At 40.0% G+C, this 121,896-nt stretch overlaps 1 protein-coding gene across 2 annotated transcripts; it reads left to right on the top strand.

The window, feature by feature from the left end:
* Positions 1-890: 890 nt before the first annotated feature.
* UPF2 (UPF2 regulator of nonsense mediated mRNA decay) lies at positions 891-99,910 on the top strand (the record flags this gene model as incomplete). Of its 2 annotated transcripts, XM_082852415.1 has the most annotated exons (22): positions 891-950; positions 5,854-6,230; positions 8,694-9,473; positions 20,060-20,220; positions 29,980-30,177; positions 30,660-30,809; positions 32,065-32,168; positions 37,190-37,275; positions 49,127-49,235; positions 57,547-57,660; positions 59,747-59,863; positions 64,255-64,440; positions 66,563-66,766; positions 67,482-67,757; positions 70,150-70,333; positions 75,593-75,732; positions 81,667-81,771; positions 82,077-82,175; positions 87,747-87,914; positions 91,828-91,969; positions 93,296-93,416; positions 98,651-99,910. In XM_082852415.1, exons 2-22 carry the CDS (start codon positions 5,872-5,874, stop codon positions 98,658-98,660), a joined length of 3,813 nt encoding a protein of 1,270 aa, XP_082708541.1. In that variant the 5' UTR covers positions 891-950; positions 5,854-5,871. The 2 variants fall into 2 exon arrangements, with proteins under 2 accessions (XP_082708541.1, XP_082708542.1); XM_082852416.1 differs by lacking the exon at positions 98,651-99,910 and having other exon boundaries at positions 93,296-93,420.
* Between the last annotated feature and the right edge of the window lie 21,986 nt (positions 99,911-121,896).

Genomic DNA, 121,896 nt, shown 5'->3' with positions numbered 1-121,896 from the left:
GCTAGAACAGGGTACTTTCTAAGATCTGTATGAAAAGCTCTGGTTCCTCTTCACTCTGGGGTACTTTTAGGTCGAACACCTAAAACTGCTTCTGGAAATTCCCCCACGGGACTTTCTTAAATCTAGACCCGTTCCTTACCACTTTGTACCTTCCTCACCAGCCATATTCTTTAGTCTCTCCAGTTTTCAACTTCCTAAATCTTTAACTTCACCCCAGGAATTAGTCCAATCAAACTTTCCCTTCTTAGACCTCTTCCTTACGTTAGCTCCAGGAAACTCCCATGAGAATCACGTGGCTAAATTTGTCCTTAATGGCGCTCCGTAACTCGCTTACTGTGCCACCACCCTTTCTCACCTCCTGTTAGCTCCGCCCCGCCCCCTTCTCGCTTTCCTCCCCTTCCCCACCCCCCCAACCTCAGTGCCTGCGCTTGCGCACCTCCAATTCAGGCGCTTTCCCTTTCCTGGCGACCAATCCACTTCCTGCCTCCGGTCCTCGGAACATTCCTCCCCTCCCTTGAGGTCCTGGCCAGAGGTGCTGGTTGTGGCTGCCCTGAGGACTGCCTGTCTGAAAAATTCGCTCCTGTCATTGAGAGGGCAATTTGAAGCAGTCACTATGTGTGTGGCACCTTTCTGAGTATTTACTCGCGATCCTCCACCCCGGAGCTAAGCTAAGCGCGTGGGGATGCCGGCGGAAGGAAGCACCGGGCTGTTTTCGATCTGGCAATCGCACGGAAAGCTGCTTCCTTTCCACCTCCCTCCGCCCCGCCCCCACTCGCAGCCCGGCCGCGCTGGTGAGTGGCGGGCGGGAGGGCCGGCGGGCGGAGGGAGGAGGGGGAGCTGAGGGAAGGCGGGCCCTCGGCTGCGAGCTAGGTTGGGGGAGGGGAGGGGAGAGCCCGAGCGCTGGAGTTGGTGCTGGGAAACCCGGGGCTAATGTTGACAACAGGCTCGAGGTGAGTCCCGGGGAACCTCCTTCCCCTCCGCTCCAACGATCGGGAGGAAGCGGGGCTGGGGGGCACCGGCCTGGACTCGTACTCCTTGGGGGACCCAAGAGGCGCCTCCGCACCCCAGCGCTCCGGGGGTGGCGAGCAGGAGCCGGACCGCGGGTCCGGCGTCGTCCTCACACCCCTCTCCTCCGGAGGCTCCCATCAACGCGGAAGCCCCTGGCCCGGGGCAGGCAGGAGGTGCGGTTGAGGGGGTGCCTGCCCCACATGCCCGGGCCGGGCCTCGGGGCCGGAGGCGGGGAGCCCGCCGTGACGGGCTGCAGCCGTTTGGGGGTGTGGAGGAGAGCGAGGGGAGGTTGGGGAAAGCGCTCGGGGAGCCGGGAGGGAAGCGAGGGCGAGGAAGTGGGGAGGGTGCGTGTGTGGGAGGATGTGGAGCGGGGAGACCGGCCGGAGTGTGTCGGGCTCCGTCGGTGAGGGAGTGTGGGGTGCGAAGTTCGGGTTGGGGCAGGGATGGTGCGCTAAGGTGACCGTGGACCCGCGTGGGAAGGGGAGCTGTGGTGGGGAAGCGTGTCGGGCAGAGGCGTGTGGAGCAAGAGCAGGGGGTTGTGGGAGTCGAGGGTGTAGGGGAAGGGGTTTGGGTGTATTGGGGCAGGCATTAGTGGGTGTACTTTGTTTTTTAGTCCCGTGGGCTGGTGATTCCTCACTTTGCCTTCATGCCGGGCCTCCTGGTCTTCTCTTGTTGGCCCTGTTGAAGTAACCGGACGATCGTGGGGTATTTGGTCTCCAGGTTGGCCAAGCAGAGCCAGCTTTCAGGCTTGAGGGGACACTCTGGACCGAACCGTCAGTTCTGTTGCTCCCTTGGGGCTTGTACGCAGTGATGCCTCAGACCTGAGGAAAACTATTACTCGCTTTGCTCCTTTAGCAGAGTTGTTGCGTTGTTCATGAGGACTGTACAACTCCTCGAGAAAATCGTTTTTGAACTCTGGTGAAATTTGTAAAAGCTTTGAAAGAGTCCTTTATACTGAGGACGTTCTTTAAAGTTGAAGACTGGGAGGTAATGCCCCTGTGCGGTTCTGCCCTTAGAACATTTTGAATGAATAACCGAGAATGAAAAGAAAAAACAGCATTCTTTTACTCTGGAGTATTTTCAGAGCAGTCTCTTTGTGATTTCATACATCGTCCATATGGTAGTTTGCGAAGGAATATCTTTGAAAGGGAAACACCCCTTTCTCTGCACTCTCCCCGTACACGCCATTGCTAGTACCTGTTTTGCCAGTAAAGTAGTTTTTACTTTTCTTCTGGAAGTTCAGAGTATATTTAGAAAACCAAGCAAAATATACAGCCCAAAGGCCAAGACACTATTTTGGGAGCTAGGAAGGTGGTTTTAAAGCATGGCTTCCTTTTAAGGACTGTGTGAATGTAATTATACTCAGTAAAATAGCTTGTAAGAGCTAATCATATCCAATTAAAAGGTCACTAATTTTTACCTTATTTTGAGATAGAATCTATTTAAAAGTTTTAGTTTTTATTTGAAAAATTTGTGAAACATTTTAGGTAAAATAGGTGTTTATTAAAGCATGAGTTTATTAAAATAATTTAAAGAAATTCGAGCGTTTCATTAAATATAATTTAACACAGTTCAGTTTTTGAAACTTGATGTGGTACAAATGCATACTGATCTGAATCATGTTGTTCGTATCTTTTATTTGTCTTTCTAAATCTTAGAGTCAGGGCGTATAGTGGAAAAGAGCACTGGACACAGAGTTTCAACCCAGCCACTAAACTAGTTGTGTAATCTAAGGCAGGTCACTCAACGTAAAGATTGAGAATTGGAGGAGGTAAAATCTAGTACTCCTAACTTGAAAAATCTCTCATTTTAGGATGAACTTTTCAGTGTTCTCTGTGAAAGAGAATAAACATTTGTTGAATGCCTCCCTCATGCTGCTACTGGTTTAGAAATGTAAGAAGTTTGTAATTCCAGAGAGGTAGCAATAGTTCCATTTTATTGATGAATAGACTCAGAGAAGTTACATTGCCCAGTTGCCATAGCTAGCAGTTTGCAGAGTTGGGACACAAACTTAAAAGTCTGACTGACTTTAAAGCTCATATTACTTTCACATATTGCATTGCTGCCTTTACATGAACCTTTAGGTTTCCATCGTATTTTTTGTTCACTGAAATTTAGTTCCAAGTGTACTTTGGGTATATGTTTGTGATACAGGGATGAAATGATTCAAAGGAGATACCACTCCCAAGACTTAAGGGTCTTACTGAGAATCTGTTTTGCCATGCTTTAGAGCAGAATTTTATTCATGAATGACTACTACAGTTTGATGTAGAAGGCACTTAAAAATCTATTGAATAATTGAGTACTGTGGAGAGTCACAAAAGTCTGGGAGACTCTTGTGCTAATAAATGATGATCCTTTATGAATTTGTCAGATTCTGAGTGAATTTCTTAATGTTTTAACAGAACTTAATATCTAATTTCATCTTCATAGATGAGATATTAATTATAAAATTTGATGCCATTCTTTTTTATATCCTGAGAACTACACTTCCTCGTATCAGCTGAAATGTTGCTTGTTGCTGCTTCACAACAAAATACAAATTCTGTATAATCATTATTATTATTTTTTGCATAGAATTACAAATATTCCTAAGTAAGATTATCTTGTTACCTAGGAATTACCTGTCCCCATATATTTTAGCAGAGAATATGCCAGAAGTTGAAACATCATGTGAAAACTGCATAGCCATTATCAGGGACTCTTTCTACTCTGAGATACGTAATTCTGATTTGTTGTAGTCAGTATCTGTTGTCAAGTTTTCCAGCTGACAGTTTCATATTCTAAAGGTTCTTCATAACTTGAGTTAAGAGTATGAGTTCAGATTCCAGTTATGTCACTAGCTGTGGCGGCCTTGGTCAGGTTACCTGGTCAGGTCTCCATTTACTCATTTATAAAATAGGGAAAGTAATACCTACCTCATAAAGATTTTAGTATCAAATGAGATAATGTATGTAAGATGTTTACTCTGGTACCAGTGAGTAGTAGCTATTAGTATTCAATCTTTTGAAAGTTTGCTTGCTTTGCGGCAAAGGTGGTTATTTAATTGAATCTGCATGAGAAATTGATAACTACACTTCCCAGATAATATAAATACTAACAGTATCTTACCACGTAAATATGTAGTTATGCTCTTATATATTTTTAATGATTGTTTGAACAGGATTAACAGCCTTTTTTGGTTCAAGTTCTACCAATGGTGTTAACTAAAGCCTTTGGGTGTCATTGTCCAAAAAAATGCATAGAACATGGAAGTGGAGGAGAATAAGAGTAAAAACAGAAAAAGGGAAAGGAAGAGGTGGCTGAGAGAAGGTACAGACTATGGCATGTGCCTCCAAAAATTACTGAAAGTGCTTCTGTTGGCTTAGATTGTCTTTCTGTGGTAATATTTTATTAGAGGGCTGAAATAAATGCTTTGTGTATATAAAATATTATTGCAAATGTTTTCTTTGCTAACCTAGTTTTTATTGATGTAATTTAAAACCTATATTTGAAAATACTTAAAGAGTACTGTGTTTGTCTTTAGCTTGTAAAAAAAAAAAACTAGGTAAAGTCATTCTATACTTCCTAAATGGAAAGTATTTTGATTATCTTGGGTACAACTTTCAGATGATTTAGGAATTAAAACATAAAGTACTGTCCATAAAAGAAATTATATGAGGACATTAAGTTCTAAGTAGAGATGTATTTTTAGAAAAGAAAATCATGAATTTTGCTGGGGAATACATTTTTTGTTCCAGAGTTTGTTTACAGTTAACTGTATGGAACCTGTACTATAGACCAGTGCTCTCCAAAAGAATCTTCTGTGATGATGAAAATGTTCTGTATCTGCACTGTCTGTACCCACTAGCCACATGTAGAGTTGAGCACTTGAAATATGGATAGTGACTGGAGAACTGAATTTCAAATTCTGTTTAATTTTAATTAATTTACAATGTAAGTAGCCACATGTGGCTAGTGCAGTGGTTTTCAACTGGTGGTGATTTTCCTCCCAGGGGACATTTGGTGATGTCCAGAGTAATTTTTGGTTTTTAAAACTGGGGAGATACTACTGGCATCTACTGGATAGAAGGCAGGGATGCTGCGTTTAAACTTTGTGCAGTGCACAGAATAGCGTCTCCCTCCTCCCATCCAGAGAATTGTCTTGCCCAAGATGTCCTGAGGCTGAGAAACCCTGGGCTGGTGGCCCTTGTATTGGCCGATGTAGAAGAGAATATACAGTTTTTTTATAATCATTATTATGTTTATTTATAAACTAATTTTGACTAATACTAATAAAGAGATGAAAGGTCTAGTCTAGTTTGGGATAGTTAACAGTTTTTGTATTTGAAAGTTCGATAAGGTTAGAGCAATGAGGTGAAATTTATGAGTCTTCATAGGAGGCAAGAGCTCATTTATGCTCCCACTTAGATACTTGTATTGAATATTGTATGAAGTAGTGTCACCAGCATTTCTTAATGGCTGTGAAATGGGGGGTGTAAAACTGATTCAGAATGTTCTCAGTTACATACTGAAGTATTTATTATTAAATATGTTGTTCTGAAGTTGACAGTGGTTGAATCTAGGGAATGGTTACATGGAGTTCCTTATATTGTGCTCTCCACTTCTGTTTGTGTTTATTTCCTTAATAAAAAGTAAAAAGAAAAAAAAATACTTAGACATAGGCATAACTAATAATGATAGAATATGGAATTTTATCACTGAAATAGTATTCGTTTTGCATGCATTTTATTTAATCTCTCACAATTGCCAAGTTGCATTAATATGTTCTGCTTAACAAAATAGTGTCACGTCACTAAAAAACGTCACTGCGTCTACAATGCTGACATTCTTTTACTCTTACAGATTGTCCTGGGTAACATAATGCCAGCTGAGCGTAAAAAGCCAGCAACTATGGAAGAAAAAGAATCTTTACTAAACAGCAAGGAAAAAGACTGCAGTGAAAGGCGGCCAGTGAGCAGCAGGGAGAAACCAAAAGAGGAGATCAAGCTTACCGCCAAGAAGGAGGTTATTAAGGTCCCTGAAGATAAGAAGAAGAAACTGGAAGAAGATAAGAGAAAAAAAGAAGACAAGGAACGCAAGAAAAAAGAAGAAGAAAAGGTGAAGGCAGAGGAAGAATTAAAGAAAAAAGAGGAAGAAGAAAAAAAGAAACATGAAGAAGAGAGAAAGAAGCAAGAAGAGCAGGCAAAACGTCAGCAGGAAGAAGAGGCTGCCCAGTTGAAGTAAGAACGTTTATTCTGACTATTGATGTGCAGGAATGGGAAGATTGGAATGTTTTGGAAAAACAGTGATTATTTGAAATAAAACTTCCAGGGTGCAGTTTCTTGAGAGTTGGGAGTATCTTAATTTACTTGTTCTGTTAGTTTTACTGACGAGCGGCATGCTTACAGTGCTTTCATTCTTTAAATTAAATAATAGTAATCTTTAATAAGTGTTTTTTGAGGTGTGGGGCAATCTGGGCTGTTTTTGTTTTTTAAGAAAGCTTTTTTTCATGGTACCTTATGCCATCTTTCAAAGTTGAAAATCTTTAGTTTGTTTTTTTCTTTTTGGCCGTGCCATGCGGCTTGCAGGATCTTAGTTCCCTGACCAGGGATCCAGCCTGGCTCCTGGCAGTGACAGTGCCAAGCCCTAACCACTGGGTTGCCAGGGAATTCCCGAAAATCTTTAGTTCTAAATGACTGCTATTTGTTGAGTTCTTATTATATGCCAGGCACTACGATTGTATCAGTACATGTCTCCAAGGCAGTCTAATGAAGTAAGCTCTGTGATCCTCGTTTTACGGATTAATAAAATGAAGCTTCAAGAGGTGAAATGACTTGCCTAAGGTCACAGTAAGTAGTAGAACAGCTGGGATTTGAACCTATGCTGGGCTGACTTTAAAACTTTTGTCCTTAAGTACAATTCCATAATGCCTCCCATTCTTATCTAAATCTATTTTTAACCATGTAAATCTGTGCAAGTGATATAATGAACTGGTGAAAAACGAGGTAGTCCTCCTGGGAAGACTACCAGGATGTAGCAGAAATGACAGTTGTTGAATGGTGCATGAGCTCCTCCCTTCATATATATAATTTAAAAAGCTGTTTGCAAACATGAATTTTCATGAATCTCTAGAACAGCTCAGCTACCTACTTTCTTACCAAAGCTCTTTTGTACCTCTGTTTTTAATGAGGAACTGGAGCCTTGGGTCTGAAAAGCAGTAGTAGTGACCTGTTTTGGAATATTCAGAACCATGATTCTTGAGAGTTTCTTGCTTATTTTCTATTTTAGTTTTAAAAAAACAATTCACAAGGATGTTTAATTTCACTGTAAGTTTTGTTCTCTCACCCCTCCTATACAAAGAGCTTAAAAAAAACAACAGCAACCAAAACCCCAACTTCTTACTGGGAAAAATTCAAGGGTGCAAAAAGTAGAATGAAATGATCTACCACCCCTCCCCATCTACGCAGCATCAACAATTGACATTTTTTTCCTTTAGAGTATTTTAAAGCATCACATTATTTCACCTGTAAATTTATAAATATAAATAAATACCTTAAGTGTGTGTGTGTGTGTGTGTATGTATGTATATATATTAATTATATATCAAAGTGTTTCTAATAAAGATGGTAATGGAGTTCTTGAGTGCATACACGTAATGAGTTATGCTTTCTTAACGTGTACTCTCACTGCTAATCTTGCGTTTCTGTGTGGCTGGGAGGCTTCCAAGAGATACTCACATGTCCCTGTTCCCAGTGGTAGATGCAACTCTCTGTTAGCATATTGTGGCTGTTAGTGGAAAAATCATAGAATTATAGGGTAGCTCAGGGATGGTTATCTCAGAAAGATGAAAATCTATTTTATTAGAAATTTATATTTTAAAGCTACATATTTTGCTATCTCAGAAACCTCAAAGTCAGATCGTCTCCACTCTCCCACTCCTGCCCAAGTTATTTTACTGCTTCTACAGTTTAAACATGTCCCATCTTTTTAGTGGAAACATAGGTAGATTTGTTTTTAATTATTCTTTTCAGGATACACTGAGTCTGTTAACCTTTTATTAAAGTGCTTTTATCCTATAGTTCTTCTGGTTCCTATACAAGCTTTCTTAATTACACTTGAATTTTAAGACCTAAACCTAGCAAGTACTTTTATTAATAAAGGTTTGTTTAATGTTGAAGTATGGAGAAATGGTACGTAACATTTCAAAACATTTTAATGCATTCTTTTATAATGTTTATTCTTTAATTAAAATATTCTTTGTGGACATTTTTTGTTTTTCTGTTTTCCCAGTGCTTTTATTTGTTTTAGGTTATCTTTCTCAAACGTATTACTTTGTTTTTTCATATTAAGCATCATGTGTTTTATCCATTTATTTTTTTTTTCAGCTTTATTGAGTTAGAGTTGACAAATAAAAGTGTTTTATCCATTTAGCTTGCCAGTTGGCAAAATGATTTTTAATCTAGTTATTCAGAATCCTCCGCTCTGCCACTTTTGGTGTTATCAGTAGAATGGGTTCTCATTATCTTAAGTCATTAATCAGATGTCTTTAGTAGTGAAAGGGCCTCTTGCATCTTTTGTTCCTCTTGGATTCTGTTGCTTTTCTGATCACCTTTTCATTGGCTTTCACTCTTATAGGATTCATCAGTGATGCTTCAAAATATACAGGGTATTTTACTTACGTGTTTGTTTGTTTTTTTATATAGAGAGAAAGAGGAATCCCTTCAGCTTCATCAGGAGGCTTGGGAACGACATCAGTTAAGGAAGGAACTTCGCAGCAGAAACCAAAATGCTCCAGACAACCGACCAGAGGAAAATTTCTTTAGCCGACTAGACTCAAGTTTGAAGAAAAATACCGCTTTTGTCAAGAAACTAAAAACTATTACGGAACAACAGAGAGACTCCTTGTCCCATGATTTTAATGGCCTAAATTTAAGCAAGTACATTGCAGAGGCTGTAGCTTCTATTGTGGAAGCAAAGCTAAAAATATCTGATGTGAATTGTGCTGTGCACTTATGCTCTCTCTTTCACCAGCGTTACGCCGACTTTGCCCCATCACTTCTTCAGGTTTGGAAAAAACATTTTGAAGCAAGGAAAGAAGAGAAAACACCTAACATTACCAAGTTAAGAACTGATTTGCGTTTCATTGCAGAATTGACAATAGTTGGGATTTTCACTGACAAGGAAGGTCTTTCCGTAATCTATGAACAGCTAAAAAATATTATTAATGCTGATCGGGAATCCCATACCCATGTTTCTGTGGTGATTAGTTTTTGTCGACATTGTGGAGATGATATTGCTGGACTTGTACCAAGGAAAGTAAAGAGTGCTGCAGAGAAGTTTAATTTGAGTTTTCCTCCTAGTGAGATAATTAGTCCAGAGAAACAGCAACCTTTCCAGAATCTTTTAAAAGAATACTTTACGTCTTTGACCAAACACCTGAAAAGGGACCACAGGGAGCTACAGAATACTGAGAGACAAAACAGGTGATTTTCAAATGTTTCTCAGAAATGAGAATTTATTTTGGAGCTCATACTTAAAAAATTTTAAAGTCTTCATGCCACTGAAAGAACTTTTGGAAAAGGGCTCATTGCAGGTGATTTCTTAACATTCCAGGAAAATTTCACAGTGTAACAATCTAAGTACTCATGTTTAAATGTGAGTCTTCAATAGATTTTTGTTTCTGATTTTGAAAGAAATCCGGCAAGTATGTGGTGATTTTTACTTTGTGGATCTGTTTTCTTCCTGTGATTTAAAAAACTCCTTAATGTTGAGGGATAAGTTTTCTTTTTCTGTCACTTTAACTTATCTGCTATTTTTCTGTGTGTTTCGGTGTTCCCTCTCTATAACAGGTTTGCTTTCATTGTTTTGTATTTTAAGTTTATTGATGTCACTGTTGATACTCGCTTTTTAAGAAAACAAGTCATTCATTATCAGTGATACTTTAGATTAGAAATTTGAAAAATAGTGTACCAAAGTAGCTGTGAAAAAATTCTTCAAGTGCAACTATGCATTTATGGGAGTCTTTCTCCTGGGGACATCCATTCAAAATTCTAAAGGAATGTGTGTGCCTGATTTAGGCCACCTTTGACAGTTACAAGATACTGTAGACTACTGTGTAGCATCTGCACCTAGAAGGCATCAACAAGCTAGAAGTAGGTGCAGTTGGTGGGTATTAGGTCAACTTTATGGAGGGTTGGATTTGGAGGAGGGCTGAAGGGGTACAGAAAGGAGGCAACAGCAGTAGCCTTTGGTTGGATACTCTATAACTATTTAAAGTGCGTGTTGTGGGGAGAACACTTATTCCTATAAGCCTGTAGTTGGAGAGGACTGACTGGTTTAAGTAGTTACCACTGGAAGGTGATTGACTCAACCAGAAAAGACTGCAATAGTGTATGCCGGTAGTTCAGTTAGGTCAGGGGTAAGATAGGTGCAGAGACTATACGGAAAAATCCTTGGTGGCTGAAGATCACTAAGAGGTGAGCATTTAAGATGGCAGCGGTGCTCCTTAATGTTTCTTAAAAAAAAGCATCCTCGTTTTTTTGCTTTTGAATAGCAAGGGCTGTTTTTTTAAAATAATTAATTAATTAATTTATTTATTTATGGCTGTGTTGGGTCTTCGTTGTTGTGCACGGGCTTTCTCTAATGGCGGCGAGCAGGGGCTACTCTTTGTTGCGGTGCACGGGCTTCTCATTGTGGTGACTTCTCTTTTTTTTTTTTGCGGTACTTGGGCCTCTCACTGTTGTGGCCTCCCCCGTTGCGGAGCACAGGCTCCGGATGCGCAGGCTCAGCGGCCATGGCTCACGGGCCCAGCCGCTCCGCGGCCTGTGGGATCTTTCCGGACGGGGGCACGAATCCGTGTCCCCTGCATCGGCAGGCGGACTCTCAACCACTGCGCCACCAGGGAAGCCCCGTTTCTTTTTTAAAATTTATTTATTTTATTTTTGGCTGCGGCTTTTTCTAGTTGCGGCGAGTGGGGGCTACTCTTAGTTGCATTGCGCGGTCTTCTCATTGCCATGGCTTCTCTTGTTGTGGAGCACAGACTCTAGGCACGTGGGCTTCAGTAGTTGTGGCACATGGGCTCAGTAGTTGTGGCACGCGGGCTCTAGAGTGCAGGTTCAGTAGTTGTGGAGCATGGGCTTAGTTGCACCGCGGCACATGGGATCTTCTTGGACCCGGGATCGAACCTTTGTCCCCTGCATTGGCAGGCGGATTTGAACCACAGCGCCACCAGGGAAGCCCCAAAGTTTTTTGTTTTTTTTTCTTTCTTTTTTCCCCCAAGTTTTCTACTCTTTTTCCATTTCTCGTGTGTCCTACCTAATACATCACAGCTGATTTTGAAAGTATGTTTTGATTACTTTTTATTGGCTACTTTAAGGGTTTTGTGTGTGTGTTTTTGATTGGCCTCACAGAAGCTTATAGGGTAGAGAGTCTGTAATGATTTAATCTGGTCATCCTTCCAATGCAAAATGGAATCCATTTTATAGATTATCTGACATAAATTATCCTTCTGAAAACTTCTCGAGCTCAGTGCTCTGAGCCATTCCACTGTTGGACATACCTATTTGCTAGGAATTCAAGCTGATGTTTAACGCCCCATGTAATGGTTCCCTTTGATTTACTTCTTTTTTCTGATACAGATGGAATAAAGCTACTCAAAGTGGGGGTCCATGAACTGTTTACCTGTTCACCATGAATTAAGCTGAGAAACTGAGACTAACCATTTAGACATTTTGATAGCAATTCTCCATTGCCATGATATTGTCACTGTGTTTTATAGCTGTGCTGTGATTGGAAAGAAAATTATTCCTTTATGGCAGATAGTTTGAGAAGCACTGGCATGTGACATGTCTCTTCTTTTACACCAGGATGTCTCAAATATTTGCAGACTGCCAAGATGTTTCCCTTTCATCTTCTCCAGGCTAAATACCTCTGGTTCCCTTAGTATGCTACATGATTTCCAGACACTTCACTATCCTTAGGACGTTTGTTTTGGATGCCTTCTTATCTGCTTGTGACCTACAATTCCATTAGTTTTTATAGCTGCCTTGTCAGTCTTGACTTTTTGTTACACCTAAAGACTAATTTCTCAGAGGAACTGCTGCCCAGCCAGTTCTTCACCTCGAACTAGTGAAATAATTTTTTTATACCTAATACAGACTTACCTCTTTGAAACTTTATTTAGATACTTTTGGCATATTATGTTAGCCTAATGATAATCGATGATGATGATGTGTGTGTGTGTGTGTTTGCTGCACTGCGCAGCTTGTGGGATCTTAGTTCCCCAACAAGGAATTGAACCCAGGCCACGGCAGTGAAAGCACTGAGTTCTAACCACTGGATCTCCAGGGAAGTCCCAATGATGTGTATATTATTAATTGTACTTATGCATTGGTCACATTTAGATTAGATAAGGAGACCTTTTTTTTTGTTATTAAAGTCACGCAAGAAAATTTTGAACAGGATCTTGTGTTGAGAGCACAGCTTTATGGCCTTTTCCTAGAAACTTACTCATTTTAATACAGAACTATTAACTATGGTTGGTTATTAGAGGAGGTTATTTACTAAGTGTAAATTGACCTTAGCATGGTAGCAGTTATTTTATCACAGGGACTGTCCAATTAGATGCAGTAATTTGGGGGAATGTGAGAATCTTAATCACAATGTAGAAAATAATTGGCATATAGCTTAATAAGTCACTCATGCCTTAGGATAGCTTCAACTTGAGCAGCCTCTGTAGTGAGGATTTAAATGCCTGACTGAGCAAAGAAGACATGAGGAATTGGTTAGTGCAGAGTCCCTACTTGGCCTAATGTTAGTCTTCTTACTTCTAAGAGGGTACGTTACAGTTAAAATGACCAGTTTCCAAAAGCTTCTCGCTCCCAATCATTGTCCAGTAGGTGTTTTGAAGTTTTTCTGTATCATAGGAATAAATCATAGGCAATCGTTTTTTCCCAGTAAGGTTTCTCTTAGGCATGATAATGCTAGAAATCTAAGTGCCAAGCTAGTGAGTATTTAATGCTCGTACATAGTTGAAATACTTTAAGCCTTTATTCAATAACTCATAATGATTTAAAAAAGTGACTATATTTTCAGTCTATGGATTATAAATGCTCTTGGTCATTTTAATTAACTTGGGAGATGGCACTGTGCTTAGGGGTTGTGAAGTGTTAGTCTGTACTCATTAAAGTCTTTACTTAAAAATTGATTTAACCAATTAAAAAAAATAGAGTAATAAAATCTCTGGTGTTTTCTTAAAAACACTGTAATGAATGAATGAAGACGGTGACTGAATAAGACCTATCGAATCTCAGCTGTTATCTCGGCTGATAGATTTTAGATAGCTACTTCTGTTTCTAGCCCCCTGAGGGATTTACAGTTGTCAGCTAGCAATACAATTGACCCTAGCGTTGGGTGAATTCTAATAAATTTGAATTTATAAGCTTTTCATACTTTAAGTACAAATCTTATTTTTAAAATGCATTTGGTTAAGTGATTGATCTGGGGAATTAATATTTACACATTTAAAAGATCATTTAGTAATATTTGCCAATTTAGAATTAATAGCTTTACTTCTTGCTAAGTTTTTTTTTTTTTATGTTCAGTGCTCTTTATACTTGAAATGCTTTGTACTTTGAGATATTATTCTCATTAAGGTAACATAATCTAGTATTTTTTTGGCATTTAATAAAAATCGGGTAAATAAATGATTTAATTTTATTAGATGTAACTTGATGTTAATTGTGTAACAGTTCATTTCTAGCAGTATAGTGAAATCATGAATTCAGATATTAAGTCAGAATTCTTGCTTGAATAATTCTCAAGTTTCTTAATTTCTTTTTTTTTCCTTATTAATTGGTGGGAGTGGGGGTATGTTTCTCTTTTCAGTACTGGTGAATTATGACCTTCATGATTGCATGCTCTGTCCAACAGCAGTAAATGATTTAAAGTTTAGTAAGGAAGAAAAATGTAGGTAGAATGTAGGCTTTTCCCGTGTTAATAAAACCAGGGAGGTTTCTTTTTTTTTTTTGAATTTTATTTTATTTTTTTATACAGCAGGTTCTTATTAGTTATCCATTTTATACATATTAATGTATATATGTCAATCCCAGTCTCCCAATTCATCACCCGCCCTCGCCAGAGGTTTCTTTTATTATTGCAAATTCATGAAGCATTACTTTAACAGTGTTGAAATCTGAAAACACATCAACCTGAATTTAAATAGTGTTGCTTTTACCTTTCACATTCTTTCCAGATAAGTTGTACCTTGCCTTTACAGGGAGATTGTTTAATAAATTGTGTAGTAATGTTTAAGCACTATTAAAATGTTATATCACTGTGCTTTAGACTTACAGAGGCTTTAACAATTTTATAAATGCTTCAAAATTATTACCTCCTTCCAGATAATTTCTAATTCTGAGTCAAAGACTTTGACATAGTTGGTTAATAAATCTTTGGGTACAGTTATGCTTAACTATTGCTCTAGTTTCTTTTCATATAAGATTGTACAACATCTGTAACCAAATTCTAAAATGAAACCACAAGAAAATTTAAGTTATCATGAGAATTTGATAGAGCGCTAAAGGAGATGAAAAGTGAAACCTAGTAGTTTTTCATGGGTCTGCTTCATGGTTATTTTTTCAAGATTTGGCCATGTGTTCTATGTTGTTTTGCATGACTGCATAAGAACAAAGCTAAAATGGATTTTCTGTGGTCTTTTCAAGATTTTTTTCTTTTTTAACTTGGCTAATAGAAGATCAAAATAATACTTGGCCTTGAAGTTCTTGCTTTTTCTGCAGTGAGCTCTGGCTTTTTTTTTTTTTCATGAAAATACTGTTTTACATTGATATAGTGCATCAGATGTATGATTTCAATTGATCCTCACAGTACCCTTGAAAGAAATACCTGTATTTTGAAGGTGATAGATCCGATTTAGGGATTAAAGAGCTTGCCCAATGTGACTTGGATAGCAAATGATAGAATCAGGTTCTTTCCTACCTTTTCACTCTGTATTTTTCACATCTTCCATAGTACTCATTTTCATCTGCATTTAGTACTTATTTTTTTATTATTATTTTTAATGTTATATATTTTTAAAATTAATTATTTATTTTTGTCTGCATTTGGGTCTTTGTTGCTGTGCGTGGACTTTCTCTAGTCGTGGCGAGCAGGGGCTACTCTTTTTTGTTTTTTTTGTTTTTCTGTTTTTGGCTGTGTTGGGTCTTCGTTGCTGTGCGCGGGCTTTCTTTAGTTGCGGTGAGCGGGGGCTACTCTTAGTTGTGGTGCGCGGGCCTCTCATTATGGTGGCTTCTCTTGCTGCGGAGCACAAGCTCTAGGTGCGCAGGCTTCAGTAGTTGTGGCCCGTGGCTCAGTAGTTGTGGCTTGTGGGCTCTAGAGCTCAGGCTCAGTAGTTATGGCTCATGGACTTAGTTGCTCTGTGGCATGTGGAATCTTCCCAGACCAGGGCTTGAACCTGTGTCCCTTGCATTGGCAGGCAGATTCTTAACCACTGCGCCACCAGGGAAGTCCTAAGGTGTCTAGTAAACTCATTAGCTACTCAGGACTTAACAAAGTCAAATCCAAACAAAAGAAGGACCCAAAAGAGAATATAAAACAAGAACCTCAATGTGGGAAGGCTTGCCTTTGATATGCATTTGAGAGACATCCTAATTCAAAATAAGGTACCAAGTGGATAATTTAAATTTTATTTGAGAGGCAGTATAATCCAGTAGTTATGAGAATGGACTTTGGAGCCAGACTGCTTGGGTTCAAGTTTTAGATGTCATTTACTCATTCTGTAACTTTGGGCAAGTTACCTCACATCTCTGTGCTTTGGTTTTCTCTTCTGTAAAATGGGATAACAATAGCACTCTACCTCTGAGGTACATGTGAGCAATGCAGTGAACTCATATGTGTAAAAGCATTTAATAACAGTATCTGGCACATTGTAAGTATTCAGTAAATGTTAGTTCACCATTAATAGTATATTGCCTGCTCAATCCTTCAGAAAGGTTTTTGAATGAGAATTTCTCTTTGTGCCTTTTTATGATTTTGAAAATTTGTATGTTAAACTTCTTAAACTTTCATGGGTTATTTTAAAAATTCATTTTTAAAAACAATACAAAACAACAGAATAAACACTGTACAAAATAAAAGAAATAGCAAGAAAGTCAGGCAGTAACAATAAAAATGAAAAAAAATGGAAAAAAAGAAAACCGAATGTCTCAATACTAGAATTTTTTGAGGCATCTGTGGCTTTTCTTATTTGTGAGATATAATGCTAGATTCCAGAATGGACTATTTGAAATTTTCTGTCAGTTTTACAATATTAAGTTAAATTAATATTAAATATAATATAAAAAACACTCCAGAAATCAAGGATTGATATACCTTAGGGGGTCCTCCCAGATAGTGATATCTCATATTTTGGGTGAAGGAGGTCTACTTTCTTATTTTTTTTATTACAGTGAATAAGACTTGGAATTAGTTTTGTTTTCATTGCTTACTTTTCATATCTTTATGGTACTATTTCTTCCCTATTGTTCCCGTGATACCAGGAGAGAGAATGAACTTGTTTATAATATATTTAACAGTGATACTCAGTTATCTCCAGTTATGACAGGGATTGGCAAACTATGGCCTGCAGGCCAGATTAGGCCCACCACTCGTTTTTGTACAGCCGGTGAGCTAAGAATGGTCTTTACTTTTTTACATGGTTCAAAAAAATCAAAAGAAGAACATTTTGTGAAATAGTAAAACTATGTGATGTTCAGACTTCAGTGTCCATAAATAAAGTTTTATTGGAACATAGTCACACTTGTTTGTTTACATATTGTCTGTGGCTGCTTTTGTGCTATATCAGCAGAGTTGAGTAGTTGCAACAAAGACCATATGGTCTGCAAAGCTTAAAATAATTATTATCTGGCACTTTGCAGTAAAAGTTTGCTGACCTCTGGTTTATGACAGTCTTAGAATAATGGCTTCAAAGCAGCTTTGTGTAATAGATGTGTTTCTGAAGAGATTGTAATTAAAGTGATATGTTATGAATCATCTTTAGCTTGATTTTGCTTAGTGATATATTCCCATGGAATTTACATAAGAAATTTTGGTGAGATTTATACTGATGTACAGAAAAGGTACTCTGGTCAAAGGTGCTGTGTATATTTAGTTCCCTCATACAGGTCTAAAATTTAATCAAACTGAAAAACGTCCATATGGACTTCATAAACTTATAAAAACTGACTTATATAGTACATTAACTAGAAACTGTTTCATTTAAATTTCATTAGAACCTCTAAATGACTAGGGATTTTGAATTTTCAGGTACCGGTGATGAGTTCTTTCTTTGCTTGAAGTCTATAGTCTTATTACATGCTATAGGATTTGTCAGATGTTTAGGAAATGTATATTAAATAAATGGTCAAGGAAAAAATACATATGACTATATAAGTTTTGTGTATAACAGAACTCTTCTAATGCCATTTCATTGGTATCCTGTACTGCTTTCTGAGTGCGTAGTATAAGATTCGATTAGAAAACCAGTCAACCAAAATCTAACTGCCCTCCCCACTATTCTCATTAGACAATAACCTAAACACGTATTAATTACATAGTTAGGTAAATTAGTACTGTTAAAAGTTTAATTGTGGAATTGAGGTTTTGGGAGGACGAGGAATATCTCTGAAGCTTCAAAGTTTTAACTGGTTCCAGGAGAAATGGAAAGGAACTGAATGCATACAAAGGGACCCCTCATAGAATTCAGTCATTTTTTTGTTTTTTTGTTGTTTTTTTTTTTTTTGCTGTTTTTAATTTAGTTATTTAGTTTTGGCTGTGTTGGGTCTTCGTTTCTGTGCGCGGGCTTTCTCTAGTTGTGGTGAGCGGGGGCCACTCTTCATCGCGGTGCGCGGGCCTCTCACTGTCGCGGCCTCTCCCGTTGCGGAGCACAGGCTCCAGACGCGCAGGCTCAGTAGTTGTGGCTCACGGGCCTAGTTGCTCCGCGGCATGTGGGATCTTCCCAGACCAGGGCTCAAACCTGTGTCCCCTGCACTGGCAGGCAGATTCTCAACCGCTGCGCCACCAGGGAAGCCCAGTCATTTTTAATTTACCCATGCAAAGTCCCAGGCAAAACTTTGAAAGTGAAGTTGATACTGGAAAAAAGAATTCATTTTCTGTTCTGATAAAATAGTCACCACCTTGCTACAGCTTGTATGTCATAAATCCTTAGTGAATATTGTATAACCTAAACTGGGTGTATGTTCTTCAGATGACCAGAATGTCAACTTGTTAGAGAAATAAAGTTCCAGGTTCATGGTATTTTGAGATATTTTCCAATTTCGTTTCAAGCTGAAATAATTTTGCATCTTAGTTGTCATTAGAGGTTTTGAAATCCCTTGGAACTATTATCCCTTTTAACATAATTTGTTTCTGAATAAACTCAAGTTTTTATTAATTAACATTTTTCCTAATAATTGTAGAACATTTTAGAGTAGCCAGCCTTTGAGTAGTATTTATTCAAATTATTTAATTTTAATGGCTTTTTTAACTTCAAAAATGACATGACTTCTAATTAAAAGTTCTAACAAGCTCATTTAAAGTATTGTCAGTCATTTCTTTCATGGCTTGAATATTTTTAAATGCCTGGGTTTTTGCTTTAAAAAAATTCATTCATAAAACTTACTGAAAGAAACTTTGTTTTTGCCTGTAAAGTTAGTCTGAAATATATGTTTGAAGAGAGAAAGAAACTTCCTTAATGACAGCGTTGTTAGAGGAATACTTTTTAGCCTGGATTATTATGGTTAAACTATCTTGGCATTTTACTTATCTTATCTATTTGTAGAATGATATTGTCTGATGTGTATTTAAATCACGAGAAAATGAGTGAAAAATTCTCACTTTCGATCCTAATAGGCCAGATTTGGGGAAAAAAAGAATTAGATTTAATGAATAATAATTGATCTTTGTATTGATCTATCTTGTGCTTGTAAATGGGAACTACTATTCCTAAAAATAGAAAATGTTGATATTTGGAATATTGTAGCATTTAAACAAAAGTTTCTGTGGATAAGAATGGGATAAGATGGGAAACTTTGGAAATTGTTTCAAATAAGCAGGGATAAATAAGTGTAGGGATGGATTTTCTACTTCATTTTCTATAACTTTAAGGAGATAACACACACAAAACTCTCTCATTTTCTTCACTGTTCATAAGGAAACTCAAAACAAGGAATAAAAAATACTTTTAAATATTACTTTTGAAAATGACTTAATTTACAATTTATAATTGATTTTTGAAATCCATATTGTATTTGTATTAAGGTTTATAAATTTCAGATGTTACACTACTACATAAATATTTAGTTGTAGAAAAATTGGGTCCAGCTATAGACATTTCAACCATCTAAACTACTACAGTAAAATTTTTACTTTATACAATTTGAAAATTTTCATTAGTTTTACATTTCTAATTATGGGTGGCTTATTAGTGAACTGTTTGCAGAGCGCAGGAGTACTTGTGTCCTCTGCTCCTCAGGGCGGCCTGGCCTTGATTAAGTGGGTTTGCTCAGTTAATATTTGTTAAATGGATAAATAACGAGTGCTTGCACAGTAGCTTGAGAATTGACTACAAGGAAGATGTAGGCTTTTTCAAGATAATCTCGAATCAAATCATTGTGAAAGTTTAAAGATACTGATTCTTTCTATAACATGCTGTTTTTGAAAACCAACTTGTATGTCTGATGGGAATATGGCTGTAACAAAATACTAAAAATTAGTGCTATACTGTTGAATTTTATACTTCTGCAAGCATAATTGTTAATCACACTTCATGTTTTCTGAAGAACCAATGTGAAAATTTAATTGTTTAAAAAACTTTAATTGTTTAGGTGAATTTGTTGTACAAGTTTTAATTTCAGATATGTCATGAAAGTTAAGTATTAAAAATAAGTTGTTAAAGAAGATTGTGTTAATAAGCTTGTGTGATAAAGTCAAATTTTATGGAACATTCCCAATGTAATAATACATGATCCCATCTATTTTGATAAGATTATCAGATTATTTCATCATTTGTTTATAGGCGTATTCTACATTCTAAAGGGGAGCTGAGCGAAGATAGACATAAACAGTATGAGGAATTTGCTATGTCTTATCAGAAGCTGCTGGCAAATTCTCAATCCTTAGCAGACCTTTTGGATGAAAATATGCCAGATCTTCCTCAAGACAAACCAACACCAGAAGGTAAGATATCCTTAAAAACAAACATTGTGATTTTTTTTAGTAGACAATAATCACTTATATCTTTAGTCTTCTCAGATGTGTAATATTTAAAATGGATGTTTTGAAAAGTCTTTAAAATTTTTTAAATGAAGAAGTAGTATTAAGACCTAATAAGAACATTGAAAATCCACTTGAAATGCTTCTCTGAATGGAAAAGGCTTTGCACTTAGAGAATAATAATTAATTCATATGATACAATAAATTTCTTCAGGTTCTTTTCTTTTTTGTGGTATGCGGGCCTCTCACTGTTGTGGCCTCTCCCGTTGTGGGGCACAGGCTCTGGACATGCAGGCTCAGCGGCCATGGCTCACTGGCCTAGCCGCTCTGCAGCATGTGGGATCTTCCCGGACCGGGGCGTGGACCCGTGTCCCCTGCATTGGCAGGCAGACTCTCAACCACTGCGCCACCAGGGAAGCCCTCTTTTCTTTTTTAATAATAAATTTACTTATTTAATTTTTGGCTGTGTTGGGTCTTCGTTGCTGTGCATGGGCTTTCTCTAGTTGCAGTGAGCAGGGGCTACTCTTCATTGTGGTGCGTAGGCTTCTCATCGCGTTGGCTTCTCTTGTTGTGGAGCACGGGCTCTAGGTGCACAGCCTTCAGTAGTTGCAGCGCATGGGCTAAGTAGTTGTGGCTCACAGGCCCTAGAGCACAGGCTCAGTAGTTGTGGTGTACGAGCTTAGTTGCTCCGTGGCATGTGGGATCTTCCCGGACTAGGTCTCGAACCTGAATCCCCTGCATTGGCAGGGGGATTCTTAACCACTGCCCCACCAGGGAAGTCCCTTCAGGTTCTTTTGTAATAGATATCCTTAGATTGTGTCTAACAGGGGCCTGTCTTAAACCATACTTGGAAAGATTTACTTTATTTCTTGGATAGGTAATAAAGTGAATTGGACATTTGCGATACTAATATTTCTGTGCTTATTTTTATTTAGTTTTTTGGTTTTTTTTTTAAGGCTGAGATTCTACTTTATTTTACTTATTTTTAACATCTTTATTTGAGTATAATTGCTTTACAATGGTGTGTTAGTTTCTGCTTTATAACAAAGTGAATCAGTTATACATATACATATGTTCCCATATCTCTTCCCTCTTGCGTCTCCGTCCCTCCCACCCTCCCTATCCCACCCCTCTAGGTGGTCACAAAGCACCGAGCTGATCTCCCTGTGCTATGCGGCTACTTCCCACTAGCTATCTATTTTACGTTTGGTAGTGTATATATGTCCATGCCACTCTCTCACTTTGTCACAGCTTACCCTTCCGCCTCCCCATATCTTCAAGTCCATTCTCTAGTAGGTCTGTGTCTTTATTCCCATCTTACCCCTAGGTTCTTCATGACATTTTTTTTTTCCTTAGATTCCATATATATGTGTTAGTATACGGTATTTGTCTTTCTCTTTCTGACTTACTTCACTCTGTATGACAGACTCTAGGTCCATCCACCTCACTACGAATAACTCAATTTCGTTTCTTTTTATGGCTGAGTAATATTCCATTGTATATATGTGCAACATCTTCTTTATCCATTCATCCGATGATGGACATTTAGTTTGCTTCCATCTCCTGGCTATTGTAAATAGAGCTGCAATGAACATTTTGGTACATGACTCTTTTTGAATTATGGTTTTCTCAGGGTATATGCCCAGTAGTGGGATGGCTGGGTCATATGGTAGTTCTATTTGTAGTTTTCTAAGGAACCTCCATACTGTTCTCCATAGTGGCTGTACCAATTCACATTCCCACCAGCAGTGCAAGAGTGTTCCCTTTTCTCCACACCCTCTCCAGCATTTATTGTTTCTAGATTTTTTGATGATGGCCATTCTGACTGGTGTGAGATGATAATCTCATTGTACTTTTGATTTGCATTTCTCTAATGATTAGTGATGTTGAGCACCCTTTCATGTGTTTGTTGGCAACCTGTATATCTTCTTTGCAGAAATGTCTGTTTAGGTCTTCTGCCCATTTTTGGATTGGGTTGTTTGTTTTTTTGTTATTGAGCTGCATGAGCTGCTTGTAAATTTTGGAGATTAATCCTTTGTCAGTTGCTTCATTTGCAAATATTGTCTCCCATTCTGAGGGTTGTCTTTTGGTCTTGTTTATGGTTTCCTTTGCTGTGCAAAAGCTTTGAAATTTCATTAGGTCCCATTTGTTTATTTTTGTTTTTAATTTCCATTTCTCTAGGAGGTGGGTCAAAAAGGATCTTGCTGTGATTTATGTCATAGAGTGTTCTGCCTATGTTTTCCTCTAAGAGTTTTATAGTTTCTGGCCTTACATTTAGGTCTTTGATCCATTTTGAGCTTATTTTTGTGTATGGTGTTAGGGAGTGATCTAATCTCTTATAAGTGATCTTAATCACTTATTGAAGAGGCTGTCCTTTCTCCACTGTACATTCCTGCCTCCTTTATCAAAGATAAGGTGACCATATGTGCGTGGGTTTATCTCTGGCCTTTCTGTCATGTTCCATTGATCTATATTTCTGTTTATGTGCCAGTACCATACTGTCTTGATTACTGTAGCTTTGTAGTATAGTCTGAAGTCAGGGAGCCTGATTCCTCCAGCTCCGTTTTTCATTCTCAAGATTGCTTTGGCTATTTGGGGTCTTCTGTGTTTCCATACAAATTGTGAAACTTTTTGTTCTAGTTCTGTGAAAATGCGAGTGGTAGTTTGATAGGGATTGCATTGAATCTGTAGATTGCTTTGGGTAGTAGAGTCATTTTCACAATGTTGATTCTTCCAATCCAAGAACATGGTATATCTCTCCATCTATTTGTATCGCCTTTAATTTCTTTCATCAGTGTCTTATAATTTTCTGCATACAGGTCTTTTGTCTCCTTAGGTAGGTTTATTGCTAGATATTTTATTCTTTTTGTTGCAATGGTAAATGGGAGTGTTTTCTTAATTTCACTTTCAGATTTTTCATCATTAGTGTATAGGAATGCCAGAGATTTCTGTGGATTAATTTTGTATCCTGCTACTTTACCAAATTCACTGATTAGCTCTAGTAGTTTTCTGGTAGCATCTTTAGGATTCTCTATGTATACTATCATGTCATCTGCAAACAGTGACAGCTTTACTTCTTTTCCGATTTGGATTCCTTTTTTTTCCTTTTCTTCTCTGATTGCTGTGGCTAAAACTTCCAAAACTATGCTGAATAAGAGTGGCTTCCCTGGTGGCGCAGTGGTTGAGAGTCCGCCTGCCGATGCAGGGGACACAGTTTCGTGTCCCGCTCTGGGAAGATCCCACGTGGCGATGAGCGGCTGGGCCCGTGAGCCATGGCTGCTGAGCCTGCGCGTCTGGAGCCTGTGCTCTGCAATGGGAGAGGCCGCAACGGTGAGAGGCCTGCGTACTGCAAAAAAAAAAAAAGAAGAAGAAGAGTGCTGGGAGTGGGCAACCTGGTCTTGTTCCTGATCTTAGTGGAAGTGGTTTCAGTTTTTCACCATTGAGGATGATGTTGGCTGTGGGTTTGTCATATATGGCCTTTATTATGTTGAGGAAAGTTCCCTCTATGCCTACTTTCTGCAGAGTTTTTATCATAAATCGGTGTTGAATTTTGTCGAAAGCTTTCTCTGCATCTATTGAGATGATCATATGGTTTTTCTCCTTCAATTTGTTAATATGGTTTATCACGTTGATTGATTTGCGTATGTTGAAGAATCCTTGCGTTCCTGGAATAAACCCCACTTGATCATGGTGTATGATCCTTTTAATGTGCTGTTGGATTCTCTTTGCTAGTATTTTGTTGAGCATTTTTGCATCTATGTTCATCAGTGATATTGGCCTGTAGTTTTCTTTCTTTGTGACATCTTTGTCTGGTTTTGGTATCAGGGTGATGGTGGCCTCGTAGAATGAGTTTGGGAGTGTTCCTCCCTCTGCTATATTTTGGAAGAGTTTGAGAAGGATAGGTGTTAGCTCTTCTCTAAATGTTTGATAGAATTCGCCTGTGAAGCCATCTGGTCCTGGGCTTTTGTTTGTTGGAAGATTTTTAATCACAGTTTCAATTTCAGTGCTTGTGATTGGTCTGTTCATATTTTCTGTTTCTTCCTGATTCAGTCTTGGCAGGTTGTGCTTTTCTAAGAATTTGTGCATTTCTTCCAGATTGTCCATTTTGTTGGCATAGAGTTGCTTGTAGTAATCTCTCATGATCTTTTGCATTTCTGCAGTGTCAGTTGTTACTTCTCCTTTTTCATTTCTAATTGTATTGATTTGAGTCTTCTCCCTTTTTTTCTTGATGAGTCTGGCTAATGGTTTATCAATTTTGTTTATCTTCTCAAAGAACCAGCTTTTAGTTTTATTGATCTTTGCTCTCGTTTCTTTCATTTCTTTTTCATTTATTTCTGATCTGATCTTTATGATTTCTTTCCTTCTGCCAACTTTGGGGTTTTTTGGTTCTTCTTTCTCTAATTGCTTTAGGTGCAAGGTTAGGTTGTTTATTCGAGATGTTTCCTGTTTCTTAAGGTAGGATTGTATTGCTATAAACTTCCCTCTTTGAATTGCTTTTGCTGCATCCCATAGGTTTTGGGTTGTCGTGTCTCCATTGTCATTTGTTTCTAGGTATTTTTTAATTTCCTCTTTGATTTCTTCAGTGATCACTTCATTATTAAGTAGGGTATTGTTTAGCCTCCATGTGTTTGTATTTTTTACAGATCTTTTCCTGTAATTGATATCTAGTCTCATAGTGTTGTGGTCGGAAAAGATACTTGATACAATTTCAATTTTCTTAAATTTTCCAAGGCTTGATTTGTGACCCAAGGTATGATCTATCCTGGAGAATGTTCCATGAGCACTTGAGAAGAATGTGTATTCTGTTGTTTTTGGATGGAATGTCCTATAAATATCAATTAAGTGCATCTTGTTTAATGTATCATTTAAAGCTTGTGTTTCCTTATTTATTTTCATTTTGGATGATCTGTCCATTGGTGAAAGTGGGGTGTTAATGTCCCCTACTATGATTGTGTTACTGTCGATTTCCCCTGTATGGCTATTAGTATTTGCCTTATGTATTGAGGTGCTCCTATGTTGGCTGCATAAATATTTACAATTGTTATATCTTCTTCTTGGATTGATCCCTTAATCATTATGTAGTGTCCTTCTTTGTCTCTTGTAATAGTCTTTATTTTAAAGTCTATTTTGTCTAATATGAGAATTGCTACTCCAGCTTTCTTTTGATTTCCATTTGCATGGAATATCTTTTTCCGTCCCCTCACTTTCAGTCTGTATGTGTCCCTAGGTCTGAAGTGGGTCTCTTGTAGACAGCATATATATGGGTCTTGTTTTTGTATCCGTTCACCCAGTGTATGTCTTTTGGTGGGAGCATTTAATCCATTTACATTTAAGGTAATTATCGATATGTATGTTCCCGTTCCCATTTTCTTAATTATTTTGGGTTTGTTATTGTAGGTCTTTTCCTTCTCTTGTGTTTCTTGCCTAGAGAAGTTCCTTTAACATTTGTTGTAAAGCTGGTTTGGTGGTGCTGAACTCTCTCAGCTTTTGCTTGTCTGTAAAGGTTTTAATTTCTCCATCAAATCTGAATGAGATCCTTGCTGGGTAGAGTAATCTTGGTTGTAGGTTCTTCTCCTTCATCACTTTAAATATGTCCTGCCAGTCCCTTCTGGCTTGCAGAATTTCTGCTGAAAGATCAGCTGTTAACCTTATGGGGATTCCCTTGTGTGGTATTTTTCCCTTGCTGCTTATAATATGTTTTCTTTAATTTTTGATTGACTAATATGTGTCTTGGCGTGTTTCTCCTTGGATTTATCTTGTATGGGACTCTCTGTGCTTCCTGGACTTGATTAACTATTTCCTTTCCCATATTAGGGAAGTTTTCAACTATAATCTCTTCAAATATTTTCTCAGTCCCTTTCTTTTTCTCTTCTTCTTCTGGGACCCCTATAATTCAAATATTGGTGCGTTTAATGTTGTCCCAGAGGTCTCTGAGACTGTCCTCAGTTCTTTTCATTCTTTTTTCTTTATTCTGCTCTGCAGTAGTTATTTCCACTATTTTATCTTCCAGGTCAGTTATCCGTTCTTCTGCCTCAGTTATTCTGCTATTGATCCCTTTTAGAGTATTTTTAATTTTATTTATTGTGTTGTTTATCGTTGCTTGTTTCCTCTTTAGTACTTCTAGGTCCTTGTTAAATGTTTCTTGCATTTTCTCTATTCTATTTCCAAGATTTTGGATCATCTTTACTATCATTATTCTGAATTCTTTTTCAGGTAAACTGCCTATTTCCTCTTCATTTGTTAGGTCTGGTGGGTTTTTATCTTGCTCCTTCATCTGCTGTGTGTTTTTCTGTCTTCTCATTTTGCTTATCTTACTGTGTTTGGGGTCTCCTTTTTGCAGGCTGCAGGTTCATAGTTCCCGTTGTTTTTGGTGTCTGACCCCAGTGGCTAAGGTTGGTTCAGTGGGTTGTGTAAGCTTCCTGGTGGAGGGGACTAGTGCCTGTGTTCTGGTGGATGAGGCTGGATCTTGTCTTTCTGTTGGGCAGGTCCACGTCTGGTGGTGTGTTTTGGGGTGTCTGTGGCCTTATGATTTTAGGCAGCCTCTCTGCTAATGGGTGGGGTTGTGTTCCTGTCTCGCTAGTTGTTTGGCATAGGGTGTCCAGCACTGTAGCTTCCTGGTCGTTGAGTGAAGCTGGGTGTTGGTGTTGAGATGGAGATCTCTGGGAGATTTTCACCGTTTGATATTACGTGGCGCTGAGAGGTCTCTTGTGGACCAGTGTCCTGAAGTTGGCTCTCCCACGTCAGAGGCACAGCACTGACTCCTGGTTGCAGCACCAAGAGTGTTTCATCCACACGCCTGCTAGTGTTGGAGGGTCTCCTGCAGAGGTGGGGGGTGGCTGTGGCTCACCGTGGGGACTAGGACACTGGCAGCAGAAGTTCTGGGAGGTACTCGTTGGTGTGAGCCATCCCAGAGTCTGCCATTAGCCCCACCAAAGAGCCCAGGTAGGCTCCAGTGTTGGGTTGCCTCAGGCCAAACAACCAAGGTAATTTAGTTGTTTTGCATGGTATATTATATTAAATTGTTACTTAGAACTAAAGCCTACTTTGCAGTTTTATAAAATAAATTGTTTATCATTTTGTAAGATGAGTTACTTTCCATATTATTTCTAAGGTGTTTTAGACTTCCTTTTTGTTAAGGCTCCTAATATACTATTCTAACATATCACAAAAACTACTTGAAAAATTACTTTCGGTAGATAAATGTTAATACATTATTAATCTTAAAACTATCTGAAAATCCTATTTACTTAAAAATCTAAGAGTGAAATATTTGTAAAGTGTCCTTTTATAATACAAGAAGGTGTTTTGTATTTTACATCCTCAATAAGAAAATACCCGTTGTATACTGTGAATACATTTATGGTCCTTCCTTGGTATCTGCAGGGGATTGGTTCCAGGACCTCCAATGATGCTCAAGTCCCTCATATAAAATGGCTTAGTATTTGCATATAATCTGCACACGTCCTCCCATATACTTTAAATCATCATGTAGATTACATATAATACCTAATACAATGTAAATGTGAATACTGTGTAACAAAGTTGACAAAGTTCTGCCATCATTTTAATTTTTTATTTAAAATAAATAAATTTATTTATTTATTTATTTTTGGCTGCGTTGGGTCTTTGTTGCTGCACGTGGGCTTTCTGGTTGCGGGGAGCGGGAGCTACTCTTAGTTGCGGTGCAGGGGCTTCTCGTTGTGGTGGCTTCTCTTGTTGCGGAGCATGGGCTCTAGGCATGTGGGCTTCAGTAGTTGTGGCACGTGGGCTCAGTAGTTGTGGCTCGCAGGCTCCAGAGCACAGGCTTAGTAGTTGTGGTGCACAGGCTAAGTTGCTCCGCAGCATGTGGGATCTTCCCGGACCAGGGCTCGAACCCGTGTCTCCTGCATTGGCAGGCAGATTCTTTTTTTTTTTTGTGGTACTTGGGCCTCTCACTGTTGTGGCCTCTCCCGTTGCAGAGCACAGGCTCCGGACGTGCAGGCTCTGGACGCGCAGGCTCAGCGGCCATGGCCCCTGGGCCCAGCCGCTCCGCGGCATGTGGGATCTTCCCAGACCGGGGCACAAACCCGTGTCCCCTGCATCGGCAGGCGGACTCTCAACCACTGTGCCACCAGGGAAGCCCCAAAACTTCCTTTTAGTTTTTTTTTTAAATTTTTTTATTTTTGGGGGTTCATGCTCTGCATCATGCAGGATTTTAGTTCCCCAGCCAGGGATCAAACCCCTGCCCCCTGCATTGAGAGCACAGAGTCTTAACCACTGGACCACCAGGGAAGTCCCTCTCAGGATTTTTTTGTTTTGTTTTGTTTTTGTTTTTAATTCTGGTTTCTGCTCTGTTAGATTCTTTTTTTAAAAAATAATTAATTAATTGCTTAATTTTGGGCTGCATTGGGTGTTCGTTGCTGCTCTTGGGCTTTTCTCTAGTTGCAGCGAGCGGGGACTACTCTTCCTTGTGGTGCACGGGCTTCTCATTGCGGTGGCTTCTCTTGTTGCGGAGCATGGGCTCTAGGTGCACGCGTTTCAGTAGTTGTGGCACGCGGGCTTTAGAGCGCAGGCTCAGTAGTTGTGGCGCACAGACTTAGTTGCTCTGCGGCATGTGGGATCTTCCTGGACCAGGGCTCGAACCCTTGTCTCCTGCATTGGCAGGAGGATTCTTAACCCCTGCGCCACCAAGGAACCCCTCAGGGTGAATTTTAATCTGCAGGATCATTCTCTAGTTTGGAGAGATGTGAGGATAGTGAGGATAGATAAAATCATGAATGGTCTCATGATCATGAAGTAGGAAATTAGTTACTTTTTTTTTTTTTTTTTTTTTGCGTTACGCGGGCCTCTCACTGTTGTGGCCTCTCCCGTTGCGGAGCACAGGCTCCAGACGCGCAGGCTCAGCGGCCATGGCTCACGGGCCCAGCCGCTCCGCGGCATGTGGGATCTTCTAGGACCGAGGCACGAACCCGTGTCCCCTGCATCGGCAGGCGGACTCTCAACCACTGCGCCACCAGGGAAGCCCCGGAAATTAGTTACTTTTAATGTTCTGAGTTTAAGAAAGTATAGTTGTATGTAAGGTAGACTGTGTGTGTGTGTGTGTGTGTGTGTGTGTGTGTGTGTGTGTGTGTGTGTGTGTTATACATGGTTTTCCACTCTCTACTGAAATATCTATATATTTCCTCATCATTCCTTCCCTTCCTTTCCAGTTATTTATCAATTGACCATTTATGGCAGTCTGTCTTATACCAAGTAAATACCAAAAGGAGGGTTGCTTCTTAAGGGTTTATGGTAAGATACCAAAAGGAGTGTTACTTCTTAAGGGTTTATGGTAAGATAAACCATAAACTTGTGATGATAATTATGATATAAATTGTACAGAGGGTTGCAAGTCTTAAAACAATGCTTCATAGGGGAGGTGGGACTTTAAGCTGGATGTTTAGGAATGACCAGGCTTATATATTTCTTACATTGGTTTTAAGTTTTATGAAGGTGGGCGTAATATATCAAATAGCTACTTAATCTCATATCAGTTGCTTAAAACATTTAAGAGAAAAGCATCTTTATCCTATGCTTTCCTCTTGTCTGTCCTGGTTTAGAGCTTTACTTAAAACACAGTTTGTGATTTTCTGGTAAAGATTGTTACATGAACAGTTCAGAGTGCTTGTGGATTGAAGAAGCATCTGTTAATCAAAGCATTCAAGGTTTATTGGTTTTAATTCCTTGTGATTTACTTTATTGTAGAGCATGGGCCTGGAATTGATATATTTACACCTGGTAAACCTGGAGAATATGACTTGGAAGGTGGTATATGGGAGGATGAAGATGCTCGGAATTTTTATGAGAACCTCATTGATTTGAAAGCTTTTGTTCCAGCCATCTTGTTTAAAGATAATGAAAAAAGTTGTCAGAGTAAAGAGTCCAACAAGGATGATTACAAAGGTAAGTGCTGGAGGACAAATTTTTTTATATTGAAGTGCTACAAAGATTAGTTTCAAAATAATATTTGTAAATTTTTTTTTATTTACTAGTTTTGTAATATGAACATTGAGTCACTAGATTAAATGAATGACAGAATAATATGGACATCTTAATTAATTTGAGTTCACTTTATCTAATCAGCTTTATCTTCCCCTCATCTTTACCACAGATCCTCATGCCATGTATGTCTCCATCAATTCATCAATCCATCCATCTGTTCATTTCTTCAGTGAACAGATGGCATACAGACTCAAAGAAGTTATGGTCTTTGTTCTCAGTGAACATAATGTATTTTAAAAAATCTGAATATGTCAAATTTCTTGCCAGGTATAAATGTAGATTCTAAGACAAACGATGCAGATTTTGTGAGTCTTTGTAGTTTTTGCAGCAGGATTTCAATATGACTTTTAATTCAGAGATACTGATTCTTTGATTTCAAACAGAGGCAAAGGAACCTAAGGATAATAAGGAGGTATCAAGTCCTGACGATTTGGAGCTTGAGTTGGAGAACCTAGAGATTAATGATGACACTTTGGAGCTAGAGGGTGGAGATGAAGGTGAAGATCTTACAAAGAAACTTCTTGATGAGCAAGGTAAACACTTTTGCCAAAAATTTTAATTTTTGACTAGTTGTTTTTTTTTTAAACGTCTGTTTTATTTTATTTATTTTTGGCCACGCTCTGCAACTTGTGGGATGTTAGTTCCCTGACCAGCGATTGAACCCGGTCCCTCGGCAGTGAGAGCACGGAGTCCTAAACGCTGGACTGCCGGGGAATTCCCAAGTTTTGATTAGTGTTTCTACACAAAGCCCTCGCCTGAGAATATGGGTCTTTACTCTTTTATTCCTTGTTTTCCTGTTGTTTCTAGGCTATCACTTTTTTGGAATTTGATTTGGAACAGAAATACTACATGTCCTATATTATGTGACTACAAACTTTAGTGATAATCTGAATGTTAATATATATTTCTTACACTTCTCTACTTGCTAGCATTGTCCTTAATGTATTCTAATGCTGATATAATGTTTACAGTCTTAACATAAGTGTATTTGAAAGTTGAGAGTTAAAAAGACAATTAGTATATCAGTTCATCTGTGGTAATTTTATCTTTATAATTGAGTAATGTTTTATATTTAGTAATAAAATTATCACATTGTTAATTATTTCCTGAATACTTCCCATCAAGTTTCTTTATTAGTTAGGATTTTTTATTAGAAAGATACCTTCTGTCAGTATTGCCTGTCTCTCTATGGGCTTCATTGTTTCCTACTGCAGATTCTGTTTATCCATGTCATGAAGGGAGTGAGGCATGGCTGGAGGCTACCCTTGGCTCAAACCAGTTAGTGACATCAGAAGAAAAGGGGCTTGTCTCTCACTGTCTGTGTATAAGCCTCATGGAAGGACTTGGCTAGTCCTGTGTCATGCTTGCCTGTGGCCGAGAGGAGTGGTGGTGTCTGTGCTTGGGCAGCACCCTTCCCCATCAGAATCCCATGGATTGCCTTCGAGGGCAAGCGATGATCGTACTGTTAATTGAAGACATGGGAGAAGGGATGCATGACAGATGAAAATAGCAGATCTACTATAAAACTACATGCAACTTATGACTTACCATGTAAAAGTTTGCCTTTTTATAGTTGATATCTGAAAGACAGTAGTGATTTAGGGTTATGATTCTAAAGATACCCACACTTTCTAGGGTAATATCTCAAAAAATGCTTCATTTTTTCATGAGTAAGAAAAGTGCTCTAGATTATCTATGCCCCAGATAACTTCTTACTGGATGTTTTTATTCTTATATTGTCTATGTATATATATTTTTAAACCTGTTTAAAAACGAATTTCATGTTAGAACAAGAGGATGAAGAAGCCAGCACTGGATCTCATCTCAAGCTCATAGTAGATGCTTTTCTCCAGCAATTGCCCAACTGTGTCAACCGTGATCTGATAGACAAGGTATGATTGCCTCTGTGTGACTTTACTCAAGCATGTAGACCTTGTAGGATAGTTTGAATTAGGAACGTCTATGGTTTTTGGACTGTTGTGGCTGTAGAATGAACCATTTCTTCAAATGGAATCTAATATGGGAATTCAAAATAAACACACACAGTGGTAGCCAATTTGTAGATGTTGTGTTTGGGGGTGGAACTGTCTCTAGAATCCTGTTAGCTTGACACCTCTCCCCTTCACATAGGGATTCCTCAGTGTGGGAAATACTGTGTTAGACCAGAAGTTCTTAAAGTATGCTCTGTAGATTCCTGGTGTCTTCTGAGGCACTTTCAGGGGTCTGTAAGGTCAAAACTCTTTCCATACTAATACTAGGATTTTTTTCCCCCACTTTTTCACTGTTTTTGACATTTGCAAAAGTGGTGATGGGTAAAGCTGCTGGCATTTTAACACAAATCAAGCTGCATGGGTAGTAGATTGTACTAGTAGCCACTGCCGTGCATTTGCAATTAAAAGAACAATGCTACTTTCACTTAAGAATCTCTGATGAATCCATAAAAATTGGAGTAATTTTGTTTCATTTCAGTCTTCGAGTACACTTCCTTTTTTTTTTTTTTTTGTACGGTATGCGGGCCTCTCACCATTGTGGCCTCTCCCGCTGCGGAGCACAGGCTCCGGACGCACAGGCTTAGCGGCCATGGCTCACGGGCCTAGCCGCTCCGCGGCATGTGGGATCTTCCCGGACCGGGGCACGAACCCGTGTCCCCTGCATCGGCAGGCGGACTATCAATCACTGCGCCACCAGGGAAGCCCAAGTACACTTCCTTTTAACTTGATAAAATAAGAAGGACGTGTAAAGCACATATACTATCTCTAAGTTGCCTCGAGGAAAGGTTGCCTCAATCATTTGTGTGATTGAGTTGCAAGCTAAACTAGTTGCTTTTTACATAGAATACTGTTTTTACTTGAAAGAACTGATGGACAAACTGTGGTTATTCAGACGTGGGTGTTTAGCAGACATTTTTCTAACATGAACAGGTGAGCCTCTCACTTCAAGGGAAACAACTAAAAGTATTTATTGCCAGTGGATAAATTTGACTTTCCAGCAAAAATTAGAATTTTGGAAAACTTCTGTTCACCACCATAAGCTTAACATCTTCCCAGTTCTTTTCTGAAGAGGCTTTATTGGTGAGACTTTTCTGATAAGATGAGTGGTGATGTCAAATAATGTAATTTAAAAATACTGTGTAAGTGTTTGGAAGATCTGCATAGCTCAGTGAACCATTGTTCTGAATTACCAGTACATAAGGTCAACAAAATCTTGATTGGATATTAAAAATTCACTCAGTGCAAGATAGACCAATGGATTTTAATCTAGCAGAGCATGAGAAGTTGATTGATAGTTTCAGATTTCACATTGCAACTGATGTTTAAGAAACTACCACTTGTCAAGTTTTGGTGAAGTATCAAAGAATATCTATAATTACTGAAAACAATATTAAAATATGCCTCCCTTTCCAGCTACATATATGTGTGAAACTGGAGTTTCTTTTTTTTTTTTTTTAATAAACTTATTTATTTTTGGCTGCATTGGGTCTCTGTTGCTGCGTACAGGCTTTCTCTAGTTGTGGCACGTGGGCTTGTTGCAGAGCACGGGCTCCAGGTGCTCGGGCTTCTGTAGTTGCAGCATGTGGGCTCAGTAGTTGTGGTGCACGGGCTTAGCTGCTCCACCACATGTGGGATCCTCCTGGACCAGGGCTCGAACCCGTGTCCCCTGCATTGGCAAGTGGATTCTTAACCACTGCACCACCAGAGAAGTCCCTGGAGTTTCTTCATATACTTCATCCAAAACAACATGTCACAACAGATTGAGTGCAGAAATAGATACGAGAATCTATAGATATGAGAATCTAAGGTATCTTCTAGAAGAATACCACTCTTCTGTCACTAAATTTTTTTTTCATTAAAAAAAAATTTCCAAAAAATGTTAACAACTAATAGATTTATTGGTATTTTTATGTGAATTAATATTTTGAAAATTTCTCAGTTTTAACTTCTAAAAACAGTAACTGCTGATAAACATATTAACCCACAAAAACAAAGTTCTTTCAGGTCCTTAATAATTTTTAAGAGTGTAGAACACTCTTGAGACCCAAAGTTTGAAAATCATTGCTTTAAATCATTTTTAAGTCAAGGTGTAATGTAATCTTTTATCCTTTTTTCTCCCTATAATGTATTGAGGGTTCCCTATAGAGTACTACAGACATCAAGTTGTTTTTTGACTTTCAGCATGTTTAGCTCTTCTAGAAATAATTTAGATGTGTTTCAGTAACTATTCATATAATCAAATAGGCTTGAAAAAAATTCAAAATTGGCTAATCACCTCTTGGAGTAATTAGGTCAATGTACAGTTTTCAAAAACTTAGTAATTACAACATTTATTTCTGTTTTCTGAAGAGATAGTCTCTTTTTTCTTTCATCTGTAGAATATAGCAGAGACTACCTTTTAAACAACTGCTTATTTTCCTAAGGTTGGGATATGATTGAATTTTTCCCCTGCTAAATTCTCATATATTCACTGGATATCAGCAGGATGAGAGATACCTTGACATGCCTGCCACACCCTTGCAGCCGTTTTGAGTGCTATCCTGAAAGTTGAGTGGGAAGATCTCATGTGAATCTGTATTGGAAAGTATCCTGCAGTGCCCAGCTCAGTAATGACCATATGTTAAATTCTGGGTTAGCTCTTGGAGGTTCAGATGGAAAATAGGAGGTTACCCTGCCCTGTTGGACCCCAGTGGGTTCCTCCTGGGAGTCAGCTCCCTCATGAAAGGAATTTTTTCCATCTATATTGGCAGAGTTCCAAATGGCTTAAGAGGGCAAAGTAGTTGGAAAATAGAAAAATCTAAGAATTCTTTTGAATTCAATACTTACGTAACAATATATGACCTGAAGTGAAGATTTCTTTTAGGTGACTTCTGCAGGTAATGTCATTCATTGTGATGCTTATTTCTGCATGCATTTGATGATCAGAAGAGTTTATTTTTACTTAAAAAAATAAAAAATGATTGTTGAACTGTCTTTCATTTACTTACAACGTTTTGAAACAAGTTTTCAAAAACTGCTTGTTGAGTTGTCAGGCAGCACTTGTAACCCGGGCAGACAGACACCACACCAGTGATTCCTTTGCTTTCATTTCTCCCCAAAGGGCAGGGCTGGTTAAATCTAAGAATTAATATACATGTGAAGCTTTTTTTTTCTTTTTAATTTCCTCAAATTTATTAATTCTGGCAGTTTTCATGTAGTCTTTTATTCATTTATTCTACGTATTTATTGAGCCACCACTATGTGTACCAGGTATTTACATGTTTACGAACTCCTAATCTTTGCAGAGTTTTGAGCATTGTAGTTTTTTTCCATCTAACTGGCCTTTGATTATTGTGGTAGGAAAAGTGTTTATTGCCTGTTAAAGGATAATGTTCTAAAATAGTTATTGAAGTACATCTTATTTTTTTGTTTCCTAATTTATGTTGAAACATAGGCCATTATTAGCCATTAAAATTTTTTCTTTATATTTTTCAAAAAATGTTGATTTGAGGGGTGTGTGTGTGTGTGTGTGTGTGTATGTGTGTGTGTGTGTGAAGTTTTCCAGTGTTAACCAATTTTCTTTTCTGAGTACATGACCTTTGGGATTTTTATTATACTAGTCCAGAATTTTTCAGTGTTTCATATGGGTGAATTACTTGAAGGAACTTTAGTATATTTTCAGCTTTTCTCTTTGTTATTCTAATTAGCTGTAAGAAGCTTTAATGTTATACAATATAAACTTTAATAAAATATATTATACTCCCTTTACAAGCAGAAGGAAAAATTTACATTGGTTTTACTTTTGACTAATAGTGACAGTTTCAATCTTGGTGAATACTTTCAATGTGAGTTAGTTTCCTGGGTTTGAATCTAATCACCATTAGTTGTGTCATTTTTTTCAGCAAAAGTTTTAATCAAATGGGAGGTGTTTCAGTGAGTGTATTGTTGAAGAGTTGAACCCCTTTGTAGGGAAGTCTGAGGATCTTTGTTACCTGATCCTCAAATCTACCTAAAGATTGGGATTAATGATAAAATAATCATGCGAACCTATGGAAGGAAAATACTTGAGGTACCCAAAAGGATATTTGATAATAGTTTTTTTCTTTTTAAAGTATAACTTAAACTTGTTATTTTCTTAAACCATGTATATTGAAAATCTTTGATAATGTTTAAAAAATATATATACCTATATTTAAAAAATACCAACTACTCATAGTTTTGTTTTCTAATGGCTTCCCGGAACATACACTTCTTGTAGCTTTTCTTCTACACTTATATTAGATGTTAGACATATTGATGAAATATTGAACACATTTTCGTTATTAAAATATAGAATAGTGGATTGCTATACTAAATAATAATTATGGGTATTTATTGTAGTCCTATGATGTGGTTTCTTTAGTTTGTTACCAGATCTGACTGTTGACATTTTTACTCAGTGTTGAAGCACTTACTCTTACACGTTTCTAGGGATAATCTGTGTCTATGTCTCATACGTAGTTGGTCTTTATTCTTTTTTGGTTATCCTTATTAGCATTAGTAATTTTCTTGGTTCCTGGCTTCTTGTTACTTTGTACATTTTACCAGAAAACTTTCCTGATATTAACATTGATTTATGAGATCAAAAGCATGGATTGTACATTTCATATAGTTATTTGCCAAACATGTCATGGTGGGTCTTCAATCTACTCACTTGAAGTTCTGTTTCTAACACTAGGTTGCAATTAAAAAGTTTATGAAACATATATTTTGAGATATATAAGGAGAGAGGAGTTTAAGCTTAGTGATCTTTAAAGTTTGGGATATGCTTATAATACTAGTGTCTTAAAACCTTTGTGAACTGTTTAGGAACTATTAGAAATCATTGTAGCATGCAGAGTTTCTGCTTTCAATAGCTAAATGGAGATTTTTTTTAAGAAAAAAGTTTGCTTTTTCTCCTATAGGCAGCAATGGATTTTTGCATGAACATGAACACAAAAGCAAATAGGAAGAAGCTGGTCCGGGCGCTCTTTATAGTTCCCAGACAAAGGTAGGTAAAAAAAAAAAGAGTAATTTCTTAGTGTTTTTACCCTGCAATGATGATTGTAAGGTCTAAGTTCTTGTTTATTTATCTCTTAGAAAATATCCCTTGTCAACAGAACTTATTATCATTGTTGTTAGCATATTTTCTAGAACTTATTTCTCATTGATTTTTGTTCATGAGCTCTAGTGGGAATATTTCTTCTGATGCTTTCTTGTTATTTTGAGAGAAAAAATTTAAGAATTATAGGAACTTAAGTAACTTAATCATTGCTAGAAGCAACTTGTTTACACTTTTGCCTCTGAGGAGAAAAAATAATAAATGGTATATCTTTTTTTGGAGAGTTTTTATTTTATAGAAAGATCAGACTAAATTGATTGTATCTAATTTTTAAGAGTTGTGTTTAAATGAAAAATTTCAAGGTTTTTATGGTAATTATGCTAGTTTGGACTTGGAAGTCACATTAGTGATTATGTTGCTGGTAATTCAAGAAATTATGAATAATGCTGGTAGACAATTCTAATGCTCTAACTTACACTAAATTAAAACCCCTACTTCACCCACATATTTTAGGACCACAACAGGTCATAGATTGTTGACCTTAGGAACCTGGAGGAGATCCATTTCTGTTTATTCAACAGTGAATAATTAAAGGATTTTGTTAGCTATTATCATGATTACATACATCATAGCTAAGATATATACTTTCCCCAGAAGATACGGATTCTGAGGGATTTCTCTAAAGATTTCTTAAGCAAAATTTTAATTTGGTTCATTCGTTGGTCTCTTAAATGGTAACATTTCGCAGTGAAACCAAATCACTACTTTTTTCCTTTATATTGGTTTTTATCTCCTTGTCAGCAGCATTAATGAGCATTTGTTTTTTCATTTTAGTGGGACAAGGGAGATGGAATGTGCTAATATAGTGAGTTAGATAATTCAGAATTATCTAATTGAGAAAATCATAGATGAATTATTTTTATTATGTAAAATTATGTACTGCATTTCATCAAATCTGAGGTGCCGTCAGTTATGAGGTGCATCATTATTTCATGTACAACTAAGAAAGAAAAGAATATTGCCAGTTACTTTTAAGCCTTTGATTGTGAGACACATTTTACTTTCAAACTCAAAATTTCAAACTCCAAAATTTTTTTCCTTAATATTTTGGACCAGTTTTTTAAAGTGATTCTTTTCTTTACCTATACAGTGGAGTGTTTACTTTCATAGTTTTCTTTTCAACTGTTTATTTGAATGAAGAAATGTAGTAACAATTATCTGGACTTCTAGCATAGAATGAACCAAATTTAGCAAAAATAAAAGGCTTTGTTAACAAAAGAAATTATGCAGTAATATTAAATAGTTTACTTATAAGAGAGCATCTTGTCTCCCTTTATCCCCATTCCTTCCCACTCCCTCACCCTAGAGAAAACTCCTGAAAAACTATATACTATTACTTGGTTTTATGCCAGTTACATCCTTTATAACTGGATTTATCTGCTTAGCTCAGCAGTTGGCTGCAAATTAGAAGTAGTTGGAATCTGCTAGAAACAGACTTGAAAGTAGTAGGAAGTGACAATTATGGTTTGAGAGGAGAGAAAAAATAAAGATACAAGTACTTAAAATGTATATCCTTTTGGAGCTATGAGGAAGAGACCACATAGTCTTATATACCTGAAATATATAAATATAATAATTTAGGTTTCTTATATTCAGCCTGAGTGATCAGGAAAGGTTAAATTATGTTCTAAAATTTATTCATTAACTAAGGGTCTACTCTATACTGTGATTAGTGCTGGAGATACAGTGGTGAACAAGACAGATTCAACTCGTATTCATGCAGCTTACAGTTTCGAGAGGAAGAAAGAGAATTCTAAGTGCAGTTGACAGGAAGAATCCCAGCATGTTTTGAAGTACGTAACACGGGGAACTGATTGACTTAGTCTCGGCAGTAAGAGAAGGCTGCCTGGAACAAGGGTCATTTAATCCAAGACCTGAGAAAGGAATGAGCTAGGTGAGGGATGGATGAGGAGAGGGAACGTAGAAAGCATTTCTGATAGAGGCAACAGAAACAGAGACAGGAACGGTCACGCATCAGAACTACTGAAAAAACCTGTTTCTTGGTTTCCCTGGACATTGTTGTCTAGACTAAGCTGCAGGAGGGAGGCCATGTTTACTTCTTTATCCTCAGCACTGAGCACAATGCCGCACAGACAGAAGGTGATAAACTTATGTAACCTGGTATTTACAATGCCCTTACTCATCTAGCCCCTTTTCAGCTTCTTCAGTCGTCATTCTAGCCACTCTTGGAAAATCCTGATCTGTAACGATTTCTTGAATACCCTTTGTTCTCTGCTTCCAAGCCTCTGCTTTCTACTCTATCTGGGATATCCTGTATTTTTCCACCAAAAAATCTCCAGTCTTGAACTCTTAGAGTAAGAGTTATCTTCTCTGAACAACCATCTTTATTTCCCTTACGTATATATAGGTGCTCTTTAATAGACTTTCGACTTAATGTCTTCATACATACAAAGAATTCGGCACGTTACATTAGGCATATTGGGTCAGTGTTGGTTTGCGCCTGTACCCCTATGAAACTGTAAAAATATGGGCCCTTTAAAAGAGGACTAGATCTTTTCATTTTGAACATCTGCAACATCAGCTGTAGTGTTTGATACACAGTAAGGGCTTGAAAATATTTGGTGAATTAATATTGGTCATATGCAAATTTAAAATTTTATTTAAAAAATAAGTAATGCACTCACAGGACTCAGAACACTGAAGTATAGAACATTGTGCTGAAAATTATCTTTCCTATCCTTGTCTCCCCATCTACCCAATTCCTACTCCTCCCAGTAGGAAACCGCTGTCTTGATTCTTGCATCCTTCCAAAGTTTCTTTTGCATGTGCAAGAACATGCGAACATTCTTATATTTCCTGCTTTTTTACACAAGGGCAACTTCTTATACCTATTGTTCTGAACTTTACTGTTTTCACTTAACAGTATATCTTGGAAATCTTTTCAGGTCAATACATAAAGATTTCTATTGTTCTTTTTAAAGCTGCAGTGTTTCTTTTTATGAATGTACTGTATTTAACCACTTTGGACTTCCAGTCTTTGCCATTACAAACAGCCCTGTATTTGTATAATACCTTTCCTTTCTTCTTCCTCCTCTTCATTATATTAGCTAGTGGTTTATTCATTTTAGTTTTTTTCACACACATACACACACACACACACACACACACACACATAAAACCCAGCCTCTAGATTATCTATGTATTTATTCTACTGTTTTACTGTTTTCTTACTCATTATTTTTGGATTTTATCTTTATTTTCTTCTTTTTTGGTTTCTTTAATTCATTTTGTTCCTTTTTTGGCATTTATATTATATATTGCTGTCCTCTGACCCTGGTTTTAGCTGTATCTCTTAGTTCTGACATGTGGTGATTTCTATTTTTATGTTTTCTGGAAATTCTCCAATTTCAGTTTGTTTTTACATTGTTACCTAAGGAGGTATTTGAGAGAGTTTTGAAATTTCCAGGTAGTGGGACTTTTTTGTTTTGTTTTCTGGTTAATCATATTTTTATTGCACTGTGATTAGAGAATACTGTGTTACTTGTGCTTTATGGAATTTTAAAAAATTTTCTTGTGGCCTATTATGTAGTCAGTTTTCATGAACATTCCACAAACATTTTTGGAAAAAGGGGCGCCTCTCTCTTTGTGTGGCATCTCCCTCCCCTCCCCCCAAAGGACATGGATCCTAGTGAATGTCTTTATTCTTCTCTATGGCCAGGATTCCCTCCTTTATCCATTTAGCCCCTCCAGCCTGAGCCGACTATAAAAACCAGAATGAATCATTTTATAGTTACTTGAGTGCCTATGACTGTGAGGACCCGAAGGTTTTATATGTGTGTATATGTGGTAGAGAATTTAAGCTGTCTTACCTAGTTTGTATAGTTTGGTTTAGGAAGCACTAAACTAGATAACTCTTTAAGGTTTTTACAGTTCTTTTCTTTAAAAAAAGCAAAAACAAAAAAAACAGGGTTTATTGGAATATAATTCACATAACCATACAGTTCACCCATTTGAAGTATACAGTTCAGTGTTTTAAATATATTCAACTATCACAACAATAAAATTTGAAAACATTTTTGTCCCCCTAAAAGAAACCTTATATCTATTAGCAGGCAGTTCCTTTCCCTCCCTGCCCACTCTCTCTCCTGTCCTAAGAAACCACTAATCTACTTTCAGTCTCTATGGAGTTACTATTCTGGGTATTTCCTGTAAATGAAATCATAAAATATGTGGCCTTTTGTGCCTGACTTCTTTCGCTTAGTAGGTTTTCAAGATTGATCCATATCATAGCATGTATTAAAATTTCCTTCTTTTTAAAGGCTGAATAATATTTCATTGTATAGATATATACCACATTTTGTTTACCCATTTGTCAGTTGACGGACATTTGAGTTGTTTCCACTTTTTAGCTATTATGAATATGCCGTTGTGACTCTTTGTGTACAAGTTTTTGTGTGGTCTTTGTTTTCAGTTCTCTTGAGTATATACCTATGAGTGGAATTGCTGTGTTTTAGGGTAACTATGGTTAACATTTTTAGTAACCACTAAACTATTTTTCGCAGTGGCTGCATTTTACATTCCCAACAGCAATGTGTGAAGGTTCCAGGTTTTCCATATCCTTACCAACAGTTGTTGTTGTCCCCGTTTTGATTATAGCCATCTTAGTGTGTAGTGGAATCTTATCTCATTGTGGTTTTGATTTGCATTTCTCTAATGGCTAATTATTTTGAGCATTTTTTCATGTGCTCATTGGCCATTTGTATGTCTTCTTTGGAAAATGTTCTGTTCAAATCCTTTACCTCCTTTTAAGTTGTATTATTTGTCTTTTTATTATTGTTGTAGGAGTTCTTTATATATACTTTGTGCACGTCTCTTATCAGATATAATTTGCAGATGGTTTCTTTCATTCTGTGAGTTGTCTTTCACTTTCTTGGTATCACTTGCAGCACAAAAGTTTTAAAAATTGATCTTTCCATCTTTACAGTTCTTAAATGTCTGATGTGGAGCACTGTTTTAACTTTCAGTTGTGTTCTTCCTTCATTAAATAAACAGTGGTTAAAAAAAATCTCAAAAGGCTGGCATTATATCTCTTAGCCTGTTAATTTGAAGGAATCCACAGAAATGAAATCTACTAGAAACCTCCTTAATTATATATTTATATATCATACTACAGTTAATTTGTAGTATAACTGTCCACACATGAAATTTCACATAAAGTGCTTACATCTTTTAAAAAAAAATTTATTGAAGTATAGTTGATTTACAATGTTAATTTCTGCTGTACAGCAAAGTGACTCAGTTATACATGTATATATTCTTTTTCATATTTTCCATTCTGGTTTATCACAGGATATTGATATTTCCCTGTACTATACAGTAGGACCTTGTTGTTTATCCATCCCATATATACTAGTTTGCATCTGGTAATCCCAAGTGCCCAACCCTACCCTCTCCAACCTGACCTCACCTTTGGCAACCACAGGTCTGTTCTCTACGTCTGTGAGCCTGTTTATGTTTTGTTTCATAGATGTATTCATTTGTGTTGTATTTTAGATTCCACATATGATACCATATGGTATTTGTCTTTCTCTGTCTGACTTACTTCGCTTAGTATGATAATCTCTAGGTCCATCCATGTTGCTACAGATGGCCGAGTAGTATTCCACTGTATATATGTACCACATCTTCTTTATCCATTCATCTGTCCATGGACATTTAGGTTGTTTCCATGTCTTGGCTATTGTACAAGCTGCTATGAACATAGGGATGCATGTATCTTTTCAAATTATAGTTTTGTCTGGGTGTATGCCCGGCAGTGGGATTGCTGGATCATATGACATAAAGTGCTTACATCTTAAGTATATGTGTATATCCACACCTAGATCAAGATAGAGAACATTCCTAGCCCCTCCAGAGGTTCCCTCACCTAAGCAAACTTTCAGGTGTAAAGTCAGCCAGAATCAGGGAGCGTACCTAAGCATCTCTTAGTTCCTTGTTTTGAATATAGATGGACCTGGTATTGGTTTTAGTGACTTTGAAGCCATATGGATTTTGCCGTGTTTTAGCAGATGGATGTATGTTCAGAATCTCTTTACATTAATATAAACAGAATATTCTTCAGAGGTAAAGTGCTTCACTTAAGTCTTGGACAGCTTTTCCTGATCCAGCTTTTAGGAGCATTTGCTGGAGTTTTTGTGAGAGTCTTTATAATTTGGCCTCCCCTTGCTAAAAAATGAGAAACTGAGTTTTGGGAAATCTGTTAGCATGTTGCACCACTTGATGGCACTGTTGAATTGGGAATGTGAATGTTGTGGAAAAAGTCATCAGAGCGTTTGGTTGTCAATTTCAGAGTAAATGATCCCAGTCTTTTGTTTATTATATTTTCTCTTTTTTGAATTGTCATCTGCTTTGGTGTTTCCTATGAAGAAAAACCTTTGTATTCTTTAATTGAACAGTAACAGTGTTCTTTTACATTAATTTTTTTCTAGACATTTTTGAGCACAGATATAATTAATAGCTTTCAACAGTTAAATTCTTTAGATTTTAAAGAGACAGAAAAAAGCTGGACTTTTTTTTGAAAGCTGATTGATTACAAAATAAAAGCCTTTAAGATTCCTTTTTTTTCCCCCTCAGGAACAAAAGTATGTTATCCTGCTTTCCTGTTCTTACTTGTAGTTAGTAACTGGATGTTTACTTAGTTGATGATCATTAACTGCTTGTAGGATACTTAAATGTGTGATTTAGGAGACCTTGAAAGTATAAGCAAGGTTTTATTATTATTTAAGAAAAAAACACTCTTTTTAAATGGTTCACTCATTAATTGTTGGTAAAAATAATTATCACTCTCAGAAGATTATAAAATTCAGTTTTCAAAGGAAGGGTCTAAGTTTATTTTCTAGTTTACTTTTAGAAAAGTCATATAAAATAAAATATATATCTAGCTTAAAATTTAACACAGAAATTTGCTTTTTATGTTGATTAAAGTGTTTTATAACTTTCATGTGATTGATATAGCATTTAGCACTCCATTCCATTTGGGCTTGCATTTGTAGGAAGGTGGAAAAGACAGAAAAACATACTTAAATAGGACTAACATTGAAAAAATATGTAATTTCTTATATTATTTGCATCATAGGGGATCTTACTTTGTGAAGTAAGGAATGAACATTCACAGAACTTGGAAGATTTAAGTGGGGCAGGATGACATTTAGTATCAACGATCCATTTAATTGTAAAAAGTATAGTGGAAAAAGGAATTTTAGGAATTTCTTAGTTTGAGAAGGATTTGGTGAGTTTATTAGTAGAGGATTCTGGGAAAACAGAATATCTGGCTTTACTTCCATATGACCAATTCTGAAAGAAACAAAAACTAGGATTACTAACTACTTAGAAAGGCTTAATTAAAAGAGTTAAGATCTTCTAGGGGATCCTTAACCTAATTTTTAAATTCCTGTTGAAGCTGAAAGTGCTGACCTGTGTTCTTAGTTTACTGATGTTACTCTGCATGGATAACACAGGCTGCTTTACTTTAAAAGGTGGCTCTATCCACCTTTCTTCGGGGGCTGGGAAAAAGCTTTGAAGTATCAATAGATTGAGCCAATTGGAAGAATAAAAAAAATGAAGCAAAGTATAGGTGACTTGACCAGGAAAAGAAGAAAAAAGGAAATGACATAGTTTGATTAAAATTTTTTTCTTCTACGTGTTATAATCTCAATTTTTTTTTTTTTTTTTTTTGCGGTACGCGGGCCTCTTATTGCTGTGGTCTCTCCCGCTGCGGAGCACAGTCTCTGGGCGCGCAGGCTCCGGGCGCGCAGGCTCAGCGGCCATGGCTCACGGGCCCAGCCGCTCCGCGGCATGTGGGATCTTCCCGGACCGGGGCACGAACCCGTGTCCCCTGCATCTGCAGGCAGACTCTCAACCAGTGCGCCACCAGGGAAGCCCTATAATCTCAAATTTTGTTGAAAAATACATTGAAAAAGACAATCAAGATTAATATTGGGCTTCCCTGGTGGCACAGTGGTTGAGAGTCTGCCTGCAGATGCAGGGGACACGGGTTCGTGCCCCGGTCCGGGAAGATCCCACATGCCGCGGAGCGGCTGGGCCCGTGAGCCATGGCCGCTGAGCCTGCGCGCCCGGAGCCTGTGCTCCGCAACGGGAGAGGCCCGTGTACCGCAAAAAAAAAAAAAAAAAAGATTAATATTAATTTTGTAAACTCAGAAGATAATTCTTAAAAAAAAAATCCAGGTAGAGAACCATTTAGAAAATATAAAGAAAACATTAAAAAGTTTAAGAATAAGCCAGATGATATACTAGAAGTTTAAAAAAACCACTTGAAAACCTCAGTGAAACAAGTAATTTTTTTGGAAAAAATACACATTTTCAAACTTGATTCAATCAAGACAAAATTAAATAGACCAGTGATTATGGAAGAAAATGTAAAAAATTATCAGAGTAATTTCTTTGCTGTATCGTTTTTTCCAGAGCATAGGAAGGAGAACTTCCCATTTCATAATATGAAGAAATAGGCAAAATCTTAACAAAAAAAAGAGCGAGGATGTTAAAAGTGTGGACCGGTCTCACTTTTTAATGTCGATATAAAAATTCTAAGTAAAATACTAACAAGTTATATTTAATAGTATATTAAAAACAAACATCCAGCATGATCAAAGAGGATTGATCTTAGGAATGAAAAGCTACTTTAAACAGGAAACTTATTTTTTATTTTTATTTTTTTGCGGTACGCGGGCCTCTCACTGTTGTGGCCTCTCCCGTTGCGGAGCACAGGCTCCGGACACGCAGGCTCAGAGGCCATGGCTCACGGGCCCAGCCGCTCTGCATCATGTGGGATCTTCCCGGACCGGGGCACGAACCCGTGTTCCCTGCATCGGCAGGTGGACTCTCAACAACTGTGCCACCAGGGAAGCCCAGGAAACTTACTAATATATGTAACACCAGTAGGGAAAATAAACTATATGATTATCCCATTGACTGCATAAAAGATATTTGATAGGGCTTCCCTGGTGGCGCAGTGGTTAAGAATCCGCCTGCCAATGCAGGGGACACAGATTCGAGCCCTGGTCCTGGAAGATCCCACATGCTGAGCAGCAGCTAAGCCCGTGTGCCACAACTACTGAGCCTGCACTCTAGAGCCCGCCAGCCACAACTACTGAGCCCACGTGCCACAACTACTGAAGCCTGCGTGCCTAGAGCCCATGCACCACAACAAAGAGTAGCCCCCATTCACTGCAACTAGGGGAAGCCCGCACGCAGAAACAAAGACCCAACTCGGCCAAAAATAAATAAATAAATAAATTTAAAAAAAGATATTTGATAAACTAGTGCTTGTTTGATAAAATATAAAAGTTGATCAAATTTAATATTATTCTTATAAAAATTGGATATTTCATTAATATGAAGAATAGTTTAGAATAAAAGGTGACAGTAAGAAATATCTATCAAGCACCTATGAACAAGTAAATTATATACGTTAGAAGGTGATAAACTCTATTTAAAAAATAATAGTGCAGGGTAAGGGGCTGGGGGGTGGGATGGATTTGCAGTTTCAATGGTGTATTCAGAATGGGTCTCATGGAGGGGATGTCATTGGAACTAAGACTTGACCTTTGTGAAGGAGTAAGTGGCAGAGATATTTGGGGAAAGCAGACTCCAGCTACTGAGAAGAGCCAGTGCTGAGGCTCTGAGGATTACTGGGGGTCCGGTGAGACTGGACAGGATAGTAGGAGATGAGGTCAGGTCAATTCATGAGGTCACAGAAGTGCTGTTTGAGAGAATTAGAGCCTGAGCCTCTCGACTCCCAGTGCATTACTCTTTGTTATCCCATGACCTCAACTCTTGAGTCTTATTTTTCTGACCTGTAGTTGTGGCAGTTGGGAGGGGTAGAACCTGGGGCATAGGTTTAAAGTCCTATATTTGTAATTGATCATGAACTGAGAAAAAAAGTATTTTTTGCTAAAGTGGATATGAAAAAGCTAACGTTCCAACTAAAATATAATAATATATTAAAATATAATATTCTAACTAAAGTTTGAAAGTTTAGAAAGTAAATTTGGTATTAGTATGAATCCATCTATTATGCATGAAAATTATGTGTGCAGTTGCCCTAGGCTTTTTTTTTCCCCACACTAGCAGACGTTAAGAAAATTATTACATATTTGTGAGAGTGTCTTACAGGATACCTCTTTTTTGTAACATCAACAAGGAGTAATGTGACCCACATGTGTGCATTTTCTGTGTGACAGGAACTTAACCTTCAATTGATAAAACTTTTAAAATAATTTAAAGAAACATTTAAAATAAGGCTTAACACTAAATGTTTTGATTCAGCTCTTTACATAACGGACTGTACTTCTCATTTCTTTAAAGAAGGGTATAATGCATTTAAAATTTTTTGAGGTACTTTTACAGAGCCACCACATTCTTGACTTCTCTCAACCTCTGTAGTATTATTTCTGAAATGGTGATTATAATGTCTACCTGATGGGGTGGTTATCAGTATCAACAAGATAAATAATGGAGATTGGTTGCCTAGGACAGGGCCTGGCACCTTGGTAAGAAAAATACGTGATAAGTTTTAAAGGAAATTATAATGGTCAAAGAGGAATACAAAATTTTTGAGGCTCTTAGGCATGAATTTGAGCACTTTCCTCTCCTTGACTCCACCTTTCAAATTTCTGTCCATTCTTCCTTCCTTCACTATGTCCCTTCTGAATTTTCCAGGTCTAATTCTCAGCCTTTCATGGTAGGCAGAGTTTTCTCTGATGATCACACCATTTTCATGTTCTGTAGTATAATGATATATTCAGGGATATGTGAGACTTGTAGAATTATTTGTCTGTTCTAAATGGCTGCGGGTTGTTGTAGTTTTTGAGCTCTTGCTTTGAATTTTTCTAGTTTTTTGCTTCCTTCCTCCCTGTCAGCTCCCATTACTTGCTGCTGTCAGTGCAGCTGCTTTTATTAGTTCCTCACAGCTTCTCATCTTCAGAGTCTGGTCTGCTGAGTGTTGAATCATTGGATAATCAAGTTTTATAAAATAATGTCTGTGGCAGGAATGGAAAATAAATTTTTAGCTTGTGTGTTGATTCTGATTAGTAGTGGCTGCCTGGAGTCCTGGAATCTGGAGTTGCATCCAAATTTGATGAGAAAGTGCTCTGATGATGAAAGGGGACAGCAGCATGAGGAAATGCAGATTTGCGTTTATTGTCTTGAGTAAGAGTCGAGAAGCCCCGTGGGAGAATCTGAGTGGGTTCTATAATGGGTAGAATAAGTTAGTGTGTGGGTTTTGTGATTATTATTTTTTTTGACTTCTTAGATACCCTTTTGGTTATTGGTTACCCTTTTACTTTACATTGAAGCTTTGAAATAACTTATCCATGGATAAATGAAGGAAATTGTTTAAAAGGATTGTTTTATACTGTTTGTTATCTTTGTTTATTTACTCAGTAATTATGTGATTAAAACTTTAAGCCATGTTTTCTTTGCTTGGTATTTCATATTTTATCAAAATTGAGTACTCGATGGAAATTGCAAATGTGCAGTAAATGTACTGAATGGAAAATACCATATTATTAATAAACTTTCACAAGGCAAATTGAATTTCCAAATACTTCATTATAATGGCAATACATAGGCATGTCTGTATGATTATTACTAGTTTTTATAATCATTTAATGTGTGAATATATCTGAGAAAGTTTAAATTTTAAAATGAGTTATTTCTGGTGTGCCTTTCCTTTTACACATATCACATGTAACTTTTGCAGGTTGGATTTGCTACCATTTTATGCAAGATTGGTTGCTACATTGCATCCCTGCATGTCTGATGTAGCAGAGGATCTTTGTTCCATGCTGAGGGGGGATTTCAGATTTCATGTATGTATTTAAGCATTTATTTTGTTATATATCTATATATATACACACACTTATGAGTGAGGATTCTTTAGTTTAAAAATATGATTATTTTATTGGTAAGCACATTTTGAAACTTGATAGTGGTATAACAGTTCAGAATGTATGGACTTCTGAATTTTTTAAATGTAAATCTACTCAGCAAAGCTTGAAATTGATAAATGCTATTCCAATTTGGAGATGAGCTGTTGCTGCTACCTTGTTTTCCCATTGTAGGGTCTGCACTTCTTGCTTTTGTAAAGTAAAAACATTCTCCAAGGTCAAGAGAGCCAGCAGACCTCATTGGTGTTCCCCGAAGAAACATAAGATTGGCCATGACAAGTCAGGGCACACAGTGCCTGTAGGATGCCTGTTCAGGTGTTGGGGGTCCAACGTTTGGGGCACACGAAGTTGCGTAAATGCTCTGATCTCAGTGAATGCTGTCATAGACCATGTTTTTATTGATTCTTGCCTTAAGAATCCTTAGCTTGAAGAAAGATTCTTAATAGAGTGCCTATGAGTGGTTCTCCCAAACCCATGTTACCCCACCATCTTGTGGATACAGGCTTGAAAGGAGTAAAAGGATACCTTAGCAGTGACTGAAAGTGAACATTGGTAGAATTTGAAAAGACATGAAATGCAAGTGTTCATGTATGCCCATGGAAAAATTGTGTTTGTAAAATTTAGCTTTATATAGCAAGTTGCTTGGAATGCAGATAAATGTTTGCTCTGCTCAATTTGCATTTCATTGCACTGGCTATACACAAATCGGTAGTATGGCTGAGCACCAGAACAGACATAATTCCTGAGGTCAGGAATCTCATGATGTAATTGGGAAGATAAGGCCTAAATGCTCATAAAAGCAAGAGTGAAATAAAAATTTAAACCCTAAATAAATTTGATATTATAAGGAAGTGCATGTTTAATTGCCAAATGAATTGTTGGAGAGTCAGTGCCTTGAGTCCAGGGGAAGCAAAAGTCTGTGTGAGGGGTGGAATGGTCTCTAAAGGCTTCTTGCCATGAGTGTTAATTTGTTAGTATGAGATTTGTGGGTAAGATTTTTCTGGGCCAGCTTTTCTGCTGAAGTGTGTTTCAGACTTTCATAGATAATATTAATCAAGGACAGGTTTCTATGTCTAGAGAAGTTTGGAAACACTGAAATCCAGAAAGTTAAACCATTTTGCTTTTGTTTTATGGTAAGAATTCTCAAAGCTTTAATAGGGTAATGAGCACTGTGAGCCTCCTGGAAGGGGCTGAATATACAGTCACTCAAAAGACACAGTGTTTACATGCTGCTAGTTCGGGGGCAGATGCGTCTGAAGTCATATTGTTGGTATTTTAATCCCATCATACAGATACAGACAAGACACTGTTTTACTAGCAGGCAGTATGACTGCATTGTATGAGTTACATGCGTACACCCCTCCACCAAACCACAGTCAAACAAACCATGAGTTGCTGGACCAAGCATAATTAGTGCTTTTGGTGAGAAACCTAAAATTAAGAAAATTCTGTTCATGTGTACTTCCCATCCCATCTTTGAAAATTGGGGTGAGAGTTGAGGGAATTGGCATTTTTGTTATTGTTGTAAGGTTTCATTACAACTAGAAGAGTATCAGGATTCCAGAGTATATTTGGGAACTGCTATTCTCGGGGGAGAGAAGAGAGGGCACTTGATGTCATCGATCACGTCTGCTTCCTCCAGGGTCTAGCCTTTCCCACCCTCAAATCTGCAGACTTTGCCATTGACTTTTTATCAGGCAAAAAATGTGCTCAGCACTCTCCCATCCTTAAAATAAAAACAGGAAAACTTTCCTCAACTGCACCTCTCCCCCCGTCCTCTTTCATTTCCTTCTTGTTTGATGTTGTAGAGTATACGTGTCTCTTGCACTTCTGACGTTTACCCTTTGTTTTACCATCATAGCGCCCTGGCAGAAACCACCAGTGTCCTCCTAATCGCCTCATCCTAGTTGATGTCCCTGCAGATTCTGAATTGCTGGACTCTCCTGCCTTTTAGGAAACTCATTCTGACTCTACCACATACTAGCATTGTAACTTTGGCCAAGTTACTTAAGTGCTCCATGCCTCGATTTCCTTGCTTGTTAAGTGGGATAATTTGTATTTTAATAAATTTATTTATTTATTTATTTTTGGCTGCGTTGGGTCTTCGTTGCTGCGCGTGGGCTTTCTCTAGTTACGGCAAGCGAGGGCTACTCTTCGTTGCGGTGCGTGGGCTTCTCATTGCGGTGGCTTCTCGTTGCAGAGCACGGGCTCTAGGCGCGAGGGCTTCAGTAGTTGTGGCACGTGGGCTCAGTAGTTGTGGCTCGCAGGCTCTAGAGTGCAGGCTCAGTAGTTGTGGCACATGAGCTTAGTTGCTCTGTGGCATGTGGGATCTTCCTGGATCAGGGCTCGAACCTGTGTCCCCTGCATTGGCAGGCGGATTCTTCTTCTTCACTGCACCACCAGGGAAGTCCCAATTTGTATCTTTTTAAATGAGATTGTTCTTACTGATTAAACGAGATAATTCATATAAAGCTTATCACACAGATGTCATTATAATAATAATTACCTCTTCTCTACCACCACTCTCTCCTGCTTCTCGCTTATGACTACTCTCCTCAATATCCTTTGCTCTGTTTTCCAGCTGAGTTTATATGTTGGTGTTCCTTCCCCAGACTTACTTCCTTCACCCTCCTTTATGATGGAACACAATTTACCTGGGGTTCAGGTGGCATCTGTTTCCCAGCAGCCTCACGTATATATCTCTTGCCAGAACCTCTCTCCTGGTGCTTAATAAGTTCTCATGTACTTTTAGCTAAATCCATCCATAAAACTCATTTTCTTCTCAAAAATGCCTTTATCCTTCACTTTCTTATACCGGATTCTATATTCTCCCTATAAATTTGCAATATATTTTATCTACTCACTGAGGGAACTACATCTACTTTCGCCCCTCTGACATTCGGGAGCCAAATTTGTCAAATTCTATTGATATATCTGCTAAAACACCTCCTCAAGGCTAGCGTCTCTCCTTCATTCCCAGTGCCGCTGTCTTTCACTCTCTGTAGCGTGAATTAGGAGAATAGCTGTTTCACCAGGTTTCCCATCTCTGGCTTCTATGCCGCTCCAACATATTGTCACAATTGATCCTATTTGTCCCATGCTTAAGAACCTCACCTGAGAAATAACGCTGGTTAGCAAAACAGTATGAAATCTCACCTGGTAGTCAAAGAAATTCTAGTTAAAGCAACGGATTTGCTAATTTGACTAACAGGTTAGTGAAGGTAATAACAATGAGAAACCATCACATATACTTGAGATTGGAATTTGGGGAAGGAATTTGGCAGTATGTTTCAAGATCCTTACAGGCATTCATATAGTGGACAACTCTGGGAATCTGTCCCAAGTAAACAATCCTGAGTACCCCCAAAAGCTTTGTTCACATCATGAATTGTAATAGGGAAAAAAAGGAAAATAATCTAGAAGTCCAAAAATGGATTAAGAAAATGGTCATATAATCACAATGCTGAAATGATATAGAACCATTAGAAAGTCTTATTTACCAAAAAGTTTCCAAATCATAAAGTGCTTTTTTTTAAACATTTTTATTGGAGTATAATTGCTTTACAATGGTGTGTTACTTTCTGCTTTATAACAAAGAGAATCAGCTACACATACACATATAACCCCATATCTCCTCTCTCTTGCGTCTCCCCGCTATCCTTTCTATCCCACCCCTCTAGGTGGTCAGAAAGCACCGAGCTGCTCTCCCTGTGCTATGCAGCTGCTTCCCACTAGCTATCTGTTTTACATTTGGTAGTGTATATATGTCCATGCCACTGTCTCACTTCGTCCCAGCTTACCCTTCCCCCTCCCCGTGTCCTCAAGTCCATTCTCTACGAAAGTGCTTTTTTTAAGGGGAAAAAAAGCAAGCTCTAAAATCTTACACATAATAAATTTATAGTTATGTTAAAATTCTTGGCAAGTAAAGACTAGAAAAAATTGTATATCAGTATGCTACCAGTGGCTGTCTTTGGATAGTGGGGTTATGCGAAATTTTTTTCCTTTCTAGTTTTCTGTGTCCTCCACATTTTTAGCAAGGCCTACTTCTTTAATAATGGAGAAGACAACTTTTATTTAAATGTAGCCATATCACCCTCACTGATTGACATTTTTGAAATCAGTGGTCTTCTAACTTTTTTGATCAAGCCTCTCTGTTGGTAAAATAAGTTGACCACATATCCCAGTATAGGCATATTTATTTATAAATTATATGCATTTGTAATTCTACCAGATATTTCATGTATATCATAAAACATACAAAAATAACTTTAAAAGTATGAGATAAAAAACAAAAACATAAATAGATGTTTCAACATTTCTTTTTCCCCACACCCCAGTAGATGAAGAGTCTTGCCCTCCCTACTTTGGAGATCAGTAGTCCCTAGAATAAAATAAATAAGTTTCTTTGAAGGCAAATTTACTTATTTATAAACCCAGTGCCTACTTAGTGTTTAGAGTATAGTGGATTTTCCAAAAAATTAGTTGAATGATTGAATGTTTATGTAAAACAAAATGAGCAAATTATGGAGGACAGAAAATATAATATTTGGGTGAAGTTATAGAGGGGCTGGTTTGGGACAAAGGGTTCTTCCTCCAGGGGAATAATGAATGAGAGGCCTTGGAAATTCTTACTTTTGTATCTTGACATAGTTGAAGAGTTTTTATTAATGTATATGAATTTAGTTATTTGAGTAATCTCAATTCCAGCTGTTATTAATAAATGAGTTGTAAGCAGCATTTTTGCTAAATTTGATTATGTAAGTAAAATCTGAGACATTATTGAACTAAAAATATATAGAAAATTTTACATTGTTAATTCATCTGTATTTACTTTTGCAGAAGTGTTTGACATACCATTTGATCATAAAGAGTCAACACATGAGATTGGAAAATATTAAATGAGGAGTCAGAATAAGTTAGTCTGTTTTTTATGTCACAGTCTTTTGAAAAGCCTTCAGTTTTTTCATCTGAAAATGAGGGAGTGAGATAATTGATTTCTAATACTTCATTTAAAAATTCTACAATCTTGTCATGTTAGTTAGATTGTACCTCCTTAACCTCAATAATATTTAGGAATAATTGTGAATGATACACTATGTTATGTGTTTTTGTAAATTGTGATGCTCAGTAATACTTAAATTGTATGATCTCCACAGCACAGTTGTTCAGAGCTTGTGCATCCAGAATCACCCAGGGAGACTGTTAAAAACATGTATATGTATTTCCCAACCCTACTCCCTCTAAAGATTCAGCTTCAGTATATCATTTTTGAAATGCTTCTTTATTCTTTTTCTACTTCTACATTTCTTTAACTGTAAAAGAAACACATGCTCATTGTGGGTGATTAAGAAAATATATAAAGAAGAAAGAAAGGAGGGGGAACCTCATAATTTCATCACTTAAAGCAAACCTTGTTAATATTTTAGTATATTTTCTTTACTTTTTTTCTTCTGTAGTTTTTTTATGGATGCTTTTATATTTTATGTACAATTTCCCACTTTTATTTCTCACTCAGAAGTATTTTACAGCATCATTTAAAACACTTCTCAAGCATCATTTTAAAGTTTGTATACTCTTTTGTCCTAGACATTAATTGCTTAGTATCAAGTGAAGTATAGTTATCATCATTACTGCCCCATCATCATCATCCTTATTTTTATCCTTATTTTACCAAGTGAGCCAGTAGGTTCAGGGAGTTTTATATGAATTGTCCAAGATTATATACCCCTACCCCCACCCCAAATGGCATGAAATGACCACAGGACCTCAGGTGTTGTGACTGTAGACCTTTTACTCTTTCACGTCACTACAATATGTATATAAACATTAAGCATTTTCATTAATTTGTTCACTCAGTGAATATTGATTTTGTGTCAATGTATTAGCGATACAATGTACAAATGTGGATAATATTAATAATGGCTAATAGTGAACTCTTCGTGGTCCCAGTTACTATTGATTGTGCTTTGTATCAGTTCACTTAATGAAGACTCACAACCGTATGATATAGGTTACTTTCATTAGTTCCATTTTATAGATGAGGAAATTGAGGCACAGAGTTTAAGTAACAGTAAGTGATAAAGCTGGGAATTAAACCTAGCAGATCTGGTCCAGAGTCTACCCTCTTAATCTAGAGTGTAGATTAAACTTGCCTCAGAGTTCACAAAATAAGATAAATTAATAAGAGGAGCTTTTTTTAAAATATATAAATTTATTTATTTATTTTTGGCTGCCTTGGATCTTCGTTGCTGCACGCAGGCTTTCTCTAGTTGCAGCAAGCGGGGTCTACTCTTCATTGTGGTGCGCGGGCTTCTCATCGCGGTGGCTTCTTTTGTTGTGGAGCACAGGCTGTAGGCGTGCGGGCTTCAGTAGTTGTGGCGCACGGTCTTAGTTGTTCCGCAGCATATGGGATCTTCACTGACCAGGGCTCGAACCCGTGGCCCCTACATTGGCAGGCGGATTCTTTTTTTTTTTTTTTTTTTTTTTGCGGTACACGGGCCTCTCACTGTTGCGGCCTCTCCCGTTGCGGAGCACAGTCTCCGGACGCACAAGCTCAGTGGCCATGGCTCACGGGCCCAGCCGCTCCGCGGCATGTGGGATCTTCCCAGACCGGGGCACGAACCCATGTCCCCTGCATCGACAGGCGGACTCTCAACCACTGCGCCACCAGGGAAGCCCTAGCAGGCGGATTCTTAACCACTGCGCCACCAGGGACATTCCAAGAGGAGCTTTCAGTATGCAGTACTTATCAAACACCTATTTGTGAAAACACCTTTATGAAGGCTAAATTACAAGGCTAGAATAAATAGTCAAATTTATTCAATATTAGTTTGTTTAATAGACTAATAAAACTAGAATCTAGTTCTAGTTTTTTTCTATTTGTCTCTAATCTCAAAGCTATTTTGTATGCTTGAATGATGTGATTAAAGTTCTGTAAGTTGAGTTTTTGTGATTTTATTTTTAGTCGCAGTTTTATTGATGCCTTAGATTAAATATAGTTAGAGTGAGTTTCTAATTTCCTCTGATTTTTTAAGTGAGTAAACATGGTTTTGTTCAAAAATTATTACTGAAGATCTAAAAAGTGAGCACCTACCTTTGTTTGCTATAGAAAGTAGGTCCTTAAAAAGGAAGATGATAAATTCCATTAAGTGTAGGCTGTCTATGTAGAAGTTTAATACTTACGTAAAAGATTGTTACTAATTGTCCAGATGCGGGTGAGGTTTGGACTTATTTTGAATCCCAGCACCTGATAGAGCAGTGGAATTCTCAAGTATGAGTTTAGAGTCTGGGGTTTTGGTACTGATCCTTGGTCAGGTCATTTGACAGCTTTGCGTTCTTCTACTGTTGTTGTTTTAACTATTAAATCAGAATTATACAGCTTTTGCTCCTTTCTCAGAGTGTTGTTATGTGGAACAAATAAGATAGGACAGTACTCTGAAAAAATAAGGAACACTAAACTAGTTCAAAGCACTACCATATTATTGTTATTGTTGTTCATAGAAAAGGCTTCTAGACTACAAGTTTGGTTTTCTGGTGAAATTGTAATTCTGAGGTTAAATCCAATTACATTTATCGTGACGTGTCTGTTCACATGGTACTGTTGTAATAGGATTTTGTTATGTTCAATATTGCTTGAAATGTGTGCCTAAGTAGAGGGCTTATATTTGCAAAGGATTTGAACTTTGATATGCGACTGTGACTGTTGATAAAAAATAGTGATTGTATTGGAAATTTCATTGTACTAATGAATTTACAATAAAACATGTATATAGTTCATAATTATAATATACTAACTGAGCCTTAATATTTTTGCTTAAGTGAGCTCTTGGTGTTTATTATTTTTAAAGCAGCATTTCCTAAAGTGTATTCCTTATAATATTAATTTAACAAACTAGTCGTTGTTACCATTTCAAAAGAGGGGTTTATGTTGCCAAATAAATTTGAGAAACATTGAATTAAGTTAAACAGGTTTCTTTATATGAGAACCTCTTAAGGCTGGTGAAATGCATTGTTTCCCCAAATTGTTTGAAACAGTTTTGCAAAGCATGTCCTGGCACTGGTGTTCCACAGAGCTTATTTTGCTTTAACTTAAGATAATTTGAATATAGCAAGAAATTATACCCAAATTTATTTAAAATATCTAGAGTGAATTCAGTCTTATTAAAATAACAATTCTTATCACAGATTTCATAGTGTTAATTATTTAAGCAATGTCTCTTCTCTTAATTTGTAGGTACGAAAAAAGGACCAGATCAATATTGAAACAAAGAACAAAACTGTTCGTTTTATTGGAGAACTCACTAAGTTTAAGATGTTCACAAAAAATGATACACTGCATTGTTTGAAGGTTAGTAGTGAATCATTTGAAATATTTTTTAATAGACACATCTAAAGTTTTAATGCTTCAGTTTGTAAGTGCTGGGAAATGATGTAATTAAGAAATATTTGATTAATCTATAGGAAGACAAAAGAGGAGTAAAAAGGAACAATAAACAGATGAGCAAAATAGAGAACAAATAATAAGATGGTAGACACAAATAGAACTATAACAGTAATTACATGAAATGTAGAAGGACAAAGTACATTAAGTAAAAGCCTTAAGAATATAAGACTTGATTAAAACAACATTATATGCTGACTGCAAGGAAGATACCCTTAAATATTAACACCAGGAAGCCTAAAATAAAAAGATGGGGGAAATATACCATGGAAGCACTAAAAATAAATAAATAAATAAAAGCACCTGGTTTTATTATTATCAGACAAAGTAGGCTTTAAGGCATGAAGCATTATTAGAAATAAAGAAGCATAGTTCATAATGATGATGAGGTCCTTTTAATAGGAAAGTGTGTTACCTTCCTGAATCAGTATGCATCCAGTACTGTATTTTTAGAATACATAAAGCAAAAAATCGACAAGGAAAGAGAAATAAATCCACAATTACAGTGAGAGACTTGAAAACACCTTTTAGTAGCTGAAAGCATAGGCAGACAACATTAGTAAGTATATTCAGGATTGAACAACCTTAATCTAATTGACACTATACCCAACAGGATCAGAATTTATAATCTCTTCAAATGCACATGGATGATTTACCAAAATCAACCAAAAAGAAAGTCTCAGCAAGTTCAAAAAAATTGAAATTATTCAGATTATGTTTTTTTGTCCACAATAGAATTAAGGTAGAAATTCATTAGTAACTAACTAGTTATGTGTGATAAAGCTGATGCAGCATAGATGAAATAATTCTTCTACATTTGGAATTGGTCATTACTAACAATAACAAATTTTTAATCAAGTTAATTTCTTTGAGATATCACTAGGTATGTCACACAAAATGGGTCTCATGGGTTCAAATACATTTGGAAAACCCTGAGTTAAACACGTTTCTTTACTGCATGATTTCTTAAGAGTATTTAAAATATTAATAATCATTGTAAATATTCAAGGGGTTAAGTCTCCTAAACCTACTTGGAGCATTTCAGGAGACTACAAAGTACATTTGGGGAACTTTGGACAGCATTTTAAGAGAGGTTGTGAAAGTTTTTTCAACGCTGTCATTGAAAGGAATCATGCCATGAACAACTTAGACATATTAGTATATTTCTTTATATTAATTACTGATGTATATAGGAAGAATATACATTTATTTGACACAGGTTCATTTCTGTACATTTGTTTTAAGGAAATAATCATAAACGTGCGCAAATTTATCTGCAAGAATGTTTGTCACACCATTGTTTATAGTAGCAAAAAATTGTAAACAATTTGGATGTCCCATAAATAAGAATCAGTTAAGTTTTAGTATAGTTCATATTATAAGTACTATGCACCCTTTAAATCATGCCATAGAAGGATAATAAAGACGTGGAAAAATACTCATGTTAGCCCAAAAAAAACAAATTATTAAATGATATGTGTAAATCTTTTTTGGCTTAGAAAATATGCACAGAAAAATATTGGGGGGATAAATAGTAAAATGTGGTAATGTGTTTGTAAATTTCATACAGTAAGGCTTTTGTTGTAAGAAGTTTAAAGGTAAATGTCATATAAACCAAAACCAAAAAGCTATTTAGAAAATATTAGCTATGTATGTGGCATTTGCTTAAATATATAGCATCTCCTGATAAATATAAAATGGGCTTTGATAGATTAGTTTTCATATATCTATCTAAAAGGAATGACATTAAATATCCTGAAGTTTTAAGATAAAATTTTATGGCCTAACACAAAGATACCCAGTGATGAAGCTTGGCATCTAAAGTAGACTAGGTTATTTTTTTTTTAGTTGATTTACAATATTGTGTTTAGCTTCTCTTCTTTTTACAGTGACATTTTAAAACTTGTTGCACACATTAGGTGTATAATGTTTTCTTTCTCTAATAGGATTGAATTGTTGTCTTTGTGGTTTTTCATCATTATTATTTTTACAGATGCTTCTATCAGACTTTTCCCATCACCATATTGAAATGGCATGTACCCTACTAGAAACATGTGGAAGATTTCTTTTCAGATCTCCAGAATCTCACCTGAGGACCAGTGTACTTTTGGTAAGGGCTTGAGGATCCTAGCAAGAGGTTGAGGTTCTTGATTTACTCCAGGAGTTAAAAATTTTGACCAGTGCCTTTTATCTTGCTCTGCCATTTAAACACTTCTACCTAAACTAGAACTCCAGCCGTTCCTGGAGAGCTGTAGGAATTTTTCTCATTTGACTGCCAGTGAGTTCACACTATTGTAAAGGGGGATTAAATTCAGCCCCAGATAACTTTTTACAAGTGATGCAGAGGAGCAGGTACTCTAAATACTATTGTGTTAGAGCCCTCTTTGTGGATGTTCTTGATACATTTTTACTGTGCCATAAGCACATAAATTATAAAGCTTAAATTTTTTAAATTGGAAAACATAAAACATAAGCTTGAAAAATTAACATGGGGGGAGAAGATATTTCTTAAGTTAGTTAGGATGCCAGCATGGCCATCAAGTTTATTAAGCAATTAAGTTAGTATGCTTATTGGTAATACCCATGCATTCGACTGCAGCCTTTGCAAGGGAGTGAGTGTGGTGGGGGAGGGTGTCAGTGTTAGCCCTGGTTTAGGACTCCCCAGGAATAGACTGTCATTACATCAGTGTTGCTTTTAGGGACGTGTTGATTGTGTCTTTTTCTCTAGGTGTGTTATTTTTTTAGAATCTAGTTGTAAGCTTGAATATTTCTCTGGCAATATTTAAAATGAAAAAAACATGGGAATTTATTTCTAGTGAACAAAAATACTAATGTGAAGGCCATCACCTGGAGTTTATTTCCACATTCTCTCTAGGCTTATTCGTGTAATAGTCATTCCAAGTTCAAAGTTTTATTGTAACACAGAAAAAAATCTTCCTCCTCTTTGGCTCAAGCTGGTAAGGTTAAATGAGACCTGCATATGAAAATGTAATAGAGATGCCAAGAAAGCTTAGGTTTTAAAAATGTCTATATTTTATTTGTAATATTGAACCCTCTATGTTTACTTTTTGCTAGGGAAAGTTTACTAGTTGTGGTGGTGTGGATACTTATGCCATTGATGGAAACCAGAGTTCTTCCTGCCCGACTGGTTTTCTTCGCTCAGCGGATCTTTCTCCCTCTTGTAGCGAAAGCAGCTAGCCTTTATCATTGATTGTCTTGCTTTCTGGATAGGAGCCTTGTTTATCATATAATGCTTTTGGGGCTCCTCCTATGTGTTAGGCACTGAACTCAGTTCTGCAGGGATGTTATGGCTGGTTGGGGGTGGTTAGTACAAAGAAATGAAACATAGTTGCCATCCTCAAAGTGGTCCATATCTAGTGCTAATTCCAGTGTAGCATTTTAAGTGCTTTAACAGAGAGAGGTATGCAGAGGATTTTATGGGCTCATGGAGGGAGTACTTAAGCCAGACTGAATGAGTCAGGAGACATCTTCCCTAACAGCTTCCCAGTGTTTATTGAGTCTGACTCTTCTGTCAGACCCTTGGGATATAAAAGTGAAAAAGATAGTTCCTGCCCTCATGGAATTTGTAGTCTAATATCCCAGACAGATGGACGGTTGGAACACAGGGAGGGGGATGCAATATAATACTGTGGGTTAGCATAGGGTATTATGTGTATAGATAGAAGAGGCGCTTAATCTAGTCTTGGTATGTCAGGAAAGGTTTCCTGGAAAAAATGGTGTTTATTTTAGAGACTCACCTGAGTCTCAAAGGCAGAGAAGAGAGATACACTGAGTCAAGAGGCTGCAGGTAAGACGGGAGACGTAGGCACAGCCCCGAGTATGAGCACTGTGCTAAGGAACGAGGGTTTTCCCCCTGTGGTAGAGAGTAGCTATTGAAGGATGTTAAGCAGGGAGGATAGGTATGATCAGATTTATGGTTTTAGGAAGGTCGGTGTGGAGGAGATAACTGAGGTGGCTGAGGCCAGAGGTAGACAGAACAGTGAAACGGCTGTTTTCAAAACCTACGGGGAAAACAATGAAGAAATGGTAAGGATGGGGGAGTGGGGAATAATAATTGGCTGTATGAAGAATTTTAGGAAGCAGAACTGATGAGATGTGATGGTGAGATACTAGGGACGAGGAAGGGAAAGCGCCCTCAGATAAGACCCTGTATTCCAGCATGAGCATCTGAGCGGGTGGTGGTGCCAGTCACAGAGATGAGGGAGGAGGAGGAGGGAGGAGGAGGAGGGTTTGGTTTGAAGCGCAAATGCTTGCGGGATGATCTAAAATGTACCCGTATTTGTTTGGGAACACACATAACCTTTTAACTCGTTTGCATTTAAAATTATTCTTGGCTGATGTTAAAAGTAGTTTGGTGTGGGGACTTCCCCGGGTGGTCCAGTGCTTGAGACTTCTCCTTCCTATGCAGGGGGTGTGGGTTCCATCCCTGGTGGGGGAGCTAAGATCCCACATGCCTGGAGGCCAAAAACAACCAAAACATAAAACAGAAGCAACATTGTAACAAATTCAGTAAAGACTTTAAAATTGGTCCACATCAAAAAAGAAAAAAGAAAGTAGTTTGGTATGTGTGTTGGGGGAGAAGGTTCTAAAGTGGTCTACATAACAGGTTGAAACTAGTCTTGATTTAAAACTGTTATGTATGTACAAATGAAAAGTTAAGTGTTGCGTTATGTTTTGTTCAAAGAACTTACAGGGTGAGGTCATTATCTCTAGCTCTGTTAAACATGGAACTGTTCTCTCTGTCTGGAAGAGTCAACATTTAATAAGCATTTACAAATTATAAAATAGATGTCAGGAGAGGAGCTAGGCTACAACGTGTATACTTTAGCAGATTCATAGACAAGAGAAACAATTGTGAAACTTGGTATACCCATAATTGAACTTATGAAAGAGCAGAATTTCCCCCAGTATACAATGGTTTTACGTGTATAGAAAGGCAGACCATGGGAAAGATTTGAATGTGTTTTAAAAAATTCATTCATTACTTTGTATATTAGTAAACATTAATTGCAAGCCTCCCATGTGCTAGGCCAGGCACTGTTTTAGATGCTGGGTTTACATCAGTGAACATGCTGCAGCCCCTGCCCTCCCTGAGCTTGCAGACACAGCCTTCTTTCCAAAGCCTGAAGTCTTGCCTCCACCCGCCACCACCTGCCACCCCAGTCCAGACACCTGCTTGAAGCTCTTCAGTGCTTTCCCTCTACAGGCTTCAAATCCAGCATTGTTACTATGGTCGGTCTGCAGAATCTGGTCTCACCGAGCCTCTCCTCACTCCTTAGAACTGATCTCATGCCATTCCATGCTGGCGCCACGCTGGCCTTCATGTAGTTCCTGTAACTGATCCTTCTCTCCTCATTGCCTCTCGTCTTGCTGTTGCGTCTGCCTCAGGTGCTCTCTCTGTGTCTCTTCTCAACCTTTTGTCGTCCTTCAGAGCACAACTCAAATGTCACTTTTGCAGAGAGGCCATCCCTAGCCCACCCTGACTAAAGTGGGCTCTCATTACTCTCCATCTTAGGGCCTTGTTATTTTCCTTCATAACACTATTCACAATTAGTATTTAAAAGGTTGCTAGTTTATTTGTTGGCTTGTTTATTCTGTCTTCCTATGCCAACTCTTAGGCTTCATGAAGGTAGGAGCCATGTCCGTCTTGTTCACTGGTGACTTCAGTACCTAGCGTAGTGCCTGGCACATAGTAAGTGCCAAGTAAAATGTTAAATGGCTGAATAAATTCAGTAATCTTAATACTTAGTGTGGTGCTGTTTTTAGAACTAGGAGTACTGTTTGAAGATCTTCAGCTGATCAGTCTTTGGTTCTCAACTGGCATCTGGTGGGTAGAGGTGAAGGTTGCTGCACAGAACACCCTCCCCCCACACACCCAGACAAAGACTATCCAGTCCAAAACGTCCGTAGTGCTGAGGTTGAGGATCCTGAAGTAGATGATGATTGACTGCTTTTAATCACCTCCTGGAGCTGATGCTGAGGGCTCTGAACAAGTTGTGAAACTGGGGGCTTTTAGTTTCCTTGTCTGTAGAGACATGTCAGATTTACCTAGTACAACATTGGATGGCACAAGCTCTCAGAATAAGGTTATTCTCAGCTGTTGTGTGTGGAACAGCCAGAGGCATTCACCCCTTTATTTATATTGTTGGTCCTTAATTTCAGTCACTTGTATATAAGCCTTGTTTTACGTAGAGTTCATATAGTTTGGCAGAGTTATAAGTCAAGTTATATTTGTAGCAGAGTTCTCTTGAGTATTTTATTGGACAAGGCATAAGACCAAGCAGTTATGGACTAATTTGTTCTAAAAACATGATTAGTGATATAACAATTAGTATGCTTGCATGCTCTTAGAAATACCTAGTAATTGTTTTTTCCCTTTTCTAGCCCTTTATCTTGAAATCTTATCACTGAGAGTAGAACTTTAGTTGGGAAGAAAGAAACCTTAGAATGAAAGTATTTTGACTAGACTTTTTATTTTAGGAACAAATGATGAGAAAGAAACAAGCGATGCATCTCGATGCAAGATATGTCACAATGGTGGAGAATGCATATTACTACTGCAACCCACCTCCAGCTGAAAAAACAGTGAAAAAGAAACGTCCTCCTCTCCAGGAATATGTCCGGAAACTTTTGTACAAGGATCTCTCCAAGGTTACCACTGAGAAGGTAAATCTTAATGAAATCATAGAACAGTAGTCCACTTGAGATTTGTGGTAGTGCTAAGCTTATATAACATTCAACCAAATTAATTCTTTTTCGTCCTGATGATAATAGTACTGATTGCAGTGCACTTTCCTTCTAGCCCTGCACCAAATTGTTTTAGGTCAGGGACATATATTTCAGATTTCCTAGATCAGCTTGTTTATCAATTGCTTCAATGCCCCACAAAGTATAGATAGGAAATGTAAGTAGTTTGCATTATTCACATTTTGTAAATGGAGAAATTGAAGCAGAATTGTTAAAGTCCCAGCAGTGGAGTTTAGGAGAGGTAGGATTAAATCCCAAGTTCCATTATGATTGATTCCATACAAGTCATCATAATAAGGAATTCATACGATGATACATAATGTATGGGACATATGTTTTATTTTCCTTTTATGATAGTAACTTCTTATTCTAATTAAAATGGTAATTCTTCTAAATTTGATGTTGATGCTGTGTGTATATTTGAAACTATTACTTTGTCTCTGATGTTCTGTAATGAATTTGCCTTTAAATATTTTGCTTTCAGTACAGGGGTTCTTAACCTTAAGTAGGCTTTAAGAGGCCCATGATCCTCTGGAACTTAATGATATTGAATCTCTGGGCCTGTCTGTATTTTTCCGGAAGAGGGTCTATAGCTTTCTTTAGATTCTCAGTAGGGGTCAATTTCCAGAAAAGGTTAAGAACCACCGACCTGTTACCTTAATTATTGTAGTTACCTTGTTAGAACCTTCACTTTTAAGTGAGACATGTTGAGTAAACATTTTTTGGTCAACTCTACAAGTTGAAACAACATGGTATGGAACTTTTTTCTTTTCAGGAAAAAAAATTGAAGCAAATTAACTTCTGGACAGAGGAAACCTATGGGGAGGATAAGAGGCATGGAATAATACATGTGTCATGGGTGGGCAGGGTAGAAGGTGATGACGAATGAGCGCAACTTTGAAAATTGAAGCCACCTTCAGGGATCCAGAGACAGTAGTTGTTGAAGACAACAGGATTTGAAAGCTGTTTTAGAATTGGCTAAAAGTTTGTAAAGTATGGAATGCTTATGCATTTGAGATGACATTAACATTTCCATTGAAGCTGATATGAGAACATATTTAGTGCTTGAAAGGTGGATTGTGGATATAGAGTAGAGATGAAAGGACTACTTTACATTCTGCCTACAGTATCCATTTTCTTTCAGAATAAAAATGGAAAGAACTTGATGATGACTAGAGCTCTGCTGATTATCTCATTACCAGTAGAGATTTTGAAAGCAATAGCTAACTTTTATGGGGTGCTTGTAATGCGCCAGACACATTCCTACGTACTTCACGCACTTTAACTTGTCTAACCCTTAGACCAGACTTATGGAGTAAGTGCCTATCATCCCCCCTTTACATGCAAGGAAACTGTGTGATGTCAGTCTTGATGTTGTGTCCTCCATCTTTTTTTTTTTTTTAAGATTTTTTTGATGTGGACCATTTTTTTTTTTAAGTCTTTATTGAATTTGTTACAATATTGCTTCTGTTTTATGTTTTGGTTTTTTGGCCTCGAGGCATGTGGGATCTTAGCTCCCTGTCCAGTGATCGAACCTGTACCCCATGCACTGGAAGGCAGAGTCTTAACCACTGGACCACCAGGGAAGTCCTGTGTCCTCCATCTTAAGGGATCTTTTAACCAGTTGACCTTGGGTTTATTTCCTTATTGGAAATTTTTCATTTATAAAAAGAAGTGTCTGAGGTTATTTACATCATATGATGCACAAAAGAAAACATTATTTTTGTTAAATCTTGGGTATTTCTTTCAGTGACCTGAGTATGAGTGTATACTGTTAGCTTGATTGAAGTCCTGGAAACTCTAGGAAATTTAAGGGCATTATGGAAAGATAAAGGGAAAATGTGAATAACTTTTACCAATAATTAGAAAAATCTTATTTTTCCTATCTCTAAAGTTGAAGAGGCTGATAGAGAATCTCTAGAGCATTTTCCGTTTCAAAAGTTCTGTGACTGTACAATCATAATAAAATATTTGTATTATAGGGTATTTTGGACTACTTAGTGCTTATCTTAGTAATTTAAACAAAATTCTCTTCATTTAGGTTTTGAGACAGATGCGAAAGTTGCCTTGGCAGGACCAAGAAGTGAAAGACTATGTGATTTGTTGTATGATAAACATCTGGAATGTGAAATATAACAGCATTCATTGTGTAGCCAACCTCTTAGCAGGACTAGTGCTCTACCAGGAGGATGTTGGAATCCATGTTGTGGATGGAGTTTTAGAAGATATTCGATTAGGAATGGAGGTAACAAAGACCTGCAGCAAATTGGAATCTGTGGACAATTTAGACAGCCTTTAAGTCCTATTATTGAAAAATAAGGATTTGAAAACCCTCTTTTCCCCATATGGTGTCATTTACTATTACTTTTTTGAAGATAATGATTTCTTAATAAACCCTGTTGTGTTAGATTTCCTAGTCTTCTCTCAGGCTAATGCTGAAGTATTTTTTGCCTTTTCTTCAAGTCCAGTTAAGCTTATTTTAGAAGAGTATAGTAAATTTTTATTATTTCCTGGTTACTATTGGCATTCACGTTATAGGAATTCATAAATTTATTAATTAGGAGAATTGGTAATCATTTGATAAGAATTTCTGTAAGAATTTCCCTCTTTCTATATGCTTGTTGTTTCCTTAATTCACGGATTTCAGAGAAAATAAGTTACAGAGGGCTGATAGGGAGAATTACATTTTAACTGTTTCATAAACTATTAATTCATTTAACAATAGCTTAATATTAAATTTAATACTTAACATGTTCTTTTTATTAAAACATTTTAAAGGTAGACATTTCTTAGAGAGAGATAAAGGACGCCCAGAAGTGACTACCGATTAGAAAAGAACCCATTATTTATTCTCTGTTCAGTGAGTGATGTTGTCAAGTGACATAGGGGAATTTTACCTCTTCTCAAACACATTGCTATTCTTTAATGGAAATCTGCTTTTTTTTTTCTTCCCCCTTTAGGTTAATCAACCTAAATTTAATCAGAGACGTATCAGCAGTGCCAAGTTCTTAGGGGAACTTTATAATTACCGAATGGTGGAATCCGCTGTTATTTTTAGAACTCTTTATTCTTTTACTTCATTTGGTGTTAACCCTGATGGCTCTCCAAGTTCACTGGACCCTCCCGAGCACCTTTTCAGGATTAGACTAGTGTGCACTATTTTGGATACCTGTGGCCAGTACTTTGACAGAGGTTCTAGTAAACGAAAACTCGATTGCTTCCTTGTGTATTTTCAGGTACATAAATTGAAATAAGCAGTTTGGCATCATTTAATGCATTGCTTGTGTTATAAAAATATTAGAGAAGAAACCCTGTAGCATTCATATATGATGTATAAGATATATTCATAGTTAGGTGAGATTTATTCTTCTTGCAAGTATGCTTAGCTTTAGACGTTTTAAAATAACATGATGGGGATTTCCCTGGCGGTCCAGTGGTTAAGACTCTGTGCTTCCTGCAGGGGGCACAGGTTCGATCCCTGGTCAGGGAACTAAGATCCTGCATGCCACACGGCATGGCCAAAAAAAAGAAAGAAAAATTTTAAAAATATATATATGATGAATTCTATCATAAATATTCTGATTACATTTTAAGTTTTATAATTGATGATTGATCATTAATTTTGGGAATTATTTTGGTGCTTTTATAAATTTGGTTTAGTAAGTTTAATAAGTTTGGTTTAGTAAGTTTAATAAGTTTATAAATTTGGTGTAGTATGGATTATTTTGTATTTGGTACGTAATTCATGAATCAAATTACTTGTAATATTTATGCATTTGATAATATTCTCACTCATCTGTGTTCTGGTTTTATATCTAAAATTCTTGTTTCTAAATTTAAAAAAAAAACCATCATTAACATTGAAAGAAATATTTGTTCATTCATTGCTAAACTCTTGGGTTGTGCTTTCCATATCTTAAGTTACTTATGTAAACTGGTGATTTAGAGCAAGTACAGTATAAATTAAATTCAGATACAAATACAGAGACAGTTCTGCAGCTTCTATACAGTTCATGTTCCAGAAGTTAGCTGTAGCTTGGTTGTCTGGAACCTAATCATTATTTCCCATCAAATACAATGTTATAAGTACTGATTAGGAGGAATAGCTCACTATCGAATTCTCCAGACGTTACTGAAATAAAGTACCAATGGTACCATTCAGTTCTATTTGATCATTCCTTTCTATCTAATCTGTTATGTTGTTTTTGTTTACCCATTGACAAAGAAAATAAATTTAAAACTACAAATTTGAGGTGTCAAAAATACATCCACATAGTAGCTGATGTTAAGTGGGGGTAACTACTCTTGGGGAAGAGCTGTTTGTAACTTTCTCCTATTACTTTATCTTTGCATTAGAGGGTAACTTGTTACTCTCTTGTTTTCTGAATTGATGAGCCAAAAATGGGGAAGGTGTGTTGAAGATTTGAGACTCAGATTCTCTGTTCCATGTAAGAAATGCCTTAAGTTGGAGACTGCCTGTATTTAAAACCAAAGTTTTGCTGCAGAATATCAGTGATCACTATCAGTGTCCAAAGCAGGATCCCTTTCAGAAGAGTGTTATTATTTGCACTCACTCTAACATCACTAGCAGAGAGAAAAGAGCCACTCAGAAATATTCAGGAGTAGAAAGAGACAAAAGTATTTTCCACATTGATTAATAGCAGGAATGTGTAGCAGGGATATACTTAGGGCACGGGAGTAAGAAGTGAGTGAGGCCTGGGAGATGCAGCCAGTGTGTGCTGCCTGTAACACAGTGTCCAGTTACATATTGGAAGGCAGATAGAAAGGCTCACTTGCAGCAGTGCTTCTAAACTTTAGTGTGTACACACATCACCTGGCTATATTGTTAAGATGCACACTGTGATTCAGTTGGCCTAGGGTAGGGGACGTCTCAGATTCTGTATGTCTAATAAGCTCTGAGTTCCCACACTTTGAGTAGCGAAGACCTAGAAGAAACTGGACAGGAAGATTAAACACCCAGAGGAACACCTGTTTATATACAAGTAAATTCATGGGTTGTGCTTTTTAGTTAAACTTGAGAATTACAAGTACAAAATAGAATGAAGGAGCCAAGCCAGGAGACGAGGGAAAATATCTAAATGGTGCCATATACACAGTAGATGTTCAATAAATGCTTGTTGATTACTGATTTTTATATATTCAAAAACCCTATCTTCAGATACTTTGACTCTTTAAAAAAAATCAAAGCAGGTAGTATAGAGAAAATAATTATAAGTTATCAAAACCGTTGCCTTGAATTTGGTTGTTTTTGTAAAATTAACTATTTAAGCCCTATTTGGGATTTGGGAGTGGAGTTTCTGCCTGGTTTCAGTACCTGAAAATTTATTTGCTGTTTTATTTATTTATAATTTTTCCTTGCCTTTAAAAAAAGATTATGACAGTTACAATAAAAAATATATTTAAATTAAAGTCACCAGATGGCTTAGGAACTATATACATGGAGGGAAATAAATGTGTTAGGATCATTGCTGTTGACCATTAATAAAAATGGTAGGTGTCTTGTACAACTCTTTAGTTGTTATAACTAGGTGATGTCACGATACAGATTATTTTAAATATTTTGTTATTAATTTCTTATAGCTAAATTTATTTTTCATTTGTTATCAGCGTTATGTTTGGTGGAAGAAAAGTTTGGAGGTTTGGACAAAAGACCATCCATTTCCTATTGACATAGATTACATGATCAGTGACACACTAGAACTGCTAAGACCAAAGATCAAACTCTGTAATTCTCTGGAAGAATCCATCAGGCAGGTACACGACTTGGAACAAGAATTCTTAATAAAACTAGGTAAGCAATTAATTACAGAGAGAAAATAAAGATGGTATTTGGCAGATCGTTTCTAGAATTTGCTTTATAATGTTTTCAGTTAGCGTTTACTTTTGTATACTTTCGGTTTTTTGATGTTGAGTGTTACATAATAGTGTTAGGTAAGACCTGGCTGACTTATTTCTTGATTTCATTAAATAATCCCAAATTGGAGGAAAACAGTCATGTAAAACTTGAAGCAAATAATAATGATGGAAAAAATATAATCCTGTCAGCCTCTCTTAATTTTAGAATTTTTGGTTGCTAATTTAAAACCTACTTTTGATTAAAGCATCTCATATACAGTATATATTTTCAATAACACTATTTCCTAAGACAGTGCAGGCTTGACACTATATAAGGGGAGTGCCAGTTAGAAGTTTGAAACTATCCTACCAAATTTTAGATCCTAGTCACTGGGGGAGTTGTCTCTGTTTCTAAAGACTAGAGAACATGTGAGAAACGTGCTACAGGAGGATTGGTCACTTTACTTTCTCAGTATTCTTCTGCGATTGTTCTGGAAGAAGAGGTAGCATTTGAATGGCTCCCCTAAAGGACTGTAGGAGCCGACTAGCCTTGCCAGTGGAAATAACTGGAACAGGGTGGGGCCTTACCAGTCTGGTATGCTTGCTGATAGTTCTTAGCATGTTGTATTGTAGTCATTTCAAAGTGACATATAGTTTCAGCCTATGAAGCTAGTATTTTATTAGGAGATTATTTATTAGGAGACCCTTACCTTGACCAGTTATACTAATTGTATACATTTACTATGTTGCATATCTGAAAAACCACTTTTCATGGCAAAGGCATTGGTGATCCTTTTCCTTTAAGACTATTTTTTCATATTACATCCAGCATATTAATAGGGTTTCTTTCTCCAAGGTAAATCCTGTTTTGGAGAATTCGATTGCTGTTATCTATTTGAGCATTATTTGAAAGGTGCTACTGATTATGCAACTATTCACTTTTCCTAATTCTCAACCCATAAAGGCGTATGTGATTCTTTTTGTTCTTTGAACTTTGTCCCAAGTTATCTACTTTCTTTTCCTTTTCAGATTTCTAATTGTATAAAATGATCGTTTCAAGTAGAGTGTTTATTTATCTACGTACTTATTTCATTTATTTTATATGCTTTGAAATCGTCTTAGCCTTGTTTCCCAAAGACTTTCATGAATGGCTCTCTCTGTATAGTGGGCATGAGGAAATACTAGTTGGATACCCAGTTTGGTAGCAGTAAAGAAAGCAGTATGCTTTATCCTTTATCGAGCAAAGAGTTAAATTAAAGGACTTCGGGCTTCTTTTGAGGAGTCTGTCCTTGTTTAGAATACGGAAAGGAAAAAAATAGGTCACCATTTGCCAGTGCAACTCTAAGGATGGTGGCAACTAGAATCAATATGCTCCCAAGTCGTCCCATTTTCCTTCTGTTTTAGAGTCTAAATATCATAGAGAAGATATACATGAATAAATCTGTATTAAATCTGTTTCTTGTTGGTAAACCATAAGATAATATAGCATCTTGCTTTTGGTAGTTTTTTGTTTTCAAGCACTTGCAAATTCATTATCATTTCAATCTTATAGCTACCCAATGCTAACTTAATAGTTAGCATTTTCTTATATTTTAAAAACCATTTTAATATTATTAAAAGTAATGAAGTGTTCATGGCAGAAATTTTGAAAAATGCCAAGAAGACAGAAATCACTGATATTTCATATGCACGGAGAATCATCAAAATGTTAACATTTTGATATATGTTCTTCTATTTAAAAAATATTTATTCACGTGTTTGCAGTTTTATAACTGAAATTTTTTTCTAATATATTATGAAATTTCTTCCTGACATGAAATACTTTTCTAAATATTTAATTTTTTACAAAACTGGCTATTTTCCTTTGTATGAATATGTTAATTCTGTTGTTTGACACATTATTTCTAATCTTGCACCCCTGTAAATAACATTATTATGTTACTTTTGTGTGTATCTTGGTTTTCTCAGGATAGAGAGAATTATTGGCTCTAAGACACACTTTTTTTTTTTTTAACATCTTCATTGGAGTATAATTGCTTTACAATGGTGTGTTAGTTTCTGCTTTATAACAAAGTGAATCAGTTATACATATGTTCCCATATCTCTTCCCTCTTGCATCTCCCTCCCTCCCACCCTCCCTATCCCACCCCTCTCGGTGGTCACAAAGCATGGAGCTGATCTCCCTGTGCTATGTGGCTGCTTCCCACTAGCTATCTATTTTATGTTTGGTAGTGTATATATGTCCATGCCACTCTCTCACTTTGTCATAGCTTACCCTTCCCCCTCCCCATTTCCTCAAGTCCATTCTCTAGTAAGACACACTTTAAGAACAAAACCAAAATGGTAATAGGCAATGTAATTTAATTCTGGTTTGGAAGTTCTAGATTATATTATAATATTATAAAAGGAACAGAAATGGGAAGAATAAAAGTGAAAAAAGAAAAGTCATATGAATAAATTACTTATAAAACAGAAGAGTGTATTTCATAAATTAAAAATAAAATCAGTAGAATAAAATAAAAGCCCAGAAGTTGCCCCAATTAAATACAAAACAATTTAGTGTATGACGAAATAGGAATCTTAAAAATAGGATAAGAACAACAGGTGAGCATTTAGGGGGAAAATTGATATAAAGCCACATTTTATGTCATCAAACTCCAGATGGATTGAGGAGTTAAATATTTATTTTCTAAAAGTTAAAAATAGATCTGATCATCAGATATTTGGAGAGGTGGTAATTTTCCTAAATTTTAAAATGATGCAAGAAAGCACACATATGTTGGCAGATTTGGGTGTTTAAAACTTTTGTGCGATGAAAGAAATAACTAAGATTGAAGTGAAAATAGTTTCTGTGCCAGGTTATTATCACTTACATAAAGAACACAGGCAAATTGATACACAACAGATAGATGAACATAACATAATCAAATGAGGGAGGGCAGGGAAGAGTTGGTATTTTTATTGAGTACTTCCAGTTTGCCAAAATTAAAGTGGAAGGTAATGTTGTTCATATTTGACAAGTGAGTTATGTAAAGCCCAAATCAAAATACTAGGTTAACAATCGAGCCAGAATTCAAAGACTGCTCTTTCTGACATATTAAGTATGTGGGGAAAATGCTCAGCATGTCTAGTGAGCAGAGAAATACAAATGAAAACCATTTGAAAGGGAGTATCACAATTATTACTCTGTCTGTTATGAGCAGGAAAACTGAGGCACCAAGCAGCTCAAATTCAAGAGAACAGTATTTGATTTTGGTCCCCAAGTACACTTAATTCTGACCCACATTTTAAATATTTTACTGTCTAGATTTTACGTTTTATTAACCGTATGTCCTTTGTACATTTTTATCTACATTGTTTATTTTAGATTGACAGTGTCCTAGAGGTCAGCAACTGAATGGTTTATTATACAGCTTAGCAAATGCAAAATATATTTATAAACTGCTTTTGAAACTAACTTGCAATGCAAATGAAAATATGTTAGAAATAGTAGGATTTTCCTTACAAATTAGATGTACGGCTATCAAAACAAAGCTACTTATCCATTAGAGTTCTTCCCGTGACACGTATTTTAAAGTGGCTATAAAAAAGGTATAATGGTATATTAGGCCATGTGAGTTTATCAGCACTGTGATATTTTTATTGAGAGTGCTTAGATTTATATAGTCCTGACTTTTAATTTTTTGCCTTTGATAACATAAAAGCCCAATATATTGCTTCTGAAATTCCAAATAAATAAATAAATAAATAAAATAGTAAGTTAATGGTATCTCAATCTGACATAGCAGTTTTTCCCCTCAGTATTATTTTTCTTTTAAAACAGATCTCTCTGAGCTTTATCCATCTTTTCTCAATTTTTTTTTTTTTAAATTTCCAAACTTGAATGTACCTACTTTCATCACTCTGTACATCTGTGTTTTTGTCAGTTCTTAATTGGTTAGACTTAAGACACTGGAGTAATTTTTTGTTTTTGTTGGTTGTGTTAGTTATTCAAACTTTCTGGGCTTCAGTATACCTCATAAAATGAAAGGGTTAAATCACATTGTCACTAAAGTTTCTGTCTGCTCTAATTGTCTAAGATTCTGTGAATAAACAAGTATTTACTAAACACCTACTGTGTATTTATCAATATATGGCCTCTAATGAGTTCTGAATATATAAAAAAAGATTTTTGTTCTCAAGGCTCTTATAATCTGATGTAACATGTATTGAAATCATTAGAAAAACCATTACATGGTGTATCTTTAAATGTAAAGTGCTGTGATCAGTTCTCCAAGTGCTTTAGAGTAAGTAGGAGGAAAAGTAGTACTCAGTGAGTTTATGCAGGAAGTGAAACTTAGACTGAATTTGAAGAATGTATAGGATTTGAAAGTGCATATTGAACGATATTCTCTATGGAGAAGCAATTTGATGATCACGAACGCAAGGTAGTGTACTTTGTGACACAGAAGAGTCTACCCCAACTACAGGAAAAGGCTTGATTAGGACTAGGGAGCGTGGGGAAAAGTCGGATCAGATGAGACCATGGTATGTGCATCTTGAAAGTAGAGAGTAGTTTGGAACTCAAATGACAATAAAAAAGAATTGACTAGGCAGCAAAATGTGGATGAACATGAGGAGGAGGAAGGAGATTCAAGCCAGGGAATTCCCTTTGGAGGAACACGCTGTTACTGAAGGAAAAAACAAGCTCTTTGGTGACACAGCTGTTAGATGTGTCACCATATAGCTTTGCCTCTTTCCCTCAGTCTTAATTTGCAGACATTCAAATTGATAGTCAAATGTGACTTCTCCATTAAAGCGATGTAATTTTATTATATCATTGAGTTTTTAGAGATTCTTGAAATATCATTTGATAAAAAGTGTGACCAAGGTTGCATTGTATGTGGCTGAAGCTGCACCTTATGTGCTGCTACTGTTTGCCTTTGTTCATCTGAGACTGAGATAAACAGTTTGAAGCTCTGAGAAAGGGAAAAAAAAATTTTTTTTTTTGGCTAGTGGTTAAGAAATGTATCAGTGCTCCTTTGTTGAAATAAAGATCTAATTAAGTTTTTTAAATGGTTCTCAAAATAGTTTTAAATTCTGTTCTTATTTTATTCTGAGAACATGGCTATTGAATTATCTTAATACATACTTTAAGTGGTGTAATACTCACTGTCGAAAACTTGCCTTTATCTTTTTTTTTTAATGTCTTTTTCTACTTTCTCCTCACTTCAAGGCCTAGTAAATGACAAAGACTCAAAAGATTCTATGACAGAAGGAGAAAATCTTGAAGAGGATGAAGAAGAAGAAGAAGGAGGAGCTGAAACAGAGGAACAATCTGGAAATGAAAGTGAAGTGAATGAGCCAGAGGAAGAGGTGATGACTTTTATTTATAGCAAAATAGGTACATTTGTAAGAGTATTTTGATTATATGAGCCAATATTTTCTTTAATGTATAAAATAAGATCTCCTCTTTAGTTTTATTAGAGTACATGTAACTAGTAGTATATGTCTGTTATAAAACTGCTGGATTAATTAAGAGTTTTCTTTTTTACAAGTAAGAAAATACTGATCATAGGATTTTAAAAAATTACCATTTTTTTAGAGCAGTTTTAGGTTCACAGCAAAATTAAGGGGAAGATACAGAGATTTCCCATATGTCACCTGCTCGTACCTACTCACACAACCTTCCCCCATTGTCAACATCCCCCACCAAAGTGGTACATTTGTTACAACTGATGAACCTTATAGCAACACATCGTGATCACCCTAAGTCCATTATTTACATTACAGTTGACTCTTGGTGTTGTACTTTGTATGGGTTTAGGTAAAAGTATAATGACATGTATCCATCATTATGGTTAGGATTTTTATTTAATAAGCAATTTGAAGACAAAAAATTGTTTGATCTGCTATGTTTCTTTTTAAAAAATTTTATTTATTTAATTATGGTTGCATTGGGTCTTTGTTGCTGTGCGCAGGTTTTCTCTAGTTGCAGCGAGCGGGGGCTACTCTTTGTTGCGGTGCGCGGGCTTCTCGTTGCGGTGGCTTCTCTTGTTGTGGAGCATGGGCTCTAGGCACACGGGCTTCAGTAGTTGTGGCTTGCGGGCTCTAGGGCGCAGGCCCAGTAGTTGTGGCGCACGGGCTTAGTTGCTCCGTGGCATGTGGGATCTTCCTGGACCAGGGCTCGAACCCGTGTCCCCTGCATTGGCAGACAGATTCTTAACCACTGCGCCACTGGGAAAGTCCCGATCTGCTATGCATCTTAATCTCACTTTTGTTTTTTTGGCCACACCGTGCAGCATGTGAGATCTAAGTTCCCCAACCAGGGATTGAACCTGTGCCCCCTGTGGTGGGAGCACAGAGTCTTAACCACTGGGTCACCAGGAAGTACCCTTAATCTCACTTTTGAGTGTGGACTTTTTAACCTATAGATTTTATGAAAAAATTATGGACTAGATGTTAATAACTTTGCTTTTTCCCAGATCTGATAGTATAGGAAATCTGAAAATCATCATGTACCATAATCATCAGCGTGCCCTTTTGTTTTTACAACTCTGTTAGGACAAACCATATGAAATGACTGTTCTACCATTTCGGACCTACCAAAATGTCATTTTCACATATGATTCAACCTAATAGTCTTAATTCGTTCCTTTTTTCTTCTAAAGCTGCTTAAGTTTTAAAAATTCCACCTAAAACAATAGAGTATCTGGGGTTTGCTTCATAACCTGGAAGTAGACTGGGCAATGAGTTAGGGATATACAAGAAGCTATAACCTGACCATTAGTTAATAATTGTTCAGTTGTGTAATGGGTAAGGGTTCCTTATGCTATTCTGTCTACATTAATATATATTTAAATTAGAAAGTTAAGAAAATGAAAAGCAGGATGAATAAGAATAACAATAAAATACTGATGAATATAAAATTTAAACCATGGAATTAGCACTTTTTCACTTTGTAAGCTTATAATTATGATATCATGTGTATGGTTTCTTTGTGACTCTTGGGTTCTAAAAGCATTTAGGAGAGTGTGATAATTTAGAAGTGTGATTTTAATTAAATATTTTAAAAGTTTAAATTTATAATCAATATTTAAATGTTTTGTGGAAATTGGATTTATTAAATTTTTAAGTTTTGATTTACTTGAGTAAATAGAATACAAATGTTTACAGGATATGGGTTGTTTAATGTATAAAGGAATGTAAATTATTTAAGGCATTCATAAGAGAGATTCATAAACTGGATTTATAAAAAGCTTCATTTAGTGTGAAAGAAAAATGACCCATAGGGACTTCCCTAGTGGCGCAGTGGTTAAGAATCCGCCTGCCAGTGCAGGGGACATGGGTTTGAGCCCTGGTCCGGGAAGATCCCACATGCCGAGGAGCAACTAAGCCCATGCGCCCCAACTACTGAGCCTGTGCTCTAGAGCCCGCGAGCCGGAACTGCTGAGCCCGTGCTCTAGAGCCTGCGAGCCAGAACTGCTGAGCCCGCATGCCACAACTACTGAAGCCCATGTGCCTAGAGCCTGTGCTCTGCAACAAGGGACGCCACTGCAATGAGAAGCCTGTGCACCATAACGCTCACTGCAACTAGTGAAAGTCCACGCGCAGCAATGAAGCCCCAACACAGCCAAAAATAAATAAATAAATTAATTTTGAAAAATGACCAATAATTTAAGGTAATTAAGATTTTCTATAGTTAGAAGTAGAAATCCCTGTCTTTTTTTTTTTTTTTAGCCCTGAAGGTCTGTAGCTATTAATGAACATTTCGTATGATTTGACTGCATAGCAAGTAGCTTTGCTGTTAGTTAAAAATGAATTATTGTGTAAAAGGCAGCATAAATAATAATGTATGGTTTTTATAATTGGTTAGCATTTATAGGCAGTAGAAATACACCTTTGTGTTGTTATTTTGCTACCACTTTTTCCCCCCGTTTTATTGAGATATAATTGATATAACATTGTATTAGTTTAAGGTGTACATATAACATAATGATTTGATATATATATATATATAGAGAGAGAGAGAGAGAGAGAGAGAGAGAAATGATTACCATAATAAGCTTAGTTAACATCCATCACCTCACGTAGTTATAAATGTTTGTTTTCTGTGTGTGATGAGAACTTTTAAGATTTACTCTTAGCAAATTTCAAATATACAATACAGTATTGCCAGCACTTTCTCTTTCCAACCTGACCACTCCCCTAAAGTAGATATAAATAAATTGATAAAAATTTAGAACTGGAATATGTTTCTATAATTGATTTCTATGTAAGAGATGGACATTGTTATATTCCTTTTTTTAAAAAAGAAAAATAATTAATTAATTAATTCTTGGCCTTGTTGCATCTTCGTTGCTACATGCAGGCTTTCTCTAGTTGTGGCGAGCGAGGGCTACTCTTTGTTGCAGTGTGTGGGCTTCTCATTACAGTGGCTTCTCTTGTGGAGCATGGGCTGTAGGCATGTGGGCTTCAGTAGTTGTGGCACACGGGCTCAGTAGTTGTGACACATGGGCTTAGTTGCTCTGCGGCACGTGGGATCTTCCCAGACCAGGGCTCGAACCCGTGTCCCTGCACTGGCAGGCAGATTCTTAACCACTGCGCCACCAGGGAAGTCCCTATATTGCTTTTTTAAAAAATGAGTTTGTCGTAGAAACATTCAATTATATAATTTAAATTGGCTTATTAAGTACTTTATAACAACAAAAGGAAATGAGAGAGTATTTCCATTTTGTGTTTTTAGACTAATCTTATGGCTGTCTTTGCATTTTGCTACTGCACTAATTAGATAAAGAATCTAATAAATTAAACATCCTCAGTAAATATGACATTAAAGAGTGACTCATTTTCCTATAAATTTCTCATTTGAATAGTTGTATTATATTTTCTCCTCTAAACGCATTTTCTCCTTTTCAGAAGTGAACTTTATAATTTTTAAAATTGTATCATTTTAACTATTTCTTTTCCAGTTGCAAAGTGGATATTATACATAATATATGTGTGTTTCCTAAGTGAAAAAACAAAATGTTCAATAGGATGACTCCTGAGCCTTGTCTGGGAGGAGAATTGAAAGGAATCGTTGGTTTACTTTAAGGCAATGGAGTTGGAATTGTTTGTTCTCCCACCCGAGACCATCCTTTCCCACCAGTACCCTCCAAACATAGGGAGGAGAACATTTTTTTTTTTTTTTTTTTTGTGGTATGCGGGCCTCTCACTGTTGTGGCCTCTCCCGTTGCGGAGCACAGGCTCCGGACGCGCAGGCTCAGCGGCCATGGCTCACGGGCCCAGCCGCTCCGCGGCATGTGGGATCTTCCCGGACCGGGGCACGAACCCGCGTCCCCTGCATCGGCAGGCGGACTCTCAACCACTGCGCCACCAGGGAAGCCCACATTTTTAAAGAGAGAAGATGGGTCGATTATAAAGTAGTAAGAACAATGTAGGATATTCTGTAAATATTTGCCTCGACTGAGAAAGAACAGGGCTGGAGTGGAACTCTTCAGGAAAGTTGTACTCTTCTTTTCCAGCTTGATCCACAACTCTTCCAAGCTCCATATGGCCTTTTGAAGTTATTCTTAGCACGTAACAACCAGAATATTTTCTTCTCAGTATCAGCTGGGTAAATTAAAAGTAACTTTAAAGATGAAGTAAATGTTCTGCTGCTAAAATTCTAATTTTCTGCAGCATTTTAGAGAAAGTACAAGATTTATTATTGTAATAGCAATAATATTTATTGAGCATGGTCATTGTGTTCATATTACCATTTCTCTTGGCACCCTATGAATTAGGTGATAAATAAGGCACAGATACGTTAATTATTTGCCCCAGGTCCTAGCAAGCCAGCATTTGAACTTGGACAGTTTGACTTGTGCTGTGCTGACCACCTGCTTTCCTTACCAGCTCATGTGGTCTGTTGACTTCCTCACCTCACAGGTTATTATGACCATGGGATTAGGACAGGGAGATTTCTTGTTCAGCATTTTAATTTCAAAAGTTAATCCGTTTTATTTTGCCTGAGCAATATAAAAAATGGTGAAAGAAAAGAGTTAATGCGTTTTAGCTTAGTTTTTGAATAGGAAGCATCTTTCAAGTGTTAAGAAATGATTAATTTTTTCCAAGGGCCAATTTAAGAGCATTTCCATTGCAAATTTAAATTTGAATTATAGAATTATGTCAAAAGAGGTTAATGCATTTGAAAAAAAAGTTAATGCCTTTCTGTATTTTCCTCAACTATTTCCACTTCAGAAATTCTAAAAGTTTTCAAATGTCTCTATATAAGTAATAATGCACTGTTTGGATTTTTAAAATCAATTTCTGTGTATACTAGAAGTGTTATAACAAATTTAAATCATTTGTTTTCTCTTAGGAATTATTTCTCATTCACTTTATTTCTCTTGGCACAACGAGAAGCAGCTGGGTTTAGTGTAGTCTTTTAAAAAAAAACTTTTATGGAACAGAGTGGGAGTGAATTGTGTTGGAAGGATACTCAGATGGAATGCTGCCCCTGTGTGGTTGGGGTTTTTTTCGTTTTGGTTATGGTTATAGTTTTGGTTTTTTTGTGCCTCTTTGAAAATTCACTGGAGTTCTGCCCAATCTTCCGTTTGAAAGGAATTTTGGCTGAGAGAAAAGGATGCTGGGGGGACTGACAGGAGAGGATGGAGAGATGTAGTACTTGAAAGCCACCAGCAAGGGGAGTCAGAATGTCTATCTCCTCTGCTTAATAAATAAAGCACGTGTCCTTGGGCAAGCCACTTAACTTTTCTGAGCCTTAGTTTTTTCACATATAAAAATGAGGACCATAAAGCTTATCCATTCTTCTTCAGAATTAGGTAGAGCAAACAAAATGCTGTGAGAGCACTTTCTAAACTGAGGTGCTTTATACAGTGAGGTGCTTTATAAAATGTAGTGTCATTGCTTTCAAATGGTAACAATGTTAAATTTGAATTGTCAGTTTTCATTGCAGAGTTAGATGGGTATTAAAGAACTACTATGAGAAAATCAGTCTCAAGTTAGGGAGGAGAAAAATAACAAAAGGTTCAGGAAACTCCTTCCTTGTGGAATTCAAGGAAGAGTTTCAACAAAGGATCTTTGTATTACTAGATCAGTGGAAAATGTGAAATGGGTTTTCAGCTACTGGTATGTAGTACATGTTGCCAGCTGACTTCGCCCTACCATTCTAGGCAGACTGCATAAAAGGCTGAAACCAGAGAATAATAAACAATTATACAGAAATTTTAACATCTTTTTAAGGCATGTAAAAGTAGTAATGTTTTTCAAAATGTTTTAATCTTCTACAAATGTTAATTTCAGGAGGGTTCTGATAATGATGACGATGAAGGGGAGGAAGAAGAGGAAGAGAATACAGATTACCTCACGGATTCAAATAAGGAGAATGAAACTGATGAAGAAAATACTGTACGTATGGCTGAAAATTCACTTTTTGAAATTGTGCATTATTTTCATAGTATTTCAATTTTAGCCACTGAAGTTTTAGTTTTTTGTGATAATTGAAATAATGTTTCTTTGGAAATTCATTTTTAAGTTGTTTTCCTATCTAAATACTTTTCTTTATTAACAAGTTCTTTGAATATATAATAATGTTATATTGCTCACTCATTCCTTGAGTTATGTTGAAAAAGTTATCAATACAAAAGGTTCTGCCATACAAAACATTACAGTTAGAATTTCTGGTCTGAATTCTTCTATTCTGTTTTTATAAGGAGGTAATGATTAAAGGAGGTGGACTCAAACATGTACCTTGTGTAGAAGATGAGGACTTCATTCAAGCTCTGGATAAAATGATGCTAGAAAATCTTCAGGTATTAACTGTTGCTCTTATCCAAAGTATTCAATACAAAATACTGCAGCACATTTGATTGTGTTTCCTACCTAAATATTTACTTCTGCAGCAGCTCTTTCTAAGTTAGACAGTTTGAAGCTGCCAATACTTCTGGCATCCCACATCCTGATTTGTCACATTTCTTTGAAAATAGATGGAAAAAATGTAATAATACTTGGAACAGAGTGACTTCATTGTATCACCCTCCGCCTTTTCTCTCTGAAGTCATATCTCTATTTCTAAAACACTTCACTTGCAGTTTGTTTAGGAGTCAAACTGCAGAAGATAAATATTTGGGGAAATTTAATTTAGTAAATTCTTAACTTTGATTTATAATTTGAATAACTTGTATATAAATATCTAGAGGAAATTGGTCATTTGATATTTAAAGAAATGTTCATTATTTAATGTATTCATGATATTAAGATACTAGATTTTATAAAAAGCTCCATCTTCCCAGTGATTTAGGTAATTATGTTTTTCTGTAGTTAGAGGGAAAATCCCATGGACTGTTTACTTCAGCCCTATATATAGCTATTGTTTTAACCTTTGGTGACTTAAGAAGAGGGCTTTTGTTGGAATGGTAGGTGAAAGCCCCATGGAGTGTGGGCTCAGTGGGAAACGGAAAAGGAGGAAGTGAAAATACTGGATACAGGTAGAGCTGACTTGAGACGTTTTCTAGAAAGGGAAAAGAAATGGGGATGTAGCTAGAGAAGGTCAGAGTTAAAAGAGGAGGGTTATTTTTAAGATAGAGGATGTTATGGAGTAGATGCCGATGGAATAATCCTTTAGAGAAGAAATACTGGATTTTACTTTCATTGATGATAGTAAGGTCAGAAGCTATGATAATGTATAAATTAGCAGTACAGGCCAATTTGCTTCTTCCTACATATATTAAGATTTCTTCATACATCTAGAAAACTCTTACTTTATGAAACAAACCTCATATTCATGTCATTTAGGAGCACATATCAGCAAATAAAACATAATCATTATAATCCCTTTGACGAGGTAGTAAACAGTTTACTCCTTAAAGAAGTTTTTCCTATCTTACATGAGTCAGTAGCGATTTACTCATTCATTCGTCTAGCAAGTATTTATTGGGCCTACTGTGTGACTAGCACTGTTCAGGCTTAGTATAAAGTAGTAAATAAAAACAGACCTGGTTCCTGCTCTCAGGGAATGTACTTTTATGGGGGAGGTAGATACTTAACCACAAATATGTAATTTCAAATTATAAGTGCTAAGGAACTAAAAGGACGCTTTGGTAGAGAGTAAAGGAAGGGCCTTCTTTAGATAAGATGATCAGAGAAGGCGTCTCTGAGAGCATGACTTTTAGACAAGACAGGTACAGAGGAGTCATCTGGGTGAAAAATTAGGGTAACGTGAAAACAGTGTGTCAGAGGTCCTGAAGCAGAAAAGAACTTGTGTTTGAAAAACTTAAAAAAGGCCAGTATTAATAGAACACGGTCTGTGGGTGGATCACAGCATGAGAACAGGTAATTGGGAGTGGCCTGGTCCTTTAAGGAGCTGGTTCAGACTGGGATAGGACTGAAAGCAGGGAGACTAACCAGGGGGGTGGTTAGAAGGCTGTGGTGGTAACCCAGGTGAGAGATGATGGCCATCTGTCTAGGGGAGTGGCAGGGCACACGGACAGAAGTCTGGATTTGAAAACTGTTTAGGAGGTAGAATGAACTGGATTTATTTGGTGCTTGATTAGATAAGCGGTGTGTGGGGCCCAAGGAGTCAAAGACGACACTCAACTCTTTTAGCTTTGAGGCCACTGGCTGGTCTCTGACAGGAAACGGGAGAGTGAGCCCAAGTTCCACTTGTTAAGTTTGAGGAGCCTGTGAGGTGTCGGTGGGAATGTCTGGAAATCAGAAGAGAAACACAAATGGAGCGGTTGTTAGAGCATATTTAAAGCCATGGCAATAACTGACTCACCCAGATGTAGAGTGTGGAGACAGAAGAGGAGCAGGTTCAGGTTCAGCTCCCTCCTCCCTGAGGAGCCCAACATTTAGAAATAAGGTAGAAAAGCTGAGGAAGTCAGAGGAATGGGAGCTTTTGATGTGGTCCAGTGATCGTTGCTTATTGAGCACTCTTGAAGAAGTGATCTGGAAGGATGTGAGGATGTGATCAGAGAGGAGGAAACTTTGAATTCACATTTTTGCATTTGTGTTTATGTACTGGAGAAAACTTCATCCTCTTTTAGGCACTGATTTTAAATCATTATCAAATACCCCAAACAAACAGTTGTACAGATGTCTTTCTTTTGCTAAAAATCATAGGAAGATGCAGTATCGTGAAGACATTGACTCTTCATGAATCAGATCCTTAAATTTCATGCAGTCCTAATTCTGTCCCATGGGGGGCATTTGGGGATGGGGTGGGGGTTGGGGGAGAGAAGAACAGGGACATGAATGCAGCGTGAACTTAACAAAATTATTCCTAAAAGCATCTGTAAGAACAAACAGAAAAGCTAGGAGACTTGTAGAAAATGAAGGGTGAGTTGAGATACAAGATATACATACAGTTATAGGTTGTTGCAGGAATAGATAGATTAATCAAACAGAGGAGAGTCCAGAATAGACCTCAGAACATGGCAGTTTAATCATGATGAAGTTAACATTTCACATCAGTTGAGGGAAAATGGTGTATTCAACAAATGGTCAATAAAAATAAAGCTGGATTTCTGTTTTATTTCCACACCAGAATTAATTGCAAATCTCTCAAAAAATCTTAATCATTGTGAAGACTGTTGAACACTGCATTAAGACTTTACATTTATTCTTCATACAGTGCTGTTGATGCTGTTCATATTCCCATGTTTCACTTAAAGAAATAGGCTTGGAAAGCCAAAATCTTGCTTAAGGTGAAAGGGTAGTGAGTGGTGTAGTCTCTTATCAACCATTTGTTGCATTACTTTCCAGCACAGAATGCCATAAAAACCTTTAAGAAATAACAAACCGGGGCGGGGGTGGGGCGGGGGAGTCTATAGCGGACACAACACAAGTCAGTATCTCTACTATACCAAAGAGATCGTACAAACTAATGAGAAAAGATGAATGACTCATTTTGTTGTTGTTGAAAAGAATATGCAAAATCGTGCTAAAGCTCACTGACAATCAAAAGATAAGCAAACTAAGAAGGGCCTTTTTATCAGATCATCAGATATTAAGATTTAAAAAGTGACTGTGTCTATTGTGTTAAGTGTGGGCAAACATCTATATGTGGTAAGGGTAAATGAGTCCATTGTTTTTTAGAGAAAATTTGGTAAACCTGTCAGATGGGCATGCCATTTGATCTAAAAATGTACCCTTAATAATAGTCTCTCAAGTGCATGAAGTTAAATATAATGTCACAAAGATGTGACATTGTAATAGAAAAAAAAGTCTAAGCTGTCTATCAATAGAGGACCAATAAAATAAATAAGACACACCCCTATAATTAGCTCTGTATATATTCAACTAGATGCCCAAGATATTGAATCAAAAAGAAGAAAAACATGTATGTTTAGTATAGAATAATATGCATCATGGTTGCTCCTGTTTATATGTGTATATAGTATATGTTTATATATGTATATATAGGCAAGAAAAAAATCTGGAAGGACATGACCCATTGTTAATAGGAGTCGGGCTGAGGGAGGTAACTGGAGGGATTGGTATGGACGCACTTGGTAATATATATATATATTTTTTAATTAATTAATTTATTTTTCGCTGAGTTGGGTCTTTGCTGTGCACAGGCTTTCTTTAGTTGCAGTGAGCGGGGGCTACTCTTCGTTGCGGTGCATGGGCTTCTCATTGCAGTGGCTTCTCTTGTTGTGGAGCACTGGCTGTAGGCGCGCGGGCTTCAGTAGTTTCGGCACGCAGGCTCAGTAGCTGTGGCTTGCGGGCTCTAGAGCGCAGGCTCTGTAGTTGTGGTGCACAGGCTTATTTGCTCTGCGGCATGTGCGATCTTCCCAGACCAGGGCTCGAACCCATTTTCCCCTGCCTGGCAGGTGGATTCTTAACCACTGCGCCACCAGGGAAGCCCGGTAATATATTTTTGTATTGAAATAGTTTATGAAAAGAGCATGTTAATTTTGTAATCAGGAAAGAAAGATAATTTACAAATCAAGATTCATCTAACATGATTCTTTCAAATTTTAAGTATTGATAAAAAGTCTTGATAAATCTTATGAACCTGGGAGAACTTTAAGCAAATTGTAAGAAATTGGAACTTAGAAATCAAAACAATAAAACCAGGCTTCCCTGGTGGCGCAGTGGTTGAGAGTCCGCCTGCCGATGCAGGGGACACGGGTTCGTGCCCCGGTCCGGGAAGATCCCACATGCCACAGAGCGGCTGGGCCCATGAGCCGTGGCCGCCGAGCCTGCGCATCCGGAGCCTGTGCTCCGCAACGGGAGAGGCCACAGCAGTGAGAGGCCCGCGTACCGCAAAAAAACAAAACAAAACAAAACAATAAAACCTTACACCTTTATTACCATTTTGCTTGATTTGCAAGTCTCTTGCATATATGGCACCTATATCAAGAAACTATTTACATAGCAGTTAAGCAGTTTTAACACCTTTATGGCCTTTCGGCATTACCTTCTTAGCTTTGAAGAGTCATGTTCCGCTCTTTTCTCATTCGTGCTCCATTTATCAGACTTAGAAAATTATTTGCAGTTCCCTAAATGCACCTGCTGTTTCACATCCTTGCTTTTGCACCTATTCTTCCCCTGCCTAAATTCCCTCCATATCCCCCAAACTGCTCTTTTACCATCTGCTTGGAAGAAGTCATGTGAAGTCTTAATGTTCTCAAATGTCCCATTTTCGTTCGACCTTTTGTGAAATCTCAGCACCCACCCACTCTCAGCTAGGCCTGTGTGGTCACTCCATCCCCAACACACGTTATATACAACCCAGATGAATCGTAATTAATTTATTTCTCTCTCTTACTTAACAAGTTTATGAGCTCTTTGAGGGTAGAGACTATCTTTTTAATATTCGTATCTCCAAGCCTAACATGTAAGGCATTGGTGAAGGTTGTTTAAATAATTGGTTGATAAATCCAGTGTGAATGCTAAAAGTAATTGATATTAATAAGCAAGAAGTTAATCTGAACATTAATTGATTCCATTCACTCTTAAATATTAATTGGGCACCTGCTGTGTGTAAAGCACCACCACAGAATGCCAGGGAAAGGGTTCAGTGATGAACCCCATCAGTCAGGTGGGACGTCTCATGGATAAGCAGGCAGTTATGGCCTATGATAACTACAGAGGAACATGTGTGCCATGAGTGTGAATGAGAGGACAAGTGCACTCAAGGAACAGGGAAACAGTAGAACCTACAGCATTGTTTGAGCTTGGGAGAGGCTGGAGCTATCAATAGGAGCCAAATCATATGGTTCTTCCAGGGCGTGTGTAAGGGTTTGGAGGTGGGGGATGGCTCTGTGGTTTCAGAAAGACGACTTGGCCCTAGTGTTTGCTCTAAGAAATATAGCACTGAAGGAATTGTTTGCAATGTATTGGGTTATTTACATTTTTTCATTTCTGTCTTTAAGCAACGAAGTGGCGAATCTGTTAAAGTGCACCAACTTGATGTTGCCATTCCCTTGCATCTCAAAAGCCAGCTGAGGAAAGGGCCCCCACTCGGTGGTGGGGAGGGAGAGACAGAGTCTGCAGATACGATGCCATTTGTCATGTTAACCAGAAAAGGCAATAAACAGCAGGTAAGAATCTGTCCACCCTGTATTCACAGTTGGTTGTTAGTTATCAAGTGTAAGCAGTAACTTTGTTTTATAGGTTCTAAATTATCTTTTGCTTACAAGGGGAAAGACTGGAAACATTTAAAGTATTCAGTGATAGGGACTTCCCTGGTGGTCCAGAGGTAAAGAATCTGCCTTGCAGTGCAGGGGACGCGTGTTCGATCCCTGGTCGGGGAACTAAGATCCCACATGCTGCGGAGCAACTAAGCCCGAGCGCCTCAACTAGAGAGCCTGCGTGCTGCAAACTACAGAGCCCATGTGCTCTGGAGCCCGCACGCCACAACTACAGAGCCCACGAGCCCTGGAGCCTGTGCGCCACAACTAGAGAAGAGAAGAAATCCGTATGCCACGACTAGAGAGAAGCCTGTGTGCCACAACGAAAGATCCTGTATGCCTCAACGAAGATCCTGCATGCCGCAACGAAGACCCGACGCAGCCAGATAAATAAAATTTAAATCATATGTATTTGTTAGAAGATATAAATACCTTGACTTTCAGTAGAAGGGTTTCATGTGTAAGCTCAGGGTGGGAAAGGAAAGGAGGGTGAGGGCAGATAATCTCAAGAAAATGCTCACTTGCCAAGATTTCTCTTGGGAAAAAAACAAAAATCATTGTTTTCTGACCCCTAATCCTTCTCCTCCATTCTCCTTAAATTACCTCTTCCTTCTTTCCCTTATCTCACAGATGGCCCTCAAAATCATTTCCCCAACTACTAAGCTACCACTTTGATTCATACGTTCACTCATCAAATATTGTCTACTATGTGCCAAATACCATCCTAAGTGTGAGGCTACAGTGATGAACAAGATGCAGCCCCTGGCCTCGTGAATGCACGACCCAGATGAGGGAGAGAGACAGCATAATATATTTGCAGATAGTGAAAAGTGCCCTGAAGAAAATAGAGCCTGGCTCTCAGACACAACTCTAGGATACATCATATATTACCAGTTCTGTAAAAAAAAATTCCACACTTTAATATTTCTGAAGGCAAGCCACCTCTTAGAGTTGGTGCACTCTTGGGATAATTGACAGCATTTTTTTCTGTTTTAGTGGTATGTAAAATAATGGTACATCTTATAATTAATGGAAGTGTCTGTGAAATACAGTGGCTACCACAGCTTATCACAGACAAGTTCAGCACCTGGCTCCCCCATTCATTTAAATAGTAATTTAACAGATACTTATTGTTGACTTGCCACATACCAGGTACTGTTCCATGTGCAGAAATGCAGGAGTCAACCAAGTCCCTCCTCTCTTGGGAGCTTTCATTCCAGTATTGAGAGGCAGCAATAAAGAAGTAATGTCAGGTTGGAGACAGTGCTGTGTTGGAAGATAAAGCAAGATAAGAGGATAGAAGAGACCGGGTGGGGAGGAGGCTACAAGAGGGAGACAGCTGCTGCGGGGGTGACCGGAGAAGACCTGGAATGAGGTGTTCTCTGTGAGGGCAGGGATGTTCTGTTTCCTCCCTCCCAGCACAGCCTCCAGGAGATGATGCCTACCTTAATTTTTTATCTCTGCTTTGGTCAGGTAATTTCTTGTTACTCAAAAGATCAAAGTTGTACAGTATACCATTATTTTGCTATACTGCAAATAAATCTTGAGATATGAAAACTGAATACCAGTTAGGATCACAGAATGGAGGGCTGGGAACAGGGTTTCCATCATGAGTCATGTTTAAATAGTTAACTTTGACTTCGATTCCAAGCGCTGCTGTATCTTTTTCAGACACTGTCTTCCTAATTCCTTTCTAGTCAATAGGACTTTCCTCCGTCGCAGGTTCTAGGGTTATCAAGTTTTTAGGAAATTTCCCCCCCTTTCTCACCCTCAGGCCAGAGATGAGCCCTCACATTTCCCCTTTCCCTCATCCTCCACCCAGTCCCTAGAAAAATAAGGGTTTGTTTTTGATCAAGACCCTAAACTTGGTGTTGGAGTGAGATCTTTGTAAAATTGCTCTTCTCAGCACTTGGAACTGCTAGTTCACCATGGTTACCAGGATTTTCAAAGCCCAGAGTTTTTGCTTTTCTTTTCTTTTCTAGGAATGACTTAGTACTCTGAGTAGACTTTTCTATTTCAGTCATCACATTTTAGGTCTGATTCATTTTCTTTTTCTTTAAAACCTCTCAGCTTCCCCTTTCCACTCCCTCGCTCTCCCCTCATCACCAGATTTCTTGGCACAAAAAGGAAGTTTTTTTTTTTTAAATTGTGAAGGGCAGTACGTGGCAACATCAGTTCGGTAGGCCTTGGTTCCTATTCCCGTACAGCTCCTGAACATTTGTACTACATTGGCACACTTCTTGAGCCTTGATTTTTCTTATTTAAAAGGAGCCTTAGGAATATCTTTCTGTGAAGATCAAATTACACAACAGTAAATAATCAGTTTTCTTCATTCGTCCCTCCCTTTTCTGAGGCACACATGAAAATTCAGTATACCTGTGAATTTGCACACCCCATTTGATCTTTTCAGAACGTGTAGGTATAAAATTAAAACCTACCTTCAGAAACTTTGGAGCTTTGAAAGGTAAATTCATTTCAGCTGTCCTGAATTCTAAATTGTATGGGTCAACATAGGACCATATGTCTGTGTTTTAGAAGAAATATTTTTGGTTCAAAGTGGATAGATTATATAGTGTGTAACCTATATGGCTTCAGAATGAGGAGTGAAGTCCTTATTTCTTAAAATGTGAAATTTTGTTTAAGGAAACAATTTTATTGAACTTTATTTTTAAAATGTTAGCAAATATGAAATGAGAGCTCAGAGTACTTGGTTATTAAGTAAATTTTCAACTCATAAACATTATTTGGAATTTTGGAAAATGTTCAATTTTAGGAACATTATTTGAAGAAACATCACTGTTATTTTGTGGTCTGAAAAAGAAAGTATATTTTGTTCTGATTTTTATTTCTTTATTTGACTTTTGGGTGTTGGCCCTTCTGGTGCAATGGTTTTTTTAGAAATGTGAAATGTGTAGCTTTATAGGAATCTTTAGTTTTTAAGTGAAAGATCTCTTTGTGCACCAGATTTGTGCCCAGAAATAACTTTCTTCTGTAGTCAGTAGGAAAAGAAAAATTTGCACCAATGAAGTAAGTAGTTGAAAAGAAAGGATAATACTGTTGATAGTTTCTTTCTATATCTAAATGTCTATGAATTAGAATAATGAAATAAAATGTTTTGATCATTAAAGCAAAAGTTTTAATGTAATAGAGCCATTATGTAATGTTTTAAAGAACTTTTTGATTGTTTTAAACAAATGCACAATATATTTATTATAGTTTAGTCCTTGTTAACAGTCCTGAAACAGGGACATCCTGCTAAAAACAAACCATTCCGTAGATAAGAACTCTCCCCCATAATAGAGAAATAGATCTTATTGGTCAGTTGATTAACTTTTTCTCTTTTCCAGTGTCACAGCTATCTTTGGAATATGAAGGTCTGTTAAGCCTGAACGCGGACTAGACTGTATAGTTCAGGAGGGCAGAACTGATTCCAGAGGGTAGAAATGAAAAGGGTGCAGATTACAGCTTTCTGTATAAAACCCTTTCTGATAGCCATATGTAATAGGGTCTGTACAGTGGAAAATGATCCCCTGTTGCTTAGATGTATGCTCCCAAACAGGGTGCAGAAAAGGTTGAACTTGATGGAGGTTGAACTTGATGGCCTTCCACTTCCCATCCAGCCCTAATGGGTTTGTCTCTAGTAGAGTAACACTGTTGTCTGTTTACGTTCTTAGATGATGCTGTCTTTATTGACTTATTAAGGAAGGAAAGATTATTATTTTTCTAAACTCATTTAATTCTACTTACTAATTTATTTGAAATCTTTTTTTTTCTTTGATTTTCTCAAGCCATTTGTGATTTCTTTATTATTTTTTTTTCTCAGTTTAAGATCCTTAATGTACCCATGTCTTCCCAACTTGCTGCAAATCATTGGAACCAGCAACAGGCAGAACAGGAAGAGAGGATGAGAATGAAAAAGCTCACACTAGATATCAATGAACGGCAAGAACAAGAAGATTATCAAGGTATCAAATCTTTTTCAGGATAGAAGTGGAAATTTGGGCTTTTAAAGTACAGAACATCAAAGCTTTTATTCTGCACCTTTTCATGTCATGTTTGTATATATTTAGCCTGAGAAGTTGATTGTTTTTTATATTCCATTCTGTCTTCATTTTTCTCTCACTTATTTTGTAAAGTAACACTAATGTAAGTTTCGTCATATTTTGCTTCCTCCATAATTCAGTTAGGTTCTATACTGTTAAAGCTATGTTTGCAAGTGATATAGTACCAAGTTTTAATTGCCTCATGCTGCCAGTCAACTGTGAGCAAATTATTATTCAACAAATGTCATTTCTTTTGTCTACTTGAGAATTCTGGTCTCGAGGACCCTCTATTCCTTCAGATTTGCGGGCATCAAGTTAGGATTCCAGTTTTATAGAGACATACCCAGCACACTTGGATTAACTGGAACTTTACATATAGAGTCCACTGACACTTCATAAGTCAGCCTTTTGTCATTCCCCTGGCATCCAGATTTTAGAGCCATAACATGGCTGTCTGTATAGTGCTATACTCACCGACTGCTTTTCGTGCAAGAGATTGTTGTATAAATAAATAGTTGGTTTTCTATCTTTTTTTGTTATCAATTAATTTTTTTTTTTGGCCACGCTTCGTGGCATGTGGGGTCTTAGTTCCCTGACCAGGGATCAAACCCATGCCTCCTACAGTGGAAGCGTGGAGTCTTAACCACTGGACCGCCAGGGAAGTCCCAGGTTTCTATCTTTAAATCCCACTTCTAGAATCTTCTCTTCCAGTTCAGTTGATACCCAATGTTCTTAATAATAAATAATGGTAGGTAACACTCAGTGTAAGTGCTTACTGTGGCCGGACACTTATGTACTTTATCAAATCACTTAATCCTCACAACAGTTCTATGAGATAAGTGCTTATTATTATTCCCATTTTACATTTAGGGAAACTGAACCAAAAGTCGCATAGCTAGTATGTGGCAGAGCTGGGATTTGAGCTAATATTATCTGGCTCCAAACGCCGCCGTGCTGATAGCTGTTGTACTAAACTGCTTACGCTGTTTCACTGCCTCAGGACACTTAACGTCGTGGCCACATTGACTGTAAAGGGAGCGTTGGATGTTAAGTGATACTCAAGAGCATGTCTCCTCTCTTGATTGCTCTTCTTGTACTTATTATTCATTTTAGTCCATATAATGGTTATTTTTCTTTAGTCAGCTACCTGACAGGACTAATAAACTTGATCTCCGTAGGGTTTTATTTGCTTCTTGGGAGTACATTTACCAACGTTAAATGCCTTTTCTGTTTTGCTCCTAATTCCAGAAATGCTGCAGTCTCTTGCCCAGCGGCCGGCTCCAGCAAACACCAATCGGGAGCGGCGGCCTCGTTACCAACATCCAAAGGGAGCGCCTAATGCAGATCTAATCTTTAAGACTGGTGGGAGGTAGGACGGTCTCTCTTCTTTCTGCCTTAGCTATTTTTCATGGTGTCCATGTGAGCAAATTAGATAGTTCTGGATTATACCTAATGATCAAGGCCCAATGACTAGCAAAATAGAAAAGTGTTTGAGTTGTAGATATTTGAGTAAAGAAAACCTATTTATAAAATTGTTTGTTTGTTTTTTAATCTTAATTTCAGCCACACCAATCTTGGCTTTCACTTTTTCTGAGTGGGCTTCTTCGGATTTTTTAGTTTCCTCTTTTGAGGACTAGTTACAGATTAGTTTGAGAGAAGTCACAGGCTTTTTGTTAGAATCTCTCAAGCCAGTGTTATGTAATCATAGTGTTTACAAAAACTCAAAACCTGTTACTAGACTTTCAGTCATGCAGATTGAGTTTGTTTTGAGGTATTTTGTTTGTTTGTTTTTAAATTATAAAATATCCTGCTGGGATCTATGCCAGTTCTTCTTTAACTTGAGTTGTTTAATGTGAAATAATTAAAACTCTGGAAGGTATTTCATATAGAAGATATTGCCTAAGACCTCACTCATCTTGTTTTTAAAGTTGTTGAAAGTTTTGCTGGGATCTGATCTAAAGACCCGTACCTATCAACTTTGTTTTCTGTCTTGTGTTTGGGTTATTATCAAAAGTGACATAGGCTTTGTGCTCTTACTGGTCTTCCTTGGGGTATTTAGACTGAGGCTCTACAGCAGCCCTCAAATGTTGTCACCTTGTTGTTGGAGACAGGCGAGCAGGTGTAGAAAAGAGTGCTGGGGTAGAGAAATGGTCCACTGAGGAGAGTAGTAGCATTGGAGAAAGCACAGATGTTCCAGCCTGTGTCTTCACTCACTAAGTATATTCGTGTTCCTGGTAACATTTTTCTTTGAACTATATGTTCAGACAACTCTAATCAAATTGCAATTTAGGAAATTGGTTTGTCATTGACAGTTTAGGGATCTGTTTTTTAACAGCTATTGAGTGTAATTTTTTTTTTAGAAATGTACGTTACAAATGATGTACAATAGGCATAAGATATTAGGTTATTTTAAATTACCCAACCTTCATTAAAGTCCTTTAATAATACCTTTTATTGTGCTAAGACGTGGAACCGGCTAAGTTAAGAAAGAGGCCATGGAAATTTTAGTTTTCTCCTTTTACATTTTCTTAGAGTAGCTTTAAATATATACCATTGTGTTCTTGGTAATGTCTGCTCCCTCTTTCTTATCTTGACATTTTTCATCAACTTTACCGGCCATATTGCAGCCTAACATCTCTGAACAGCATTGTTTCTATTAATCCCTAATCCTTTCTCAGTTTAGGTATTGTAACAGTAGCATCGTTTCCTAATTTTTCAATGTTTGGGTGACTTTACAGAATCAATAAATGTGACATTTGCTACATAATTACTATTTGCAGTAGGATTTGCTCCCCTCAGCTTACATTTCATCCAGCACCTTCCATGGGTTCAGTCCTGCACTATGGAAAATTCAGAAGTAGAAGACAGAGCCTTTACTCTAAGGTTTATAGTCCAGTTGAGAAACCAGGTCCAGGTACTTGACAGCTAATTCTTCCCTAGTCATGTATTTATTTAAAAAATCATTGATGGAGAGTCTAAGCACCAAGCATTTCTCAAGGAGTATGGAATAAAATATGGGAAAGCAGGTTTATCAGCTTAAACATGCTGCTGTGGTTGTGTATATGAACACAGAGATGTGCCTTTCTTAGTTTGCTACCAGTTACTCAGTCGTTTTTCAAAGTTCTTTGTTACCTTTCTGATTTCCTTCCCTCCCTCCAGCCCTGCAGGCAGCCAGACTTGGAACTGGCCACGCTGGCTCTCTCTCACCTCGCACTCACTGTGCATCTGCCTCCCTGCCCCTTCCCTGATACCTTGGCCTTGGCCCGGCTGCCTCAGTGCTCCGTTCAGCCATCTGGGTGGCTGTCTTGGAGCGCTCTGCACATGGGCCCCCCTCTTCTGTCGGCATACTCTCTTCCCGTGACCTCTGCGGCTCTGCTGCCCTTTCTGGTCTTCTTCACTGTCTGCCTCCTCTGCTTGTCTCCTGACTCCGGGGTGGCCTTGCCTCCTCCTGGAAACACCCGTGCCCCTCAGGCTGGTCCTTGGCCCCTCCTCGCTTACGCCGAGCGCTCTCGCAGGTGTCCCCTCCCGTGGCTCCATTACCAGCCAGGTCTCCAGCCCAAGCCTCCACTCTGGTTTCTGACCGTGCACCTGCTGTCTTCTGAACAACCACCTAGACGTCTCCCGGGAACTTCAACTTCAGCGTATCCCCGCCCCATCCTCTCCCCTCCTCTGTTCTCTAGCCCAGTGAACGGAAGCTCTGCCCTCGCAGTTGTCCAAACTAGAAAAGGAGGTTTTGTTTTTGACTCTTCCTCTGCATCAGTCTCTCTGTGTAGTTAATTAACAAATACCCTGATTCTACTGGTAAATGGCTTTCTCACACTGGCCCTGTTTATTCCATCTCCGCCATGGAGATCCTAGATCAAGCTACTGTCACCTCTCATCTGGATTACTGCCTGCAGCCTCCAGATATGCTTCTCAGTCTCCAATTTCAACCCCTTCCAATGCATCCTCTCTGCTCTCCCCACAGTGTTCTTTCTCAAGTGCAAACCTGCCGTCTGACCAGGAGTGAGCTCTTGTGCTTAAACCCTTCAGTGGCTCCTCGTGGCTTGTGGGATAAAAGTCCCAGCTCCTCACTTGGTTAACACGACCCTGCATGATGGGGGTGCACTCCCCTTACTGGCTTTACCTCTTGCTATTTTTTCCCCTACTTCCACCCAGCTGGCCTTTTAGCTCTTCTAGTTATGCCCTTTTTTGCCTCCCTCTGTTTGGAACCCTTTCGGGCTCTTCCCCGGATGACTCCTGCTTCTCCGTCAGGTCTCCCCTTGAAACTCGGGAGCCTGACCTTGCTGCCCTGACTCACTGTGCTTTCCCAGACCTTGTTGTGCTTCGTCACCTGCTAGCTTGTCTCCATCCCCCAGGAGATTGAAGACTCAGGGCAGACATGAAGCCTTGTCTTGCTTTCCGTTATATCTCTTGGTGCCTGGCACATAGTAGATGCCCAGTAAATATTTGTTGAATGGACAGAGGGACTTCAAAAAAATCTATGCTTAGTCATTTAACAAACTTTCTCCCTGTGTTATGCTCCCTAGCACCCTCATTCCCTTTTGTTTTCCTGATTTTGTGAGACTCCCACCTCTTGAGCTACTTGGCTTTACCTATTTTAAATCTCTTCCTCAAATAATGACTTGGGAAAAAGAAATCCTAACTTGTCCAACACTCTTGAAAATGGCCCTCTGTAAAGTCTTATGGTTTTATAGTCTTCTCAAAGCCAGTGCTCTTAAAATGCAGGTTCAGATGAACATTGTAGAGGAACAAGCAAATGTGTAAAAGTGAGTTTTTGAAGCCTTTCAAGTACCAAATGTTCTTTGCTATTTTTTAAACTTAAGTGAAGAAATGTAGTCACGTGGAAGAACGTTAGGTGATGGGTGGTGTCTTTTGGTAGTTTGGCTCCTCTTTATTTTCTTCCATTTTTAACGCTGGGCCAGACTCAACAGGAACCTGTGCGTCTAGAGCCGTGGTCCTTGGGTGTCTGCGTGCTGAAGTCCTGTAGGAAGAGGCAGAGGTGGGTTCTGTGAGTGAGGTCTGAGAAACTGTTTTCAATTTGACTCTTAACTTGGCTAGTACTTTTTTAAAAAAGTTATTAAATTGTTGACATTATATGTCAAAGGGAAATTTACTTGGAAACTGGTTATTAAAGCAGTTTTAAGTTTTTATTACTTGTAGATTTTGATAAGGCTCCCAGACATTAATTATAATGATTTTTATATTTTATAATCAGGATTGAAATAGGGCTGTAAGTTAAAATTTCAGTCCTTCTCCCTGGGCAGGAATGCTCTAAGAAGGAGTAAGCATTTGCTTATAATGAGTTAAAATGGCAGTAGCACTCTAAGTAATACAATTACCAAGGTGTTCTGTAGTGCAGGACAGGGTTGCTTTCTACCCTGTGAGTGTTGAATAAACTGTGAAACTCAGCATCTTTGGCAAGTGTTAATACTAATATGGTTTATATGCTATAAATTTGTGTGGATTATACCAGCGCTCCTCAAACTTTAAAATACCTATTTTAACCATCCTGACTCTTGTTAAACTGCTGGTTCTGATTAGTTTCTAATAAGCTCCCAGGCGATGTCAAAGCTGCTGGAGTGTGGACCACACTCTGAGTAGCAAGGGGTTATAATAAGTGTGTCTTATTTATCAAAGACTGTGAACGCTTTTCCTGTCATTCATTGCGTTTATCTAAAGTATTCTGTTTTAGACCATTGCTTTGTCTTGACATCAGGGGAGAGACTGTTTCTTTCTCTCAGAGAATACTTCTACTGACCTTTTCCCATTCAGTTCAGTTCTGCACGACTTAACGGATGTATCCAGCTGAAGATAGACTTTTCCGTATTTGCATTTTATTCTTTGAAAGTTTCTTGCTAATGCAACTTGCCTTGTGAGAGACAACCTGTATGAGTTTGCTAGAGCTGCCAAAAGAAAGCATGATAAACTTTGTGACTTAAACAACAGAACGGTTTGCCTCACACTTCTGGAGGCTGAAATCCAGGGTCAGGGCCGGGTTGGTTCCTTCTGAGGCTGAGAGGAGAATCCGCTCCAGGCTCCCTCCTGGCTTCTGTGCTTTGCCAGCAATCTTTGGCATCCCCTGGCTTCCACAGCACCGTCTGACCCATGTCTTCATCGTCACGTGGCGTTCTCCCAGGGTGTTTGTGTCTGGGTTTCCTCCTGTTACGAGGACACAGTCACACTGGATCAGGGGCCCATCCTACACCAGTCTGGCCTCATCTTAACAAATTATATCTGCAGTGACCCTGTCTTCAAATAAGGTCACATTCTGAGGTACTGCGGTTAGACTTCAACATGTGAATTTGGAGGGTACACCGTTCAGCCATGACACAAACCATGAATTTTCAGCATCTTAGAAAGTAGTTAACAGGAGAGCTACTGGGACCACCCCCTTCTGATCAGCATCAGAATTGCTCTTTTTAGTGCCCCTCCGCCCCCTGTTGTTTCTTAGTTCAGTAGGAGTTTGTGTGCTCTTTAAAAAGCACTGACTTGTCTGCAGACATCAGAGAATAGTGGCTGGGGCCTTTTTTAGGGGCCTTTTCTTGCTGGAGGGTCGTCCTCAGTCCTGGTTCTTTAACATTGCCCTGTTTGTGCCTCTAGGAGACGTTGATCCAGCAGCACGTGTCATTTCATTAGGTCCTGTATCTGATGTTGTGGATAGTGGAGTCCTCCAGCAATTGAATGAGAGCAGTGGACACATCTCAGCATGTCGGTCTAGAGAGTTGCGAATCTAAACCTGGGACAGGCTGGGGCCATGAGGCAGAAACAGCAGCCTCTGCCAACACCGGAACAAGCCGACGCTTCCAGATAAGGCAGAAAAGGCCTTTTGTAATGGAAATCACGCGAGGGTTCATCTTCTCTTGAGAATGCAGTCAAGAAATGAGATGGTTGACTTGATTCCTGAGCAGTTACACCAAGAAGAGCGTCAGTGAGATGATTGAGCCGAAGAAGAAACGATTGTAATGGTAATGGTATGGGGGAAATGAACTTGAGTTTAAACTTGATTTGAGTTACAGTGTCTCTGAATTGAACATCCCAAGTTGGAAGAAGATACATTTGGGGGCTCCAGGACTATAGTAGCAAAGTATAGAGCAAGCAGTAAAATCTTCTAGTGAAAACTTACATGCAGGACAACAAAATGATGAAAGATATCCAAATACCAGATAATCCACCAGGAAGGCTTTTGTTTAGGAATTTGTTTCAAGAGGAACAAGGGATGAGGGAGAAAAATCAGTTTTACCCATCAGAGTCAGTAATGTAACATTGCCTACTAGGGTAAAAAGAAAATGTGAAGACGATTAGTGTACAAAGCATGTACCCAGATGGCTTAGGGGAGTCTGACACCAGCCTAAGAACAGGGATAGTTGAGCCCATTGTAAGTATCATTGAAAACAGACAGCGTACCAGGCAGATGTCACAGAAGATGGACGAAGGACAGCGAGAAGGGGATCCGGAGATTTTGTTGACCTTCATGGGTTTACAGCCTCTGTCTCTAAACAAAGTATGGAAACAGTAGAGCTTTTATTTTGCTTTTGTTTTTCTTTTGTTTTGTTTTGTTTTCCCCCCACTAAGTAGAAATGAGCATTCTTAGTCTGTTTCTGGCAATCTGTTAATTTATTAGGATAGTTGTCTTTCGTTTGCTTTCCGATAGGCATAGTAAATTTAGTTGAAGAGCACATCTGTATGCTACAACTTGATTACATCTTTTTTTCTAGCTATTTTGCATTTTTTCTTTTACCATGTTTCAGTTTCTGCATGTAGAATTAAATAAGAAACAAAACTTGTAAAGTTGTAACATTTCACATGGAAATGCTGCCCGATCTTCACCAGCTTCAGAAATCTGACCTTTGCCGATGCTGCAATAAAGTGTTGTAATTTAGATTTGGTGTGGTTGTGTTTTATTTGGTTTGGGTTTTGGAAACCTATTAAATGGGTAAATCAGTATCTTCCACGGTCATCACTATTCTTTATAAAATAGTCTCAGAGACGATTTCTTTAGCATTTCACTAGTATTGTTGCTCTCCCTTTAGCATCTGTTACTTGCATTGTTTTCCTGGGTTCCTGAGTTAGTTACCTTTGGGGTCAGTACAAAAAGTAGCCAGTGGAGTCCAATAGAATAAACATTTTTAGAACAGGCTTGAAGCTGGTTATGATGGAAAATGCTGGTACAGCGCAGTCTAGCCTGGGGTGGTGTTTATGATCTTACCCACGTGTGTGCCGCAGGGCTGATAAACGCCTCTGTAAGGCAGGTGCTTCAGAAGGGAATTGCAAGAACCGTCGTTTTCAATTTCTTTCCAGGTGTTTATTCCAAGGCTGGCTGAGACAAATCCAGAAGGCATGAAGGAAGTTTCAAAACTCGACTTAATTCTCTTAACCCTGTTTTCCAACCCTCATCGCCATCTTCCTTGCTGACCTGTGTCCTATTTCTTGCTATTCTGTGTTGAGGAGAATGGTTTACAAGTTTTGTCATGTTTATATTGTTTCCAAGTTTAAATTGTTAGAGGGAACCAGGGGTAATTCTGTTGTGTATCATGCACAAGGCAGAGAATATCTGAAAATCAGCTGTGATAATTCACCTTCATTCACTTTTCATCTTTCATCTAGAATAAACAAAGTCACTAGCAGGTGTAACCATAAAGGAAGTAGACCAAATAAGATGGTGTGCAGCACTGCGCTTTATTCCGTTAGATTTCTGTAGCAGAGGTAGGTTACTGGTGACCAAAAGATTAGTGACACGTAAGATAGGTTCTGTTTTAACCACCAAGGAGCTTGCTTATATTTAAAAACATAAATAAGGGGGAAAGCCTGCTGGATTTTGGAGAAGACTGATTCTCATAGCTGGTCAGTCTTTTGGCCTCTTTCCCCCACCTTGCGATCCAACAAAGGTAAGCAAAGATGTGAAAAAACCTGATGTTTGCTGTCAGACTTCTCCCTTTGATCCTTTGATGCCTTTTGGGGGAACAAATAAGCTGAGAAGGCCTCTGGGCAGCCCAAGGGTCACTCTCCCAGTGAGTCTCTGCACTTGCCTACGAGAGCCGCCCAGGCCCTGTGAGCTCATACCCCATAGAGTACCTGACCTGTGTGAGACTCGGGGGCTGGACAGATAGCACACAGCAGCTGAAAGAGCCCAACAAGGAGCCACACTAGAAAAGGCAAACCACATAAGCAGGACACGGCAATACCAAAGGGGAGAGCATGGCACAGGACCCCGAGAGACCTGGTTAGGTAGTAATCCTGGAACACGTAGAATGTTAGTCCTGGAAGAAACACTCATTTTGCAGATGGGGAGTCATCCTGAGCAGTGCGGTGACTTAACTTTCAGCGTAGTGAGATCAGTCATTGGCGGTATCAGAATTTTTGTGATTAGCAGAAATAACTTGTTGTAGAAAGGAAATAGGCCCAGAGTGGTGAGGCCAACAGCAAAGAGAGGTGTAGACCTCAGATTTCCTAATAACTCCAGCCATATCATAGAATATCTTTGGAATACTCATAATGGAAAACCTGGGATAATTTTTTTTTAAGACAAAATATCTTCTTATAAAAGGCAGAGATGAAATGTATCTCAGGTTCCCTTCTAAAATGGTTTTAAAATTTTGTGTGCTTGGACGGGGGTGGGGGGTAAACCTCCAGCTATTCAGAAGCTCTTTCATTTAGTTGCAAATGAAAGAGACCCAATTTGAATTCACTTAAACTCACAGGAGATTATTGTAAGGATCCTAAAGTTTGAAACCAACATGAGAATATTGTTGAGCTTTAAAGATACCTAAATGCAACCAGAATCCTCCAGTGTGTGTGCTTTCTGCTCCTTGTAGTCTGCTCAGGTGTGCCATAACAGAATACCACAAAGCAGCAGCTTAAACAGCAGACACTTATTCCTCACAGTTGTGGAGGCTGGAAGCCCAAGCACTGCTTCTGGTGAGGGTTCTGTTCTTTGGCTTGTAGCCGGCACCCTCACATGGCCTTTATTCGGCATCCCTGGTGTCTCTTCCTCATAAGGACACCAGTCTTATTGGATTAGGGCCCCACCCTTCTGACCCCATTTAACCTTAGTTACCTCCTTAAAGGCTCCATCTTCAAATACAGTTACATGGGGGCTTGGGCCTTCAACCTATGAATTTTGAGGGGGGGCACACAATTCAGTCCATAACATTCATTGTAAACTTGGCTGCCAACAGCTCCTGAGTTTTAAATCTTGCAGCTACAGAAACAACTTGATGGACAGTGCAGCCAAGTCTGCATATCCACAGATCTGCTGGTCCATCCTTGGATCTGTGGTCAAGGAGGCAGGTTCTGTGAAACCATAGCCGCTCAAGCAGGAGCCTTAAGAATTACCTGGGGCGGGGGGGGCGCTTCCTACACTCAGTTATCCATAATTGGGGTTCTCAGATTTTAAACATGAGGTTTTCCACATAGCTGTACATTCATTTCTAAAGTTTGGATTTTAAAGAAGTCCAAATGTTTTATCTGTACAACCTCTCATTAAAACATCTCATTCACTCTGTGTGGCTGGCACCAGGGTATAGCTGCCCCACCTCTGTCTAGTGCTCTTCCCTAGACTTGTTTTGAATGAAAACAGAATGGAGGTGGAATCAATTTTACAATATTTAGCATGCTATATAAGTAAAATCATGTTTTTGGCATTCTTATTTAAATGCAATTTTTTTTTAAACCTTTGGACAAAGTACAAGAGACAGCCATCTTCTGTTATCTCAGTAGAAATTCTTCTTTCCGGAGGAGTAACTTTGGAAATTGTTGGATTATTACTCAAATGTTTGTTTCCTTGGAAGCGGTTCTAGTTTTATAGTTATTGGGGAAAGCATTTCAAATTCTGCTGAGTGTGTGTGTGTATGGTGTACAGGTGCTCATGCTATTACCCTGTCTTTGGTTTCCTATTGATACTGTATAGTCAGTCTGATTAGATTCATGGATTTAAACATTTAGATGAATACTTGGCGACCATGAGAAGGGAAAGATTGATTGACCCCATTCTGTATACCAGGCACTGGGGATACAGAGGTGGGGAAAGAATCACTGCCCCCATGGGACTGATGTTCTCGTAGAGGAGACAGACAAGAAATGTGAAAAATTCCGTGAAATTAAGTGATGGTATCTGTAAAGTGCTTAGCTCATCACGTGGCATATAGGAAGGGTCCATCTGATGGTGGCTAGTGTTACTGTGACACCTTTGCATATGCCGTTTCCTTTGCCAGAAATGTCCTCTCCTTACTGCCTGGCTGTGCTACTGGCCTTCCAAGATGTAGTTCAAGTTTCGCCTCCTCTAGGAAACCTTGCTGTCCCCTCATCCCTGTTTTAATTTAGATGCTTTTCTTGAGCTTCATCAAAGGGACCTCTGCCTGCCCACCTGCCCCTGGCAGGGGGATGAGGTTAATTGGAGGGTGGTGCTCAGCGACTGTTCTGCAAGAGGCATGCAGAGCCCCTTGCTAGGAGTACCAGGCTAGGACTGGGGGACCCTGTGCAGTGCTCAACATGTGCTTCCCCCGAACTACGGGAATTCTCAGGGAATCTGCTCCACCTCAGGAAGTGTGTGTGGCCACGTTCCCAAACACCTCCCCTGCCATGTCTGCAACAGGACTTCCATGCTCGAAGGTGGGATTTTTTGCCAGGCTTCTTTGAGGGGGCATCGGCAATGGAGAAGAAGCAGACAGAGCAGAACAGGCAGCGGATTTGAAAAGAGAAAGCAGAGTTGTCCTCAGCTTAATCAGGTTGACCACCTGCTTGTGTGTGTAGCAGAAGGGCACTTAGGGCTGGTTCACTATGACTTCTGTGTACATGGGGGCCACTGACTGAACACCGAGCCTAGGAAGGATTGTAAGGAATGGCCCAAATCCCCCAGTAATTTATAATCTTGTTCTAAGCCACGCACAGAATGTGCAGCCTCCCATGTCGGCCCGGGGCCATCATGGCGCTGCCCCTGCCTTGATTCTGGTGAGGTGGGGGGCGCTGGCGGGGGAGCCACACAGAGCGACCCGGGGTTCTGCTCCTGCCACTTCTTGGGTAAGTTTCTTAACCGAAGCCTCACTGATGTCATTTGTGCAATGAGAATCAAATGATGAATTTTCCAGGGTGGTCGTGAATGTAAAGCATTCACTCAACACCTACCACGTGCTTAGGCTGACGTCCCCGTGACACACAAGGCAAATCCTGCTTCTATGGAGTTTCCGTTCTTGGAGGGAGAGACACATAGGAATGAAAAATTAAGAAAAATATCAAAATGAGAGAAGCTGAGATGGATACTGCAATGCCGAAGGCCCTTTTCTGGGATGGGCTTAGCTGTAGGCGCAGGAGGGGGCCTGCGGAAGCCCACGTGAAAGGGCTGATGCAGCAGGAGCAGGAAGGCCTGGCATCCTCGGCCCAAGTCAGGACAACCCAAGGGCCAGTCCAGCTGTCGTTAAGCCCACATCACAGCCGCCTTGCCCCTCTGCCTGTGTTGCCGGCTCCCCTCCACGGCAGTTGGTCCCAAGCGTGCTCCATAATGAACATCGCGTGCTCTAACCTCCTTCCCAGGCTCTGCTTTCCTGAGACCCGACTGCAGCCCAAGTGCTGTGCAGGGAGAGGTGCCGTGACTGGTGGCCCCTCGAGATTGACCCCCCCAGATGGCAAGGATCAGCCCCTGGAAGATAACACATTCCAGACAAGAGGTCAGAGAGGGAGGGACGAGCATGGCCTGCTTGAGGAACGGAAGGAAAAACCAGTGAGAGGTGGACGCAGAACTTTGAGAGGCAGGGCCCATATCGGAGAGGACTTGTAAGCCAGAGGGACACGTGGATTTTCTTCTGGGTGTGATACGATTGATTTGCTCTTGACTGTACGGGATCATCTGGCTGCTGAGTGGAGGTCAGATTGTAGGGGCTAAAGTAGAACTGGGGGGACCTGGGAGCAGGGTATGGCCAGGGCCTGGCCAAGAGACGATGGGGTGGTGGCAGAAAGAGGGGGCAGATTTCCCAAGTAGAGGGGAGAGGGCTGCATGATGGGTAGATGTGGGAGAGGGTAGGATGTCCTGGCCTGCACGGTTGTGGTGGTGGGGCCTGGGAGGGAGGGAGGGAGGGAGTGGGTGCAGCCCGTCCCCAGGTGCTGTCATTCACGGAGCGGAGCTGCCGGCAGGCTCCCACCCGTCTCCCTTCGAGGGTTTGCATGATGTTTTCACAGGCTGCCAGGGAAAATGGCCACTGCCAAATGCACCTGGTTTCTGGAGACTTCCTCGTCTGCAGGTGGGCAGGCAAAGGTCTCAGCCAGAGAGCTGAGACCGTGACGTTGCCCTGGGCAAGTGGAGGGGGGCCCCGGGGCCTCTTCTCCAGGAGTGCTGTCCAGCTGTGCTTTTGGAGCGCAGGCCCTGGGCCTGGGCCGGGTGAGGAGCAAGGGGTCCCTCCCGCCGGCCCCGTGCACACTGGTGGGACGGGGCCGACTGTAAATGGTTGCCTCTCTGTTCTGCCTGACCTGGATTTTCCTTTCCTTTTTTTTTTTAAATCTGACTTTTGTTAGTTTGCTTTGCATTGTTTCTGAGAGACTCTAGAGAGAGACCCAAGGCACCCGGGCTGGTGGCTGCACACCCAGATCAGGCTGGGGCTGGCCGGCCGCAGCCTCCCCTTGGCCCTCCCAGAGGCCCGGGCCTCCTTCTGCAAACCCCCAGCTTCCCGAAGCCTCAGCACCAGGCCGACCTCACCCACCCGAGGCCTCTCTTTCCCTCCTCTTTACTGCCCCCTGCTGTAGGAACTGGGAGGCGCCATTGGCCCACACGGCCCCCCTCAGGAGGAAGCCATCTGGTCACTCCCTCGGGAGCAGCGGAGGGTGGGAGAGAAGATCTGTGTATTTAGGTCCCTAGAGCCAGCAACGTGTGACTTTGGTGTCCCGCCCCTTCCATGGTCCACTGGGGTTTCTGCACCAGCTCCCGTGGTGTTCCGTGCCTGCTGCTCTAACCTGCAAACAAGCACAGAGAGCCAGTGCATGAAAGCCAGGTCACCCTGGGTGTTACGGGGAGAGGAATTCTAAAATAACTACAGAATCCCTAATCCCATTTTACTTTTTAAAAACTTTTTATCTAGAAATAATTACAGACTCACCAGAGGTTGCAAAAATAGTCGAGCCCTGCAAACCCTGGGTCCAGCTTCCCCCAGGGGTGACATCTTATATGATGATAGTACAATATCAAAACCAGGAAACCGACATTGGTTCAATACTGGTAACTAGACTATAGACCTCATTCAGTTTCCACAAGTTTTTACACATGCACGTGTGTGTGTATGTGTTTCTACAGAATGGGATTCCATGTGTAGATTTGTGTAAGTCCACCACCATCAAGATACAGAAATGTTCCAGCACCACAAAGGAACTCCTTCCTGTGTGCTACTCCTTGACCCCTGGTGTATTAGTGTTCTTCAGAGAAACAGAACCAAAAGGATAAAAAGAGATGTATATGGGGATATTTTATAATAGGAGTAGGCTCATGTAATTATGGAGGCCAAGATATCTCACGGTCTGCCATCTGCAAACTGGAGAAGCAGGAAAGTCAGTTCTTCAGTTCATCCCAAGTCTGAAGCCCTGAGACTCACTCTTGAGTCAGAAGGCGAGAACCAGGGGCACCCATGTCTGGGGTCAAGAGAAGATGGACGTCCCAGCTCGAGCAGAGAGAGCAGGCGCCCCTTCATCCACCTTGTTCTGTTCACGCCCTCAGTGGACTGGCAGATGCCCACCCACATGCGTGAGGAGGATCTTTACTCAGTCCACTGATTCAAATGTTCATCTCTTCTGGAGACACCCTCACAGACACACCCAGAAATAATGTCACCCCAACAACCTGGGCATCCCGTAGCCCAGTCAAGTTGACACATAAAATTAGTCATCATACCTGGAAATAACTAACATGGTTTCATCTGTATAGTTTTGTCATTTTGAGAGTGTTATGTAAATGAAACTGCACAGTTTGGATCAATGATGGATTTATGATGCCCTTGAGATCCATCCAAGTCGGTGCATGTGGTTCCTTCTTATTGATGAATGGTACCCCAGTGTATGGATGTCCCAGAGTTTAACCACTTACCCACTGAAGGACATTTGGGTTGTTCCCAGTTTGAGGCTATTCTGAATAAATCTTCTATGAATACTTCTGTACAAGTTTTAAAAAAATTTTGGTAAAATACACATAAAATTTACCACTGTAACCATTTTTAAGTGTATAATTTAGCATGTGTATAGGTTTTTGTATGGATGTAAGTTTTCACTTCTCTGGGATAAATGCCTAAGAGTATAATTGCTGGATCATGTGGTAAGTGCATGTTTAGTTTTTTAAGAAACAACTGCCGAACTATTTTCTGGAGTGACTATACGATTGTCTGTTCCCACCAGCAATGTAGGGGAGATCCAGTTGCTCCACACTGCTGCCAGCATTTGGTCTTATCACTGTTTGTTTTTTTTTTTATTTTACCTGCTATAATCAGTGTGTACTGGTATCTCCTTGTTACGATTTGCGTTTCCCTAATGGTTAATGATGGTAAGCACCTTTTTATGTGCTTGTTTGCCATTCATAGATCCTCTTTGGTGAAATGTCTGTTCATGTCTTCTGCCTTTCTAATTTAATTAGAAGCAGGGCCAAACGTTTGTGTATTTATTGCATTTGTGTTTTCGAGTTTTGAGAATTCTTTAAATTCTTCTACAGATTCCAGATATAAGTCAGATATGTGGTTTCCAAATAATTTTTCCCAATCTGTAGCATGCCTTCCATCCTTTTAAAGGGGTCTTTTGCTCAGCAAAAGTTTCAAATTTTGATGAAGTCCAACTTATCTTTTTTTTCCATAAATGATTCTTTTGTTATCATGTCTGATTACTCTTTGTCTAGCCCTAGATATCAAAGATTTTATGTTGTCCTTCTTTCCTAAAAGTTTAATTGTTGTATGTTTTACATTAGGTCCATGATCCATTTTGAGTTAATTTTGGTGTAAGGTGTGAGGTTTAGGATTTTTTTTAGCCTATGCATGATCAATTGCTCCAGTGCCGTTTGTTGGAGTGGCTGTCATTCTCTATTGGGTAGCTTTTGCACCTTTGTCAAGAAAACCACAGAACCTACCGCGTGGGTCTATTTCTGGGTTCTCTCTTCTGTTCCATTGATCTCTGGGTCTGTCGCTTCACTAATACCACACTGTATTACTGTTTGGTGAGCTCTGTGGTAAGCCTTGATATCAGGTAGAGTGATTTCCACCTACTTTATTCTTTGTCAAGCTTGTTAGCTGATCTAGTTCCTCTGCATATAAATTTTAGAATAAGCTTGTCTCTGTCTACAAAAATATCTTGCTGGGATTTCCATAGGAATTGGCATTATTATTTTTGAGCTACTGTGAATAGAATTGTTTTCGTAATACCGTTTTCAGATTGTTTATTGCTAATATCTAGAAACGCAGTCTATTTTTTTTACACTGGTCTGGTATCCTGTGATGTTGTTTGACCCAATTAGTTCTAGTAGCTGTTTAGTGGATTCCTTAGGATTTTCCTTATACAGGATCATGTCATCTGCAAATACAGTTTGACTTCTTGCTTTCCAATCTGGATGTGTTTTCTTTTTCTTACCTGATTGCACTGTCTAGAATCTCCGATACAGTAACCAGTAGAAGTGGTGGGAGCGGACATCCTTGCCTCGTCTTAGGAGAAAGCATTCTGTTTTTAACCGTGTAATATAATACAGAGAGCACCACATACTGGCCAAGTACCAGAGTCCTGAGAAGGGGGGGTGGGGGGTGGGTGAGGACATCTGCTTCCCGAGGAGACGGGTTGGGAGGAAGATGAGCTCACCGAGGTCAGGAAGTCTGTGAGTTTGTCCCGACATTCCAGTACGGGAACTGACAGCTGAAGAGGACGGACTCAGCACTGCTGATGCTGTTGCAGGCTTAGCTATGCTTCCCTGACAAGGTCGACCTCCTCTCCCTCCCCACCACGCCCGGGAATGAGACAGCCAGATGGCCTCTAAGGGTCCTGTGCCCTCACAGCCTGCATCTCACTCCCCGTCACTCCAGGGGGGCAGGGGCAGGCAAACTGAGAGGCTCCCAAATGTTCCAGGGAAGAAAGGTAGGACCAGGCACCTGAAACTCTTGCCCCAGTGGGGATCCTGTGGACCTTCTTCCCCTATTAGGAACCTGACCTTCATTAATCCATTCACTTATTTAATGCATTTGTCTGATACCTGCTAGGTGCAAGGCATCTTTTGAGTTGTGGCGTGGGATGAAATAGACTAACAAGGTCCTTATTCCCCAGACACTTATAATTTACAACAGAGGGATGAGTCTCAAATGCTTATACTTTAGAAACAATGTGATCCCTGGGACGGGAGAGGCATAAACAAGTGCTATGGTCTTTCGGAGAAAGGAAACTGTGTGTGTGTGTGTGTGTGTGTGTGTGTGTGTGTGTGTGTGTGTGTGTGTGTTGGGAGGTGTGGTTGGGGCAAGTGGGATGGGGGTTGTTACCAGTAGGGGGGGCATAGGCAAGCTGAACCCTAAATGATGTAAAGGATTTTGACAGATGACTGGCAGCAGCTTTGGGGACACCCTAGAGCTGAAAACTCTCATATGCGCATGACTCGCCTGAGGGCTTGTGAAAATTCCGATTCTGATTCCATGGGTCTGGGAAAAGACTTGAGAGTTCTGACAAGCTCTCAGGTGAGGCTGATGCACGGGTCAGAGGGTCACCCTGAGTCGCAAGAGTGTAGAGAACGTCTGATATGATTTGGCTGGAGAACAGTGGGAGGGAAGGAGAGCAGAACTGGAAAAGTAGGTGGGGGCCAGATTCCAGGCTGAGGAGTTTGAACTGTATTTGGCAGGCAGTGCACAACCTCTGAAGGTATTTGGGTCATGAAATGAACCAAGCTGGCTGTTAGGAAGATTAGCCCGGAAATTACTCAGTGGAGAGATGGAGAGGGGGCAACTAGAGGGACAGTGATTTGTCATACACCCATGTATCCATCCACCCACCCACCCGTCCATCTATCCACCCATCTACGCATCTACCCAACATCTGTCTGCCATCTGCTTACATTTGTTGATGCATATTATTCTCCAGACCCTGGGGAAGGATGGAGAAGACCCAGTTTTCCCCTGCAGGGATCCCAGAGCCCAGTGGGATTGATGAACCTGTGTTATGTGTGCAGGTGCTATGGGAGCACAGAAGAAGTGGGTGGGTGAGGGGCTTCATGAGGAGGGGACCCTTGACAGCTTTTGAAGAGCAGTGGGAGTTACTTGGATAAAGAAGAGTCCAGTTGGACTCTCCCGGTTAGAGGGAGCCACTCAAGCAAAAGCCGGAGGCGGGCAGCATGTGGTGCTTGTGTTTCACGGCTGTGAGTCTGGGGCTGATGGGGTGTGGTGTTCAGCCGGCGGAGGCTCCAGAGGTGCAGTGGGGTCCCTGACCACCAAATAATAGGGCCTAGCTTTGGTTATGATGGGACTAGTTCTGAGATGGCTCTCAGAACTGATCGGAAGGTTGAAGAACCAGCTTAGGCAGGTACCCAAGGTCAGGCTGTGTCTCCCCACCTCTCTGAGGATTGTCTCCCAATGGGTAGGGTGTGGTCAGCCACAGCGCAGGGCCCACTCTCGGAGGCCGTAACCGTGACTGGAGTCTGTGGATGCTTATGTTCCCAGGCACCGTGCTCAGAGCTTTCTTTACACAGGCCAGTAGCCCTGGGAGGGGTCCCCTCTGTAAGGACAAGGAAACAAGGCTTGAAGAGGTTGGTGGCTTGCCTGAGGTCACCCAGCTAATGGGGCCTGGATGAAGCCAAGTTGGCTGCTCTCCAGAGCCCAGAGCTGTAACCCACTGAGCAGGAGAGGGAAATGGAAGGGCCAGCCCAGTGGGGACCACCCGGGGCTCTGGTGATGTGGGGAGCTGACCACGACCTCCACCAGGAGGCAGAAGAGGGGGTGCTGGGGGTGTCGCTGTGACGGGCTGGAGGAGAGGGTGCTAAATGGGGCCTGCAGGAGGCGGGGAGATGCTGCAGTGGCTGCTCGGGCTCCGGGGGTGCGAGAGGTGCTCCAGATGGCAGCAAACTGAACTGGAGTCCACTTGCCTGGGGTGCAGCAGAGCCAGTCTTCACCACTGGGTTGTGGTGAAGGAAAGTACAGCCTTTATGTCAAGACTCCAAACATGGAGAACAGGCAGCTCATGCTCAGAAGACATGAACTCCCTGATGGCTTTCAGGGGAGGGGTTTTAAAGGTGACGTTTGGGGTGAGGGTTGCGGCTCGTGGACTTTCTTCTGATTGGTTGGTGGTGGGGTAACAGAGTGATGGTTCAGGAATCTTAATCATCAACCTTCTGGTTCCAGCCAGTATGGGGTCTGCATGTTTCGGGGGTGGGGGGAGCTGGGTGTGTCTTAGTTTCTGCAGAACGACTTGAAGATGTGCATCAGATTGTTATGTGTATCCCTTGAGGAGGAACTAGGACTCTGTTTCATAGCTGAACTCTTGTCATTACTTTTCTTGCTTATCTGCTTTTCCTTTGTTTCTGCATTCCCTCACTTCCCTAATTAGTAACTGCTTGAGTTTGCTCTTTGGAACTCAGGGAAGGCCTAGGAGACTAAAGCCTTTTTCTACAAACAAGAAACAGGGACATGGAGGGGTTTTTGTACCCAGGAGGGCTCCACAGGGTCCTGCTCAGTTTCACAGAGAGGTCTCAGGGCTGCGGGAGCCAGAGGCCTGGCTTTAGAGCACTGTGGCCGGCTGTGGACCAAGGGAGTGTTACTTAAGATCGTAACCAGAGGATGGGTGTCTGTTAGCCAAAGGCCTTGGTTGCCTCTTCGGGCCAAAAGACGCAACCAGCAAGGTTGGGAAGGAGGTCACCAAACAGACATGGCAGTAGTGCTCGGCATAGAGGTGACCTGGAGGTGGGGATGAGGGATAGAAAAGACACCAGGAGAGGGATACTGCCAAATGAAGTCACCACCCCTACACAGACACACACACACACACACACACGCACTCTCTCTCTCTCCCCCTCTCTCTCTGATACCCCATCCCTTCAGCTCCTCATGGGCTCTGAGGAGCCCTCTGAGGTCTGGAGGCCTTTACTAGTGAAGAGATTGGGGTGGTGTCTGGGGGCAGGTGAAAGATGGCAAAGATCTACTCCTGAAAGAACGCTGTGGAAGCAGAAACTCACTGCCAGAGATGACATCGAAGACAGAGCCCCCGTAACCCCCAGAGGCAGGGACTGGGAGTTGCTGAGTTTCCCACTGGGGTTCCAGCCATCTTACTGACTCCAGGATGGCAGAGGGGAAGGGCCTGTCTGCCTGGGCTGCCATAACCAAGTCCCACAGACACTTGTTTCTCACAGTTCTGGAGGCTGGAAGTCTAGGGTCAAGATGTCGGCGGGGCCGGGCCCTGGTGAGGCCTCTCTCCTCGGCTTGCAGTCAGCCACCCTCTCACGGACTGTCCTATGTGCATTTGTGGGAGTGAGAAAGGGTGCTCTAGTGTCTCTTCCTCTTCTTATAGGGATCCCAGCCCTGTTGGATCAGGACCCCATGCTGACAACCTCATTTCACCTTGGTTACCTCCTTCAAGGCCCTATCTTCAAATAAGGTCACATTGGGGGTTATTTGGAGCCTCAACACATGAATTTAAGGGGACATAAATCATTTGTAAGAGAGCCTAAGAGACCCTCTGGTCCAGCCCCCTTATTTTAACCGATGAGGACACTGAGGCTCAGAGAGGTTAAGTGGTTTGCTTAAGGTCACACAGTTGGCTGGCAGCATAGCCAGGACCGGAAGTCAGGCCCATCATCTTCCAGATGTGTGGGGGAAGGGACAGTGTCTTCTAGCTGTTGAGGGTGTGTGGTGAGGCCTGCGGAGGCATGCCCTCCGGTACCAGCCCTCTGTTTATGTGAGACAGGAGCAGAGGGGAATAGGCCCACCCAAAACCAGAAGGATTTAGCTCAGACCTCAGAAAGGCTTCCTGTTTGAAAAAGTGGGGAGTCACTGCCAAGTATGGCCAGTGGCAGTTATGGGGCTTCTTCCTCTGAAAGTGGCGGAAAGGTGGGCAGAGGGGCAGGGGGATGGACTTATAACTGCTTCAACCTCCTCCTAGACTTAGGATTCTTTGATGACAATTAGGGAACTACTCAACAGGAACCACATGAATCCGAAAGTCTTGCCAGGAGGAAATAGTCACCGAAAAAAATCACCCTCTGCATACCTTTGGCCCAGCAGCCTGACCTTGGGGGTGAGGGCAGGGCCTGGGCCCTTGCAGGGCTGTTTACCTTGGTTAGGCAATGCAGATAAGTGGCCTTGTTTGTGTTTGCAGACGGGGCCAGCATTTGGGTGGGCAAGGTCAGGCCAGAGTGACGAGGAGCTGTGGGAAGCCGGCTGGGCTCAAGGTCAGGGGCTGAGGCTGAGGCTGGGGCTGGGGGAGGGGAGGAGCGCCGCAGCCCAGCTGAGAGGCCCATCATCCTCTCCCTGTCCGCCCTCTGCTCTCCTGGCCTGCTTGCTCTGCGTCAGTTCCCTCTCTCTCTCTTAATCTCTCCACAACCCACCTTTGATAACAACGTTCTGTACTGACCCAGACCCAAAAGGCTTTTTTTTTTTTTTTTTTTGAGAAAATGATGTCTTCATTGGAAAATGAATTTGGGCAATCCCCTTTCAGACCCACAAGTGCCATTTTTAGGAAAATAGGGAATTCTGAGACCTGCCCTGTCGGGTAACAAAAAGAGCATTTGCCTCTCTGAGCACTGTCACTCCTGGCTTGCGGTGGGAGAACACGGTCTCCGGAGAGGCCTGCTCTTAGTACAGCCTTACTGTGACCTGTGCGCAGTGTTTTCTGGCTCCGTGTGGTAAAGCCGTAGCCCCCTGGAGAAGAAGAGTCAGGAAGGGCATCTGTGGTGGGGTGGAGTTGGGGAGGAGGGGGCTGCTGTCTGCTGCTGAGGTCCCCGCTCGCCCCCAAGCCTGTGCAGCCACAGCTAAACCACATCTTCTCTATAAAGAGGTTCCAAGACTTTTAGAACACACACCTCTTGGTACCTGTTACTGCATTGGGAGAAAGCCATGCTCTGTGGCGCCCCATGCTCCACCCCGCGCCACGTCCTCTATGGACCTGCCGGCCAGCAGAGGAACCGCCGGGCCTGGTGGGGTTGGCTGGCTTTATTTTGGCCATGCCCACCCTTAGTGGGCAGGGGTGGGGAATGAGGGAGGGAGTGTCACGTCCAGTGATGGTGGGACCCAGGTTTTGGTTCAGTTCCGACTTCAAACACTCGGCCCCACAGCGCTGGGAGGCAGCCCTGGGTGGAGACTGTTGATTTGAGAAGAGCGGTCAGTGGGCACATAGCCCTCGTTCCCTGGCACCTGGTTTACTAAAGAAATGAGTGCATTTAAGACCAGAGGGGCCTCTGTGGATGGAGGAAGGCCCTGCTTCCTGCTGAAGTGGCAGAATCTGTTCCCATCCTAGGGCTCTCCTTTAACTGGGGTCAGGGTGCCTCTACGAGCAGGGTGTGACCTCGCCTCGGCCCTCAGGTCCTGTTCTGTGTGTCACTTATATCTCAGGGCTGCTGGGCTGGAGGCTGTAACCCCTTCTGATGAGCTCTTGTAAACTGTTGACCTACATCTACCCAGCTGGGGACAGGATATTTGCATGGTGCCCCTGACCTGGCCAGTTGACCTCAGACGTGGGGATGTAGCCTCACCAGCCTGTGTGTCCCCGGAGCATCCTCATCCCACCTGCAGGGCACTGGGGTGGGGGACAGCAGATGGCAGAAGATGGGTTTTGTGCCCAGTGTTGCCCGGTCACTTTCTGGCTCTGTGACCTTGGACCTTGGCCTCTCTAACCTTCAGCTTCCTCATCCTTCAGCGGAGATAATAAAGGAACTACTGCACAAGTTTGTCACAAGGAGGAATTAAGGTGACCCACGTCCAGACCTTAGCATGGGAGCTCCTGCTGGGTATTGGTCAGAGCGCAGCCCACCTGAGGTGGAATTACGCCCGAGGCCGAGATGCCCGCTGCTTACTCGGCAGTGAAGACAGCGAGTCTGTGTTTGGATGTGAGGGCGTCCAGGCTCAAACTGTACGGCACAGTCTTACCTCCGAGGGACCCTTGTTGGCCCTAAACAACAAACTCAGCTCGAATAAGTGGACTCCGTGCCCTCTCCCGTCACAAACTCAGCCAAGGGGTGTCAGGGAGGCCCCCTCCCTTCCCAACAGGCCCAAAGTCATCCTCAGCTGAAAGGGCTTCTGGGGTCCCAGCGATGCACGGGACAGGCTGCTCTAATCTCAGTCTGAGCCCCTTCCTGAGACTCCCGAGAACTGGGTGTGTAGCTGGCAGCCAGTGCAGCAGCCAGAAGTGAAGACAGCGCAGGGAACATTCCGGCAACCCATCCTCTGGGCCCTAAGTGTGAATTTCTAGCCTGGCCTGGAAGTCACCTTTTGGGTGGGTCCGGCCACCCCATATCAGGGCCTCCTGCTCCCCAAGGGCAGGGCCCTGGGCAGCCCAGAAGCTGAGAATTAATGTGGAGCCAGAGGTGCCTGGAGATTGAAAGGATCTCCCGGGCTGATCAATACTGTGGCCTGAGCTCCCAGCCAGGTCCCAGTGGGTCTTGGTCTCCCTGGGGCTTCCATGCAGCCCTCTCCTGACCAGGGGCCTCAGAATGGAATGTTCTGGGCCAGCAGGTGTGTGACAAATGCTACAAATGCTTGCTCACTGATGTCAGAGGATCAGGGCTGGCCCTGTGCCAGACGTAGAGGTGAAGGCTGACTTTGCTAATCCCAGCTTTCCTCCCTCCTCTTTGTACCTTCTGCTGCCCTTACACATCCTGGGCCTCTCTTCCTTTCTCCTCCTTCCTGACCTTGAAACTTCTCCTCTGGAAAGCGGAGTGCATTTAGACTACAGTGTAAATGACTGGCAGCCCTTCAATGCTCTGCCACCCCCCTTTCTCTCTATCCTTTTAACAAGCTCCACATGGCCTCAGTCTTGGGCTTCTGAAACTGGGATCATGAATCTCTGGGGATACCTGGTGATGCTCCAGGGGGGCAGACAAAGCCAGAGGATAAGCCGCTGCACCTCCCTGGAACATCCATTTTATTCGACGATGAGAAAACAATTATCTATGAAAATAAACATAGGTGTGTTATAGAGTAGGAAAAATGTGCCTGGATTTTAAAGACAAAACAGTCTACTCTCCATATGCAGTAGTTAAATTTGTTTCCTCAAGGCTCAGAGGAGCATAGTTCCCACCTGATTACTCTAGCCATGGACTGTGGGAACATCCCGTGATGACAAGACAGCCCCTCCCGGTCATTTACCATCTTGTCGACAGGTTGGTAAGTCTTGCTCTACAAGACTTACATGCTTCTCTGTACATTTAAAGAATATTTTTGAGATGAAGGTTAGACTTCGTGTAAGTGTAACACCCATGTTACCCTTACACAGAGCTTTAAGGGCATCCGCCAGATTGCCCTGTGTTTCTGAGCACGTGTTTACTTAAAGGTTTAAAAGTTTTAAGAAGTACAAACCTGACTGCACCAGGTGTAAAGCTCTGAGCAATCACAGGTGAAAACTGTTCATGAAACCTTGGAGAGCACAGGCTACAAGGACAAAATAAAAGTACAAGGAGCACGAAGGTGGACTTGAGAATATGAAAGAAAAAGGAGAAAGCTTGGAAATTGGGAAGGAGGGCCACCACCAGGAAGTCACACAGAAGAGCTGGACAGGGAGAGTTGGGGGGCTGCGTGAAGGCTCTCGGCTCTGCAGCAGCTCGGACCCTGTCCTCCTTATGCCTCTACCATCTGCCTCACATACGCCCCACATCTCTAAAGGGGGAAAGTTCCCTAGAGTGCAGCTGTCTCAAAGTCAAAGCCACAGCAGCTGACTTTTGAGAGAATCTGCTTCGTTTTCCAAAGTTTATATTTGCTCTCTGATGACTTTTGCTGCAATGAGATTGCTCTGAAGATTCCTAATATTATAATCAGTCAGTGGATGCTGGAGGAATGAGATGAATCACGCTGATGGTGAGATGGGTGAATGAGGAAATAGACACGGTAGTGTTTTGTTAAGGACTGCTTCCTGGAACCCGGGCAAGGATGGACCTCGCCCTTGGGGGCACTGGCGTCACCCTTTGGAATTCCCTCTCTTTCCTCCTGAAATCCCCTGGTGTCCCAGCGTGCCTCCGTTCAGTGCCCCTCGGCCCCCGTGGGCTCCAGGACTGATGGTGATGACATTCCTCGTGATGCCCGAAGGGCTTCCCGGGCTATTGCTCCCCACCCAAACCCTTTGATTCTAGCGTGCACCAGGCACCCTTCCCACCTCCCTCTGTCCTTGGCTGCGTTCTGTCAGTCACATGGGTCACAATTGGCCACAACACAGCGTAAAGGTCAGGAAAGCCCCACAGGCCAGTAAGGCCCTCACAGGCCCATCTCTGGATTGAGAGCTTGTGTGAATTCTCTGGGGGGGCAATTGGGGATAATCATTTGTCTCCCTGCTACATGTAGAGAAGCCAGACCCAGGAAAGCAGAGTACAGAAACGAAGGAGAACACGCGTACACAGAGAACCTTCTAGAGATGCAAGACATTCACCGTCAGTGTCCCTTGCTCAGTGTGGGAACAGTTTCCTCACCTACACGCATGGGGAAGCGGAGGCCCTGAGAGGTGGAGGAATAGGGGTGGCTGGTGCTCACAAGGACCAGCCCACCGTGGCTGTCCCGTCCCATCCCATAGGCATGGTGATCTCCGTTTTATAGATGGGAAACCCAGACATAGAGACACCAGGTAACCCCCCCACAGGCCCAAGCTCATAAACGCTGGAGCCGGAACTGGAGTCTAGGAGTTCTGACTCCAGAGCCCGTGTAGTTCACTGCCGTGCTGTACTGCCTTCCAGGCCACAGGGCTTTTAAACACAGGACTCCGAGTTGCCACGTCTCTGGCCTCTGCCAAAGGGGTCCTGAATGCCCAGTGTCTGAGGCCACATGGCGCCTCCCTCGTACAGAAGGATGCTCCGAGTGGCTCAGCCAAAAAACAAAGGCAGGGATGCAGCTGCCAGGCATGTGTGCAGCTGTCCCCTCAGCCTGGCCTCCGAGGGCAGTATCCCCGCTGTCCCCAGGCATCTGCCTGGGAAACCTCTATTCAAGCTTAAGGCAGATTGTCTTTTCTAAAGATGACTGCCCTCTTTGATTTGACGTCTCAAGTAGTTTGACTTTAGGGGAAAATGCCAAAAGAATCTCCAGCCTGGTGTCACATCTGTGTTTCTGGAGCCAGCCCACCTGTGCTCTCACATCCCAGCCACGAGACCTTAGCAGCTTTTCTTGTTTCTCCTTCTGAAGGACAAGCCCGGCACTCTGGCGTCCAGCTCCGTCTGGGCCGGGTGCAGTGAGGGAAAGTCGGTCTCGTGGGACCTGACCCCTCCAGGCACAGACAGGACGGTCTCTCATGGTCAAGGGCCAGAGCGGCGCGGGCAGCCTCCGTCAGACAGCACGTGTGTCTCCTCCTGTCTCCATGCCTGCTTCTTCCAGAGACGCCTCCCCTGAAATAAACGTCTTTGTCTCATTGTCCTTTCGTAGGTAATATCCACCTGTCTCCCGGAGCAGGCTTTTTCTGAGGGATTCCTTCTCCCCTGAGCCCTCCCCCATGGGCTGCAGCGGGAGCTCTTCTTGCTGGGAGGACCTTGAAAATGGGCGGAAGTTTCCCCAGACGTCTGGGTTGAGCCCTGACCATCAAGTGCATGCCTAACTCCTATTATTTTTTTCTTTTCTGCTTTCCATGTGGCAATTTCCTGGTCAGAAAAGGACTCCAGGGTGCAATGCAGGGTCAGAGTGGAAGTGGGGCTCCATGGAAAGGTGCGGAGTGGCCGCCCCGCACTGTTCTCCCCACTGTCTCTTCCTCCAGCCCCACTCATGGAATGAGCGACCAAAGGCCCATCGCACTACCTGCTCTGTCGCAACCATCTTGTCTGTGAAACCCTTCCAGCCCCCGGGCGAGGGACCAGACTGTCTGATCTCTTGAGTTCCCTGCCATCTCTGAGACCTGCAGTTCTGTGAGACTGATTCATTAGAAACAACCTCACACTTTTACAGAAAAGTGGCAAGTACGGTATAGATACTTTTCCAGAAGCATTAGGGAATAAACTGTTGACACGATGGCCATACCCCTGAATACTTTGGTGTGTATTTTCTACACACAAGGACATTCTCCTCCACCACCACCATCAAATGAAGAAGTCAGTCTGTCCCGTTCCTACCATTCAGTCTTCCCAGTAATGTCCACTGTAGCAAAAGGTCCAGTACAGGGTCCTGTTTCCCATTTAGTGGTCGCATCTCTTTGATTTCCTTGCCTGGGAGGCGTTCCTCAGTCTTTGATTGATTCACGTGATCTCAATGCTTTTGAGCATCACAGCTCAGTTGTTTATAGAATGTCCCTCAGTTTGAGTTTTCTGGTGTTGCCTCATGCTTAGATTCAGCGTCTAAATCTTGGTAGGAACGGAAGTGTGGTACCTGTTCTCATCGCTGCACGATTTTCCATTTGTTCCATCACTGATGGAACCGACCCCTGATTAAGGTCTGTCTGCCGAGCTTCTCCACTGATGTTAGTTTTCGTTTCTAATTGTTAAGTGTTTTGTGGGGAAATACTTCGAAACTATGTAACCTAACCAGTTACTCATCAAATAATTATGGTTAATAACAGGTAAATAAAACTCATTAATGTAATTAATCAGTTAACATACACGTGGACTTGTGGTTTCCTATTTCCTCTGGTGGGTTATGACTTATTATTATCATTATTTATCCTGATGCTCAAATCATCCGAGATCTGGTCCACGGGGGCCCGTTCAAGCCGACCTCTATGTCTTTTTGACATGTCCCCATCGTTCTTTGAGCACTCACTTCCTCACTTTCTGGCACAAGCATATGTTCTAGGCGCATCTTGTGGTTTCCAGTCCCAAGCTCTGGAACTGGCCATTCCTCCCAGCCCTGATGCTTTTTAGTGAAGAATGAATGGTGACAAAGACTCTCCTTGGTCTAACTTACATCATGCTCCTCTGAGCCCTCTGCCCTGGGCTCGACTTTGGGCTTCCCTCTTTGTGCTTGGAGAATCCAGCGTGAGCAAGAACCGTGCCAGGTCAGTTTACCTAAATAGCCCCCCTTGGTATCTAGCCACACTCACTATGTGATCACATTCCTCATCCCTAACCTGGTTTCCTATCACCCAGCCTGGCTTCAGCAAAAGTTGTGTTGAGCTGATGTAGCCTGAACACCCCTGACATTTCCCCTTAGTGATGTTCCGTCCTCTGACCCCCACCCTGCTCCTGGGATATAAGCTCCCACTGGTCCTCGTTGGAGGTGGAGTGGAGTCTGATCATCTCCCACTGTAGGAGCGAGTGGCTCACCTCCCATCTCTAACAAGTGTCATGAGTCATTCTTTCTTTCCCAATGGTGCCTGGGCGCCATGTGGACTCGTGGATACTGCAGCGTCCATGGACTGAGCTCAGGAACCTTTGTGTGTGTAAACACACGTGCATCTGCACGCAGTTACATCTGTGTTTATTCCTGCTTCTGTCGACGTCACTTGAATACCTCAAGGGCACACCAGTATCTCCGATTCCGACCTGACACTAAAAGGTTCCTTCTGGTTTTCTCAGCACCTTCTCAGATGGGGAGAGAGCTGGCTCCCACTGTCCTTAACATAGCTACCTCCTCGGTCACGCTCATTATGTGACCAGCCTCTCATCATAACACTGCTCCCCCCTGAGGCTTCCACCCCGTCTCTAACTTCCCCCAGGCTCTGAGGCCCTGCGCTGGATCACCTACCCCACAGTGGCCCTCCTCCTTGCCAGCCTTGTGCCCCCTACCCGCACAGACGCCTAGCCTCGTTCAGCCCCACCCTGTGGCTCTTGGATGACATTGTGAGGGAAGGGAGAGCCTTTGGTAGCACAGAACATTCTAGCCGGGGTGACGATTTCTGAGACTTAGAAACCAAAGATGACCCCTCACATGGACTCCCTGGGGACTGAGGCTTTCTGGCTTGGATCACCTGTGACCTCGTCTGTTCCTCTTCACAGGAAGAGTCGTTTACAGCGTTCAGGAGAGAACCTGGGCCTTTCCTCCTTTTGGGCTTCAAGCCACATGCGTGACCTTGAGAGGGTTACATTTTAATGATCCCACCACCTTCAGGTCTGGCAGGAAATTTTCCACATCTTCCCCTTGGCTATTCGTGCTTTTTGAAAGCGGGCCGGTGCCAGCAGCTTCGGGCCTGCATGGCTCAGAGCGGCCCACACACGGGGCCCCACCCAGGGTCCCGGATTCCGGTGCTCCTCTCAGCAGTGGGCTGAGGGGGTGCCGGGTGATTGGGGGGTTTCCCTCAGACCCCCGTGTGGTTTCCTCTCCTGGACTATCATTTCTCTTTCCCAGAAGAGAGACACACAATGTGCCAGTGACAGAAAGAATCCCAGAATCCCTCGCACAGATAATCGGAGACCGACAGCCCCAGAGGTCACCAGGCAGAGGTCCGTTTACAGGAGGCCAACAGAGCTGAAAACCCAGGGCCCCTCCCGGGCATGGCCGCTTTCAAAGCCTGTGCGATTAGTCATCACCATTTCGTAGTCTTTGCCTTAAAGAGGGGCCCCCAGATTGTCTAAGCTGTGGGCCCCACCACCTGGCCCGCCCTGGGTCCAAGGCTACGTGCACCACGACTTCCAGCTCCTATGAGTCCCAGGGGGTGAGAAAAGACCAGCGCAGGACACTGGGCGGGAAAGCAGTCAGTGTCATGAAGAACAACCCTGCCTGGGCTCGAATCTCAGCTCTGACAGTTACCAGCTGAGGGATTCTGGAAGTTACCTAGCCGTGCTCCAGTGGTACCTGCCTCACCCCACGGGGCTGACGTGAGGATTAAATAAGTTT

Source organism: Leucopleurus acutus (genome assembly GCF_964270905.1).
Source record: "Leucopleurus acutus genome assembly, chromosome: 1".
Taxonomy (NCBI): domain Eukaryota; kingdom Metazoa; phylum Chordata; class Mammalia; order Artiodactyla; family Delphinidae; genus Leucopleurus; species Leucopleurus acutus.
This window is presented reverse-complemented; position numbering and strand designations above follow the sequence as displayed.